The 117,773-nt window shown below is 37.7% G+C and overlaps 2 protein-coding genes across 9 annotated transcripts; both read right to left on the minus strand.

Annotated features, from left to right (window-relative positions):
- Positions 1 to 701: 701 nt before the first annotated feature.
- GAS2L3 (growth arrest specific 2 like 3) lies at positions 702 to 41,760 on the minus strand. 4 transcript variants are annotated; one of them, XM_082739213.1, is made up of 10 exons: positions 41,537 to 41,760; positions 41,077 to 41,206; positions 27,661 to 27,708; positions 20,875 to 21,043; positions 19,460 to 19,575; positions 17,081 to 17,222; positions 11,578 to 11,641; positions 10,771 to 10,909; positions 6,304 to 6,411; positions 702 to 4,760 (listed from the first exon to the last, which is right to left on the minus strand). In XM_082739213.1, exons 3-10 carry the CDS (start codon positions 27,682 to 27,684, stop codon positions 3,444 to 3,446), a joined length of 2,079 nt encoding a protein of 692 aa, XP_082595339.1. In that variant the 5' UTR covers positions 27,685 to 27,708; positions 41,077 to 41,206; positions 41,537 to 41,760; the 3' UTR covers positions 702 to 3,443. The 4 variants fall into 4 exon arrangements, with proteins under 4 accessions (XP_082595339.1, XP_082595338.1, XP_082595340.1 ...); XM_082739212.1 differs by having other exon boundaries at positions 41,476 to 41,760; XM_082739214.1 differs by having other exon boundaries at positions 40,865 to 41,206; positions 41,476 to 41,760.
- A 6,793-nt stretch (positions 41,761 to 48,553) lies between these two features.
- Positions 48,554 to 110,857, minus strand: NR1H4 (nuclear receptor subfamily 1 group H member 4). Of its 5 annotated transcripts, none has more exons than XM_082738218.1 (11): positions 110,647 to 110,857; positions 101,609 to 101,739; positions 100,809 to 100,953; positions 84,473 to 84,838; positions 69,732 to 69,872; positions 67,679 to 67,812; positions 65,946 to 66,044; positions 65,517 to 65,616; positions 61,474 to 61,620; positions 51,241 to 51,354; positions 48,554 to 49,172 (listed from the first exon to the last, which is right to left on the minus strand). In XM_082738218.1, the coding sequence occupies exons 3-11, from the start codon at positions 100,873 to 100,875 to the stop codon at positions 48,934 to 48,936; spliced, it is 1,407 nt and encodes a 468-aa protein (XP_082594344.1). In that variant the 5' UTR covers positions 100,876 to 100,953; positions 101,609 to 101,739; positions 110,647 to 110,857; the 3' UTR covers positions 48,554 to 48,933. The 5 variants fall into 5 exon arrangements, with proteins under 5 accessions (XP_082594344.1, XP_082594343.1, XP_082594345.1 ...); XM_082738217.1 differs by having other exon boundaries at positions 69,720 to 69,872; XM_082738219.1 differs by lacking the exons at positions 100,809 to 100,953; positions 101,609 to 101,739; positions 110,647 to 110,857 and adding an exon at positions 97,694 to 97,842 and having other exon boundaries at positions 69,720 to 69,872.
- Between the last annotated feature and the right edge of the window lie 6,916 nt (positions 110,858 to 117,773).

Below are 117,773 nucleotides of genomic sequence, written 5' to 3' on the forward strand. Positions count from 1 at the left end.
GTATATTTATAGGAAAGCAGCTTAAATTTAATAAAACATTTCTTTATATTTTCATATTTACTGGCAATTGTTTTTTAATGTTTTCATAATATTCCCCCAAATTTCATAAACTCATGAATTTAAGTTTAAAATTTTACACACACAAATAGCTAGAAAAATATAATAAGAATTTTGCCCAAGTGGTGTTTTCCTGTTTTCTTTTTTGAAATATCTCAGGAAATACTTAATGAACACATATTGAACTGCTTTTTATAATTGCTCTGATCGTGAATATACAAACATGAGTATTTCAAGACTCTTTTCACTTGTGTCTGAGTGTGAAATCAAGACAAAGGCACTGGAAATTCCTACTGTCAGGAGCCTTCCATGAACATAAGACTGGTGTAATCTACTGAACTGTACTCTAATAACTGTACTCTAATAATTATTTCTATTATCTTGGTAATTATTAAGTATGAGCCTTATTGAGACAAACTTCTAACAGATACAGCAACTTAGGGAACAAATTCTGCTATTTAATGGCAAAATCTTACAATTTCCTCGAAGCAGTGAAGTGAATTCCACGAGTATGAAAAGGGCAGTTTAGGTAGCAAAATCAAAACTATTCTCAAATTATGAGTGCTTGATATATGCAATTTCTCACATGAACCGAGTGATCAGAATGCATTTCCAACACACAAAAAAGCACACTGAAAACTTAGTGCATATGTTTAAGTTTTAATACTTGAGAAAACAGAAGTTAAAATCTGATACAAACACTGCTGCACAAGAAAAGAATATATACACATTTGAATATCAATAGAGTCAGTATGTGAACCTGGATGTACAAATGTATCAAAACAACCTGTTACTGAAGGCCTTAAAAAAGTAAGAGATTTTTAAATCAGATAAGGATTAAAAGATCGCAGAAGGAACAGTAACTGTTTCTCAAAAAATTTCCCTTGTCCACTAGGAATTGTAAACTCTGTGTGACATGGAAAGTTAGAGGTCACATAATGCATCAAGATATTTTGAAGACGTAAGACATAAATGCCCACTGTAAACCCAAACAATCTAAAAATAACCAGCATTTCATTTTCCTCCTAAGATCAAATTGATATACCAGTCATGTTCACAAATTTTGGCAAAGAAAAATAAAAACTCACTCCATTGTTTTTTGAAAATACATGTTATTTCTTCCACCAGCTGCTTTAGTAATTTAAGCTTAATTCATTTTGTTAAATATGAAACATGAAAAATCTTATAAAATCTTGCACTCTTAGTTAGAAGAAGTGAAAACTTCTTTCCAACTTCAACACTGTATTTTAATAATTGTGAAAATGATCAAAAACAATATATTTGAAGGTCTTTAAGAGCACTTCAAAATATATTTGAAGAAAGTATTTTTCAACTGTTGTTTATTTTTAAAAATCTTTATCTTGGAAGGATAAGCTTCAAAGGTATCTTGAAAGGGATCATGCAACATCAATATAATTGGAGAAATTCCCTACTGATGAAAAATAGGGTCATTTATAAATTAACTTCCAATTTTCTAAAAAAAAATTCTTGGAATTTATGCCAGATGCCTATGGGATACTTTTATTCCTGATTATTCTCAATACAAAAGTTACTGTTTAATACTGTAAAATCTACTTTATTTCATAGGTTGGTTGGAATAGCATTATTTTTTAAGTTCTAGAAGTTACCAATACCAAAATATTATTTGATCTTATGAGGGAATAAACTTCTTGAACATTAAATTTTTTCTCTTTGAAAGATGCATTAAACATTTCTGATTACTAAAAATGTAAAGCTTCTAGCACTTCTTGAACACTGATTTCACTTTCCAAAAATGTAAATATTCTCTCAATGCCCAGAGCAACAGAACTCAACCAAGTATTTGGTGACTGTCTCTTTTAAGAAGAGAAGTATCAATTATTCCAAAAACTAGCTTGCCTATATCTCTGATTTTAACTGTATTCCTCAGACAAAAGATCACTTCGTTTTATACAAAGTTTTCTTGCTTTATAATCTACAGAATGTTAGTGAGCTTAAGATGATTATCTTATAATTGCACATTTGTGTAAACCATTGTTTTTCTTTAGAAAACACATTTTAGCTTAATAGGGAAACACAAACCTCAATATTGAATATAATAACCTATGATAACTGATAATACTATAAAGTTATTAAACACACCCCAAAACTTCTGAAAGTACATTAATGATTTTTTTAAATAGCCATAATCCCTTAAAAAACAAATTATTTACAAATATCTTAGAGCAGTGGAACCTATGCAGTCATTACATGATGTGGATATGTTCTTTGGAGAGTCTACCTACAGAGCAGAAAACACTGCATTTATACTGTCCACTTGCCATTGAAAAACTGAAAGCAGCATGATTTTATGAAAGAAAATTAATATAATTGGAAGGGTCTAATTAAAACTGGCATTGTGCTCTCTAAAGAAAAATAATAATCACATGATAGAATTTTTATATAGCATCACTATAAGATGCTTTAGTAACACCTTAATTTTAGGATTGTTAACACATAATTCTGATATATAAAATATTATTTTAATGTAAAAATTCATATCTGTACTCAGAGGAAACTATAGTAAAAATATTTTTAATATGCTAAAAGTTACTAACTCAGTTTCCCCTTTCACATTACACAGCATCCATCTAAAATATAAGGTATAGATTCTTATAAATAACATATAAAAAGTCTTGGGTTTCTTTTTGTTTTTTTACCAAATTTCAGTTTATATGTCAATATCTAATGGTTTTTTTTTTACCAAAAATATAATAAAATATTAACAACTTTAATATAAGCCAGTTAAAAACCATTCCTTCTGATTTGGAAAGCTTAAAATGTTAAGTAATAGAATTCTACCAACCCTAGAGTAATGTCAAGCTAATCAGCAGCAGCCATTGGTACTTAGTATTGTTCAATCAGGTAATCCTGATCAAAAAATTAAATTAGGTGCCTTTTGTAAGACAAGTGCCAAACCGTTGCTATTTTATCAAAATGCGATAACTAATATTAAGATTAAGAGCACCACTGTTGCTATTAGCCAGTATAAAACCTCCATATTTAATACATATTCAAAAATTCAACAACTATAGTTATAACTCTAGTAGTGTTATTTAGCTCTACATTTCCCTTAAAGGGCAGACATTAACAAAGATGCTATGTATTAAAAATCATATCAATGTCTATTATTAATAAGAACATTTTGATGATTTTACAACTGTCTGCCTCAAAAGGGTACCTCTGGCGAATTCAGAAATGTGAATTCTGATGCACACTCTACCCATCCCCAACCTCCAACCCTCACCTTCCTGTGCCTAATATCTGAACCTATTTGGACAAACACCCACAGGAGAAAACTTTTAAGATGTGATGCTAACATATTTCACTCTCTTCTTTTCCTGTTTTCTTAAAGGATGCATTTGTACTTATTTTCTAGGTTTCTTACTTCCAGTCATAACAAAATAATGGTCATCGTCTTCCTTTTTCTTTGTGGTAGGTTTTTTATCTCCACTAACTGCTTCCTTACCAGATGAGGGTGGTTTCCTGGTTGCAGCTGGGGCTTTGCCACTTTTTGGAGGCCCTTTTGCTGAATACTGGCTCTTAGTGGCCATCTGTGCTGACTTTGATCCAGGTTGTGTCTTGACAGAGGACTGGGGAAGACTCATGAGAGACAGTGGGGTACGGCCAGGGGACTTCAAGGAGCTGGGTCCTATCTTCTGGGAGGGACTTTTATTCTGAGGCTGCTTTTTGGCAACTGAAACCATATTCTTATCTTTTGATTCCTGTGCAGTTTTTGTAGTTTTTGTAGGTACAACTGAGGATACAGACAGTGGCTGGTTTAAATTTAAGGCTGACTTAAGCTTGTGTGCTGGCATTGCCCCAGCTTGTGGGGCTCTATCAGAGGGCTGAGACCGTGTTCCTAGACTTGTGGGTATAGTTTTGGAACTGGATTTTGTTATTTTTGCAGGGGAATGGAGAGAGGGGGAAGGTTTAGGCCTTACATGTATATTTGCCATAGGTGGCTTTGGACGCTTTGACGATGAATCTGAATGTGCCGCTGAAGGAGACTCTGCATTATCCCTGGAAGATTTCAGAGTGTGTTTCAAATGCTTTGGTTCAGTTTTTCCAGAAGACTTATTTGGCACAAGTGCAGACTCAGGCACATCTCTGGGCTTCTGGGCCATAACAAGATTGGCCTGAGAAGTATCATGTGATGAGATAAGTTTTCTCAATGACTGAGATTCACAAGGTGTGGTTCTGGATGAAGCTGGTGAAGAAGTGCTTTTACCTACTGCTTTGATTGAAGGGGCCTGTGGTTTCTTTGTGATGCCTTTTGAAGATTTGAGCTTAAGATGAGAAGATGATGCTGGAGAATCTGGCAATTTGGAACGGACTGACACAGAGCCCAGATTCCCTCCTTTCAGGGAAGATGCTGGCAGCAACCCATCCAGTGGACGTACCTGCTTTTCTTTGCTTCTTGGAATACCAACTGGCGTGCCAGGTTTTGATTTTTGTTTCTGAAACATGTTAACAGCTGACAAAGGATTCATTTCAGGAGGCTGAGGTGTCCTGGCAGACGAATCAGGTACATTTTCATTGAAAACTCCTTTTTGAAAGGCTAAAATTTTTTGTTCTAGTGTAGCAAATTGTAATATTCGACAGGGATCATATTTAAGCAAAAATCCTTGAAGAGTATCCCAGCCTCCACCAACACGGACCATGACATGTTTTCCATGAAGCATCTTTTCCCCCAAAAGAAAGTAAAAAAACAAACAAATAAACAAAAAGCCCATAAGGTTCACAGTTCCAATTCATTAGCAATCACAATCTGTGATGTTTATGATCTATGAAATTGAGAGTATTTGCCAGCAGCTTCAATATAAATTGATAGTCTATTTCTTACATTACTAAAATTATCAATTTAATTCATACTGAATTGTGCAATTAAAATAGGTCCTCTAATTTGTAAGAAAAATTTTTGCACACAACCTGCATCCTAAAAATCCAAATTGCAAATATGCAAAATTGCAAGGGCAATATTGTTCAATAAAGAGGAAGAAAAGAGAAAGGAAAGGCAGGAGAGGAAGAGAAGGAGAAATGAGGACTTACAGAAAATATGCCTCATAATAAAGAAAAAAATTACGGAGGAAAGATAAAAACAACTAAAACTTGTACTTTGCAAATTAATAAATTACTTTCATATATATAATTTAGCAATTTAGCCTTTCAAAAAACTTAATATAATTTACAATTTAGTCCTTCTTTGCAGACAAGAAAATTATGGCTCTGCAAAGTTGAAGAAATTGTCTCAAATCACACAGCTTGAGCCTGGCCTCAAACATACCAAGCTGCACAACTCAAATGGCGCTTTTGTGCAGCCAAGATGCATCCTGGGTAGGCCAGCATAGTCCCAGCTGATTTTCAGGTCCCTATCCACTCGGTAAGCAATTCTTCACCATTGTAGGAGATTGCCCTGCAAACATTAACTCCAAATCCCATACTCCCATCATTATATCAGACTGCCTTAAAAAAAGAAAGCTAATTAAAAAACAAAAAGTCTTGGAAATGTTTCTAAGCAAGTTGGGCAGAGTGTGAGGAGGTAATGATAACATATGAAATTTTTAAATATGGATGGTGAAATATTTTTAAATATTTTTATATTATATTCCTAGATTGGAAATAAAAGTGGACAGAATGCCAAACAGGTGAAACTTCAATCTCTTTACCAATAAAGGGGACAGTTAATCAACTGCAGATCACAGGTAGGACAAAGGAAGGAAATGAATACGCACATCAGGATATTGGGAAATACACTGATGCTGTGTCAAAGAGAAAAGGTTTGATACTTAAGACCCAATCTATACATTATTATAAACTGCAACATTTCAACTTCCTTTTCTTATTACTGATATTTAATCTTATTACATGTACTGTTTTAGTTTTTTCTTCTTATTATAGGAAATCATGCCTTTTTAGAAAATTTGAAACATGGAATAAAACAGCTTGGGTACATAAAGATTTTTTTCCCCACAATTATTTTAAATGTCTGAATAGTCTTCGCTATCCTTAGTAGTTTATTGTGTTAAAGGTGTCTACCAAAACTCGTATGTACTCGTGAAAGCAAGTATTCCATATTTTTCCTGTACAGTAAAATTCTTCCATTAATAACACTCCCTATTGAATTTTTTTAAAAAGTAAAAGGCAAGCAAAAGGAATTTGGTTAAACAATAAATCCAATTTCAAAATAAGACCTCTATGGAAATAGGATATAAATGGTGGACTCACTCTTATAAAGAGTATTTTATCCCCAAGTCGGTACCGTCCTTCAGATAAGTACTCAATAGAGAATCGATGGGAACAACTACAGGGGGGGTCTTCAGCAATATGTTTAACCTAAGATTAAAAACAAACAAAATTTAGTGCTTATGACAAAAAATATTTAACATTAAAATGCAAGGTTTATTTGATAGATGGGAAATCAAAAGATAAAAATTTAAAGACAGTTGAACCATTTATTATTACCTCTCCTTTACTTGTTGACAAATACTGAGATTAGGATTTTTTAGAAAATAATCTCTACACCCAACATGGGGCTTGAACTCATGACCCTAAGGATCAAGAGTCACATACTCCACAGACTGAGCCAGCCAGGCTCCTGGACAGATACTGAGGTTAGACGTTAACTAATCTAATAAAAGCTGACAGTGCAGCCTTTTTCCTCTCAGCTTTCAAAAGTGGGCTCCACACCCAAAGTAGGGCTCAAACTCAGGACCCTGAGATCAAGAGTCGCATGCTCTGCTGACTGAGCCAGCCAGGAACCCTAGAGATGAAGTCTGAGGCTCCCTTTCTCCCTCCCTACCCCACCTCTCTCCCTCTCTCTGCCCAAGTCTAATCAGGGTCCTAGTGGATTCACTGAGCACTGGAGGTCTGTGAATCTGAACAACAGGAAGGTCAATTCAAAGCACATTCATTAAGTCATAGGAAACACAAGAGTTTATTATTGAACTTGAATTGTTTTATGCCCTGGATTAATATATCTGTGTCAAGTCAAAGACAGGCCAGTCAGATAAACTTAAAGTAGGAATTCGCACTTGTCCCTTAACACTATGCTAAACATTTGGAGGGGGATATCTAGATTGTTCCAAAGTTACTATTAAAATAACCAGAGGCAAATTTATATCTATTCACCCAAGACTGGATGAAATTCTAAACAATTCAATTCAAGAGGCATTTTTCTAAAAGTGCCCACTTTGCTTCAATAGTCTGCTAAGTAGATGAGAACTGGAGACAAGTCCTTACTTCTATCCCTCAAGGCGCTTACAGAATTTTTCACTGCAGTAAACATCTAAAAAATTATAAAAATGAATATAAAAAGAAGTTTAGGAGTTCTATATTTAAAATAAGGAAATTATTATAAACTGATTAAAAAATAAAAACATCTGGGGTGCCTGGATGGCTCAGTGGGTTAAGCCTCTGCCTTCAGCTCAGGTCATGATCCCAGGGTCCTGGGATGGAGCCTCGCATTGGGCTCTCTGCTCAGCAGGGAGCTTGCTTCCTCCTCTCTCTGCCTGCCTCTCTGCCTACTTGTGATCTCTGTCAAATAAATAAATAAAAAATCTTTGAAAAAAATAAAAATAAATAAAAACATCTGTTGAGATGTTTGAAAAAAAAGTTGCTATCAGTCACCATGGAAAATATTTTTGTTTTCCTAAAAATTACATTTTTGGAAAAAGCAAGGCCATGAATATTTTTCTCAATTGTCACACAGACTATATCTACACAAACTCATTAATTGAATTTGCATATGATATTAAACCAAAGTCTCTTCAGATACACCTAATTTAGCTAAGCACTGATAGAAATCCATGACTGTCTTCATTATCTACCCAAAATGAACAGTCACAGGTGGATTCACCAGGACATGATCACAAGGTCCCAGAATTTATCTTCCCACATCATTCATTTAACAAATAATATGATCATAAATAGAACTATCATAAGCCATTCAATTATGTTTCTCTTGTTCATAGCCTAGTATATATGCATGTGTACACACATATTCATGCTCTCACACAGCACAGGCATAAATAAAATGCCTAAACGTAAACTGAACATGGGTACAGAATTCACAATTATTAGAACTATTTACACATGTTAACCAAAGTAATCTGAAAGGAGGTATTTTTTCAGTCACTACTTTCTATCAATAAAAGTTTCATAAGCATCAGAAATATAGCTGAATACAGCACTCTAAATAATGAATCAGATGATAATTACTCCTTACATTAAACACAATTGCAAAATCTGTAGATCATGGATGTAGAGGTGGACACTAATGTATTCAAATACCATATGCATATTAAAGAAATGTGTTCTTTTTTAGTGTTCACAACAAGAATGTAGACATGAAAAGTCACTTGCTTTATTTGTTTAAAATATCCAAATACCACTTACATTCAGCAGTAAAAATTAGCATTAACCCACATAAAGAAAGGAGTAAGCCTAAAAGAAGTGAGAGCTATGGATAAAAAATGTTCTCTTCTGGTTTTATCTACTGTATAATTAATATTAAAACACTAAAGGGGGGCGCCTGGGTCGCTCAGTGGGTTAGAGTCTCTGCCTTTGGCTCGGGTCATGATCCCAGGGTCCTGGGATCTAGCCCCATGTTGGGCTCTCTGCTCGGCAGGGAGCCTGCTTCCTCCTCTCTCTCTCTGCCTGCCTCTCTGCCTACTTGTGATTTCTGTCTGTCAAATAAATAAATAAAATCTTAAAAAAAAAAAAACACTAAAGGAAACATAAATTAAAATAATCTATAAAGGCACTAATCTACTATCGATTATTTTCCTTCTTTTTCTTACAGTTTGTCCATATATACATACTTTTCACAAAATATTTTTCTTGTTGCTACATAGTCTTCTTAATGATCACATATAATGATTATTCTGTTAAGATAATGAATCCTAATTCACCTAACCATTGCTCTGAGAGTATTCATACTGCTTTTAATTTTCACCATTATATATAGCACAAAAAAACTTTCATTTATTCTACTTTTTAATTCCCCTTCAATTGTAAAAAAATTAGAGGAACATTTTTGTGGTACTTGATAACCATTTGTCAGCTGTTTTTCAAAGTTTACATCATCTTCCACCATCAGTAGCAATCCCTAAGTATAGTTTTACAAAATTTACCAGCACCAGGTTTTATAATTTTAAGAAATTTTACTAATGAGGCATGTTGTGTATCTTAATTCCTTCATTCTCAGCAAGACTCAACACTATATTTTCCTCTTGTGTGAACAACAGTCCTTGCCCATTTACCTTATGGAAATGCTTTTCTTTTAAAGATTTTATTTATTTATTTGACAGAGATCACAAGTAGGCAGAGAGGCAGGCAGAGAGAGAGGAGGAAGCAAGCTCCCTGCTGAGCAAAGAGACCGATGCGGGGCTCGATCCCAGGACCCTGGGGTCATGACCTGAGCCGAATGCAGAGGCCTTAACCCACTGAGCCACCCAGGTGCCCCTGGAAATGCTTTTCTTATCAAACTGTATATAGTCTTTCCAATTCTGTAAAAAATTATTTTGCCAATGTTTTCTTTTTTATTTAATTATCAATATTTTAGTTTATATAAGATTTAAAGTAAGCTTTATTTTTTAACCTATTGCATTATCACTGTGTCACATATGGACATTGACAGTCATCATATAAATCATTAATATAATATAAGTAAGTATATTTTGGCCTGGTAAAGAATATTCAGGCTGTCATTTTCTTAAACTGTCTTGCAAGGATATCCAAATCTTTTACTATAGACTTTCATTACATTAAACAAAACAATCAAAGCAACACTTTCCAAATGTTTATCAGTACTGACTTGCTCATTATTTCTTAAATAATTTTGTACATTAAGCACTTTCATAAAATACAACAGTCTGAAAAAGACCATAATTCTAAACAACAGTGTAAGCAAAAAAAAAAAAAAAAAAAATGTTTGCTACTCAGTTCACCTCCATCACTTACTAGACTAGAGTCACTACAGAAGATTCAGCCAAGGACAACTGCAGCTCTAGTGACCTCTACATAACAACGACCAAATAAAGCTCAAAGACTTCCCAGCTGAGACCCATCATCTAAAAGTCTGCATACATTGTCAGGGGAATATTCCCCAAACCCCATCAATTCGCTCTCAGAACTTTTTCTCCTCCTATATTCTCCACGTATCAGTGTACTATTTACTTAGAAACCTCAAAAATCATCCTAGATTTTCTCCCTCCCTATCAGAATTAGGATTCTCCAATTCTACCTGTTAAATATGTCCTGTTATTGTCCCTTTGACTTCACCTTCACTACTGCTGCTCAAGTTCAGGCTCTCATCATTGTATGCCTGGATTATTACAACAAAACCAATATGACCTCTACATGACCATGAGAGTAATCCCTACAATGTGCAAATCAGATTATACCACTACCATGATTAAAAAAACAATCAATGAATTCTTGTGGCCTCCAGTTCCCTTCATGATGGATTCCAGCCTATTTACCTCCCCATTCCTCAACTACATACACATCCATTCCTCATCATACACAAACAACGCATCACCTTTAATATACAGTGCCCTAAACTCGCCAGGGAGTGGTAGTTAATACTGGTATATGTTCTGAATAAGAAACATTCTCTTTTAAACACAGCATCACCTGCAGCAAACTGAGACTCTGACACATCACAACTGAGAAAATACAGTGATTACTTACAGCCTCATGTAGCTCCTCATGCTGACAGCACGATTTCGGAATGCTAATGGAATCTTCGGGCCCAGAAGTATTAAGTAAGGTCTCTTCTAGTTCGATTTCTTTCTCAAGTTTTACTAATACTGGTGGCTCAACCCCATATCTGAAAACCAGTTAGGAGATCTCATAATTCAAGGAAAGTTTGACTCATTCACTTCCCTGCATATCACAATAGGTTATGTCTTATTTTTAAAGTGAAGTCTATTTGATTCTCTTCTGCCAATTGTTTCACTGGGACATATGGAAATGCTTTTTAATATCCCACAGACCATCAAAAATTCAACATATAATCTTCACATTATAGCATTTATTGGGATTACTGGATGCTCCAGTATTCAACTAGATATCCTGAAAGTCAGCCACCTTTAAAGCTAGCTTGAAAGTAAAGATGGGGCTGAGAAAGGTATGGAGGACACTAAGCCTAAGCCTTCTTATCAGATCCTCTTTGTGTCCAGAAGATTTGCCTTGCCTTCAACTGCTAGGAGAGTTTTACATGCTCTTACCTTACTCTTAGTTTAAAAAATTTAAGCAATGACTTTTATAGTTTAATACTAAATGACAACAAGTTAAATGGGTGAGCAGATGCTGACACATGACACAGCTCATGCAAACAGAACAAAGTTAGAAAGGAAGAAAGAAAAGGAAATTAAGTTGTTTTATTTCAATCAAAATTATTTTCTTTTATTTATAAAAAATAGTGCTCTATCTAAAATAAAGTAGCTTTTATAAAATTAGTGACACTGAAATTCTGAAATAATGTGGAATACATACCTCGACACAATTCGACCAATTTCAAGAAGACAAAGATACACCTGTCTTGGATCTTTGTGCAAAACTGTAAAAAAATAAGACCACATATTTTAAAGGGCAAATTAAATAGAGAAATAAATTTCTGGCATAGGAGAAGTAAAAAAAAAAAGAATAACGAAGACAGTAGGTTTACTTGTTTGGAGACTTAGAAAAGACATTTTCTCTACATATTATCATCATCATCCATAATTTTTTTTAAAAACTGGCTAATAAGAAGAGGATGAAAATTTAGCATGTACCCTAACTGGTAGCATTTTAAGTCTAAAAGACTAAGGGCTTAATAACATTAAATTATTTATATTTCAGATCTCTCAACAGGAGCTATTATTTGAAGAGATATACCACCTCAATTTTATTCTAAACTATCTTTAGCTTAAGACTATGTGTTAATGGCTTTCTCAAACTTTTTCAAAATCAGAAAAGAAGGAGTACTTCCTAACTCATTCTCTGAGGTCAGTATTATCCTGATACCAAAGCCAAACAAATACATCACAAGAAAACTAAAGACTAATATCTTTTATGAATATAGATGTAAAAATCTTCAGTTTATTACTGGCAAACTGAATCCAGTAGCAAGTGAGATTTATCCCAGGAATGCAAGGTCGGTTCAACATATGAAATCAATCAACATAATCCACTATATTATCAGAATAAAGGAAAAGAAATGTGCAATTATCTCAGTAGACACAGAAAAAGCATTTGACAAAAATCAAATCTTCCTTTAACAATTTAAAAAAAAAAAAGCAGCCTCAATGAATTAAAATAGAAGGAAACTTTATAGGAATGGAAGGAAATCTGAAAATGGATATCTATGAAAAACCCATAGTTAACATCATTCTTAAAGGTGAAAGACTGAGACTCTTCCTCCTAAGACTAGGGAGAAGACAAGAATGTCCACTCTCACCTCTTCTATTCAAAATTGTACGGGAGGTTCTAGGCAGGGCATTTAGGCAAGAAAAACAAATAAAAGACATCCAGATTGGAAAGGAGGAAGGAAAACTAACTCCATTCAGGTAACACTGTCCTTTGTATAAAAATCCCCTATGGAATCTACAAAAGAAAAGTATTAGAGCAATCTTAGTTTCAACAAAGTTGAAGGATACAAGATCAATATACAAAAATCATTTCACCTTATACACCAGCAATAAACAATCTGAAAATGTAATTTAAAAAACAATTCAATTTACAATGTTTCAAGAAGAATAAAGTACTTAAGAACAAACTTCACCAAAGAATTTTATGACTTGTTTATGGAAAATTATAAAATATCGTTGAAAGAAATTAAAGATACAAATAAATGGAAAGACATCCTGTGTTCATGGATTGGGAGACATAATATTGTTAAGATGACAAAACTCTTCAAACTGACCTATAGATTCAGTGCAAGCCCTATCAAAATTCCAACAGTCTTTTTTACAGAAATTCATACAGAATTATAAAAGACAGAATAGCCAAAACAAGAACAAAGTTGGAAGACTCACACTTCCCCATATCAAAACATACAACAAAGCTACAGTAACCAAGACAGTGTGTTATTGGCATAAGGACAGCCATATAGACAAGTGACTGGACTGAGTCCAGAAATAAACCTAGACATTTGTGTTCAGGTGATTTTTAAAAAGAGTGGCAAGACAACTCAGTAAGGAAACAGCAGTCTTTTCAACAGATGGTGCTAGAACTGAATATCTGTATGCAAAAGAATGAATTTAGATCCTTAATTCACAACATATACAAAAAATAACTCCAATGGATTAAAGACCTAAATTTAAAAACTAACACTCTAAAACTCTTAGGAGGAAAAAGAGGTGAACATCTGTGTGACCTTGGATTAGGCCATAGTATTTTACATATGACACCAAAAGCACAGCAGTCAAAGAAAAGATAAACTGAACTTCAGGGGCACCTGGGTGGCTCAGTGGGTTGAAGCCTCTGCCTTCAGTTCAGGTCATGACCTCAGGGTCCTGGGATGGAGCCTCCCGCATTGGGCTCTCTGCTCAGCGGAGAGGCTGTGTCTCCCTCTCTCTCTGCCTGCCTCTCTGCCTACTTGGGATCTCTCTCTCTCTCTATCAAATAAATAAATAAAATCTTTAAAAAATAAAATAAAATAAATTGAACTTCATCAAAATTAAAAATTTTCATGCACCAAAGGACACTATCAAGAAAGTGAAAAGGTAACCCAAACACTGGATGAAAATACTTGCAAGGGCACCTGGGTGTCTCAGTCAGTTAAGCATCTGCCTTCAGCTCAGGTCATGATCCCCTGCTCAGCGGGGAGCCTGCTCCTCCCTCTACCCTTCCCTCCTGCTCATGCTTTCTCTCTCTGTGTCAAATAAATAAATAAAAATTTTTTAAATTAAAAAAAAAGAAAGAAAATATTTGCAAATCATATATCTGATAAGGGCCTAGTATTCAGAATAAATAAAACTTACAAGTCAACCAAAAAAAGACAAATAAGCCCCTAAAAATGAGCAAAAGATTTGAAGACACATTTCTCCAAAGAAGACACACCAAGTGGCCAATAAGCCATGAAAATGCTCAACATCATTTGTCATTAAGGAAATGCAAATCAAAATCACAATGAGCCACCACTTCACATATCCACTAGGACAGTCATCGGAAAAAAAGAAAAAACAAAAACCAAGTGTTGGCAGAGATGTGAAGTTGTGCACTGCCAGTGGGAATATGAAATTGTGTAGCCACTGTGAAAAAAATGGTAGTTCCTCAAAAAGATAAACATAGAATTACCATACGATTCAACAATTCCACTTCTAGGTATATCCCTGAGAGAATTAAAAACATCTTCACTCAAAAACCTGTAAACAAATGTAGTAGACAGCAGCATTATTCATATTGACCAAAAAGAAAATACAATCAAAATGTCCATCAGGGGGGCGCCTGGGTGGCTCGGTGGGTTAAGCCGCTGCCTTCGGCTCAGGTCATGATCTCAGGGTCCTGGGATCGAGTCCCGCATCGAGCTCTCTGCTCAGCGGGGGGTCTGCTTCCCTCTCTCTCTCTCTGCCTGCCTCTCCATCTACTTGTGATTTCTCTCTGTCAAATAAATAAATAAAATAAAATAAAATAAATGTCCATCAGGTGATAATGTTTTTTAAAAATGTAGTATATCGGGCGCCTGGGTGGCTCAGTGGGTTAAGCCTCTGCCTTCGGCTCGGGTCATGATCTCAGGGTCTGGGATCGAGGCCCGCATCGGGCTCTCTGCTCAGTGGGGAGCCTGTTTCCCCCTCTCTCTCTGCCTGCCTCTCGGCCTACCTGTGACCTCTCTCTCTCTCAAATAAATAAATAAAATCTAAGAAAAAAAAAATGTAGTATATCCATGGGGTGCCTGCGTGGCTCAGTGGGTTAAGCCTCTGCCTTTGGCGCAGGTCATGATCTCAGGGTCCTGAGATCGAACCCCGCATCAGGCTTTCTTCTCAGCAGGGAGCCGGCTTCCCTTCCTCTCTCTCTGCCTGCCTCTCTGCCTACTTGTGATGTCTGTTAAATAGGCAAATAAAATCTTAAAATAAAAATACAGTATCTCCATACATTGAGTTATCCAGCCCTATAAAGGAATCAAGTACCGTTGAATGCAATGACGTAAATGAAACATGCTAAATGAAAAAAGCCAGACACAAAAAGCCACATATAGTATGATTCTATTTATTCAAAGTGTCCACAATATGCAAACCCATAGATGCCATCTACAGATGTGGCTCATCTACATTTCTGTTCCTGTTCTTGAGTTAAATGCTCTAGAAAACTTCTGAAACTTAAGAGAATAATGGCATGTATGATGAATAACATAACATGCACACTGACTCCCCCAATGAAAATGGCAGTTCTCCCTTGATTTATGAATATTATCTATTATATACCCAAAGCACAAAGTATACCCTTCCAATGTAATAAGAAGGCCTATATTTGAATCTTAAATTCATACCAAAAGGAATCTGTCTTGAAATTTTTATTAAACTTGTTTTTTAAAAAGTAGCTTTAAAGCATACTTTAACCACAGCATACTTGGAATTTTTTATTTGCTTTGATTTCCTAGCAAAATGTAAAAATTTAGAGCTTTACCTCTGAACACCTTTAGTAAGTAAAAATATTAGCTCATCAGTTCAATGCCTAGAAAGCAGTTATTGTTATCAGCAGTGCTTTATTTAGTCCTATGCTGACCTTCAGGACAGTCAGAAGATGACTGTCTAATTTCTACTAACAATTGGAAATATACAATTTTATATCCTTTCAGAAACAGTAAGCTGGAAACTAGAGAATTCAAAGCATTTCCTCTTTCCTTTGATCTCTACAACTTATATATGCCATTAAATCAACCTCATTGTCAATAAAAATCAGCACACCTGGATTAAAGCAGGGTGCAAAATGGGAAGTAAAATAGCAATCCATTACATTTTTTTTTTATTGTATACTGGATAGGAATATCCAGAGGCATATCAAATGCGTAGCAGTGGGAGCAGCCGACCCCACACACAGGCAACAAAACAACAGTGTGCACAGTCAGAAAATTTCATTTTATTTTGTTCTGTTTTTCGTTCATTTTGTCCATTTATGTTTGGTAGGGAACTATGAAAACATGGTTACCTAATAACCTGAGTCTTTGCTTAAGGCAGTGAACTGGTTATTCCTTTTTCTATAGCCCAGAGAATTTTCAAACTATAATAATACCACCTAAAAATTTGTTTTTTATTATCACCATGAACCAGCAATTCTAAACAACATCAGTGATAACATAATTCTCTCTACCACGGTATGCTACTACTCCCATGATTTCCGCCCACACTTGGTATACTACTGTTCTTTTCAAAATGTTACAAATTCTATGCATATATGTGTATAAATGCTCTAAGGAAATATATATATAGTAGTCTAAAACTTAGGTAGCTTTCAAATTAGTCACTGCAAAGACGATTTTATTGACTTAAAGAAAATGAGATAATATGTCAATAATTCTTTGGCAAAGTATGACTTTTAAAATGAATTGTCAAAAACATGAATCGGTTTAGATGATCAACTTGGCAACTGCTGTGTACAAGGTAAATCTAAATTCTGTGAGTATACATCATTTGACCTTTTGTTATTTCTATAATTATCCAGTCAAAAAGAAATTACTAGTAATTTAGACTTTGGTAGAGTCATTCTTGATGAAAACATTAATTAGCAAAGCATTAGTCCAGAACCTTTCCTTGGCCAACTCATTTAGGAAGTAAAATATTTCTAGGGCATTCTAAATATATAAGATATTTAACTATAAATGAAAAGCTTAATCTAAATTGTTTAGAATCTGATTCTCCGATTGTTTTACACATATTTGAAATATAAGTTTTTCTAGGAAAATGAGACACGGCCTTATTTGGAAAAAAGTCTTTATTTGGAAAAAAAAAAAAAAATTAGGCGTGAGACATACAAAAATACCCTAATAAACATTAAACACAATGACCACACCAACACTTACCTAGACCTTCGGATTCAAAGAGGTAAGTCTCATCAACCCCAATGTGCCTGCACCAGTAAAGGAAGTTCGCAGTATTATCTCTAGCAAAGAATGAACCTGAGGCAGCATCTTTCTTACAAGGCACTTTTCCCATTGGAAAATTCTGAAAAAGATGAAAGACTAATTTCAAAAACTCATATCAAGGATATTTTCATTAGATATCCATTTTAATATTACGAAATAAATGTTCAGTATATTGAATCTGACTAAAAAGTACACGTTAGGAGGAAATGTATCTTCAAAAATTACTTTAAGTATATTCCAGAAAATGACTCATAGGAAGTCAAAATTAGCAGTAAGATCAAGCATCTCTAACCTCGTTCTTCTTAAAATGACACAAGAGTCTTAATTAAAACAAAAAATGACAGTCTAATAATTCCAAAGCACATCTCTAAATGTCTTTCCATACACAGTTCAATACAACACAAAATTACTGCCATGTTAAAGGTTAATGGAACACTCATTTTTGCTTACTTCCTTATTTACGGATTCATAAATATGGTTCTGAGTTTCTTGAGGAGACTGTCAAATAAGGAAGTAGTAGCCCATTCTTAATTCAAGTCTTTGAAAATTAACAGTTACATAGAAACCTAAGTTTTTAACTATCTGGACCAAGAATAGTTAGATAATCCTGCTGAGACAGGGGTTTTAGTTCTGTTTTAAATTTTTACTTGAAAAAGCAATTTATGCTAAGATTTTTTTGCAGTAGGCAGAATGGAGCACAAGTCTGTCTCCCACCTCTACCACTCAGTTCCTCTCTCTTCCTAGAGATAACCACTAATACCAGTTCTTTATATAGCCTTCCTGTTATATTTTCCAGAATTAAAATGGCCTTGTGAGTTCTTCTCATTGTGAACTGAAATCTTCTCACTTACATGTTAGTGAGCATCTCTACACACAAGGGTACACATATCTGTACATACAGAATGACACACAAACACGCTAGTCTGTAATCTGATCTATATGTGTATGTGTGCATACACACTTAAAGGCTGCAGGCATCTTTTGGGGTGCAAAATAACAGATTAAAATAGTAATTTCTAATGAATAGATAAGCATTCCACTCAGTTTAGGCATCATAATTAATTTTTTTTAAGATTTTATTTATTTATTTCACAGACAGAGATCACAAGTAGGCAGAGGCAGCCAGAGAGAGAGGAGGAAGCAGGCTCCCCACAGAGCAGAGAGCCTGATGTGGGGCTTGATCCCAGGACCCTGGGATCATGACCTGAGCTAAAGGCAGAGGCTTTAACCCACTGAGCCACCCAGGTGCCCCTCATAATTAATTTTTAACAACTTCTTTATTGATGAGCATTTATGTTGTTCTTTAATTTTTCTGCACAATCACGTTTGTGAATTTGTAGTTATTTTCTTAGAATAAATCCCTGGGAGAATTATGTTAGTATCAAAAGATATACTTTACTTTCAATGTGATATATATCCCACCCACTACCCCCCAGAAAGATGATAGCAATTTATATTTCTACTAACCCTATGTGTGTATCCAGATGACACACTCACAGACTCCAGATCTCATAGGTGACCCACATTCAATAAAAAGAAAGGAAACCTTATCTAGTTAAAATCATTTGAATATTTGAATATTTGAATTTTCAAATCATTTCAGGGTCAATGGAGGAACACTACCTAAAAGAAATTATTATTCATTCAATCAAATTATAGAATTTACCACCAAGACAAAATATGGGGAATATAAAGATGGTGATGATAATGGTAATAATAATAGTAGTAAAAATAATAACTGTGTCCCAGGAACCATCACAAGCTCTTTTCTCATTTAACTCTCAAAACAAGTGAGAATATGAGGATTGTTCTCAAGGAGATATAACTACTTACTGGATATTTACTTACACTAGGCACTAACCTAAATATCATTTATACATTACTTCATTTAATTTCACTAAATCCTTGCAAATAAATCTGACAACATAAATATTAACTCTCCCATTTTGCAAGATTAGGTAAATTATCTAAGGTCTTATACATAGTTGGGTAGAAGTTTGCAACTTTTCAGATATGATAAGAAATGTACAAAAACAAATTAATATGTACCAAAGTATAAAATCACTGATTGTCAGGGCACCTGGGTAGCACCATTGATTAAGTGTCTGTCTATTGGTTTGAGCTCAGGTCATGACCTTGCTTGTGGTCATGAGATGGAGCCCCACGTTGGGCTCCTGGCTCAGTGTTGAGTCTGCTTCAGATACTCTCTCTCTCCCTCTGCCCCTCCTCCTGCTTGCTCTCTCAGATGAATAGATAGATAGATAGATAGATGACAGACAGATAGATAAAATCACCTCCTGTCAAACATGTTCTTACCCTGGGTTCTCCAGACTCAAAAGTTTTCACCATGCTTTGAAGAACATCAATCAGTTGGCATAGTAGTACTCCATTATCAAGTTCTTCCAATAATCTTTCTGCCTTAACTTCAATACCTAAAAACGTATTTCAAAGTCAAGATTCTACTAGAAACAGTAAATTCAAACAATATGGTTAAAATTTAATTAAATGTAATTAGATTATAGCTGAAACACAAGACAAATATTAGATCGGACTCCATGTATTCATTCTTAGAAGTTATAGTTAAAATAGATAATGTGAAATTAAGTGAAAGATAAGAGAAACAAAAATATCTGTGATGGAGAAGAAAAAATAAAATGACATTTTATTTCATTTCTTAAAAACCAGAATATTTACTGCACATTACTACTGCTTGCACAAGAAAAAGATTCTCCAAAAAAACATGGCCTTTGTTGTGATTTTAAAATTAAAGATAATAGTATAACAAACGCCTAGGGAATAGCAGACTTTTTGCCTCTAAAATCCCTTCTTTAGGATGATTATTATTACATAATAAGCTTTTAAAAAACTATCCAAATCATCAAACTGATATGAGATAATTAGAGTGTATAGTGTATTTAATTATCTTGGGAAGGCCACAGATGAAATTCTGTATTTAAAAGAGAGGCGCCTGGGTGGCTCAGCGAGTTAAGCCTCTGCCTTCGGCTCAGGTCATGATCTCAGAGTTCTGGAATCGAGCCCTGCATTGGGCTCTCTGCTCAGGAGGTAGCCTGCTTCCCCTTCTCTCTCTGCCTGCCTCTCTACCTACTTCTGATCTCTCTCTCTGTGCATATATATAAATAAAAATCTAAATTTTTTTTAAGATTTTATTTATTTATTTGAGGGAGAATGAGTGAGAGAGAGCATGAGAGAGGAGAAGGTCAGAGGGAGAAGCAGACTCCCCAAGGAGCTGATAAAGAAATATGAAGCCAGATATTCTCCAAGCTGACACTTCCTCCTAGGTTTCACATGCCTTTGCCCCTCAATCCCTCAGAAGTAGTAATCATTTTAATTACAATATATATTCCCCTCAGAATCTCATGCTTATATGAGATGGGGGGAGCACATCAGTAATAGAGATACCAAATCAGACCTATATATTTACAAAAAAAAAAGGTTTTAACATTAACAGTGAAAATGTTGATTATTCGAAGATTACTTTTTACCTTTTCTATTAAGCCTCAACCTTTCTTACTATCCAAGCCCTAAGGTCGGGGTGAATTGAAATATCTCCCCAATAGGAATGTAAGCTTGCAAGAATAAGCATATCAAATATTCCATTCACTAGAGTATCCTCAGCCTCTGGAACAATCACTCTTTAACAAAGAGTAAGATTCTCAATAAATATTTAGTAAATAAAAAACTACAATTTTGAGTATCTCTTTAAGCCTTACCTAATAAACCAGATAGCCAGATCGACAGATCTTCTTGCATGGGCAACAGGGTGGCTTCATGCCTCACAGCTATCCACTCATCATACTGACAAACATCAGCCAAACCTGGCCCATGTCTGGGGGTCAGAGGACTCCGTGGACTTAGAGGCAAGTCTTCTCCAAACCATACCTGAAGAAAATACCAACCAAATGGATGTAACCTTTTTAAAAGTTAGTGAAACCCACACTTATATTTATATGATGAATTATAGACCATATATAATATGCACATGTATAAAACTGTGGCAGTTCACAGAAAGGCTATAAACTAGAAGCAAACTATTAATCCAGAAACTCGAGACATTTTCAATATTCAATACTGTGGTAAATATAAATGAATCCCTAATCAATGAATGGATTCTACTATTGAACTACAGGATTAAAGTCAACAAATAATATTTTTCCTTCACTTGTTAGCTAACTAAGTTTAATAAATTACTTGAACCACAGCTTCAGCCTCTCAGCTATAGAATCAGTCAATGGTATCTGCCTTACAAGATACATCTTTGTAGCATCTAGCACTGGGGCTAACAACATTTGTTATACAATGGATAAATAAATGAATAAATGCATAAATGGCATTTTATAACTTCTGATCATAATAACAGTGTTATCTTTAAAAAATTCTAAATAATCTGGTATGTCACCTGATTTTTGCAAGGCCCACAATCTAAGAATGGTTTTTACATGTTGTTATCTACGTACCTATGTAATAGCCTCAATTTTGCCTACTTACTCACAAAGCCAAGAATATTTACTACCTGGCCAATCCCAATGTTAAGAATAAAAATTGAGGGCGCCTGGGTGGCTCAGTGGGTTAAGCCGCTGCCTTTGGCTCAGGTCATGATCTCAGGATCCTGGGATCGAGTCCCATATCGGGCTCTCTGCTCAGCAGGGAGCCTGCTTCCTCCTCTCTCTCTCTCTCTGCCTGCCTCTCTGCCTACTTGTGATCTCTCTCTGTCAAATAAATAAATAAAATCTTAAAAAAAAAAAAAAGAATAAAAATTGACCTAAACATAATACCAAACCAACACTTGCAAAATTTTGAAATACAATTAGAAGTGCTTTAGTGTAAGATTATTTAGAGAAAAGACTTTAGTTTCTCAATTCAGGAAGGGGTATTTGAGCCCAAGTGAACTGATTAGGGATCCTCACTGGAGGGAAGCTTGAAATGGAGGATCAGAACTTGAGTGAGATTAGAGTGTATCCACACATGGGGACAGCCTTGTGCACAGTATTAGAACCTGAGTAGGATGAGGAGGGCGTCCCCAGGGGAAGATGGGGAACATCCCAGTGCAGGGTGTCAGAGCCCAACTGAGCTGAGAAAAACATCAACTCAGGGAGTAGGTGGTAGCAACAATGGGAGATTGTTATATTCACAGGGATTTATCAAACTGAAGCCAAGTTTCTCACAAGCCGTAAGAGGTCAACTCTTTCAGAATAAGAGAAAACTAGAATGAATCCTGTGGTGACTGGAATATCTTACCAGAAAGCAAAGAAGGCTCAAAGAATGATAGGTCAGCAAGAAGGGACTTCTACTGGATAAATCAAGAGCAACTTGAGCATTAGACATTGAATAAAATAGAAAACTATCAGTTCATATAGATATAAATATATGAACAAACTGGGATTTTGATGAGGAATGAGTTTTTTTTTTTTTTTAAGATTTTATTTGTTTATTTGACAGACAGAGATCACAAGTAGGCAGAGAGGCAGGCAGAGAGAGAGGAAGAAGCAGGCTCCCCGCCGAGCAGAGAGCCCGATGCGAGGCTCGATCCCAGGACCCTGGGATCATGACCTGAGCCCAAGGCAGGGGCTTAACCCACTGAGCCACCCAGGCGCCCCGAAAAATGAGATTTTTATATGGTTTCAAAGTATTTCCCCACTAAATACTTTCACAAAGAGAAGAAAGTAATTTTACGGTAGAGAAACCTGACAGTCGGCAACTTAAGCAAGTGACAAAGGTAAACACAATCAATAATGGGACAAATAGAAATCACATTCTACCCGAAAGGCTGCAATGAGAAAACACAGTATCCCTCTGTGATATTCCTGCCAAATATGCATAACCTGAATCTAATCATGAGAATACAACAGACAAATCCAAACTGAGAGACATCTAACAAAATAAATGGTCTCTAATCTTCAAAAGTGTCAAGGTCATTAAAGAAAGCAAAGATACTGTTCTAGACAGATTAAGGGACATGACATTAGGTGGCAATATTGTACCAATGTTAATATCCTGGTTCCAATTATTTCATTGCTGTTGTGTAGGATGATGTCCTTATTTGTGAGAAATATACACTAAACTATTGAGAGGTAATGGGGCATTAGACTGGCAACTTACTCTCAAATGGTTTAGCAAACAAATATCTCTGTTCTACACTTAACAGCTACTTTGTAGGTTTGTGATTACCTTAAAATAAAGGTTTTTTAATTTTAAAAAGGAGGTATGAGTATAGTTAATACCAAGTGCATCTATTCTCTTCTTGATTTTTAAATGTAGATCATTTTTCCTTCTAAAATATATTAAACTCTTCGACCTCAGCCGCAGCAACATCTTCCTAGGAACATCGCCAAAGGCAGAGGAAGCGAGGGCAAAAATGAACTATTGGGATTTCATCAAGATCAAAAGCTTTTGCACAGCAAAGGAAACAGTTAACAAAACCAACAGACAACTGACAGAATGGGAGAAGATATTTGCAAACGACATATCAGATAAAGGACTAGTGTCCAGAATCTATAAAGAACTTAGCAAACTCAACACCCAAAGAACAAATAATCCAATCAAGAAATGGGCAGAGGACATGAACAGACATTTCTGCAAAGAAGACCATCCAGATGGCCAACAGACACATGAAAAAGTGCTCCATATCACTCGGCATCAGGGAAATACAAATCAAAACCACAATGAGATATCACCTCACACCAGTCAGAATGGCTAAAATCAACAAGTCAGGAAATGACAGATGCTGGCGAGGATGCGGAGAAAGGGGAACCCCCCTACACTGTTGGTGGGAATGCAAGCTGGTGCAACCACTCTGGAAAACAGCATGGAGGTTCCTCAAAATGTTGAAAATAGAACTGCCCTATGACCCAGCAATTGCACTACTGGGTATTTACCCTAAAGATACAAATGTAGTGATCCAAAGGGGCACGTGCACCCGAATGTTTATAGCAGCAATGTCCACAATAGCCAAACTATGGAAAGAACCTAGATGTCCATCAACAGATGAATGGATCAAGAAGATGTGGTGTATATATATACAATGGAATACTATGCAGCCATCAAAAGAAATGAAATCTTGCCATTTGCGACAACGTGGATGGAACTAGAGCGTATCATGCTTAGCGAAATAAGTCAAGCAGAGAAAGACAACTATCATATGATCTCCCTGATATGAGGAGGTGGTGATGCAACTTGGGGGCTTAAGTGGGTAGGAGGAGAATAAATGAAACAAGATGGGACTGGGAGGGAAACAAACCATAAGTGACTCTTAATCTCACAAAACAAACTGAGGGTTGCTGGGGGGAGGGGGGTTGGGAGAAAGGAGGTGGGGTTATGGACATTGGGAGGGTATGTGCTTTGGTGAGTGCTGTGACGTGTGTAAACCTGGTGATTCACAGACCTGTACCCCTGGGGATAAAAATATATGTTTATAAAAAATAAAAAAATTTAAAAATATATATATTAAACTTATTGAAGTGTATTTAAGGCAAGTCTTACTACACAAAATAAAAATCCATAACACCATTGTTAATCCAGACAAACTTTGGAGAAAAAAAAAAAACAGTTGTTTCCAAGTTCCTATGATGAGAAGCAAATCATTAAAAAAAATCCCAAAGCAAGGGGGGGGGGGCATGAATACATACCACAAGGGGGAAGCAGAAGTAGTGAAACTCAATAAAAATATTAAAAGATTAAAAATAAATAAATAACTTATTAGAGGGCCATTATTTTAGGAACCAAGAGTAGAGATTAGGGAATAAAATCCTGAATATATAAAGATATTAAAAGTTATAGGAAAAAGACAAGATGTCTTTTTTATTTATTTCTCTGAATTCTCTTAAAATTATTTCAAAGGGAGTACAACAAAGATTGACTATTTAAATCTTCCTTTCATAAGCATGTCTTATTTTTGTTAGCACATGGTAGTCAGTTAAATATTTGTTAAATAATTGAAGACATTAGCAAATGACTCTTTGCACCATCAAAATAAAGATGTATCTTACAGGTGAAGATATTTTATAGCAAATAGAATGTTATTTATCTTTTAACAATTTGGCTGAGCTGAAAAAAGGCAGAGCAGTTGCAAATGTTTGTCAAGGAAGGATGTGATACAGTTAGAAGGGTGGTTTTGAAAAAAATTGTTTGTGAAAATGAAGAGGCTAACATTAACAGAAGCCATTCTAATTTCTTGCCACATTAGGGAAAAGAGTATTTGGATTCTCCTATTCTTGCCCAAAAAAGACTACAATAACATGGGCTAGTCAGTACCATAATTCATGTTGTTAAAATTTAGATGTTAACAGCAAAAACTGTATATATAAATGACCTCAAACATGTCAAAGCTGTCATATTGCAAAGACTGTTAATCCACAGGCAATCTATAGATGAGCTTGAGTACATACAAAAACTTAACTTACAAGTAGGCAAACTTTTATGCCCATACACAAATGGGCCTTTTCTCAGTTCATAGCTTTTTGTCAGATTCTCAAAGGGGACTATGTATGACCCAAAAGAGATCAGGAACAATTGTTCATTGATTTTTTTTAGACCGTATGTTTATTTACTAATCAGAATGAACGATATAAAAAAAAAAAAAAAAGGAGCAAGGAAGATCTTAATGTATTAAATTAACAAGAAATCAGCTAATAAGCTACCTACTGAATGTCTCCTCTCTATGAGGCACTTATGAATAACTACACAATGGTCTAATATAATTAGCAGAGAAAGAGGTGAAAATCCTACAAAGTTTTCACACTCATCAGAGAGAGAAGCAGAAACATCCATGTCAAGAGTACTCTTAGAAAAGAATTAATAAAGATGGATCTATAGACTCTAGATCAGAGAAGGTTTCATGGAACTATAAAACAAAACTCTAAAGAAAAATCACCAAGCTAAGAAAATATTAATGGCATTAGAGTAGAATGAGAAAAACAGTCAATGCAGCAATTATAAAAAGCACCCAATAAAGAATCAAGAACATATAATTAACATGAAACTGATGACACTTCTGAGACTTAGATCAAAAGAGAACAAATTGAAATAATTGGATAAAAAAATAGTTTTGAGTAATAAAGGATTTTTGAGCATACTCAATGGGGATTTGAGAGGCCCCAAAGAGCAAGCATAAGACCTTTTGGGAGACTGCCATGGACTCCCAAGTCCCAAAAGGGAAAGAGTATAATAGAACTCTTTATTAATACAGCTGCATAGCACACATAGGAGGGAGTATAAGCAGGATCATATTCAGAATTGTTGTTAACATTTGATAAATAAATCATCTTTAGTATTCACCACTGTCATCGTGATAAGCATTCTTTTGAAAGAAAAAGAAAGGAAGGAAGGAAGGAAGGAAGGAAGGAAGGAAGGAAGGAAGGAAGGAAGGAAGGAAGGAAGAGTTTCATGACATAGGTATAATCTCCAGTTTTATATGTGGAGAGTTTGGTTATACCAATGATACAATCAAACTGCTGAAGTGTCTACTATGCAACATACATTCTAGTAGGCACTTTGCTCATGTTCTCTCATCGATTCCATTGATTTCCTGAACAACAACCTCATCTTGGAGGTGAAGATGCAGAGGTAAAATAAACTTTCAGAATCTTACAGAGTTGGCAGAACCAGAACCAGAAATGATTGATTCTGAAGTTCTCACTTCACAAAGCAAATTTTATTATCAGCTGCTTGCATCTTTATAGGTAGAATTTTAATGTGATTTTTATCTTTAAATTAAGATTCAAGCATATTCTAATTATATCAAAAGAAAACTTTTAAAAGAATATAAGAGTAATATAGCAAATACCAATTCTGGAAATCATTCAAATGTAAGATTATTCTGGTTTGTCTAATTATCTCCATCTTGTTTCCCTTCACCCAAAACAAATAAACAAGCAAAAAAAACCACTTTACATTTTAAGATTTAAAATTTATAGGCATTTACAGGGCACAGGCATAATTATCTAAAATAATTTATAATTGTTTTCATTGAGAACTCTTTTAATTACAAATACATACTAAATTGTAAGGAAAGGAAAATTATAAAATGTTCCAATTCCCTTCCCAGGGTAGTAGGGCTGACACACCAATTCTAAGGAATTTTTGACTTTTTAAAAAATTTTATTAACATATAATGTATTATTTCCTTCAGGGGTACAGGTCTGTGAATCATCAGTCTTACACAATTCATAGCACTCACCATAGCACATATCCTCCCCAATGTCCATAACCCAGCCACCTTATACCTACCCCCACACTCCCCAGCAACCCTCAGTTTGTTTCCTGAGATTAAGGAATTTTTGACTCTTTACAAATAATTTGTATAAGTGAAAGCTTAAAATCTTTTCAGAACTAGAAAGTTAAAATATAGTCATTTCTGTTATTAAATTTTCATGCTTAAAAGAACTAGTACAGTAAAAGCATTTTGGGATAATTTTAGTATTCTAATTATTATAATTTTATATAACCTCACATAATTATTATCTTGTAATTTAAATACATATTTTCCCAAGAAAAACACTTACTTGAGTTGCAGGTTGCATGATCATCTATATTGAAATGAAACTGCTTTTCTGAAAATAGAACAAAACATTAATATGCAAATAATGGTAGCTTTCCTACTCCCCAACCCCCAAATTTTAAGGAATCTGCTTTAGTCTCCTATTTGACTGAAAACTTCAAACTTTTTCTTCTATTTAGAACAGTGTGACTGTAGAAGAAATCAATAATCACTCCTAGCTTCTCACTTATGAAAGTACTCCTCATTTAAAAGAGGAAAACCTGAAACAGTTTCTGGCCTAACATCAAGGTAATTCTGGAAGCATCTGGCTAGAAAAATAAAACTGACAATAAAACTTAGCATATATAAAAGTCTCCCCAAAATTTCCCCTGTAAACATAACGTAAACTATAATGCAAACACCAACAGCACAACAACTGACACGGAAGTCAAGTATCTCTCATCTGATTTTTATAAAGAGATCATATAAATTCATCTGGACTCTGCAGAAATTCACAAGCTTAGCCATTAGCCTCTTCTGCCAGACAACAAGGTAGAAAAGACAGATATCAACTTTAACTATAAAACAATACTCAATGCCTTCCCATAATAAATTTTCATAAGCTGTTTTCTACATAAAATACTAAAGACAAAAAAAAAAAAAAAGAAACAGCAATTTTAACTCCAAAGTACTACTTTTGGAATCTACTGAAAAAAAAAAAAAAATACAATTTTAATTAATTAATTAGGTTAGTACAATTATTTAATGTAATTTTAGAGGGAAAAAAGGTGAAGAGCTTAAAAACACTCAGAATAAAAGAGACAATATAAAACCTAGGATTTTTTATTGCTTATGGCAGAATAATATACTAGGCTATTTTTTATTATAAACTACCATTAAAACATTATAAAAAAATTAAAATGGTCTATAATGCTGTCAATTTCCAAGAAAAAGTTATTTTCTCCTCTAAGTTTTGCCAAACATACCTCATGCACAGTATCAACTACACATACGACTTTCCTTACATTTCTTCTGGTACCAAAGTTGAACTTGAGCTAAATCTAACTGAAAAGTCTAATATTACATCACATTTTCTTTGCGGGAAAGCAAAGGACAGCAGAATGTCCTTTTTGATGTCATTTTTCCTTCTCTCTACCATAGCAAAAGGCCAAAGTACAATTGAGCATTACTAATGAGCTTGTTATGCTTCCCACGAGCTAATTCAGTGGAGAATACATTTTCCTTTGGCATAAATAATTCTTTGTCCTCAACAAAGATCCACAGTAAGAAGCTTCCGAGACTATTTTTTAAAAATGCAGCAAAGAAGCTGCTCCCATTAAAATAAGGAGTCCCACATAATCAGACAAGAGCTTTAACAGTTGGAACTGCCAACCCAAAACAAAAGAAGGCCTAAATTATAAGGCGTCTGCAAATCAAGAACAGTGACACATTCACAAAGAAGCTATCACAAAAATGTTTCGTAGTTGCACTTTTTATGGAAAATCCAACAAAACTGGTTTTACGAAAGAAATAAAGAATTTGTGCACAACCTTCAGTCACTTGAGCTTTAGCAGAAGAGTCTTTTTTATATATATATTTCAAAGCATTCTACTTGTGTAATACAAAGAACTACTCTTAGGATGATAAAAATATAACCACCTGTATTACCTTTAAAAAGAAATTTTCTAATAAATTGTACTCAAATAGGCAATAATGTAACTTCATATATGAAAAACTATCACATATACAAATACATGCTTTTATTGGAAAACTATAAACTAATGAGATTGTATCAGTGACTCAATTAATTAATGAGTACTCATCATGTTCCAGATCCTGAGAGCCAGTTATTGATATTTTCTAGTCATTTACTATTCTTTTTCTAAACCATTTTTGTGTCCTCAGGTATTTAATCCCAACAGTAGCATCTATTCTACAGTTACCCCTATCCCGAGTCTGCAGCACAATCACAATTCTTACCTCCCATTCATTTTGTTACTACCTACCCTTCTATCTTTCCCTAAAAGTCTCAGTCTCTATTTTTCTCACATAAACCAAATATGATGAATCAGCAACACTTCATTTTTGGAGCTGCATTTTAATCAGCAAATTATTGCCTTTATTTTGTTTTGTTTTTGTCTTTCTCTCTTTTGGGAGGAGCCTATTTCAATTCTTTGACAACTTGAGGAAGTCTTTTCCCTTAGATTTGGGCAAGAAGATCTCTGATTTGACCAAACTATACTGTAACCCTGCTGGGAATCATTCACAAGACCAGGATTAGAGATCTTAAAGGAAGAGAACTAAACTTTTACAGTCTGAGGAAATCAGAAACACAAAAGGCACTCACTCATCCACCTGAAACCTGAACAGAATTTGGGCCTAACCCACTCATCTTAGAAACAGGTTCAGTCATGAGGTCCTCAAGATCATTTATGGTTAGCCTCTTCATACCAATTTAACTTAAAATCATGATGGCAGAAAATGCCAACCTGTTGAACAGATCCTTCTTCCCACAGCTGTAGGCTTTGAAACTGAGTACATTTTTATCCCCCACCCACATTGTAAGATATGACGGGAGGTGATAAGGTGGAATAGTACATTCCCGGTACAAATGGGGGAGGGGGGAGTTTGGGAAAAAAATGACAAAAAAACAAAGAAACAAGGTAAGATTTTTCAGGAAAAAAATGACATTAACTGCCACCATACCACATTTAGCACTCAGACACCAGATTATTGCCAAAATACATAAACTTTAGGGATACAATAAATGCCAAAATTGGGATAGTGGGATAATGCTTACTGTTGAGGAGTGGGAGAAGATGAGACTGGGAAGAAATGCCCAGAAGCTTTTCAAATGCACTGGTAAGATTTTATTTCAAGATAAATGTTGAGAACACAGGGGTTATTATACTAGTCTGTATGCCTTTCTGTATGTAAAAAACCATTTCATCATTTTTTAATGCTTCATTTAGAAAAATAACTGCAGAAGATATCTGGATTTTTTTCAGGGTCGGGGGGTGGGGGACTTTCTTAGCTTTAAAGTTTGGGCAGAATATTTCCTAATTGCCTAATAGAGAAAATAGAAATGCTACAGTCATACCAAAGATATTTCATTTTTTAAAATATGCACTAAAATAACACATCATAAAAGCACCAGCTCTGGTAGTAGAAAGTAGCAGACACAACTGGTTTGAATTCCAGGTCCAGCACATTAGCTATATGACCTTGGGGTGCTTAACTTTTCTGATTCTCAGTGTTCTCATCTGTAAAATGGGATACCACCACCTCCTCCACATGGTTATTATAACAAATGAGATGACACACATGAAGTACCTGACACATAACTACCACTTAACAAATGAGTTGATATGATTAATATTTTGATGAGATGATTATAGTTCATTTAATATAACTTATCAAATTAAAAAGAGATAAGGCCAGTAATACCTAGAAATCATTAAACATAAATGGGAAGCTTCTTTTACTAATAAATAAATATAGTTATAAGTGAAAGCAAAACCTTTAAAATAGCCAGGTCATCATGGGGAGGATACTCAGATATGAATCCGTGACTCACAGTTCTCTTTGCTAGAATACAAGTCTTCAGGAACTTATCTAACATCAACCCTTTGCTCCATTCAGTCTGTCTGCTCATTGTCCTCCCTCAGATTTGTTCACTTCTGTGGCTACATCACTGTTCAGTCTGGATGCTTTTCCATGGGGTGAACACTCATGCATTGATTCAACAAGCATTTACTCTTCCTCTTTAATGAACTAGGACCACAACCAAGAGACACACTAATGAACGTAACAGACATGTGACTGCTCTTATGGAACTAATACACCAGTTGGGAAATTTTTAAAAAGCAACCAAACAAATGAATACACAGAGTTAAGTCGACCATTTTACTTTGAAGGAAAGAACGGGGAAGGAAACAGCAGGGCCTACCTGAGACTTAGATCGAATGCTTAGAAATGGTTTAGCTGAAGGGAAAACATGAATTTGAAGAACGGTAGGAGTTAGGGAATGAGAGGAAGAGAATAATTTTTGCAAAGACTGAGGAGAGAACGTGGCATATTCCTAGAACCGAAAGAAGCAGGCATGGCTGCAGCAAGAACAATGTGTGGCTTGGAAGGGGACTGAACAGTTAGGCAGCAGCCCCATCCCAGTAGGCCTCGTGAAGATACTAGATTTTATTCTAGATGCAGTGAGAAGCCATGGGAGAGCTTTAACCAAGGGAGAGACAATCTAATTCCGAGTTTCAAAAGAGCTCTTTGAAGGGGAGAGTGGAAGATGGCAGTGAAATAGTGATGGGTTTAACAGAGAAAGGGGAAAAGAAACAGAAAGGGAGTGGCTAGAGATGTGGGGAAAAGAACCAGGGGAAACAATGAAAGGAGACATGGAGAGGATAGAAACAGTGAGACCATATAGGAAATGGGAGCACACAGGTAAAGAGATGGAGAGGAGCCTGGCAGAGGAAGAGTTAGAAAATCTGCAGGACTGCAGTAGTTCGGTGACAGTGAGTGAGCTAGAACAGCAACATTATCTCCACTTTCCAGAAGCGGATGGAGTTGATATCCACTTTAGTCAGAACCAAGACCTGATAATGATTAGAGACGAGGGGTGGAAGGGCAGAGTGAAAGGTCAAAAGTGACTCCCAGGTTTCTGGCTTAAGCAATTAAGCAAATACATAGTGGGAGCTTTTATTGAGGTGAGGATGATAAGAGTGTGAACAAATCGAGGCAGGGAACACAGGTCAAAAGCACTGTGTTTTGATCATGTTTAATTTGAGAAGACTTTAAAGACATTCTAGTGGAAGTGTTTGTCTGGAAGATGGTAATACTAATCTAGAGCCGAGAAGAAAGTTTAAGAGAAGGTAGAAATTGTCGGAAAAAACTTGGGAGGTAAAGCTATTAAGAAGAATGAGATAATTCTTCTGTCTTGAGAAAGAAATGAAGAAAGCAGTAATAAGGGCCTAAGAACAAGAGAAAAAACAGAAAATCCAATATTAGTCCTGAGAAGGAGTTAGCATAGGAGATAGAGAAAGAACAGTTGAAAAGATTCTTCATCATCTTAACTAACCCAGGCTTATAATTTGTTTAACCTCCTCCCAGTAGCCCTTCCTGACTGGCCTGAATTACTTCTGATCCTATCTTTAGCTCTTGAATTTACACAGCATTTCCCCAATATCTTGCCTTTACACTGCTTCATATCATTTTGTGTTATTTCTGTGCATTGCTTTGCCAACTATATTGTAAGTTCCTGGACTGCTGCTAGAAGCAGTATTGAAAGAGTATTCAAGCCTAAAGTTTAGGAAACATTTTTGGTAAATCTCTAGGGAAAATTGGGTTGTCTCTCTTCTCCACAGTGTTTCTGCTATGGAACAAAATGTGACAGCAGCTTGGAACCAGCTAAATCATAGACAAGTATCTACTGGGAGACCTTTTTTTTTTTTTTTAATTTTTGGTATTCTTTATTATTTTCATGTGACATGAACTGATAAATTATTTTGCCTCTCAGCCAGCATTTCCAAGGTGGAATATGTACTAGTTACTAGTCACAGTACCAGTAGGCCAACTGAGATGCCTGATAACCAAAGGAATCACTAAGAAAAAAAAAAAAAAAAAGAATGGTGTATAGGCAGAGGGTCCAAGTGAAAAGCATAGAATAGCTGTGACAAGGGGCATGGATTCTGGAAGCAATGAGCTACTCCGGAACTTGTGTGTCTCAGTGAACAAGTACACTTTTATCCCATCTTTAATGAACTCCATTTGTGGTAGACAGAATAATGGTTCCCCAAAATGTTTACATCCTAATCCCCAGAACCTGTGAATACACTACTTTGTGGGCAAAATGGGCACTGCAGATTGAGTAAATTAAAGATTTTGAGATGAGTGATTATCTTGGTAGGTCAAACAAAATCACAAGAGTCTATGTAAGGGGAATGCCATGGCCAAAATTCCTGATGATCATAGATGCAAAAATGCTCAACAAAATATTAGCAAACTGAATTCAACAACACATTAAAGAGATCATATACCATGATCAAGTGGGATTTATTCAGGAATGCAAGGATGGTTCAAACCACAAAGCATTCAACATGATATACCATGTTAACAAAATAAAAAACAAATGATCAGCTCAATAGATATAGAAATAAGATTTAACAAAATTCAACACCAATTTATGAGACAGATTCTCAACAGAGCTGTTACAGATGGAACATAATTTAACATAATAAGGGCCATATATGACAACCTCACAGCTAATATCATGTGGTCAAAAGCTGAATAGCTTTCCTCTAAGATCAAGAACAAGAAATGGATGCCAACTCTCACTACTTTTATGCAACATAGTATTTGGCAGTCATGGTCAAACAATTAGACAAGAAAAAGAAAAGTATCCAAATTGGAAAGGAAGAAGTAAAACTGTCATTATTTACACATTACATGATATTATGTATAAAACATCCTAAAGACTATCAAAAAATTTTAGAACTAACAAATGAATTCAGTAAAGCCACAGGATTTAAAAATCAATACATTGAAATCTGTTGCTTCTATACATTAATAACAAATTATCAGAAAAAGATATTAAGAAAATAATCCCATTTAGAGTTACATCAAAAAGAATAAAATACCCAGGAATAAATTTAACGAAGAAGGTAAAAGACCTGTACAAACTGAAAACTGTAAGACATTGATGAAAGAAACTGAAAAAGATGCAAAATATGAAAAGATATTCCATGCTCTTCAACTGGAAGAATCAATTAAAATGTCCATATTACCCAAAGCAATCTACATATTCAGTGCAATCTCTCTCAAGATTCCAATGGCATTTTTCACAGAAACAGAGCAGAACAATCCTAAAATGTATATGCTTGCTCATTCTGTCTCTGTCTCTCTCTCTCTCTCTCTCAAAAAATAAATAAAATCTTTAAAAAACACACAGCATGGTACTGGCATGAAAATATATAAATCAATGGAAAAAATTAAGAGAATCCAGAAATAAACCCACACATTTATGATCAATGTATAACAAAGGAGCCTAAAATATGTTATAGCAAATAGACAGTCTCTTCAATAAATGCATTGGGAAAACTGGACAACCACTTGCAAAAGAATGAAACTGAACCATCATCTTATACCATACACAAAAATTAACTCAAAATGGATTAAAGACTTGAATTTGAATGTGAGACCTGAAACCATAAAACTCTTAGAAGAAAACATAGGTGATAAGCTCCTTGATATCAGTCTTAGAGATGATTTTTTGGATCAAATTCCCAAGGCAAAGGCAACAAAAGCCAAAATAAATAAGTGGGACTACACAAACTAAAAAGCTGATGCACAAGAAAGTAAACCATCAACAAATGAAAAGGAACCAACCGAATGGGAGAAAATATTTGCATATCTTGTGTGATAAGGAGTTAATATCCAGCTCAACTCAGTAGCAAAACAATCTGTCTAAAACTGGACAGAGAACTGAGGGTTGCTGAGGCCTGTGGGGTGGGAAGGATAGGGTGGGTGGGTTATGGACATTGGGGAGGATATGTGCTATGGTGAGTGCTGTGAATTGTGTAAGACTGATGATTCACAGATCTGTACCCTCGAAGCAAAGAATACATTATATGTTAATTAAAAAAATGGACAGAGGACCTGAATAGATATTTGTCCATAGTAGACATACAGATGGCCACAGACACATGGAAAGACACTCAAAATCATTAATCATCAAGAAATGCAAATCAAAACTACACCTGTCAGAATGACTTACCAAAAAGCCAAGAAATAACAAGTGTTGGTGAGGATGTAGAGAAAAGGGAAACCTCCTGCACTCTTAGTGGAATGCAAATTTATGCAGCCACTATGAAAAACAGTATGAAGGTTCCTCAAAAAATGAAAACAAGAACTACTATGTGATCCAACAATTCCACTTCTGGGTATTTATTCAAAGAAAATGAAAACACTGATTTGAAAAGCTATATGCATCCACAAGTTCACTACAGCATTGTTTACAATAGCCAAGATACAGAAACAACCTAAGTGTCCAATGACAGATAAATGGATAAAGAGGTGGTGTATGGATACAATGGAATATTACTCAGCCATAAAAACGAATGAAATCTTGCCATTTGTGACAATATAGAAGGACTTAAGGGCATTACGCTAAGTGAAATAAGTCAGATAGGGAAAGACAAATACCATATGATCTCACTTATATGTGGGATCTAAACAAACAAACCAACCAAGCTGATAGATAAAGAGAACAGATTGGTGGTTGCCAGAGGTAGGAATTAAGGGGGTGGGCAAAATGGGTGAAGGGGTTCAAAGGGTACAAACCTACAGTTTATAAATCATGGGGATGTGATGTATAGCATGGTGACTGTAGTTTATAATACTGTATTACACATTTGAAAGCTGCTAAGAGAGTAGATCTTAAAGGTCCCCATCACAAGAAAAAAAATTATAACTATGTATGGGGATGGATGCTAGCTAGATTTTTCATGGTGATCATTTTACAATATATACAAATATCAAGCATGTATGTTGTACATCTGAAACTAATATGTGACATGTCAACTGTATCTCAATAAAAATACATTTTTTAAAAAGAGGGATGAAGAAAAGTCAAAGAAGCAGAGAAACAGATTTGAGATGGAAGGTGGAGACAAGGAACACAGGTACCCTCCACAGCTGGAGAGGGGAAAGAAATGGGACTTCCCCCTGGAGCCTCCAGAAAGAAGGAAGCCCTAATAACATCTTTTTTTTTTTTTTCTTAGCTCATTTCAGATTTGTGACCTCCCAAACCATAAGATAACAAAATTGTGTTGTTTGCAACCACTACAGTTGTGGTAATTTGTTCCAGCAATAATAGGAAAGTAATAGTAGAGAAAGGAAGCTATGCCCAGAGGGTCAAGATATTTGGCCCCAAGAAAGCAATATGCACCCAGAACGTGACTGGAAGATATAGTGATCCAACATACTGAAGCAGTGAGAAAAATGACACCAGTCTGTATAGTATGCTAAAAGATAAATAAAAACCAACCAAACAAACAAACAAAAATGCAAAATTTATAGGTAAAACCCATTGTGCTATGTGCTCTCTAGCATCATCTCATGATCATCATCATCATCATCATCACTATCATCAAATGGCCCTGCCTTTGTATAACTGAGATTATTTATTCATTTCCTCATTTACATATTTACAAAGGCTTCCTATGTTTACTATTTCAGGGAATAGCACCAACAGTCACCAAGTTAAATAGATCATCCATGATTCCTTCCTCTCCCACACCTTCACTGTGTCCTTGCATTTGTCAGTTAAAATAGTGACCACATCTTTGTTGCTTCTACCTCTAAATTTCCTCTTCAGTATCTATGGCCATGCCTCTAGTTCAAGTCATCATCACCTCTCTCTCTAGGTTTACTGAAACAGCTTCCAGTCACCCTCTCTCAGCTTTGCAAGCCTCCAACCTGTTCTTCATGTGCTGCAGCCAGATTGATCCTTCAGAAACCCTTATTTGAGGATACCTTTCTCCTTCCCTACTTAAAGCACTTAATGACCCTCCAATGCCTTCAGGATAAAGCCCCAACTCCTCAACAAAGCTAACAAAGCCTGATAAATCCCCTCTAGCCTCATCTCTAGACCCTCACACTCCAGCCATATTGAACTTCTTTTAGACCCTTCAAGCATGCTCCCTCATCTCTGGGACTTTGCGTGATGATCTATCTACATGCAACAATCTTCCTCCTCCTTTCTTCCAGACTCATTCCTACCTATTTCAGATTCAATTCATCTATTTAAAAAAATTAAAAAAAAAAAAAACTCCCAAACTCCTCCCTAATTTAGGTTACACAGCAATATATGCTTTTATTTTACTCTATACTTTCTAAAATAAGACCCTTAACATTCTCTACTTCTTCTACTATTGTGTAGAAATTAGTGCTAAAATTAGTACCAGAATTACTCCTAAATACAGTAAATGTTACATTTATCACTAAAGAGAATATGAAACAATAATGAAGTAAATCTGTGGTATACTCATTAAAGGAAAATGCAGCTTCCAAAGCAGATAAAGATTTTTCAAGAGAAAGAAATAAGATTCTTACAGCTTCATAAAAACATCACATGTTATTTGCAAAATTATAAAGACTATTCATTTGTGGAGAGTCTTTGCTTTTCTATTTGAAATTTTCCTTTTGCAATATTTCATAGAGATTCTACCTAAATAACTTAATTTTATGTTCAATAGAACTATTCATTTATCAAAAAACTTTTAAAGAACTTAAAACATTTTGCCTTTATATATGATAAACTAAAAGACTCTACGGAAAACATACCCATACACAAACACTAATATAAAGAAATATAAAAACAATATAAAGTATCTATTAACAAGAAACTGCTCAAATAAGTCGTCATACTTTCATTCAGTGGATTTATTCAGCCACTTGAAAAAATAATAGCTATATCTACTGATATGAAAAGATGTTATGTGACCAAAAGCAACCTGTAGAACAGCATGTATAATTATGTTATTGGGATCACAATGTTTTCTAAATTGGGGGAGGGAGGGTATAAAATAAAAAAAACTTCTGAACACAGTCAAACAAGTTTTTCAACAGCCAATTTTATTTTTAGGATCCAAAATTGTAACTTGTCACCCATCAGAGGGGAAAAAAAGTCATTATGTTTGAAACTACATAAAGTGAGCTCTTCAACCATAGTTAACTGTATACTGTTACAGAAAAGTATATGTTGTGTGATAGTGGACAGAAATTTCCATCAGTCAGCACTTCAGCAATATCTACCATATGACTAATGGTCATAGTACTATAAATTCCTAAGATGCTTTCAACATCAAAGATGAAACTAATGTTTAGTGCATATGCTACATTTTATTACATCCTAGTTCTTTAGAAATTAGTAATTTATTGATAAGATAAATGGCAACTTTCTGTTAAAACAACCTAGTACGTAACAATGTAATAACATTTGTATTTTTAGAAGGAGAAACACTAAAGAAATACAAATGCAATGACTGCCTTATTGTGTAAACATGCCTTCGGAGGCATTTCTTTATGGCAGTTCAATTTTGATTAAAAATTGTGAAACTGGAAGTGAGATAAACTTACTGACAGACTCAAATTTCCTATTCTCTCAAATTCTATGTACATGACACGATTATTTAGGTATGTAAAGGTGTATCTGATATCAAAGTATAGAAGGCAATAGGTAATAAGGAAATAAAACACATAAACACAGATATACACGGACATGTTACTGAAAGTAAACTATAACAATACATATTAACCTTAATCCTTTACTTCCCTCCTCAATAGTTGGCTTGAGAAAAATTATTGAAATAACTGAACTTTCTTAACTCCAAACTTGAGATTTACAGGGGGTTGGAGAGGGGATAATAGAAGAGTGCTGCATAGTAAAAATAGAGTGAATACACCAAAGCTAAATACAAATTAGGAAACATTACTTCTGAACTGGTGAATTCTCCAAACACCATTAGACTCATTTAGTTTTTAGTAATAGCATGTATGTTGCTAACATTCTTCTCTTATCACACACTTTGATCTACTATCACAAATTATTTACTATTTTTTTATTATGAAGTATTCAAAAATAAAACTATACATGGCAGAAATGAACTGTGCTATACAAACAACTCTGTGCAGAGAAGTTATGTAACATTAGGAATATAAATGAAGGGCAGTGTGACACACACAAAAAACGGGGTGGACTGAATTCTGAGTGGACTCCGTAGGTTATTTACTCTCTCTGAGCTTAAGTTTCCTCACCTATAACGTGCAGATTACACCAACTACATTACAGGATTACTAAGAGGTTTAACATTAATATAAGTAAAGCACCTAAAACACTTACCTGCACCATCTAGGTAATAATGTGTTTGATATATATTATTTTTAGTGCTTACACGTATTAAATTAATCAATGAATAAGAACCCATCACTATCTTTACCACTACCTTTACCTGCTGTGCCTCTCAGTCCTTTGGGTGTAGCTTGAAACTTAATCCAAATTAAGCAGCAAGAAATAATAATAGCTATATCTCAGGCACTGTACTAAACCATTTACGTGGATTATTTATTTCATTTAATCCTCATGACAATCCTCCCATCAATAAGGCAGGAATTATTGTTAACTTTTTTTTTACAGATTAGGAAATTTAGGCTTAGAAAGATTAAAAAATTTGCCTAAGGCCATACCCCTGGTAAACCTGATTTCAGAACCTGCATGCTTAGCAACTTTGCTATGTTAAAAAGAAATATTACTTTTAATTCAATAATGTCAAAATAGCAGACACCTACTATCCAAAGCTGTTAAGGAATTTTTGAAACAGATGAATCAGACAACTTGTATCAGAATATATGCTAGAAGATTCTCATCAGTTTCCACTTTTTCACTCAAATCCAACCCAATCTCCCAAAGAAAATCTGAGGTGGCTAGAATTCCAATTCCTAATAATTTAAATCCCAAGAAATGTTATCACATAGCAGCTCACCAACTGCTTATCTGCTGATAAAGTAGTTGTCAGCGCTCTTCACGCGAGCAAAACAAAACCCAAAGTGTGACTTGGACTGTGCCTGCAAAAAACCATCTCTACACTTAAGGACTGGATCAGCAACTCCGCCATGCATACTACAGCACTCTTAAATCCGTAAAATTCAACTTGAAAAGATTAGTTAGGAACCAGGAGTGACTGCATCAGGAAGGACACCTTCCAAGAGCTTCCCCAGATTTCCAGGGCAATCTACAAGCCTTCCCTTCCTTTTACCCCACAAGGCTGCCCTCCAAACTAAGGGATGCAGCTGGGAAAGCAAAGCCCTGCCCGGACTGGGGAGAACAAATAGGGAAGAGGCTGTAAACTTTGCCAGAGGAGAAAATGAACGTCTGTGTCGTTCTCTTTCCAAGGTCTATGACTTTATTAATTCTTCCAAAAGGTGGTGTTGAGGAATCAAGTGACCCTATATGCGCCGGGCGCTTGCGGAGAAGGGTGCCCCTGGAGACCTTCAACTAGCTTCAGGTTCTGATCTCCCTCTGGTTTTCTAAAGCAGACCAATAACGGCTTGACACCTCTTCCCCAGCCTACTACGTCCGCACCTGCTGCCCCCCCTCCCCGCCCCTGCACACCTGTTGCCCCTCGCGCCGCACCAAGGTGGGCAAGACGGGGCAGGCAAAACGTCACCTTGACAGCCCCAGGGACCAATCAGAGGACGCGGCTTCCGCGGCGGGCCAATCGCAGAGCGTCTTGGATTCCGGGGAGAGATCCCACCAAACCGGCGCTTCGACTCGGCGGAGCGCCGGGGGTCCTCGAGCCCGCAGACTGAGGCGCGACAGCCCCAGTAAGGCGAGGAAAGGCTCGCGAGGAAAAGAGAAAGCAAACAGAGAAGTACTCACGCGCCCAGGCGCGGGATGGTCACTTCTCCCAGCGGGGTGACATCTCGGTTCAATCTGTGCGAAGCCGGCACGCCCCTGACCAACCGCCGCCGCCTCCGCCTGGGTCTCCGGTCTCGCCGCGGTTCGCCGCCTGTTTCGAAAGGACCAATCAGAAGGCGGAGGGAGGGCGTGGCTGGAGGCCCCGCCCCAGGCCGCAGGGAGCACGCGACCCGCGCGCGCGCCTCAGTCAGCCGGGGCGCCCCGCCTTCCACCCCTTGGAACCTTCCAAGTCTGGTGGCCAACACCGCTTTTCAGGGAAAAGGGAAGTGGCTTGGTCTCGAAGCAGGTCCCCCCCATCTGGCACCCCGGCGACATCAACAGCCCCGAAATTTGTCCGATGGGCAGAAGAGGTGAATCAACCTCGCTTGTAAACATCCTGGAGAGCTGCCGGGTAGAGTACAAGGGTGTTGCCGGGTCGTACCCAGATCCCTTAAGAGCCCCTCCCAGCTGTAAGCCGCTGGAGATCCGGCTGCAGTGCGGGCGCCACGGTTTCCGGAGACAAACTGTCACCCATAGGAATAGGAGTCCTCAGCAGAAACCTTCCCGAGAGAGAGGTCCCTCCCGCTGTGAGGTTCGGTGTCGAAAGATGGAGCGCTCCCGGCCACAACTGGAAGCAAACAGGATGTTGGCTCTTACTTCAGGAAACCCAAGAGACGGGGGCGGGGGGCGGGGGGTAAAAAAATTCACCTCATCACAATGAGGGATGCTTACTAGCTCAGAGGGTTGAAATCGAGCAGAGACTGGACTTCGGTGTAGCAATAAAAAAAGGTCTGATAACTGCAACTGTAATGTGACTTGTTAATAGTTGGGTGGGGGGGGGAGGGGTCAGAAGTCAAAAGCCTGGAGGCCCAGACCCTTCCCTTCTAGTTCGATTTGGTCAGATCATGTCCCTTCTCTGGCCCTCAGTTTCCCATCTGTAAAATGAGAGCGTTGATGTGGAATGATGTTCTCTCTCGCTAGAATTTCTTCTTTCCTTCACTCATCAAAATCAATGAGAATGGGGAGCCTGAGTGGCTCAGTCCTTAAGCGTCTGCCTTTGACTCAGGTCATGATCCCCAGGTCCTGGGATCAAGCCACGTGACGGGGGCCCTGTTCAGTTGGGAGACTCCTTCTCCCTCTTCCTCTGCCTGTTGTTCCCCCTACTTGTGCTGGTTCTATCAAATAAATAAAATCTTAAAAAAAAAATGAGATTCTGCTGCTGCATTGCTGAGGAGACTAAAATGAAGAAGACAATGCCGCCCTTTAAAGTGCTGAGTACCTTGGTAAAGGTTTAATGGGGTCTGCAAAGAAGGGAACACCTAACAGTCTTGGAAGGTGATGGTCAGAGGTTTGAAAGGTGCTGAGTTTTTGAAGGATGGTTAGGAATCTTGCAAAAGCAAGGATAATTGGGAATAAGGAGCGCCTTCCTGGCAAAGAACACATGGTTCCAGAGATGTGAGAGCACCTGGAATGTCCGGGGAATAGTAGTTCTTGAAAGACTGAAGACTGGAGATTGGGAGGTAGATCAAGCTGAAAGAGTAAGCACAGATGAAAGGTCTGGTAGGTGCTGAGGAGTTCAGAATTTTTCTTGCAGCTATTTGGGATTGGTTATCAAAAGGGAATGATATGATGGTGTGTTTTAGAAAAAAAAATTTTTCAAGGATTTTTGAAGAATAGAGTGAGATTGGCAACAATTCCAAAAACTAGAAGTTAAGAATTATCTAAACTAAATTCAAAATGGATGGAGAGGACGAGGTCTCTGGAGATAACCTGAGAAGCTGACTTATCTGGACTTAGTAATCATGTGATAATTGTGCCAATCTAAGGAACACAAGGAAAACAACTATCGGAAAACAAAACTGCACTTTGGTTTGGGGTGTATTCAGGTTGAAGTGCGAGAGGAACATGCAGGTAGAGGGGCTCAGAGGGGTTTAATTGGTTGGTGCAGGAGATACAGATTTGAGAAGTTAATTCAACAAATATTACTGAGTACGTGCCCCACACCAGACTCTATCCTAGCACAAAGGGTCCTGTTCTCACAGAGTTGACATTCTGCGGTAGATAAGAGGGTCATCCAAAACTGGACATATTCAGGTAATTGAACCTAAAGCCCTATAGTGGGCTTTCCTTTTTTACTGCAGTTGATCCCAGAAGCCTTTGGTGCCCCTGGCTACAATAAATCAATTTTTACCTATTGTTCAAATAAATATATGTTTTATAGTGTTTCTGTTTAAAACTAAGGACAATTTATCATATTACTTCATATAGACAAATTTCAAAGTGGAGTTGTAGCTTTAAATTGGGCTTTACCTAATATCAAAATCTGCACACTTCTCTACAGAAATTTAAGAGTTGTTTGATGAGTCATTAGTTAACTATTTTTTCTTACACGCATACTGTGTGCCTAAACATTTGAATACCACTTATTAAAAATTGAAAGATGCTATACTTATATACGTATATAAACTCTCTCTCTCTCTCTCTCTCACACACACACACACACACACACACACACACACATGCACACACACACCCCACCTAATATTTCTGAACTATTTACTGAAACTTTGACTGAAAGGCATTTTATGCTTGCTTGCTTTTTATTCTCATTGTCTGTGTAGTTTGTCTTGGTAACTTCTGTACCTTATAAAGATACAAGACAGGAGGAAAATGAATCTGCAACCAAAAAGTCCAAGCAAATCACTTTTCTTTAAGTCAATATCCCTCACTGGTTAAATGTGTACATTGGGTGAGGAGTTCCTTCTAAATTATTTGATTCTTATTGATTTTCCCTTCTGTATTATAAATAAGAAAGTTCTCTTATGCTTTCTTAACCTCATTTTTACATTAGTTCCTGGTTAGTACCCCACTCCTTAAGTGCACTCACCATCTTACCTATCTTGATTTTAACACTACAATTAGTAATTGAGGGTTCCACCTAATGAGGTGAAATCTACTTTCATGTGTAGGTTTTCTAATTGGTGGTTAGGTTAATAGCTATATTTTAGAGGTTCTTACTTTACTTGAAATTGCCATGGTTGCAACATGCAGAGCAAGTTTCACCAGCCTGTTTTCATCAGATGATAAAGTCTATTAGTTATGGCTTTGCCAGAATTGTGAAGATGTGCCCCATTTTAAGAAAGCACCATGCCTGGAAATCTAAATATTAAGTTATTACATTAGGAATAATCACTTATCTGACTAATCAGACAGAAGAGCCTCTCAAAATCATATACCCCTTCGATGTAGAGATATGATTTGGCTTTTTCACAGCCCTGAAAGAATGCTCTATTGCTTTAAAACATACTGTAGTTACAAAAATAAACCCAAAATGTATTAAGGATTTAAATGGAAGACCTGAAACCATAAGACTTCTAGAAGAGAGAACAGACAGTAATTTTTCTTACATTGGCCATAGCAACATTTTTCTAGATTTATCTCCTGAGGCAAGGAAAACAAAAATCAACTATTGGGACTACATCAAAATAAAAAACTTCTGCACAGTGAAGGAAACAATAAAACTAAAAGGCAACACACGAACTGGGAGAAGATATTTGCAAATGACATATCTGATAAAGGGTTAGTATCTGAACTATATAAAGAACTTATACAACTCAACACCAAAAAAATAATCCAATTAAAAATGGGGAGAAGACATGAACAGACATTTCTCCAAGTAGACATACAGGTGGCCAAAAGACAATGAAAAGGTGTTCAACATCACTCATCATCAGGGAAATGCAAGACCGCAGTGAGATATCACCTCACACCTATCAGAATGGCTGAAGCTGTGGTGCCTGTTTGGTTAAGCATCCAACTCTTGATTTTGGCTCAGGTCATGATCTCAGGGGTTGAGATCATGCATCAGGCTCCATGCTGGGTATGGAGCCTGCTTAAAATTCTTTCTCCCTCTCCCCTACCTCCTCCCCTAAAGCCCCCTCTCTTTAAAAAAATGGTTAAAGTAAAAAAAAAGCAAAGAACCACAAGAAATACAAGAAGCAATAAGTGTTGGCAAAGGTGTGGAGAAAAAGGAATTCTCATGCACTGTTAGTGGGAATGCAAACTGGTGAAGCCCCTGTGGAAACAGTATGGAGGTTCTAAAAATATAACTACCATATGATACAGTAATTACACTCCTGGAGATTTATTCAAAGAATACAAAAACACTAATTTGAAAAGATATATGCACCCCTATGTTTATTGCTGCATTATTTATAATAGCCAATTTATGGAAGCTGCCCAGTTTCCTTCAATAGATGAATGGATAAAGAAGAATGTGATAGATGATAGAGAAATAGATAGGTAGGTAGACTATATATATATAAATATAATATATATTTATATATATAGATATGCATACACACACACACACACAGTGGAATATTACTCATTCATAAGAAAGAATGAAATCTTGCCATTTGGAACAACAGGGATGGATCTAGACAGTATAACGCTAAATAAAATAAGTCAGAGAAAAAACAACTATCAGATGATTTCACTCATATGTGGAATTTAAGAAAACAAATGAACAAAGTAAAAAGAGACAAACCAAAAAAATAGATTCTTTAACTGTGGAGAACAAACTGATGGTTACCAGAAGACAGGAGGGTGCGGGGTTGGGTAAAATAGGTGAAGGGGTTTAAGAGTATACTATTCTTTTTTTTTTTTTTTTTTAATTTATTTGACAGAGAGAGATCACAAATAGGCAGAGAGGCAGGCAGAGAGAGAGGGGGAAGCAGGCTCCCCGCTGAGCAGAGAGCCCGATGCAGGGCTCAATCCCAGGACCCTGGGACCATGACCAGACTGAAAGCAGAGGCTTTAACCCACTGAGCCACCCAGGTGCCCCAAAGAGTATACTATTCTTGAGGAGGAGCACTGAGTAATATGTAGAATTGTTGAATCATTATATTGCATCCCTGAAACTAATATAACACTGTAAGTTAAGTATACTGGAATTAAAAAAAAGAAATAGTTCTTGATTGATTGATTGATTGATTGATTGATTTTTTTTGCTTTTGATGGTTTTTTTAGTTGTTTTGTTCTGCATTTTGTGGCTGCCACTGCTGTTGCATTTAATGCCTTGACATTACTGAGTGTCAGTCTATGGATTATACCTTGTATGAAGTATTGGAATAAAATTTGGGGGCAACAGAGGGCTTGAGTAATCCATAACTAACTAAACTACTCATTCACCTGATAATCTATTGAGAACCAACTACATTAAAAACAATACTAAGCTTATCTTAAAGAAATCTTGCAGATTTATATTAATATAAGTAAGTCAATGTTATAAAACTTTATAACAACAGTTCTAATTAATAGTAAAGTGTTATATGTATGTAGTGGATTGAATACTGTCTCCCCTCCCCAAAATGCACGTCCATCTGGAACCACAGAATGTGACCTTATTTGGAAATAAGGTCTTTACAAATGACCCCCTCCTCAATTTTGATAATTTGCTAGTATGGTTCATAGAACTCAAGAAAACGGTTTACTTACTGTTACTGGTTTATTATAAAGGGTACAACTCAATAATAGCCAAATGGAAGAGGCATGGGGTAAGGTATGGGGGTGGGGGAGAGGGCATGAGCTTCCATGCTCTCTCCAGCACACTGCCCTCCCAGCACCTCAATGTGTTCATCAACCCAGAAGTTCTCCAAACCCATCATTTAGGTGTTTTTATGAAAGATCCATTACATAGGCATTATTTGATTAAACACTTGGCCACTGGTGACTGACCTCAATCTCTGGGATCATCTTTTTTTCCTCAGATTCTGGGAATGGGGCTGAAAGATGGAGCTCTCTAATCAGAGGGTTGATTACTCTAGCAATCACCCCCCATGCTGAAGCTCCATAGTCCCACCCCCATCCCTTGTTTGTAAACTCAGGCCCTTTGAAAGGAGCTGTCATGAATAACAAAAGATGCTCCATTCACCCCTATCACAAAATTCCAAAGGTTTTAGAACCTCTGTGTCAGGAACTGGGGACAAAGAGCCTATATATATATTTGTAATTTTATCACAATTAGTTTTCCACAGGAGAAGCATATTATTTACTATTATAAGGTCTTCACTATGTGAATAAATCCATAGCTACACTATAAACTCCTAGCTGTGTCTACAGAGCCCCCTCAGTTCCAACTCAATTCCCATCACTTTCCCCACAGATGCCTTATAATTTGGGCAACACCGACCCACATTCAGGTCCTCAAACTAGATCTCCTCCTTCAGGCATTCAGAAATTGATTTCTCCATCTGAAGTGTCCTTTCTTTACCACCCCTCTCCCTTGGTGGGCCTGCAACTTCCCACTTTTCATTCATTAGCTCAATCCCTAGAGATGGTAGTTGCTGGTATCTTCATCTCACCCTAGTGAAACTAAGGGTCAGAAAGGATTGTGCTAAGGGTGATCCCTCTCCAGATTACTTGTTCTTTGTCAACAGCTGCGCAACTCACCAGCCTCTGCTTTTGCTCCTGCTGCCCCTTTCACCTTGAATCCCCTTTCCTCTCACCCTGATCCAAGTCTTGAATACCCTTCCAAGCCCAAGGGAAAGGTCACCTCCTCCATGAGACTTGCCCAGTGACCCCATAGAACTTGCCGCTGCACTTCTTTGTAAACCCCTCCAGGCAGTTACCGTGTCCCTGTAGGCATCTTGTAATTAGCAAGGACTCAAGTCTTCCTCTCCTATCAAATGGAATACAATCAAAGCTAGCTCTACCTTATTCCCTCTTTTACTATATTTAGGACTTTGGGGTTGCTCTAATATTTTAATACAAAAAATCTTTTGGCATGCTTAGCTAGCTCCATTTTCTCTGATTCCAGGAGAAGGGAACATACAGGCCCATTACATACAGAGGGTATTTTATTGTATTCACCAAAGACTAATGGGGAGAAGAATGCAACAGTATAACAATGAATGAAGGAAATGAACTAATTCCTGCTTTGGGGGAAGTATACAACAGCTGTGCACCCAGCTGTAGGTTTGTTTTCCAAAAACAAAACAAACCAAAAAAAAAAAAAAAAAAAAAAAGAGAGAGAGAGAGAGAGATTAATTATAAACACTGAAGCCAATAGTGAATACTTTTAAGAGAGAAAAGGGAATATCCCATCAAGGGAGTCTTCCGTATTTGAAAATGCTGCTTCAAGACTCTGTCTGTGAAAGGGTTTGCTTGAGGAAATGCTTTATGTGAGAATCATTAACTTTTCTGTATATTATCTCCTTGAACTTCAAAGAAAATGAACCAATCCAAGGGCTATTACAAATAAATGAATATTCTCCAGGACTTCTCCAGGGATGAGAAAAACACCCTCTGTGTTGCGAGAGTTTATCTTTTTGTAAATTACCCTTCACCCACCCACCCCCCACCCCACCTCCCAGATACACACCGGGCCCCTTAGGATGTGATTCACCATTTAAAGAAATGAGTTTGTATATTTTTCAAATTTTGTTCCAGAAGAAAAGCCTGTTTCCATTATGTTCAGTTTATTGCCAAAATTGAAACCAGCTCTTTGATAAAATGTATGCAAATAAGGTAAGATAAAGAGCAAAATGAAATCTTCCCTATTTTAACAGATAGAGGTAAAGAGTGATCCATTTAGTTGGGCAAACAGGGCATGCCAGTTAAACGAAAGATTCCCTGAAGCCTTACAAAATACAATGTAAAGAAACTCATTCTATCTAACTCTATATTTACAACTGTGGAAGTTATGGAATTACTGCATAAATATTTGTCAAAATTCTTGTGTGCGACCAGGTACAAATGAAATAAAAGAAAGTTGTACATCAGATTTATATTATGAGGAAAATCAAGAGCTAGATGCTGTTGCCCCTGCAGTGTTCATCACTGCACATCCCAGATTTCGCAAAGAAGTGGGGTAAACTTGTGGTCATTTACTCTCCAGGACATCAGCATCTCTGCGTGGTGATGATTAAATGTCCGCAGCTCAGTCAAGCGACCCAGGAGACAGGCAAAATGTTGAGGATTTTCGGGCTGATAAATCTTACACAACTTCTGGAGCACATCAAGCAGTGGTTCCTGGAGCTTCTCTACCGCTTCTCTGTCCTTTATGTATTGTCTGTCTGTTTTGAGGTTTAAGATAAAAAGACAAAATTAAAGAGTGGGGAAGTATTAATTTGGCGTAACTGTAGCAACAGTAACTTGCTTGCGATGTAAATGTAAGGGCCTATTTAGCCAGAGCAGCCCCACCCCGGTTAAACAGCCATTTTGTTGTTTATGCAGTAAAACTTCAACTGACCCTGCCCCCCGCCCTTACTTAAAAGCAAGTCCAAGAAACCAGTCCCAGGTAACAAAACCCAAATACAAGTGTGGGTCAGGTCAGGTGGAGATAACAGCCCGAATGCAGGGATGAGTCAGGTCAGGTAGAGACATCCAATCAGTAAAGCGTGCATAAGGTCTCCCTAGCTACCAAGGAGTCGGGCCCCACCTTTTGGGCGCCAATTCTCACCAAGGTGATAAGCTAGTTCAAACGTCTACTATAGGGTAAATTGTAATTCAATTGGTCACATATGTGTGACCTAGCATGACTGTGCAGCTTTCTCTGTGTGTTACAATCTCACTCGCCATCTGTGTGTGGCCAGGCCCAAACACATAGCCTTTTCTCTATAAAAGTTAGTCTGTGAGGCAGGGAGGGGTCACCCTATCTGTAAGGTCTGTTTGATGGTTGGTTTGATTCTTGATGCTTGGCACAAAATAAAGCTTTGCTTGACCTTCGCTCTGTATCAGTCTCGCTCCTTTGACCATGGACCCATTATTGGGGGACCCAACAATGTTAACCAGTAAATGATTGTATATCAGTATGATGGAGACATATATTACAACAAATTTTACTGATATATATATATATATATAGATATTTTTTTTTTTTTTTGAGAGAGAGAGAGAGAGAGAACACATGCGTGTGCACACAGGAGGTAGGGGGAGAGGCAGAGAAAGAATCTAAGGAGGCTCCATGCCTAGCACAGAGCCTAACAGGGGCTCGATCTCACAACGCTGAGATCATGACCTGAGCTACAATCAAGAGTCAGATGCTTAACCAACTGAGCCACCCAGGCATCCCATTGCTAGTATAATTTTTAATGACATGGGAAAATAAACTTAAAAAAAAGACAATATGTGCTCTATTGTGTTAAAAAGTATGTAATTCCGTTTAGGTTCCTGTTCAAATATCAAACCCTTAGAAAAGCCTTTCCTGACTACTAATTATAGCAACATCCTGCTGCCACTTTCTTTCCTTATATCCTCACCTTTACATATATATAAATATATATAATATAAATATATAATAAAGATATATAAAACATATATCTTTATATATTTTATATAAATATTATTTATAAATTTTATACTATATAATTATAACTCAATATATAAATTAAATTATATATAAGTATGTATTATATAAAATATATACTTACATATTTTATATATTATATAAAATAAAATTATATGAAAATACATATATAATTATAATATGATATATAAATTAAATTATAAAATTTATCATCTATATTATATATATATATTTAACATTACCACCTCCTGAAAATTATTTTTGTCTCCTCATTCGTTATCTTTCTCACCCTATTGGAATGCAAGCTCCATGCAGCTGTCTCCTGCCTGTTTCTTTACTGCTGTACCCCCCCGTGTTTGGAACCATGTTTAATGCATGGTATGTGTTCAAAATGCAATTATTCAATGAACGAGTACTATGTTTAGAATAAAGGTTGAGAAGAACTACACTGAAATATTAACAATGATTTCATTTGAGTGGTGGGATTACAGGCCATTTTACTTTTTCTTTGCACTGCTGTGTCTTCCAGATTTTCTTTAAAGAAACATTATCACTATTACATTGGAGAGGGAGTAGAACAAACAAATGGCATAAAAATAAAAATGTAGCAGGCACCTGGGTGGCTCAGTGGGTTAAAACCTCTGCCTTCAGCTCAGGTCATGATCCCAGGGTCCTGGGATCGAGCCCCACACGGGGCTCTCTGCTCAACAGAGCACTTGCTTCCCTCTCTGTCTGCCTCTCTGCCTACTTGTGATTTCTGTTGTCAAATAAACAAATAAAATCTTTTAATAAATAAATAAATAAATAAATAAATAAAAATGTAGCAACAAAATTACCTGGAGAGAGGATAACAATTGCCGTAAGCAGAGCATACTCTTCTTGAGTCATTTTCAATTCTGCAACACTTTTATAAAAACTAAACATAGGTGTTATGTATTCATCAGAGATACCTATGGTGGAAAGATGAAAAATTGCAGAGGCATAACAAAATTTTTAAATGAAAAAAAGTGTAGAACTATAGACACCTTGTATACACACACACGTTAATATTTATGCACAAATGTATAAATAATGACTGTATATTATGGCTCCAGTCAAAGGCAGGTCATTGAAAAGAAGGTCAATTAACAAAATCCTCAAAATATCACCTAATCAGTGATTTATGTGTTCCTAATTTCAGCAGTGCCTTTTTTTTTTTTTTTCATTTACTTGAGAGAGAGAGAGAGAGCACGAGCAAGAGGAGTGGCAGGCAAAGGAAGCAGGAGAAGCAGGCTCCACTCTGAACAAGGAGCAATGTGGGGCTCGATCTCAGGACTCTGGGATCATGACCTGAGCAAAAGACGGACACTTAACTGACTGAGCCACCCAGTTGCCCTCAGCAGAGCCTTTGTTTCAGTCACAACTATTCGCCAGTAAATGACAATATTCTCAAATTGCCCAAAGAATCTCCCAACCATTTTCTAGATATGGTTTAATCTTTTTAATATTAATATCTATAATCAAGGTATAAGCAGCATCTTAAACAAGGAACAAAAATTGTTGTTCCTAAGTCCAGAGGTATAAACATCTTCATTTAATACATCAGCTAGGGTTCTTCTCAGAGTTGCATTGCCTACTAGGGCATGGGTACTTAGCTGTTCTCTTCAAAGTCAATACATCCAAAATCAAAAATATCATGTACAGAACTAAACTCCCCATCTTCCTCCAAATCCATCTCCTTCCTCAATTCCCATTCTCAATTACTGATACCTTCACCCACCCAGCTGCCCCTGCCTGACAACTGAGACCCAGTCCTCCCTCTTAACTCTGGCAGGTGTGAGTCCTATGATTTGACCTGCTACCTCTCTCTGGGTGCTCTCTCTTCTTTCTGTGGCACCTGGAATTGATTTTAAGTCCTTCTTTCTTTTCATTTGGATTACTACACCTGCCTCCTCATTGGTCTTCCTGTCTTCAGTTTAGTCCCAGAATCTTAACATTTAAATCACATTTTGTCTCCCCAATTCAGTCTTCCTAATACCCTATGAGATAGTCACCAAGAAGTTAGATAATTCACCCAAAGACACACCGTTGGTGAGAGGTGGAAGCGGGATTCGAAACTAGCAGGCTCCAGAGTCCTGGCTCTTAGCGGTCACTACGCTGCCTGACCTTTCTATCACACAGCCTTTACTCCAGCCATGTTTAGCTACTCAGAGCTTTCTAAATAACTCACAGCGCCCAGTTTTCACATTCTCTCTACTTGGAATAGTCTCCTTCTCCTTTATCTAGCTGGCACTTCTTCGTAACTTAGGACTCCTTTGTGTCACTTCCTACAGTCTTTCAACAAGTATTAATTCTGGGTCTGTTCTGTGCAGGGCTCCACTCCAGAAGAGCTGTGACTAAGGAATTATAGAGAAAAAAAGAAGGAGGAAGAGGACAAGGAACAGGAGGAAGAGAAGGGGAGGAGAAGGAGAAGAAGAAAAAGAAAAAGACCATGGGAATTAAAAAAGAGAGAGAGAGAGACTGTGATGTGATTTATGGATGAATTAAGATGAGGATGAATTTCCCAGAGAGAGAGAGAGAGAGAGAGAGAGAGAGGGACTGTGATGTGATTTATGGATGAATTAAGATGAGGATGAATTTCCCAGAGTTGGTCCACACAAAAATGGACTGCTCTATTCCATCTCCAACCAGACCTGGAGCCATACAGCTTTGGCCAAACCAAACCAGAATGCAGCTGGATTCCAGACCCTAAAGAGAACAATTTTCATATAATATTATGCTTCGCAGAATCAGAAAGTCCAAATTCTTGCCTTTAGAATAATCTAAAGAGTCTTCCGGAACTGAATCCCTGGCCTTTCTCTCTTTTTAGTCCAAATGCCACACTCTTCTTTCCCCTTGACTTTTGATTCTTTAATCGACCCCAGGGGGCTCTCTTAACAGTAGTGTCTTTGTTAAGCAACTTGGGTATTGCATCATGTGGAAGATTCCAGCTTTTACAGATTGAGCTGAATACCCACCCACAACCAAACTAGACACAACTTAAAATCCAGAAGGTTGAAGATTGCGAGCCTGGGAATATCAGTCCTGGTTAAGAATTAGTAAGGAGGTTAAGGGTTAGTGAGCCAGCTCAGTTTGAAATCTGATCTATGACTCCATGTTGGTCACAATACTTAAATTCTATAAGCCTCAGTGTCTTCATCTGTGAAATGTGAATTATAACAATAGCATTATATAAGATAATATATGTGGAGTGCTTAGCATAATGCCTGGTTGATAGCAAACCCTCAATGAATGTTAGCACAAGTACTATTATTGTTATTTAAGAAATTAGATCAATGTTAGTTCATTAATTCATTTTTATCTCAGTTTATCTCAATTTTAGTTAGACAGCTCATTTACTTTTGTGTTTACAGAGCTATGTTTTTGTTTTATTTTTACATTCTGGACCTCCCTAGAGATTAATATAAATTGGCTGATCAGTGATCTGCTTCAGTGTTTTTCTAAAACACTGAAAACTTGTTAAAGCTAAACTAAGATCTATATTTTCCTGGTAAGGATGTTCTTTTTTACTTTAAAAAAGAAAAATGGCAGTCTTTAAGGTTTCCTCAGCATTCAGGGACTACACCCATCATTTGTGGCTACCTGAAATAATAACTCCATGCTATATTTTAAAATAGCATACAAAGATTGATGATAATATTAAAGGTGGTTGATTTGAAAATATTTAATTTTTAGAAAACATATTTGACTACCTAATTTCCTATTTTGTCTTTCTAAATATCCATTAACCTTACAAAAATGTTACGTCCATTAGTTATCTAACTATAGCTAATACTTTTGAGGAAAAAAGAGGTAAAGATATTTGTTATGATTGTTTATATTGTATATATTGTACAAGCTAACAGTGAATATGTGAAAATATAGAAAATAGTAGAATTAAAAATAATTTCTTATAGCATAGATCAAATATAAATCTGCTTTTAGAATTGAAGTTAATAATCAGAATTAACTGGAGCACCATCAACAAAGGGGTACTTTAAGTTTTATGAACCAGCAATTTCTAACTTAGGAAATGTAATAATAATATCATTCCGAAGGGGCAATCTTTTCTTGTTTTCCTGCCTCCTCCTTTCTGGAGATTTAAGTCTGTTTCATTTTTTGTTTCTATACCCAATTAGCTGATTTTTGGCCACAAGGTGGGGCTATTTTCTAATTTAACAACAAAGACTACTATGGAAAAGGGCATAGTTGTTAAAAAAAAAAAAAAAAGTGTGTCTCTGCTTCTCTGTTTCTTGTTTTGCCTTTCTAGAGAAAGAGGTATGTAACTGAACAATTAATTGTTCATTAATCAGAAACAGTCAGAGAAAAACTACTTGATAGAATCAACTCTATGCTACTTTAAGTTATTTTGAATTGTAAATGTCTTTTATTTCTGAATTAAACTTCCAAATTTTAACTGGGGACAAAAAATAAAGCAGAGAGTGGGTTAAAGCCTCTGCCTTCGGCTCAGGTTATGATCTCAGGGTCCTGGGATAGAGCCCCGCATCGGGCTCTCTGTTCGGCAGGGAGCCTGCTTCCTCCTCTCTCTCTCTGCCTACCTCTCTGCCTAGTTGTGATCTCTGTCTGTCAAATAAATTTTAAAAATCTTTAAAAAAAAATAAAGCAGAGGGATGTGTGTATGTGATACAAGATAGTATATAAGACAACATTCCTGGTATTTTAAACACCTCTATCTGATTTATTATAAATGATGGGATCAAGATAGACCAAGAATCTTACTAAAAATGATGCTTTTTGCTCAAAACCATGTAATTTGACATTTTCCTAGAAAGGGCACCACCCCATAGCATAGAAGTTAAGGTATAAGTCTCTGACATGCCCCACAAAGCAATGTTTGCCTTCCACTTTCCTTATAAAACTCTCTCCATCCCAGGGGTTTCCCTGTGAGGTAATGACAGAAACTCTTGGTTCCTGGAGCCGAATTACGTCAGTCTACACTTCTCTACCTCTCCTCCCCTCCAGTGCCATGGCCAATGTGCTATTGCAGAGGAAAAGATGGAAGCTCCAGCCCAAGGTCCAGCCACTGTTGGTATAGTCAGCAACAGTACAATTCTGGCTACTGAGGCAAAGGAGAGTCTACTTGGGAGGTCTCAAGAAAGATTTCTATATTCAGGAAGAGGTCATTAATTTCCTTTCTGAAGTTTCTTTTTCCTTTGGGCACTGTTGCCCCTGGATGTGATGCCTGGAAATGCTGTGGCCAGGAAGAGAATCAGCCTGAGGGTAAAGCTAATACACCAAGGATCGCAGAGCAGAAGTTTTGAAAAAGACTTGTCTTTCTGATAACCTGCTGAGCTCCTTCATTAACCAATTCCGCTGCCACCCTTCCTCTGGGTTTCTCATTTAAGCTAATGTCCTTACTGTTTAAGTTATATTGAACTGGATTTTCTATGATCATCAGCCAAGGGCATCCTAACAGATAGTTCCTCTACCAAATAAGATACATTTTTAGTCTTCATGCTTTTTTGCTTGAAATATAAGGCAGGATCCCTATTAGGCGAGGACACACCACTCATGGTTCAAGACAACACTCAAATTTTGCTTCCTCTGTGGAGCTTTCCCTGTCACAGTGAAGCAGAATTAGTTGTTTTCTTCTCTACGTTTATTTCTATGCATGTATCACAATTCATATCTCTCCTTCCCAATGGAGTGTGAAATACCAGAAAAAAAAAAACACTTTGAGAATAGGAACCAACATCGTACTCCCTGTGCCTGACACACTGCCTGACTACTTAAAGGTGCTCTACTCAGTCATCAGCATCCTGCTGGAGACATGATAATGATGAACAAATGTTTGTTAAATTGGGCAATATTCTGTTTTGTTAGTTCCTTGTGACAAAGGTGACATAGTTGTGAGACATCATGGGAGCAAGGGATGCCCTTAGGACATGGAAACATTCTCAGATGTTAAAAGCTTGGACCCTAACCTCTATTTCAACTGCCAAATTCTACCCTGTCCGTCATTTGTGCCATGCTGTTGGCTTTAAGTTAAAAGTTGCCATCAAATTAGCAATTAAAAAAAATTACTACTTTCAAAATAAAATATTTGAAATATTTAATAAATAACGTGCTTCCCATTAGTCCTAGTGGCTAAGGTTATGTGGCTAAATTATATTTCACTGGTGCTTCGGAGTTGCCGGGGTTTGGATCGTCAGGTTCTAAATCATCTCAACAAAATTCACCAATTTTTGTACAACAGCGGTGCCCCAGGCACTGTGATAATGCTGGGAATAACATTCTAGCAGTCAACAGACTAATGGAAGAAACAGATACATAAATAAATACATATTGTCCAATACTGGTCAAGTATAAAAGGCTTACTGAATACAGCTGAGAGCCAATGAAAATGCTGACTCCTATATTAATTTAATACTTTCTTTTATTTTGAAAATGCCTTTTTCCTACAGATTGAACCCGCATTGGTCTATGCCAAAATTACATAATCAATTTGAAAAGCAAAATGTGGTGTAAAGGGCTCCAAATTTTGATTTATGCATTTTACTTTTCTTATAAATATTCTGTTATTTGTTCTTAACATTTCCAGCCCTTTCTTCAAAGTCAGTATCTCAACTGACAATCAGCTTACATCATCCTCTTTAGAAAAGTTAGTTCTTAGAATTGTTTCCATTTGTAGCCAAAGCTAAGGCAATGAAATTATGTGTAGTTAAAAAGCAGAAAAATAAATAAGGTATAGAGTACACTTGACCATGCTACCATAAACCAGCTACAACTCCATCATGCTGATAAGGATCTCTCATTTCTCTGATCTCCCTGATTCTATTCACTTTATCATTTACCTAAAGCCAATTTCAAATAGCTACCTGCTCCTTATATGTTCCCTCTCAACCAAAGGGCAGGAACTGTATTTTACTAGGTCTTTGCATTCCCTACTAGCGGATAGTAGAGCAAATATTAGACCATGGTGAGTGACAGGTGCAACATATAGAAAGAGCACCGGGTTTTGAGTTAGATCAATTGCATTCATCTCCTGGCAATCTGCTGATTAGCTATGCAACACTGTGCAGGTCAATTAGCTTCTCTAAGACTGTTTCCTCATCTATAAAACAGGAGTGTAAAACCCACCTTTGGGGACCATTGAGAATATACGTAAGATGATGTGTATATAAGTTAACAACTGCAAAATCCTAAGATATACTGTCATCCTGATAAACACTTAGGGATTGGATATTTCATTTATGTCTGTTATGGGAATAAAAAAAAAGCCAAAAAATATGTTTCAGAGGTTATATTTGAAGTTAACAGAACAAGTTTCATGGTCTGTGAAAAGTTATTGCTAATTTCCTTAATGTTAAAATGTAAACTCATTCAATGTTAGCAATTTCAGTGCTGTCATATTTTATGGTATCATATGATTATTTCTAGTTTTAACAAATATTTCAGCTTTAAAACCTAGTTTGCATAATAGTACATTAGAAATAATATAATTGAGGCACTAGAATTATATAGAAATAACCCAACCACAAGTTATGTCAGATATAATATTCTGAAGCTTCAATTAATATAAATAAGCACTATAGCTCTCATTAAGTAAATGTATCTCAGGAGACAGTACTTTTGTGTATGTAATTGGGATTTAATAATAGCAAACAAAAGAGTACAAATTTGAAGAACAAGAAATTAAATTTCACATTATATTCTTTAAAGAGTTCTGTAGGCATAGTCAGGGCAACTTTGAGACGCTATGTTTCTCTAGAATTAAATGTACAATAGAAGAATGTGTTATATTTGCATAAGAATAAAAAGTTATTCTGAAAGGTCATCTTGCGAGATCAGGTTTTTATGTGGTGTGTGGAAGAGGCAATGCTCTGAAAATCCACTGGGAGAAGCAAATTCATAAATATTAATAAATGGAAGCATCATTATAGATAATAAAATATGAAGCAGAATGTGAGTTTCGATGGTTTTTATTGTCACAATATGTGGTTGATGTTTGGGTAAAGTAATCTATTTATGAACCAGAGACACACGTAGTTATTTATATAGTTTGCATTCTAGAAAACTTCATTCTGGAACTTTTCTGAAACTTGCAAAATCACAAGTTCTGAAACCTACATTAATCAAGCAAGTTTTTTCCTATTTTTTACATGTTTTTAACCTGCAAGATCCTCACCATTTCTCACCTAGTTATTGCATTGATTTCCTTATAGACTTGTCTCAATCCCTGTAAAAGTTCCTTCATATTACTGCTTGAAAGACCTTTCTACAGTACTTCTATGGTCATGTCATATATGCTCAGACCATTACAAGACTCCTCATTATACAGGAACTACACTAATCTATTTTTGTGGTGTTCAAGGTCCTTAAAAATCTAGCATTATTACATTTCACCTTCAAAAATACTATTTTTCAGCAATGTCACAGTATTTGTGGATCTAACACATGGATGCTCTCACACCTCCACATTTTTGCACTTTAAATTTCTGTATTACTATTTAATGGCTATAGCTGTTGGAGTACCCTTCTCAGACTTTTGTGGCATGATGAGTTCACAACAATCCTCCATGGTTCACTTGTCAACTTTGTAAGCCTTTTCTGACTCACCATGTAGACTCAGGGAAGTCAAGCACATCTTTCTGCTTCAGTTTCATTTTGCATATACATCCCTCATAGTCCCTATTACACTGCACATTGTTTAGGAATTCTTAACTTACACATCTTCCCCATTAGTTTGTAAGCTCCCAGGGGACAGAGATCATAATTCCTCACCTCCATACCTCAATAATTGTGCAGTGCTTGGCACAAATCAAGTATTCAATGTATACTTGTTGAATAGAAAGATCTCCTTTATTATGCCTACTAATTAGTAACTCATTTCCCCCTCCTACTCAATGGGCATAAATCTTCAGTTAAGTGAGATGAATATCTGCTCTACAACATTATACCTATAGGCAAAAATGCTGTATTGTACATTTAAACTTTTGCTAATAGTGTAGATCTCATGTTAAGTGTTCTTATCACAATAAAAAAAAAATCAAGATACTTCAGTAGCTGCCCAAGTGACGGGTTAACCCAGCAATCAGAAAAACTGATTGGTTAAGAACTAATTAGAACTGGATGGTACTATGGAGGTTACCTGATTCAACCCTTCTCCCTTACCCCAGCTGCCTGGACAGATGCACAGATGAGTGAAAACACACACACACACACACACACACACACACACACACACACCACTACGTTCCAGAAAATGTAAAATAAAATCTGTCCAGAACCAGAACCCATATTTCTTACTAATATACTGTCTTTCAAAGGGCAGAAATCTCTGACAATGTATTTCTCAGCCTCTTTCCCTTCTCTTCATTTCTTCTGGGAGCACATTCTTGAAACCTCTTGCCTCCTGAGAGGCGTCTCCCATCCTGGTTTATCCTAACATTGCTGGCAGATTTGTAAAGCATGACTGGCATTTTTCCTCTCCTTCTCAAAAATCTTTAATGTCTCCCTGTTTCTTAGAAAATGAAGGATAAATCTTTTAGCCTAGCATTCAAGGTCCTCAACCATTTGATTCTGACTTCTAAAAAATTCCATTTCCCTTTGATGTAACCTTTAATCTAATCAAACTCAAATATTCATTCTTCTTTGTGTGTATAACCTGAACTCCCCTGCCTCAGTCCTTTGTTTCTGCTGGTCCTTCTCTCTTGTACCTCTACTCTGAATAGTCACATAAAATATCATTTAAGGCCCAGCTTGCCAATGAAATCTTTCCAGAGCCTTACGAACAAGATGTCACCTCATCTCATTTCTCTTCCACATTTTATTGTAACTATCAATGTACAGATCACATCTCCCTACTAGACTATAAGCTTCGTAAGAGAAGAAAGATGCCTGATTCCTCTCACTACCTCCACAGTGTCTTGCCCTTAAATATATGTTAAACTAATAAACTAGTGGATTTATTTGAATAATGAATGCATCTTTGTAAAATGTGTATCCTTTAAATCTAACAATGATGATAATTATGCTTTCAGTGTTTAAGAGAAGAAAACACAACAATTATGGGATGGCTGTTTTTTTAAAAAATTATTTTCAATTATTTTCCTTATATTGCAAATGCAGAAGTTCCTAAAGACTTTCCTTCCAATCTCTATTCTAAATCACTAATTTTATAAATATTTAAACTTGTTCTAGTAATTCATAAAAAGATAATACTTTGGGAAGAAAGGATCTTGAGCCATCATTTCATCTCATTCATCCCTTTCCTCCCAATCCATATATAAAGTCTCTCAGGTAAATGAAAAGTTATACTATTTTAAGACTCAGATTCTAAGATAAATAGCACAGAATTCCTGGAAATTCATTCCAGTATCTCTTAGTGCTTTCTGTCCCAGTATTCCTCTGTAATAAGTTCAACTCATACTATTATTTCATTTTGTCTCTTGAGAGACAGTGTAACATAGTAGTTTAGACACAGGGCTTCTAAAGTCAGAATTCCTGTCTGTCGATGGAAAAGTTATTAGGCACTCTCTGTGTCAGTTTCCTTATCTACTAAATTTGAATAATAATAGTACTTATTCAGAGGACTTTGCAAGGATTTTATGAAATCATATATGTAAAGTATTTATAACAGTGTCTAAAACCTAGTAAATGGTGTATAAATGTTGCTATTAATAGTTCCTTTTATTTTACTTTGAATAGAGATAGATAATAGTTTGATCCATGGTCATTCATACGTGAAGGTTTTGGACAAATGAATCTTTTTTGGACTGAATAACCTCAGCTCCTGTATGCTGTTTTTATCAGACTAGTTTTCTGAACTTTAAAAAAATTTTTTCCTTGGACCTTTAATCTTAATATAGAGCAACGAGTATTTTTAGTATTTTGCTAATACAACAAGGATTTTTGAACCAACCCTCTAAAGGCCTCATCTATTTAACACATATCTTTTTAGAGCCATTCTCCATACTAATCACAATGGGCACATAACTTTGCATAAGACAGACAAGACGCCTATCTTGTGGGATGTACAAATTCTTACTTGCAGGAACAAACTCTTTACCATTAGCCAAATCACTTACCACTCTTCCGAATTCTTTCTTCCAATAGGTCCGCATGTCCAGCTGGAAGTTTCTTATTAAAAATCTCAGCTGAACGCAGGAACATAGCTTCAACTGCAGACCCCTTCAGCAAAGCAATTTGATCTTCATGGTCCAAAGTCTGAAATCCTGGATGAAGATGATAATCAAATCAGTGTGAGGGAATTGTGAATTCTATATAACAGTATTTCATCATCGTTATCATTCCCATTGATAAAACATTTCCATAAAGTGATTTTATAATTGTTTTAAGGTTGGGTAGTTTGAGTCATTAAGTGCTTATTGTTCTCTCCCAAATAGATGTTGACTTTTATCTTTATTGAGCAGAATTTGTTGAATAAATTGGGTAAAAAAGGATGTCAGACCCACACCAAAAATACATTTCATGGCAGAGCAGAGATCCAGATGAAGCAACCCTCAGAAATTAGAAGCAAACAGATACTCTTTGAGCCATTATATTAGTCGCATCTGGTGTCTTGGAGTTAACTCTGCAGAATGGAAGCATCCACAAAGCAGAAAAAAATCTTCAGGGGCCCCTGGGTAGCTCAGTGGGTTAAAGCCTCTACCTTTGGCTCAGGTCATGGTCCCTGGGTCCTGAGATCGAGCCCCACATCAGTCCCATGTGAGGCTCTCTGCTTGGCAGGGAGCCTGCTTCCCTCCTCTCTCTCTCTCTGCCTACTTATGATCTCTCTTGCTGTCAAATAAATAAAGTAAAAAGGAAAAAATTTTCACATATATCCAGACATTTAAGGGATTATTTGTCTGGCTCATTAGTCAATCTGGAGAATGGGGGAGTTTTCAAAAAAAATTAATAAAACAATCAAGATCATGTTAAGATATCTGCTCTGAGCTCAGCACTCTATCATACAGGGTAGAAAAAAATTAGAGAAATATGGGAATGAGTTGATAACCTGAAGGAACATGTCCTTATCCTGGCTTATATGCCATAGTCCCCAGCTACCTCTCTGACATCATTTCTTCCTCCTCCTTCCCCTCACTGACTGCACTCTAGTCACACTGACCCTGGGCTCTACTATGAACATGTATGTTGTTTTACCTCAAGGGTAAATGCCCTTCTCCAGCTATCCCCGTGTCTCACTGTATACAGACATGTACTGTATGCAGATCTCTGCTTCAAGGTAATCCTACTAAAATAATATTCCCCAGAATTTGCTGGCTCCTACTTGCTTATTTTCTATTTATAGAGTTTACCACTACCTCACATAATAAAATTATTCATATTTGCTAATTGTCTGCTACATCTAATAGAGTATAAACTTCTTGGGGTCAGAGACTTTGCCGTTCTCTTCATTTTTGTATTCCCAGTGCCTGGCACATAATTGACAGCCAAGAATTACTTGTTGAATAATTAGATAACTTAATAAATGGGAAAACAACACAAGCTCCTATGCACATGTATACACACACACACACACAACACATATAAAAATAAACTAACATCATCAGGATCCAAATGGCTTAGAAAAGTATTAAATAACAGTGGAAGTTTAGAAAAGAGAGAAATGTGAAGGATTAAGAATCACTATGTTGGGACGCCTGGGTGGCTCAGTGGGTTAAGCCGCTGCCTTCGGCTCAGGTCATGATCTCAGGGTCCTGGGATCGAGTCCCGCATCGGGCTCTCTGCTCAGCAGGGAGCCTGCTTCCCTCTCTCTCTGCCTGCCTCTCCATCTACTTGTGATTTCTCTCTGTCAAATAAATAAATAAAATCTTTAAAAAAAAAAAAAAAAGAATCACTATGTTGGTGAATTGAAAAGCTCCTTTGAGGACCGGAGCCAAGCCTGCAGGGTCTCCAGCACCCTGGACAGTGCCTGGCACAGCTTATGCTCAATGAACTACAGAATGAAACAATTCATCTATCTTTCACAAAAACCCCTTCATTTTTGGAGTTACAGCACTATTATTACTATTTATAATAATGCCATTTCCATTATTTTTGTTAAAATATTAATTTAACTATATTGTTACTATTGCTAAAATTTTTCTCACGAGTTTTGTGTTTTTTATTTCCTCCTGTATTTTATTTTTTTCCTTTTTAAAAAGTTTTAAAATATTTTTCATTTTTTAAAAGTTTATTCTTAAGTAATCTCTACCCCAAATTTGGGGCTCAAACTCAAAACCCCCAAATCAAGAGTCACATGCTCTCTCAACTGAGCCAGCCAGGTGCCCTTGCTTTACCCATTAAACATACATTAACTGTACTCTTTCCTCCCCTCAGGAACTAGTCTAAGCATGGGGAATAAAGATATACGTCAGTTATTGCTGTTGCCTTCAGATAAGCTACATTCTATGAAGAAGAATTTTTTCTTCAATTATTTTGTGGTTCAAGATCAACAGACAATTTGAACTGAAAAACTCTCTTTTCACAAACAACCAAAAACATCATATTTTTCCTTTTCTCCCAATTCCTCCTCCCACACTTTCCACTCCTGTATACACTTGCTTTTGATCAAGACTGCCCTAATTAGCATATAACAAATTAAGTCCTTCTTTCGTTGTTAATAAAGAAATGAGAGAATACTAATGTTAAAATGATAATGAACATTTTCTCCTCACATTTTATGAGTTTTATGTAGGCTTATGTCTATCCATGACACTTTAATAAAATAACTGCATAATGTCAGCAAAAGAAGACAAATTAACCTAATTAAAATCTTACATCAGCAGTTACCTTCTGTAATTTAATATTACAAGGTTATGCTCTTGTACAAGGTATTAATTATACTCTCCTAGATCATGGAATTCTATTGTACTAATATATTTTTAAAACACTGAAACAACTTAAATGTAGTGGCTTAGATAGCATTGGTAGTATTGTTGGAAGAATTGGGAAGCTGGGAGACAAGAATCTTGAATTCCAGTTTCTGTATTGGCAATTGACTATGAATACGTTCCTCTCCCTCATTTCACAAATAAAATTGTTCATTAAGTACTGTCAATTTTGCATCTCTCTTCATTTTGTTTTCTCTTTAGTCTCCCACTGCTGTTGTTTTATTTCAAGCCCTCTGCCTTGACCTCTGCAGTAGCATCCTAAATGACCCCTCCTCCTTGATCCCTCCCTATTCAAATCCATCTTATATAAAACTGATCAAGTCATATCTATATAACATAAATCCATAACTTTCCTGTCAACACAAACAACAACAACAACAAAGAGGCACCGAAAGCTCTCTACAATCCAGGGAATGATGATTAAATTCCTTAGTTAGGCCCTTAGCAGTCTGGTACCAACTACATTATGTCTAACCAAGGAACCCACCACATTATGCTGTAATCCCACTGAATTTTCCTCTTTCATCTCTAAAAATCCTATTTTTGCTTATGCCTTATATTTTATATTTTCACAAGCAGGTTTTTCAACTTGGAAGTTTCCTTCTCTTCTGTGCCACCAAAAAAACTGCTTTATCTTTTTAAAAAAAATTTATTAATTATTTTTATTAACATATAATATATTATTTGCCTGAGGGGTACAGGTCTGTGAATCATCCAGCCTACACATTTCACAGCACTCATTATAGCCCATACCCTCCCCAATGCTTTATCTTTTAGACCCAATTAAAATATTGTTTTCTTTGAAGTCTCCCTATCTTTCTCAGATACAATTAGCAACCACTTCCTCTCTGTTCAAACAGTACTTTGTATATAATTGTTTTTATTATAGCCTTTCTTTAGACACCCCCTTGAAGGTAATAGCTAGGTACTTAGCATGAAATAGGTATCAACAAATGCTTTTTAAATGAGTAAATGGATGAATAACAAATCTGTAAAGTCTCAATTTCTTAGTTTATCAATTCAGAAGAATTATTATATATGATTTCACATATCTTGTGTTCTAACACATGAAATAGAACATGAAATGTTCTGACATTTCATGTCTATAATTGCTAGACACATTAATTTAAATCGGATGTAAAATAATCCCTACTTTACAATAAACAGAACTGATTCTCTCAATGTCACAAGAATATTGCACAGTATAACAAAAAAGTATCTACATATAAAAATACCTGGCAGTTTTTTTGTGAATTCTACAAGAATCTGTACATGACTAGTTGCCATTTCAGTTAAAATGAGAAAGTTTTCTTCTGCACTGAATTCTTCTTTCAACTAAATTTTAAGGAAAAAAAAATCAAATGATTAATAAGTAGATAAAAGGATAAATAACACAAAATCATTAGACTAAAGAATGAGATTTGGATAATACAATTTAAATTTCAGTTCATATTTTTCAGATTGCCAGAGAACAATTACTATCACCTAGACAGATATGAGACCTCTTATTCTTTGTTCAATGCTGCTAAAAGTTTAAACATATAAACTAAATTCTCAGCTGTAATCATTTAGAAATAACAAATTCATATATAAATTCTATCTCCAAAATACTAAAAGCTCCAGAAAACATTAACTTTAAACTATTTTCAGGTATTTGTACATACAATTTTATTTGTTATTTCCTGAGGCATCCTCTGTTTGCTATATGAATCCATAATATAACGCAGAAGATTCTGTTGATCTGGGGTGAGTTCAGTTTTCTCCTACACTGGCAAAAAAATAAAAGGTGTTAGGGAAGGTGGTTATAAGGCATCTTTCATATATGTGCATCCACCTAGAATAAACTAATTTCAGAAATTGTTGATAAAAAGCCTTAAATTTGGCAGGAACTATGCATTCTGATATAATGTGTGCTGTAATTGCTTACTCTGGGTCCTTGGGCAAGCCATATACCCTTTCACTAAATGTCTCCCAAGTTGTTGATTTTTTTATCTGTAAAATAGGGGTAACAAAATATCCATTTCATGTACTTCTTGGGAATATAGGATAGTCTGGATATGAAGTCTATCAAGCCCATTCATAAGGAAGTTCAGTGAAAGTTCAAGGTTTAGTCACTAAGGAAAATGTCCCACACTTAAGAGCATTCTGAGCAAACTGTGGCCCATCTACCAAATCCACCTGGTTTTGTGACTATTGGAACAAACCACACTCACTTGTTTATGTGTTATCTATGTTGCTTCTGCACGAAAATGGCAGGCTTGAGTAGTTGTCATGGAGACCTATGGCCAAAGCCTAAAATATCTGACTCTTTATAGAAAAAAAGTGTTTGCCTAACCTTGAAGTAGAGTCATCAATCTGGACAGTTCAGACCCTGAACAACCCTTTCTCCCTACTAGCATCTTTTGAAGAGTATGGTTAATTTGTCAACTCTTTGCTTCCTTATATCAAAGTGTGAATGTCCTACGGCAAGATAATATGAAAGTATTTTTTTCTGAAGTGAATGTGAAATACTATACTTGGAAAACTAATTGTGGGTGAAGTTTTCCTTGTCAGTAGTATCATAAGCATTAAGAAGAGTGTGATTTAAACAACCATGGATTTTTGTTTTCTCAGCTTTTGGCAAATTAAAGTTCCCCATATACTCTGTGGATTATCACCATGTGTTTAACCAATCATCCCAAATGCTGTTTTGTTCCTCTATTTTGTCTCCGGTTGCTCAAAGGATTTCTTGCATAATCCGTGAGATCTATGGGAAAGGCTTTTCTCTATTGTTCCACAGATGTGTATCGACTCAGTTTTACCCATTGATAGGGACTAACCCACAAACCTCTACTGAATACACATCCTTCCCACTTTTAAGTTTCCCTTCTTAATGAAAGAAAAAAGAAAATTGTCATCAGAACTCAACCTGAGGGGTGCCTGGGTGGCTCAGTAGGTTAAGTGTCTGCCTTTGGCTCAGATCATGATCCCAGGGTCCTGGGATCCAGGCCCACATCCCACATCAGGCTCCCTGAGAGCCTGCTTCTCCCTCTCCCTGCTTGTGCACGCGGGCTCTATCAAATACATAAAATCTTTTAAAAAAAAAAAAAAAACCCTCAACCTGAAAAATCCATTTTCTACACTGAACCATTTCTACTGGGAACCTCTTGGGAGTAAGTGTGGAATGGAGCCAGGGGAACAGAGAGCATTCATTTTGCTTTATTTACTGCTAGTATTTGAATTTCTACACCAGAGCAGATTTTACTTTCTCCACTAAAAAGAAGAAACCCATTTAATGCACAACTGGAATGAAATTCTGCTTACGGTGGCTCTAATTTTAAAGCCTCTCAGCCAGGTCACTACAGGCCTAGAAGCTCAGCTGCTGTGGGCTTCAGCGGACACCATTGCACGTTATTACCCTGCATGACTTGGTTGTCGAGGTCACTTGTCGCAAATCCCGACCTTCGCTGTCTTCACTAATGGTCTGATCTGCATGCCGCTTCACATTCTTCCTTAGTCGTTTAGATTTACACTGAATTTCAGTTAACAAGCCTGAAAAGATAAAACAGAGAGATTTCAGCCCAGAGTCCTATTGGGCCTGTGGTCATGAGGCAGCTGATGTGTAGTTGGCTCACATCTCTGCAATTTGGCACAGCACTAATTCTAATCCTTCCGAATTTTGAGACTTGGCCTTGAACAAGAAATTTTTCCCCCTGTGAATCTCAGTTTCTTCATTGATAAAATAGAAAAAATATCTACCTCAAAGAGTTTTGTATAGATTAAGCGTAATTGGGTCTTTTAAAAAAAGTTGTATTTTATGTAAAGAGTTTGTAACACGAAAGCATTGTACAAATGCATGGTATTCAGTCAATAAAAAAGTGAAGGACACTGTCCCCATTCTTGGTCTAGGGGACCCTGAAAGCTAGCATTGTATAACATAATGTTAATATTATTTTTCATCCATGTTTATGTAACTGTATCTTAAAAAGTATATTCCATGTCACATTAAGCACACATAAGTAAACACATGCTGAGCAAAACAAATGTCAACATCCTTTAGGGAAAATTTTAAATCTCGTCATTTTTCAGAACTGTGTACATTATTGAGAACACAGAGATGAAAATAACTCAAAGGGACTTTGAAATTTCCTTTTGAAGAATCTTATAACATCATCATTAATTTACACTAAAACAGAGCTATAAAAAATAATGCAGAACAATCTTCCATATTCCCATTTAATGTCCTTATCCTCTCAATGTTAATGAAACTAAGCTCTGGGAACTTTTTTGTCCAGGAATTTATTTTGTAAGATCACATAAAACTCTGCATCTGTTATGGGGCAAGTTTGCATTAATAATAGTATAGACTCTGGTAGGCGGAATCATGAAAAATGTCCTCAGTGCTCCCATTGGAACGAGTTCATATATAAGTGATGAGCAACATGAACCCCCCACTATCAAAGTAAGCATTTCCATTGCAAGATTGGATTCCAGCAGACGTTCCTACTGCAGTCTCTTGTTTCATATGCTAAGAGGAGATAGTGATCATCCACTATAAAACTTTCATCTACCCAGAGCTGGATTATTTACACTGGCCTATTTTTCCCCCTCTTGCACACATTATTTCTCTGGGTCCATCCCAGTCGCCTGTACAGTGTGGAAACAATAGAATTGGAGTCACCTTCCAAAGGCTTTTATTCCATGTGGCATTCCCTCCCTGAATGTTATCATCCCCTTGGTGACATTTGTTTGTCATTTGTGTTTTGAGGAGGAATAGGCCATATCTCAAAATCTGAGTGGTCTGTAGAATTTGCAGAATGAAAAATTAATATGTTATATACGAGCATGCATTCCAAATTGATGAAGATTATGGTTCCTCACAAAACCAGCAGTTAATACAGTGTCTCTTTATCAGATCAAAGGGCCAAATTATATTAAAACTCACAGTAGTTAATTTCCTGTGTAAACCTATACAAATTGGTTCAAAGCTGCACTAAGAGAAGAAGGACTTCTAATAAAATGACTTGGTTTAAAACTCTATTTAGACAATTCAGAGGCAGTTATACCTTATAAAACATTCTTAATTTCCCACAACTGTGAATTTTTATGCTAATTAAACAATAAGAAAGATACTAAATCAAATTTGGAGAAAATTTTTGGCTGTTTTTATTCCTGGTAGCTTCTTACAACATGCTATTTTCACTGCAGATTAATGCCATTTTACTCCGTATATGATTCCTTGCAACAACGAACAGCAAAAAGCTGCTTCTTTCAGGGGAATAAAATCCTTTTTCACTGATACTTTGGTCAATTTCAGGTGTTCCTTATCCTTTTCCAGAACTTCCACAGTTTAGTTCATCCCTTCTTTAGTATGTGAAGTACCATTCTAATCAGACGAGTTACCTGCATCTGCCTCCTTAAGAGATTTTAAGTGGAATTTAATTGCTTGATGTGAATACCTGTATACATACATTCAGCCAACATTCCCATCTCTTTGCATTTCCTTAGGCGACATTCTTGGCACTTTCTTCGCATGTACATGTCCATCACACAGTTGCCCCCATTTTTACACTTGTACACGGCATTTTTGGTAATGCTTCTCCTGAAGAAACCTGTGTAGGAAACATAGAAAGGAGTAAAAGGACTCATAACAACTCCTATTCAGAAAAACACATTAGGAATAAGGGATGCTAGAGCCTTTTCTCAAGAACCCCTGGAGAGCACCCAGGCCATCCTTGAGAGTTCAGGTGACAAAGGTACCTTCAACCTCACTTCATCGTCCAGAAGACAACTATTGTTAACGTCTGTCTCAAAGATAAAGACATGTTTGAATCATAGCCTCTCTTAAGAAAAATCTTAATTTGTGAGGGGTAGTTAGAGATTTATTTATTTGTTTCAGAGAGAGAGAGAAGTGGGAATGACAGAGGGAGAAGGAGAGAAAGAATCTCAAGCAGACTTCCTGACACAGGGCTCAGTCTTAGGACCCTGAGATCATGACCTGAACTGAAGCCAAGAGTCCATCATTTAACCCACTGCACCACCCAGGTGCCCCTTAATTTTTTTTTTAAGGCAGGTTACTTTCCTTATATCTTTATTGGGAGACAACTGTGTGCCAGTGAGCTCAAGGTGCTGGTGGTACAACGATGAAGAAGTCATCCCTACCCTCTTAGAGTTTATAGCCTGGTTGAGGGCAAACCCATGCAAACAACCAAACAAGTGAAATTAAGTGTTCCTGGGCTGGGCTGGGCTGGGCTGGGCTGAGGAAGCAAAGAGAATGGTCAGTTCTGGGTGAAGAGATTAGACTCGGAAGTAAGTGTTGAGCTAAGCCTTGCAAAACAAGTTGCTATTTACCAAGCATCCTGGGAGAGGTCACATTGAAGGCTTCCATTCAGTATTTAAGATGCCCAGCCTAGTGTAATAATACAGATGCCAACCTTGCTTTAAAAGCAAATATGTATATGGCCGCAGTGGCAGCCTACCACAATTAAGCTACAGGCAGGAAGGCCTTTCTCTTTTTCCCCACTTGCCACTTCTACTCTTTCTCCTCTACCTGGATAACTGCAATTTCTGACACTTCCAGAGTCAAGGTGAAGTAGTGAATAAGGAAAGGATTGTGGGAGGCAAGGGGAAGAAGTAATAGGAAAGTGCTTTGTTGCCTGTATTGCTAGAAGTTGGCTTGTGCCCAGCAAGTTTCTGAAATTGACTCCTTCTCCCTTGGGTTGGGTTCTTTAGAGGATGCCCACCACTGGGACATGTTCCTTATGTTCCTTTGCAATTCCTCAATGGGGGCAAATACATCTCTATTCTAGCCCATGACTTGTATCCCTTTCTTCTGCATCTAGGAATTTAGCAATTTACCACCATCCTCTACTCTGAAGTCCCTCCATGTGGCCTTCTTGTCATGAGCTTAAGATAACCCTGTGCCAGCTTTCTCTGGTGCCCCAAACTGGGGAGGAGTTCGCGGAATCTCTCCCACTTATTCATAAGCAGTCGCCATACCTCTGGCCCTTCTCAGGTGAAAGTCAGGTGCCAGTCTCCTGTGTTCCTCAGCTGTAGGGGATACTTATCAATCTCCTCATGTAATCCTGTTGAAGACCCTTTCATTGGGCATGGGGCAGCAGGGCCTCCTTAGTGTATAGATTTCACCTGGAGAAGGGGGGACACATTTTCCTAATCCTCACAAAAGTACCATACTTTCAGTGGTGGTCCCCAAGATAGATACCTGCATCCCACACCCTTCCCCCTCTGCATTGGGGATATGGGATTTATGGTGCACTAGTCACATGCTCCAAAATCTTTAAAGACTACTCTAGAATTTCCAACTCCTGACCACTTCATACCCTCAAAGTAGGTGAGGTTTTAACTATTTCTTAACTACCCACTGCAAGATGGACTCACTTCGGATATAGCACCTAATCTTCAAGAATGCTGAAACTGAGACAGCAAGAGTCCTTCTTATTTTAACAGCCTGTTGGAATAAAGCTAACATTTATCAAGCACTCACTGGCTGTTGTTCTAACCACTTCACCTGCATTGAGTTATTTAACCTTCATAACAATTTTATGATGAAGATAATATTATATATTCCCATGTTATAGAAGTGGAAGAGAGGCAGAGAGATTAAGCATCTTGGCCATGATCACATGGTTAATAAGGGGATTAGGAGGATTCAAACTCAGGCAGGAATTTCATCACAGACATGGAGATTTGCACATTAGTTATGGCAATTTTTTTCCAGCAGAAGGCCATAAAAATTGTTCTGGTAAAATAAGTATAATATGACAATATCCCAATAGCCAAAATTGAGTGTCTTGAGGAAAAGGCATTATATGGCTAGGCATGGCCCTGATTAATTTTGAGGGGAAATCAGAGAGCACTTCATTAAAGAAGTAGAATTTAGGCAGGCATTAGGAAATAAGCAGGGTTTTGAAACATGGACTGTGAGGGAGGAAGGGCATTCTGGGAAATGAGAAAGTTATGGAAATACCAAGGAGGGGTAGATGATCTGTTTTGGTGGGAGGGTAGAGTATAGGGAGAATTAGTGGATGGTGGGTAAGAGCATTAGTGGGACAGAATATGGTTAAATGCCCTTCAACACAAGCCAAAACTGCTGAGTTTTTACCATGCAGAAAGAGAGAAGCCATTAGAGGGTTTTGGCAGAAGAGGGTAGCCTGCATCTTGGGAAGGATCCTTGGTGCAAGGTGAAAAATGTGAAACAGCTGAGAGGTGATTGGTGCCTGAACTAGATGGTGAGAACTGGGAAGAAGAAACAGGGGAACTCAGGACTTGTTAAACTAACTCAACGTAAAAACAGAGCCTGAAGAAAAAGTTAGAGATAGCAAGGTTTAAAAAAGCCATAGACTTGCTTGTGAATCTGTCAGCTGGTATAACTTTCAGTAGGAAAGATCTTACCATTTTCCTAAATGTCAAATCCAACCACACCAAGTCTAAAAAAAGACTTTGTGCTTCAGATCAACATTGATACAGGAAGTGCAAATACCAAAGCACGCATTTTAAAAGAGCCTCTAGGCAAAAAAAGGAAAGAAGGAAGGAAGGAAGAGGAAGGGGAGAAGAAAGAAAAAGAAAGGAAGGGAGGGGGGAGGGAAGGAAGTTAAGAAGTTAGGAAGTTAGTTTTCTTCCTTGTACCAAATCAGTGAGCTCAATGATGTTCCTTAGTCAACCTGAGTCAATCTTTACATGAATATTTAGCCCCTCCCAGGAAAGATTCCATTTAAAAAACCGTCATGGGGTGTGGTGCCTGAGTGGCTCATTCCTTGAGCATCTGCCTTTGGCTCAGATCATGATCTCAGGGTCCTTGATTTGAGCCCCACATTAGGCTCCCTGCTCAGAGGGAAGCCTGCTTCTCCCTCTCCCACTCCCCCAGCTTGTGCTCCCTCTCTCGCTGTGTCTCTCTCCGTCAAATAAACAAGTAAAATCTTAAAAAACAAAAAACCCACAAAAAAAAAACCAGGGGCACTTGGGTGGCTCAGGGGGTTTGAGCCTCTGCCTTTGGCTCAGGTCATGATCCCAGGATCCTGGGATCAAGCCCCACGTCAGGCTCCCTGCTAGTGGGGAGCCTGCTTCCCCCTCTCTTTCTGTCTGACTCTCTGCCTACTTGTGATATGTCAAATAAATAAATAAAATGTTAAAAAAAATTGTAGATACTGATAGCACAATAGTTAACAGAAATAAACCTCCTTATTCCAAGATGGATCAAAGGAACAATTCTAGGACAATTCTGCAGGTTTGTTTTTTTTTCTTGAACTTTGGTATTAACTGAGAAAGAAATCATTATCATCTCAATAGCTAGCTGAATTAATTAGCTTTCATTCTGAGATGGCAACACAATATTATCATTATATCACTTAAATATGGGTGCATATACTATATTTATACTTATGCAAATTTATCCATACACGTACCTCTGACTCTATCATGAGCATATTCAACAATGCCCAGAAAAGTAATTTGAAGATGAATGGAAAGGAAATTCACTGAGGAACAGAGACTCCCTGATAATGAAAGATGAGTAGACAGGGCTGGCATTGTCATCTGAGGAAGGTGTAGCACTAGGGGAATTCCTGTGGTGGCAGGAGAATGTCTATAGGATAGGAAAATGGATCCCTCAAGTGTGCAAAATATTGCATATCCTGTTTCTCTGCTTCTTTATATAGACATAACTCATGGACTATGCCCTATTTCCAATGCATATATACATATATGTGCACACACAAGCACACATGCTCATGCACACATCAGACTCCAGTGACTGACAGTAATGACTGTTTGAAATCAGTAAAATATTGGTTGTTTAACATTTTCAGGGTCTCAAGGTGCCTGGGTGGCTCCGTGGGTTAAGCATCTGACTCTTGGCTTCTGCTCAGGTAATGATCTCAGGGTTGTAAGATCAGGCTCTATGTCAGGCCCCTTGCTCTGCATAAAGTCTGCTTGAGATTCTCTCCTTCTGTCCCTCTCCTGCTTGCTCTCTCTCTCTCTCTCTCTCTTTCAAATAAATAAATAAATAAACCCTAAAAAAACATTTCAGGGTCTCCACACTTTTTAAATAGCAACAAATGCACATAGCTGAATAACTAGTGATCTTTACATCCACTATAGCCTAAATAGAATCAGTCTTCAGGTCTATCTAAGCACATTGTCAAATAAAAAGGACTCCATCACTCACTTACTTAGAGCTTACTTTGTATCAGGCACTATTCTAAACATATGCATATGGTGATTCATTTAATATTCATATCAATCCTATGAAGTAGATTTTTTTTTTTTTTTTTTGGACAGACAGATCACAAGTAGGCAGAGAGACAGGCGGAGAGAGAGAGAGAGGAGGAAGCAGGTTCCCCACCAAACAGAGAGCCCAATGTGGGGCTCGATCCCAGAATCCTGGGATCACAACCTGAGCCGAAGGCAGAGGCTTTAACCCACTGAGCCACCCAGGTGCCCCTATGAAGTAGATTCTATTATTATTTCCTTCTTGCAGCTAAGGAGACTGAGTATCACAGAGATGAAGCACTTTGTTCCAAATCCTATAGATAGTAAACAGTAGAGCTTAGATTTGAACTCTGATATGCTCACTGGCAAACTCTATGCCTTTAATTAGTGCTTTAGGCTATCCTTTTAGTAAGGAGCTTACATTGCTAAAAACTGTCTTTAGACATTAATCATTTTAGAATTTGTTTATAGACTCCTGATCACCTCACAAAAGCGGTGTCAGACTATTATTTTTGAAAAAGCGTCCCTCAAACTTCTGAGATGAAGTTGATGAAATTTACTATTTTTTAAGCTTTCATTTTAATGCAAGTTAGTCAACACACTGTTCTATTCGTTTCAGGTGTACAATATGGTGAGTGATTCAACACTTCCAAACATCAGCAGGCATTCATCATAATACGGGCAGTCCTTACTCCCCATCACCTATTTCACTCATCCCCTCAACCCTTCCCCTCTGGTAACCATTGGTTTGTTCTCTATAATTTTAAATCTGTTTCTTGGTTTCTTGATCCATCTATCTCTCCCTCTCTCTCTTTTCCTTTTGATCATTTGTTTTATTTCTTAAATTTCAAACGAGTGAAATGCTACAGTATTTGTTTTTCTCTGACTGACCTCTTTCGCTTAGCATAATACTCTCTAGTTCCCCCCATGCCATGCAAATGGCAAGATTTCATTCTTTTTATAGCTGAATAATATTCCCTTGTATACGTATTCCACATCTTTTTTATCCATTCATCTACCGATGGACACTTGGGCTGCTTGCATATCTTGGCTATTGTAAACAATACTGCTATAAACAGGGGTGTATGTATCCCTTTGAACTAGTGTTTAGTATTCGTTAGGTAAATACCCAGTAGTGCAATTACTGAATCACCCGATAGTTCTATTTTCAACTTTTTTAGGGCCATTCATAGTGTTTTCCACAGTGGCGGCCCCAGTTTGCATTTCCACCAACATGGCAAGAGGGTCCTGTTTTCTCCACACTCTCACCACTACCAGCTGTTACTTGGGATGAAAATCATTATCGGCTATTTAGTACCTGCTAACTTTGAGGTTTTCACCCTTTAACCTATTGGAGAGCCACAGACAGACAAAAAAAAAAATTCACCTGACTTCTCTAACACTTAACTTCTATCAACTATAATCCGTATTGATTTTTTTTCTTAAATACATTTTAAAAAGACTGACTTTGAATTATTTTGAGAAGTTGGCTAACCTCCTTTCAGAGCAGACAAATCTACAAAAAACTTAGTAGTCAAAGGGCATTCACCAAACTTCTATACTCCCTTCTGTCAAAAAAAATACCACAAAATAAGAGAAAAGTTCATGGAAACAGCATAATCTCTAAGAGTTAGAATACAAATACCTCAGTGTATCAAAAAAGCTGATTAATCTCTGAAAGCCAGGGAACAGAGTAAATTTGTGAAAAACATGCTCAAAATAGGTGCAGAGAATGCAGGATTAGGAGCAATGGAGGAAACTGAGTTCAGGTACAAGATGCTGATGGCCTGTAAGCATTCAGCAGGAACACTGTGCTAAGCCAGGAGTTGTCTAACTACGAAATGCAGGGCAAGTTCCATTTCTGCTTATTTCTGCATGATCTGCAACTTAAGAATGGTTTTTACATGTTTAGTGAGTGGAAAAAAAAAACCTCGAAGTTATTTTGTGGTATGTAAAAGTTGTATGACATTCAAATTTTAGTGTCCGTAAATAAAGCTTTATTCGACTATAAAGCTTATTCATTTACATGCATGTCCGCTTTCACACTACAATGGCAGCCAAGTAGTTGTGCCAGAGACCTTAATACCTACAAAGCCTAAAATATTAACTATCTGGCCCTTTACGAAAGTTCACCATCCATCTAAGTCATGGAGAACAGTGTATTTTTTTTTTAAGATTTTATTTATTTATTTGACAGAGATCGATCACAAGTAGGCAAAGAGGCAGGCAGAGAGAGAGAGAGAGAGAGAGAGAGGGAAGCAGGCTCCCTGCTGAGCAGAGAGCCAGTTGCGGGACTTGATCCCGGACCCTGAGATCATGACCCGAGCCGAAGGCAGCGGCTTAACCCACTGAGCCACCCAGGTGCCCCAAGAACAGTGTATTTGCCTGTAGTCTCAAGCAATAAATATAAACCACAGTGCAGGGCAATGCCCAGAAGGAATGGGGAGTCTTTGTGCCTAGAAGATAAGGACCAAAACATTCTATCCAGCCAGACGTCTTGTCCTCCCTCCAGACTGCTAAAAGCAGGCTGCACAAACACAAACAGCATCTCAGAGGAGTGAACAGGGAATCTCAGAGGCTACTTAAAGAAACCACTCTCTTTCCTAAAATCATTTGAGGATCACCTTTGTGGGGGTTTGCCTGGGAGGCAGCTCTTGGTCTATTCCTACTTTCACCATAACCTATTAATACAAGGTGCAGGGTCAAAGTATAAGACAGTGCAAGTTAAGCTCCCACAAAGGCAATTCTTAAATTATATATTCTAATGCTCATATATATCACAATTAGAAATGAAGATACTTAGATGCCTCATTCTTTATTTTTAAAAGTGATATGACCAGTGGTTGTTATTTCTATGTGTGAAAGTGGCTGACGACCCTACTTAGTTATTAAGAAGATGGTCTATTTTGTACACAAATGAATATTGTCCAATAATTTATGGTTGTGCCTGCTTCTGTGCCAGGAGATCATTTTGTCAAATAACGAATGGGTTTGGATTCCCCATCACCTAGATTTTGTTTGTTTTTCTCTTTGTTGGTGTGTTCTTTCTCTAAACACAGAACCAACTTTTAAAACACTCATTTTCCTTGCATATGCTTTCGTGCTGTCTTTGGAAAGTCATTGACAGAAGGATACAAAAAAAGACAGCACAGAGATAAAATATAGCTCAGGAGTCCGAATGATCTGATGATCAATTCTACTCCATTCTTTCATAGCCATGAGGCCTGGACAAGTTTTTGAGTATTGGTATCTTTATTTGCAAAAAAGGAGATGATAATACCATCTACTGGAACCATTATAAGGTAAATGAAATAAACAGTCTGTGCTGGGAATTGACCAGCCCATAACAGAGACTCATTACCTTCCCCAATAATTTGCGTCCATTTATGTGTTTTTCAATAATTTTAGCAATGCTAATATGAAAGAATAACTTATTGAGTGATTTGTGGATGTTTTGTTGTTTGTTCTTTTTCCTATTTGGGGGGTTAAAGTTTTCTCCCCACCGCTGCCTTTTTTTTACTTTTCTTTCCCATCCCAAGAGGGTAGCCATTTTTCCATGTTCACTTGATAAAACAAAAGCTAAAGTCATCTACCTCTAAAATAAGATAACTCTAGCATTGGGCTTTTGTTTTCAACCCCTCATTGAAAGGGTTACACTGGATCATCTCAAAGATGATGGAGGTGGAGGTCAATGCTTTTAGATTGTGAAAATGAGGGGAGGGGTAATAATGCTCTGTGTGAGCTTGATTTTGCATCTCTTTAAGAGCCATTCAGACTCCCAGGTGGGCAAACTCCCAGGAGCTGGAGGCTTAACTAGAAGTTTTTTTAGTAACTACTTTCATATTTACATATTGCTTATGTATTTACTTTAAACATGCCTTCTTGTTTAAATGTAATTTTTATAGTCTCTATTTCTCTTGCACATTAACTATATATTTATTTGAAATTTCAAATTTTATCCACTGGAAAATCATTCTTTTACCATTTAATTTTTCTGTATGTTCTTTTTGACACTATTTCATTGCTTTTATATTTTTTAATCTTTTATTTTTTTGTCTTGCTGTTTTCTCTTTTTGTCTATTTTAGCTCGGTTATATAAACTGTTTCCCTGCTTTGCTTTAAAATGGTGACTAAGAGAGCTGGAATTTTGTCTGTTTTGTTCACTGCATCTCCTATGCTTAGAATAGAACCTGGCATATGGTTGGTACCTAATAATAGTTGCTGAATAAAGAACTGAATTAATGAATTCAAACTCTCAGGAGCTGGAGGCTTACTTAATTAACTAATAGGAAGAGAGAGAGTTTCGAAGACTGTGTATGATCAAAGTTTGAGAGTCTGGATGAACAGAAGAATAACAACAATAAAATAATAAGAATTCACCAACAAATGAGCAAAAACTAATGCTTACTGAACATTCAAGTGTGCCAGACATAGAGCTAGATGTTTCAAAAACAATGTCTCATTTTTTTCTTCACAGTAACTTAATGATAATAGTAATAATAATGGACATTTAGTTTCTTAATTATTAATTTAATTTAATTTCAGTGTAACAGAATTCATTGTTTATACACCACAGGCAGTGCTCCATGCAATCCGTGCCCTCCATAATACCTACCACCAGGCTCCCCCAACCTCCCACCCCCACCACGCCCCTTCAAAACCTCAGATTGTTTCTCAGAGCCCATAGTCTCTCATGGTTCATCTCCCCCTCCAATTTCCCTCAACTCCCTTCTCCTCTCCATCACCCCATGTCCTCCATGTTATTTCTTATGCTCCACAAATAAGTGAAACCAATAATGGACATTTATTGGAGGACATTTATTGAGTACCATAAGCAAGTACTATGTTAATTGCTTTAAACATATTATCTTCTTTAATCCTCTCACCAACCCCTAGGTGCCTACCTCAAAGCATGGTCCTGAGGATTAAATGAGCTAGTACAGGTAAAGCCCCAGATAAAACCTGTGCATGATAATCATTTGATATACCTTATCTGTTTCTCACCAGCATCACCATCATCCTCATCTCAACCTCCACCTCCCCCTCCTCATCTTTATTACTATCCTCACTTTATAGGAGAGAAGTCTGAAGCCCAGACACATTCAGTAACTTGGAACATCTGAGAAGAGAATCAGCAGCACGGGAAGAGGGTGTTGAAATCTGGGTTGTCTGCCATCAGAATATGACTCCTCTTGCCACTTTTATAACACTTAACTACAAAAGGCTTCCAATGTGGTGAAATAGTTTAAGCCCCACCCCCTTGCATCCCTCTCCAAGACAATTGGACCTACAGAGTTCAGTAGGATCATGACCAAATTTTATAAACTCAGACCTCAAAATCAAGTAGGATTTCAGGAAGTTCATGTGTGAGTCAGGGCGCCTCAGCCCTGACACATAAACAAAGGGCCCATTGGAAACACTCTGCATCTATTCCACACATCAGAATAGAGTCAATAACTATGGAGTCTTTTCTAGAACTTCAGAACTAAGTCAGAATATGTTCAAAAGGACGATAGGTCACCCATTTACTCATTAAAATGTCCTTTAAGAATTCTACCATTCTCTCACTGACAAGTGTAGACTCTCCCAGCCTGGAGATGGATGTGACTGACATTGACCTATTTGGAAATGCAGCCATTTGAAACTTCCAGTCAGATGCAGATCAGTTTTGTTAGCTGAGGTTTGAAGTTTGAATCAAAATTCACCCACACGTGAGCACATTTTCATATGCCCCACTGATAAGAGGGAGAAAAGAAAGCTCTTGATGTAATCTGATGCTGAGCAAATGGCAGACATTGTCAGTGCGTTATGCTTGTGCTCTTAGAATCATTGCTCTTTAAAAATGTATTAGAATTTCTCTCATTGATGCCATAAGTGTTGACAATAAAACATTCATTATAATTAGAAACAGATATGAGGGGCTCCTGTGTGGCTCACTGGGTTAGAGCCTCTGCTTTCAGCTCATGTCATGGTCCCAGGGTCCTGGGATCAAGCCCCAAATTGGGCTCTCTGCTCAGCAGGGAGCCTGCTTCCCTCTCTCTCTCTACCTGCGTCTCTGCCCACTTGTGATCTCTGTCAAATAAGTAAAATCTTAAAAAAAAAAAAAAGAAATAGATATGAGACTAATGAAATCAGGATGTTTAGCCATGATCTTTGTTTTGTTTTTAAGTTTTTATTTATTTTGTTTTTTTTTAAAGATTTTTTATTTATTTATCAGAGAGAGAGAGAGAGTGAGCACAGGCAGACAGAATGGCAGGCAGAGGTAGAGGGAGAAGCAGGCTCCCTGCTGAGCAAGGAGCCCAATGTGGGACTCAATCCCAGGACGCTGGGATCATGACCTGAGCCGAAGGCAGCTGCTTAACCAACTGAGCCACCCAGGCGTCCCTGTTTTTAAGTTTTTAAAAACTTCCTCCTGTGTGTATGTGTGTGTAAGTATCACAGATCTGACAGACGTGCAGTGAAGTCCTAAAGAAAGAGAGCTGCCAGGACCTTTACATATAAAATTAAGTTGATTCTACACAGACCCTGTGAAATAGATATTACCCTTTTTTTTTTTTTTTTTTTTTTTTTTGCAGAGTGAAGGCTCAGAGAAGCCAAGTATTCCACAAACTAAGAATTGGCTGGCCGGATATCCGTGGCACCCACTTCTACTCTAGGGTACATTCTCTATTGTAAAGGCAGGAAAACTGGACACCATCTTTCCCAAAATCCCTTGCAGCTAACATTGTGGATATGATTTAAGCTCTGCAGGACAGATGCCCTTGTAAGACTTGTTTCTGCGGGCAAGCAGGGCTGTGGAATTGAGCTATAGCAGCATCTTGGTTTCCCATTGCTAACTTCAAGGGCACTGAAAGGCAAGGCACAGGGTATTCATCATAGGTATATTAAGTTTAGCTGGCAAGCCATTGCTCTGGAGTCAGTAATTATGGGGGAGGCATCTTTCTAATCCTTGGATGGCAGCTATGGTGGTGTCTTTCTGGAGCCAGCAGCTCTGTGTTAGCTTCCCATTTTCCCATCTTCTTGACCATAGCAAGTCCTTGGCAGGCCAGTTCTGCAGGGTGACCCTGAGCATCCTCTTGGAGACTCAGCACAGAACCTGCTCCTCTACCCTTCCAACTTCTCCTGTGTTAATTCCTTACTGCTTGAAATTTTTGTTTTATTTCACTGAACTCTGACCAATATATTAAGTAACATGCTTACTCAGCCAAGAATGAAACCCCAAAATCCACACCCTTCCTTTGATGGAAAGCTATGGAGTAAGACTCATTCTGTATTTGGTAAGCACAGATATCCAAGGAGTGTGGAGTGGGGGGCCAAGTTGGCCAAGTAGACCTGCCTGGCACGGGGTACTGGTTCTTTCCCTTGTAGTCTACCCTATGTTGTGAGCCTCCTTCCTATTCTCTAAGCTAGGATAATTTTCATTTGTTTCCTCAGGAGAACATATACAAAGCACAAAGGAGCTCATTATTGGCTTTTCAGTCACAAAAGCCTAAGCATCAAGATCCCAGACACTAAATTTCCCCAAGTTGGGATAGATAGACAAATAAAGAGAAATCAAAAAAAGCCAAGTCATGTTAAGTTCATGAGAAGGCCCTGAGTTCTGTCCCTCCCACCTTCAAGCCCAGACTGTACCCTGGGATGTGTGTATTGAAAGAATATAGCAACTCCATGTCATTCAGGAGTCCTAGAACAAAAGAATTCTTGTGCCCTTTCCTGGAGACAGCCTAGAGAGGCATCCGGGTCTGCTGGTACTCAGGGCAGCATAGGAACAGGTGAAATGCCTCTCTGGGCAGCCAGGCATGTCAGCACCACACGGGAGGAGCATCAGGAAGCCACCCAGCTGAGCTGCGGAACAGCAGGCAGAGCAGACAGGAAGGAGAAGTGTGCTCAAGACCCCAGAATGGAGCCTCAGAAACCCTTCCGACTGGTGACTGAAGACCAGCTAGAATAACACCCGGCAGATGCTGCACCGCATGAACAACGGTGAAAACCAGAGCCTCCCCTGCAGTGCTCAATCCTTGCAGGGCACTGCGTAATCATAGAATTTAGACAAAACCCCAGAGAAAGGTAGGGTTTTTTTGCGGGGGGGGGGGGATGAGTAGAATAATCCTGAATTCAATGAAATATAGTTTCCATGATTTCAATCCAGCTATACCATTCAATCCAGCCATACAAAATGAGTTTACATGTCCTGTATCCATGCCCTGAGTGTTGTACTCTCTCGCTACTCAGCTTCTAGTTACTTCTCGCACTCAACCTCCATAGCCATTGGTCTAGAACAGGGTCAGCAAAATACAGTCAGGCCTATGGGCCAAATTCAACCTACTGTCCATTTGCTTTTTTTTTTTTTTTTAATTTCCTTGCCTATTTTTGTAGGTTAAATAAAGCCACAGTTATGCCCCTTCTTTATGTGGGTGTGTTTGCAAAGTTGAGTAATCACAACTGAAACCGCGATGGTGCAAAGCCTGAAATATTTACTCTCTCTGTACAGGGAAAAAACATTGCCAGCCTCTGATGTAGAACACAGGTTCTTCCTCACTCCATCTCATCTTCTCCCCGCACCCTGGTCCTTTTGCTCCCATGATGGGGGCAAAGTCTCAAGTCAGAATCAATGAAAAAGCTCAACCTTTCTCTGCTCTTAAAAAATCATATCCGCATCCAGATCCAGCTTTTCCTTCCTGAATCTCCCCAAGGAGGGGTTCTCTCCTGAGTCCTTCTCTGTCCCCTTGTGCTCTGTGATCCTGTACTTTCCTGGTCCCCTCCCATTTCTAGCTTCCTTGGATATCTTTTAGGGGCAACTCTTCCCTTGCCTGCTTTTATTTTATTTTATTTTTAAAAAGATTTTATTTATTTATTTGACCCAGAGAAAGAGAGAGACAGCACAAGCAGGGGAAGAGTCAGGCAGAGAGAGAGGGAGAAGCAGGCTCCCTGCTGGGCAAGGAGCCCGACACAAGACTCAATCCTAGGACCCTGGGATCATGTGCTGAGCTGAAGGCAGCCGCTTATGACTGAGCCACCCAGGCACCCCTCCCCTGCCCACTTTTAAAGTCAGTGTTTTGGGGGGTTGTCTTAGGCACACTGATTTCACTCCATGCACACTGGATGCCCCAGAGTCTTCTCAGGAGGACCAAGTTTCACAAAGTGTTCACCAGTAAGGAAGTGACCTGACTCAGATTACTGACTTCAGAGGTTTATTATCTGGCCCAGATAATACCAATAGTTTATCCATTGATTTAGTCAATATTAGTCCTGAGCAACTAGCTCAAAGAGTAGAATGACCACTCATAGTGGCAAGGATCAAAAGACAGGATAGGCTAGTGGTTAACTCCAGAGCAAATGCTCTGGAGTTAGGCCTATCAGTTATAGATTGGAAGCTCCACCCCTAATTAGCTGTGAAGCCTTGAGGAAGTAACCCACTTTTCTCATCTATAAAATGGGAATGAAGTATTAGAACTAGTAAGTTTACTATTGAGGTTTAATAAACACATCAACTAATAGAGCCTTATTCTCTTTTATCTCAGTTTTAAAAGAGATGCGTTCGTTTCTCTTTCTTTTAAAAAAACAACAGGTGAGCGTGGGTGGTGTCCGATTCTTGATTTCGACTTAGGTCGTGATCTCAGGGTTGTGGGACTGAGCCCCACGTCAGACTCTCTGCTGGGCATGGAGCCCGCTTGATTCTCTCTCTACCTCTCTCTCTCTTTATTGTTTCCTCTGCTTGCTTTCTCTCTCTCTCAAAAACAAACAAAAACCCCATAATCTATTTAATTTCTTTAACCATATGTGAGGTTGTAACTAGAAAATATTTTACTTATATATAAGCTAAATACACTAAAAGGCTTTTCCTAGAGATTTATAACAGGTAGGCATGTAGGAAGAGAAAATGGGAAGTTATCTGGAAAAAGGGAAGAATTCAGTCTGAGGGATTTCAACAATCAGTTCAAAGAGTAAAACCTCAAGGAGAGAATGGCCAACCAGAGGTGCTTACCTTTGCAGCCCTCACAGGTCAGTGCATTATAATGGTAACCAGATGCTCGGTCTCCGCAAACAACACATAATTCATCCCCTTTTATTCTCCCTGCTGATGCACTCATTCGGGCCTTTTTTGTTACAGGAATCTCTGCTACCTCAATCTCTCCTTGGTAGAGAGTCTCAGCTGGCATTCGCCTGAGTTCATATATTCCAGGAGAATACCACTCCTCGGGCTGCTGGGGATAGAAACCCAGGTTGGAATAATAGGATGACGAGGAGATCTGTGGCTGAACTTGCGGAAACGGAACATTGTTGTATTGTGAGTATGGCTCTACTTCTAGATTCTGTCCCAAAGGTCCTGCTGCTTGCTCTGTTAGTACACCTGGACAAGAGTAACAAAATTGGAATTAATGTCTAAGAAAAGACCAAAATTTAACTATATAAAAATTGACAACTTCTTTACAGCAAACAAAACCAAAAAACTATAAAAAGGATTTAATGACAAATTACAAACTCAGAAAAATATCTACAACATAAAAGATAGACCAAAGACTCATATCACTAACAGGCAAAGAGCACTTGCAAACCAATAAGAAAAATTCAACAACCTCATGGGTGATAAAAAATATGAAAGGACAATTTTTAGAAATACAAACACAAAGTATTTTATAAACATAAAAAAATGCATTCACCTTCATCAACAATTAAATTTAAATTTAAATTGCAATATAAACTATGACCATGTTCATCCTCAAATAAGTAAAGGTTAAAAATGCTCAATAGAACACTCTTAGAAAAGCAAACATTCTTAGAGGACAATTATTCATTATCTTTCAGCATTTGAAACTCAAATACTCTTTTAAAGCAGGGAAATTTATTGTAGAAACTGCAAGGAAATTTTATTGTAGAAACAGGCACATATTTGTGTGAAAGGCTTCTATAAAGATATCCATGTGTAGGAAAATCTGTAAAAACTATAAATCAGGAACTAATTTAAATATCCACCAATAGGAGTCTTATTAAATTGCATTATGTCCATGCACTCAAATATTATGTAGATGTGAATTTAGATCTATAGGTGTTGATAAAGAAAGGTTTCTATGATATGATGACATTTGAAAATATTAACTTATAGAATAATATATATATTTATGTGGGTAATTAAAAGAACAATGTGTGTGTGCACACGCATGTGTACAAGGCAAGTTTCTGCACGATACAAAAGAAACTGGATGATGGTGACTGGAAAGTGAGATTGTTCCATTGTTTTCTGGGGTAGGAGGTTGCATGGTGTTTATGTTGTTCGTAACTTTGCCATGTAGATTAGTATTTTAATCATGATAAAACAAAGAAGGAGCTTTAAAAAAAAAAAAAGAATGCAGTGCCTGGAATTGTGAGTATGGTTCAAATTCTAGTCCTGTTACTTATTTTCTGTGTGCATCTTGGCAATTTATTTAATGTCTTTAGGGATCAAATTTCTCTTCATAAAACAGGGAATAATAGCTACCTCATTAGGTTGATGTAAGAATTAAACAAGATCATGTATGCCAAACACTTTGCTAAATGTTTGGCACACAAAGAGTGCCAGATAAATTAGAGTTGCCATTAAAGTAGTAGTAATAATCATTATTCCTACTGCCGTTATTACAAAATGAGCTTTTTATCTATAAAACCTCTAGATGTTAGAAAACTATCAGGTTGTGAAAGTGCTTCTATTTCCTAGAAACACAAACAATGACTCTTTAGAAAAAAAAATATTTAAGCTATGCAAAACATTAAAAATTTTAACGAACATAAATAAAATATAGGAGAGTGTACAAATGTGTCTGATTCTTCAAAGCATGGTCAGGCAACCCTAGACCAAAATTCCAATTCCACTTCCATTGAACAGTGGAACTTTGGGCAAGTTGCTGAACTACTGACGAGCCGAGTTTTAATGGCAGCAAGCTTGGGATGAAAATATCTATCCAGAGTTATGTTGAGGATTGAATGAGGTAATACAGATTATTCCACTTATTCCTTAAGTTCTTTATGAAAGTCTTGGGGTCACATGTGTTTTGGAATTCAGAACTGATTGACTGTGTTTTAGAACAGAACACAGTGTTCTTTCTCCCTGTGTGGTCTGGGACAGAACTCGGAATCAAACACAGCAATCTTCCATGGTGAAATGTATAAATATTCATACGATGCAGAATAAGTAAATAAATAAAGGCCATTAATATCCTCCCATCCATTCGGGTCAGGTTTTTGCCACCAGAGAAATTTGTGTCAAAACTTTGGTTAAAATGTTTCATTTTTAAAGCTTTTGGAATTTAGAACTGTCCATTAGGGACTGTAGAGCTATGCATCTATACATTTGCAGTGCCCCCCAAAATTGCTGTGGTTGTTATTATTGTTACTACAACTGTCAGAAAACTCTGAGAAACTCCATCCTAGTGCCAGGCGCTTGTATATTTGCAATTCTTCTCACAAAAATCCTACAAGGTGGGTAACATGAGTATCTTCATTTACAAATGAGTAGCTTGTGGCACAGAGAAGGAAGGCAACTTTACTCCTACGTTCCTAAATAGCTGAGATGTGAACTTGGATAGTCTGACTTCCGAACCATGTGCTGAATCACTCCTCTCTGGGATAATTTCAGATGTGTGATGCTTTAAAGCATGAGAGTACACGGTTTTCTCTTCGTCCCTCTATACCTCAGCTGGTGAGTCCCTTCAATACCTCTGCTTGCAGGTAAGCTGCAATCAGGTGTGCAAGGTGCCACATGATCCTACCTTTTCACTTCCAGCCATTTCTCATGTTTTGAGTTACCTAATCCTAGAATCTGCATTGCAGGTTCCAGACTCAGAACCTCCCTTCCCTGCCCCTAGCTCCACTGCTTTCTGAGCCTGGAACTGTCTACAATACAGCCATTTGCTCACAGAGCTTCATCTCACTATTCTACACTTAATCTATCTCTAAATTTCTTTGTAAGGATAGCTTCTTTGGGGAAGTCTTCCCTGACTGTAGGTCCCAGGGTGTTCTGAGTTTAATTACATGATACTTACCTATCCTCTGTGGGCTGTCCTTTGCTCATCTCTAAAGAAAAGACTTCATGCTGGATAACCTTACAGTTCTTCTTTATATCTAAAATCTCCATTAGTGAATAACTAAAAGACTATGGTCGTGAGAACTCAAGGCTTTTCTACAATGGCAAAGTAGAATATATGCGTACCAAAAGTTTGTTGAAAAGAATGCTTTCTACATTGATCCAGAAAAAGATTGTCGAAGCACAAAGTATATACTACCTGGGAAAAAATTAACTTCCTGTCTTCTATGCCTGACTTCTCCATATAAAACCAACATTAAGTGATTATATCTGAAAGACCAAGTTTTGGCAATGGTACTTTGTCTTATTACCACAAAATAGAAGAATATGAAATAGAATATGATTACAACAAAAAGAAGAGATAAAATATAAGCAAAATTCTGATCTATTTTATAACCAAATATGACTAAAATTTGTGGAGTGAATGGGTTTGAAAAGAACTGAAAAGCATTACTTTCACTTATACTTATTGCTGGATTTTATCCCCCAACCGATCTTATACTGTCAATTACTGGTTTCCACCCCCAACCCCTGCAGATCCAGCAAGTTAAAGCAACTTGCCTGGGGTCAAACAATTAATAACAGACACTGGATTTTACAAAATCCAGGGAAATGTGTAATTTTTCCTCCTCACGTGACAATTCCAAGATCTCAAATCATTGTTTCAATTAAGCTAGTATTCTTATAATCAATAGATAGCATGTAGTCCTGACTAAAGTCAGATCGTGGCATCAAAATCTTATTGGTCCTTTGGAATCATTTCAAGCAAAATGGAAAGCTTTCACAAAGACATTGACAATATTATATGAAAGCAAGAAAACATGGTAAGAATATGAGAATAGCACATAATATTATTAAATAATGCTTCTATCCTCAAAGCACATCCACATGTAGTATTTCAGTGTCCCCACCAAATTTCCACAGTATGCAGGCAACTTATAATAAGAAGCCCAGCATGGTCAACAGCACCCAAAATAGTGGGATTAGAACAACTTCCATCGTGAATTGACTGTAAGACTTTGAACAACTGCCTAACATTTTTTGTTTTCATTTCTTCTATAAAATGGAACTATTAACAGCCAGCCTTGCTATCTTGTAAGGTAGTTCTGAGTATAAAATAAAGTAGTTGAGGAAACATTTTGATAAGTTGAATGTCATGAAAAGACATGTTTGTTCCTAGCAAACCTAGCAAAATCCCGATTTTAATAGTTAACTGATAGTTAATTAGTAATTATCTTAGTCTGTTTTGATAACATAAGTTATAGGATACTCCTTTCATTTATAAATATTGTATCGATACTTGCTATTTTCCAGACAATGTGTTAGGCTCTGAGGATACAAACAGTGAACAAGACAAAGGGAATACAGATAAAAAGGGCCCCAGTCATTCCCTACACATGCAGGCATGTGCGTGTGTGTGCGTGTGTGTGTGTGTGTGTGTGTGTGTATGTATAGAGATATCAAGGACTGGGATAAAAACAAGCAAACAAATACCAGAACTTTCTGATAAAGCACAGATGTGAAAGAGCAGAGATGGGTCAACTTTAAAACATGATTTCTATAAAAGTAAATTTATTTTTACTTTACTACAATTTAAAGTAAATAATAATATATTAATATATATCTATAAATTTGGATTTATCAGTGCTTTTCCAGAATCAGTCTATCCCAAAGTGGGGGAGGGGGGATTTAGATTCCCTTATGATGGGGAATGCTCCCTAAGCGTTTAGGAAGAGTGGTGTTTTTTTTTTTTTTTTTAAGATTTATGTATTTATGTATTTATATTTAGAGAGAGAGTATGTGAGCAGGAAAGGGGCACAGGTAGAGGGAGAGGAAGAGAATCTCAAGCAGACTCCCACTGAGCACAGAGCCCAATGCAGAGCTCAATCTCACAACCTTGATATCATAACCTGAGCCAAAATCAAGAGTTAGACACTTAACCAATGATCCACCCATGTGCTCCGAGGAAGAGCTTTTAAATGGGAACACATGAATGTATAGACACCTGGGAAGTCTGAGACCCCGTGCAAAGGAAAACAAAATTCTTCTGGGTAGAGTCTCTAGCAGTCAGTAGTTTCTCTAAAGGGGTACCATCTAAGGGAACTTCCTGAGGTGATGGAAATATTCTATACCATCAATACGGTAGCCACTAACTGTATGGGAATATGAAACACTTGAAATGTTGCTAGTGATATTGAGAAACTGAGTTTTAAGTTTTATTTAATTTTTTAAAGATTTTATTTATTTATTTGACAGAGAGAGACACAGCGAGAGAGGGAATACAAGCAGAGGGAGTGGGAGAGGGAGAAACAGGCTCCCTGCTCTGCAGGAAGTCTGAGGTAGGGCTCAATCCCAGGACACTGGGATCATGACCTGAGCCAAAGGCAGACGCTTATCAACTGAGCCAGCCAGGCACCCAGTTTTATTTAATTTTAAATAATTAAAATTAAAAATTACTTAGCCACTTGTGGCTAGTGACTACTATATTAGATAGTACAGCTCCAAGGAGTTTGTGATGTGTTTTTATTGTTGTGGTTAGTCTGTGAACTCTTTGGGGAATATATTAGGTTATATTCCCCCCCCCTTTTTTATTTCATTCCTGGTGCCTTACACAAAGCCTGATACGGTGTGCTTAATAAATGCCTATTAAATGGAAATGATACAAAGATTTGCTTTTCCTGCCTTCTGACTGATTTTGTAAATACAGTGTCAATCACTTTTAAACATATTTAAATAAAATAGTATGCTGCTAACTCTACAATCATATATTTAAAATTATAATTATTGTAAAAATGATTAGAGTTCCTCTTTTAACTAAAAATTTAAGAGGTAAGATTCTGTTTTGAAAAAATATTAAAATAGACAATATTACATGTTATGGTTTATGTTTTCATTATATATCTATGTTTTACTTCAGAGAAAACAAATAGTGTAAGCCTAAAACTGAACTCTTTACTTATCTGATTTTCCATCAATTTGGGAGAAATCTGCTATGAAACCAATTCAGTAAATCAGTGTTTCTCAATCTCTCTTTTTATTTTTCTCATCACAACCCATAGTTTGAAATACATCTTATATTGGGGGACCTGAGTGGCTCAGTGGGTTAAAGCCTCTGCCTTCAGCTCAGGTCATGATCCCAGCGTCCTGGGATCAAGCCCCACATTGGGCTCTCTGCTCGGCGGGGAGCCTGCTTCCTCCTCTATCTCTGCCTGCCTCTCTGCCTACTTGTGATCTCTGTCAAATAAATAAATAAAATCTTAAAAAAAAAGAAGAAGAAATACATCTTATATCATAACTCCTGTATACACTTAAACATATGTAGAAGTAATTGAAACAAGATTTTCACAAAATAACGCTTATCCTTACTTCTTGAAGTGCACTCTGACATTTCTATGCTACTCTACTCTTATTCTATTCTATTCTAAACTATTCTAACTTTTTAATGGGTGTCATAGCCACAAATAGACTTCATAACCCACTGGGATCTGAGACATGCCATTTTTAAAACACTGCATTAAGTACGTACTTCAAAGTACTTTTTCATGTGTCTACAGGCATTAATTAGAACTGCCTAGTGTTTAACTTGAGAAAAGCCTGCTAATTTTACATAATATTTAATGAACAATTTTAAGGGAAACATACTTAGATTTTATCTCAATGAGATACTCACCTCCCTAAATCCTCAAAAATCACCCCGCCCCAACTTCTCACCCCAGCCTTCTGGTTCTGACTAAGACATCTTTGACAGACACCCGTTGCTAAAATCTCAAACAAAAGCCCTCCACTTCCTCAGTCCAGTTGCAGAAGTTTGGTCAAGAGCACCTGTGAACAGTGTCTTACCTTTATCAGACTTCGTGTTCATCATTTCCATAATAAATCCTGATGATGTGTGTCTATGGCGAGGACTACTTTGAATTGGATTTTCTAACCCCTGAAACTGCATTACCATTCTTAGCTTACTCACAGCAACTGAAAATGAGACCAGGTAAGCAGCGATAGAGGCCAGAGGTTGTGTGGCTTACTGATTAACTTCATTACAGAGCAGAATATTTGTAAATGTTTATGAGAAAAGACCTCGATGCCAAGTTGCCTAGTAGCTGGAAACCAGTCTTTTAGCTAAATATTTTGGGGGAGCACTTTCGAGTTTTAGAACTTAATAGGTAGAGTAGATTTCTGTTCAGTGGCTCTAAAAGTGGATTTGGGGTCAAGTGCCATACTCTGTGTCTGGACATTTGTTCCTATCAAAAGTGTACAGAATAATATAATTTTGTAATGTCAGAAAGCACAAAAGCATAATGCTTAACAGTACAAGACCAAATGATCTGGGTTTATACTCAATGTTAGTGGAATTGTGTTCCCCACCCCCCCAAATTGGTATGTTGAAGTTCTAACCCCCAGACCTCAGCATGTGACATTATTTGGAGAGAGGGTTTTTATAGAGGTAATCAAGTTAAAATATTCATGAAGATGATCCCTAATCCCATATAATTGGTCTCCTTATACAAATGGGAATGTAGACACTGAGACACGCAGACATCAAGAGAAGACACTATGAAGAGATAAAGGAAAAAGGCAGTCATCTATAAGCCAAGAATAGACCCCAAGACCAGGAATAGACCCTTACCCCACAGCCTTCAGAAGGAATCAACATGCTAACCCTTTGGTTTTGGACTTCTTTCTAGCCTCAAGAACAGTGAAACAATCCTTTTTTTTTTTTTGGATTTTATTTATTATTTATTTGACAGACTGAGATCACAAGTAGGAGAGAGGCAGGCAGAGAGAGAAGAAGGGAAGCAGGCTCCCTGCTGAGCAGAGAGCCTGATGTGGGGCTGGATCCCAGGACTCTGGCCTAAGCTGAAGGCAGATGCTTTAAACCACTGAGCCACCCAGGCACCCAATCCTTTCCTGTTCTTTAAGCCACCCAGTCTGGTCCTTCATTACAGCCTCTTTTTTTTTTTTTTTTTTAAGATTTTATTTATTTGACAGAGAGAGATCACAAGTAGGCAGAGAGGCAGGCAGAGAGAGAGAGAAAAGGAAGCAGGCTCCCTGCTGAGTAGAGAGCCCGATGCGGGACTCGATCCCGGGACCCCGAGATCATGACCTGAGCCGAAGGCAGCGGCTTAACCCACTGAGCCACCCAGGTGCTCCTCATTACAGCCTCTTTAACAAACTAATACTTCCAGACTCCCTTGGTACTCATTAGCTGTGGACATGGACAAATTCCTGAACCATTTTATTTCTCCATTTTCTCACTGTAAAATGGGGCTGATAACCATACAACCTCACAGAGTTACAATGAGCATTAAATAAGATAACATTTATAAAATGCTTAGCACAGTAAATGGCTACCCACCATCACTACATTAATGTTATGATTATTCGGCTTTGGACTAAGGTTGTAGGGTGGCTTACTTACTGAGTTGGAATAATTCTGCAGCATAATCTGTGGCTATCAAGCTTGTGACTGTTGGTTATTTTTTGGAAGAAAGGGTTTTAAAATAGGATTCGGTAGGCCCAGGGTTAAGCTCACACTTAATGCAGCCAGACACCCTGTATAACCTTAGGCCAGTCTCAGGTTCTGTGGGCCTCATTTGTCTACATCAACAGATGGTAAAACATAGATAATAGTTCCTGCCCTATTTCCCCTCATAGATGTGATGTGAAGATAAAAATACAGTAAATATGAGAGCAATTTGAAAGGCAAAAGTGATTTGTATAAATGCAATCATCCTTGCCAAGACATTTCTACGGCCTTCACACTTTTACAAGTGGTTCCATATACATTACATCATTTGATCCTACTTGTACCCTCTGAGGAAGGTATTATTTATGATGCCCTCTATCTTCTACCATATTTTACAGACTCCACAAGGCAACTCAGTGATACTAAGTTATTTGTCTAAAGTCACGCAGTTAGTGAGGCATTAAGTTAGGACTTTAACCCAGGTCTTCTGACTCAAACCCCGTGGTTGAAACACTAAGGCACACTTGCCCTCATTGCCAAGAAAGAGGAAAAGAGTGATGGTCTATGGTTACTTTTTAGTTTGGATTGTCAAATCAAGGCTTACCATTTGCAAAGCTATTCTCAATCCTCACTCTACTTCTGACCTCATGATCTTCTCCTCACAACCCCAGAGCTATCCTTGCCTTGAGAGGATCATGAGTGAGAGAGCTACCCAGAGAATGTAAACCAGGATAAACTATCTATGAGTTTTTCATTTTATTTTTTAAAGATTTTATTTATCTATTTGATGGAGAGAGAGAAACCACAAGCAGGGTGAGCAGCAGGGAGAGGAAGAGAGAGAAGCAGGTTCCCCACTGAGCAATGGGCCCAGTGTGTGGCTCAATCCCAGGACCCTGGGATCATGACCTGAGCTGAAGGCAGACACTTAACCAACTGAGCTACCCAATCATCCTTATAATGTTTGTTTTAAAGGAATTCTCTACTGACTTCCTCAATGGTCAAACAAATGGACCTCTGTCCTCCGAAATTGCTATACTAACAAGGAAATGAGTAGGACAATTTAGCTGATCAAGGAAACTGTTGTTCCTTAGTAAAATTCACACAGGATATTCTCATAAGATGGACTGGACACCTTTGCTTCTCTCTCAGCGATGCCCAACAGCCTCATGCTTTTTTTTTCTAAAAATACATTTTCCTCTGCCGTTCTGTGTACTGAAATAATAGCCACTAGTCATAGATGGCTACTTAAATTAATTTAAACAAATTAGAATAAATTCCTTAGTTATGCTGGTTTTATTTTAAGGGTTTTATAGCCACATGTGGATAGTGGCTATGGCATTTTGGACAAAGTAGATCTAGAATATTCCATCATCATGGAACATTCTGTTGGTCCTATGCCTATGGTACTTGGGAGCAATATGAATGATGCATTATTCGTGGTAAGTGGGAGCATCAGCTATGAAGTCATGAAAAAAGGGAAGTCCCAGAGCAAATATTGGCAATGCTTTTCTGAAAACTATCCTTGAGAAGTTGGCCAAAGACTTTGAGTAATGTAATCTCATTGGAAAGCCTTTTTCCACAGAGAAGGCTAAGAAGAGTGTTCTGTTTGCCTGGATCCTTAACCATCTAATTCTAATTGCTTGTCTTGATTATATTTTGGATGCCACTTATACCTATAGAACCTTAAGCAAATTATTAAACATTGTTAACTTTCCACTTTCTCACCAGTAGAAGGGGAATAATAATGGTATGTAGCTCATAGGAGTGTTGCGAGAATTAATGTCAATGGCAGATAGTTATAGCACACTTATGATGTGCCAGGCATTCTTCTGAGAACTTGATTAAATAAAGCAAGTCACTCGTGTAAGTTGAGGAATTTTCCCAAGACCATGTACCAGTAAATGACAGAGATGGACTTGCATGCAGGAAATCTGCTAACAGGTCTAAAATGTGCTTAAGCATGGTATCTGACTATTTCTTAAAGCATTCAAGAAACAGTAGTTGTTACCATTGTCACAATTTTTTTTTAAATCCCTGTAGATGTATACATTTGCAATCTGATTTCATAGTAACCTTTCTCGGCTTGGTTAAAATGTTTAGTTTTTAAAGCTTTTGGAATTTAGAACTCTCCATTGAGATCTGTTTCTTAGTCTGCAAGGTTGAGAGCAAGGACCTGGATGGTATTATCCAGCAGCTGGCCACTTGTCTAAAATTCTTCATCTCTCTCCAGCCTTTTCCAAACTATTCATGCCTTATCAAAAGAAGCAGTAGTCCATTTTGTCATAAGTAAAGTCTCTGTCCTTAGTTCTTTACCTTCTTCCATTTCTTAACTCCACTAACAAGAGTTATCAGATCTGAGATTCCTGGAAGAACAAAAACCAACCCATAGTGAATTAATAAGAATCTTGTATATTGCATAAATCTGCGGAAAAGATGTGGGTAAGAAACAATATTTAAATTATGCTAAAACATAGCTCCCATTTTGTGGGGGCTATGTGAACCAACGGTATCCTTCCATCTTCTGGAAACTTCTGTTTATGATTTACCCATTAGAACAGAACTACATTCACTTGAGTTGAACCCAGTGAGATAAACCCAGTGACTTCAGATACCTGAAGTCAAATTCAGAAATATTCCACAAAACTGCATCTAAAGACCTTTAGTTGTATTTTATTTTATTTTTTTAAAAAAGATTTATTTATTTATTTATTTGACAGAATGAGATCACAAGTAGGCAGAGAGGCAAGCAGAGAGAGAGAAGAGGAAGCAGGCTCCCTGCCATGCAGAGAGCCTGATGCGGGACTCCATCCCAGGACCTTGAGATCATGACCTGAGCTGAAGGCAGAGGCTTAACCCACTGAGCCACCCAGGCGCCCCTCTTTAGTTGTATTTTAAAACATCTAGCTGATTTTGTAACATCTGAAAGATTCTTTCAATTTAAGCAAAATACATAAACAAGAATCAGATTCCAAAGTGAGTATCTTCTAATAAAAATAAAGCTTTACCCAGAGAAAACAGGCATCAGTAGCTGAGAGAAGCACAAAGTAATGCAAAAATAGCTAAAGGAAAGGGATTATGGGAGATAGGCCTCCTACCACTTGCTGGACTTCATTCAGAATGGGTCTTTGGAAAGAATATTAGATACCCTAATAAAAAATAATATAAAACTATGGATTCCACAGCTATTGTTAGCAATGCCATAATACCAAGATGAGATAGAGTATGTGTTTCCTTTTTTAGGGCATCCACACATTTATTTCCATGCTGTCGGGGTTTGTTGGCTCCATGAAGATTCTTTGCATTCAACAATGTTAAAATAAATAGAACTTCCTTCCCTTAATGGGTAGAGTGGTGTTTGTCATTTCAACGATTTAAGTAGCAACAACTACGTTGTTGCTAGATTAATTAACTCTAGATTAATTATGTTATGTGATGCCTTCAGAACACTTTCCCAGACAGTCATTCAATTCTCCCAACAAGCTGTGACATGTCATCATTATCCTTGTTTACAAAGGACAAAACTAAACTTCAGAGTGTCTCCATGGCCTCCAAGACTATTTCTTTCAATTTCATTGCTTATTTCCACTCACATTCAGGGAACTTTTCCCAATATCACTGAGCTAAAAGAACCAGGACTCATTGTACTGGGAACGATAGATACGGGAGCATAAGACAGTACCTTCTATTGCTTATTCTGTGCTATTGTTAGAATGCTTTCCCATTAGTCTGAAATTCTGTGATTTTTTTGAGTTCTTAAAGCACAATTCACTAAAAGAATACATGGGTTGTATTTAACATACCATCTCCTACCCTATTCTCCATACCAAACCACAGGAAGCTATGGACTTTGCCATCATTACCTTTTATTATGCACTAATTGCATCAAGGCCCTGCCTTCTTCACTCATCAGGGAACTCGTTCTCAATTCACTAAATTAATCTTTGACCAAGCTTCCTGGCTTGCAGGATGTCCCAAAGGAAAAGAGACTTATCTCTTTTGGGTCACCATGTCCTTCCATGCCGAGTTCTGTGTGTGGATTGAGTTACCAATGAGCTAGATTCCCATCTGAGTTTGTCAGGGACGTGTGACAGCAGAATAAATTAAAGGACCTCACAAGGTCATTCCAGCCTCTTCTCTACAACTCTATTCTGTCTAGGCTTCTTTCCTTTTTTTCCTGCAAACAGCAGCCTAAGAAGCAGAACTATAGAGCAAATCTGTACCATCCCATTTATAGTGTGTGGCAAACCCCTCTGGTGGCAGTGTCACATCCTTCAGCCCACTCCTCATTTCAGCTGTAGCCACAGCAAATGATCACACCTGAGTTCAGACTCACCTCATATTCGGTCTGTCATTTCAGGAGCATGCCACACATCTTTTTGCTTTCTGCCCAGAACTTCTCCAACATCACAAGAGACCACTTGGCCTGATTCCACTAGGAGTAATAGAAGCACAACCCAGAAGTGCTGGAGACCTTATGTTTTCAGGGGTGATCTTCAACTTGTTACTAACTGCCCCAGCCCTTGGTCCCTCGAAGACAATTCTCTGTGCTACCCCCAGGGGTGTCAGGTTCCCTCATCCACAGCAGTGACCCTCATAATTCATCTTGTCTTGGTTTTCCTCTCTCCCTGTCTCATGACCCCAGTCTTTTGCTTCCACTATCCATGATCACCTCTCACATGGATTACCTGCATACAAGTCCCTGCATTGGGCTCTTCTCTTCAGGGCTACCATTTATACATGTGGAGCTGCTTCCCCTTCACCTTAAGCAAAGCCTTCAGTGAGTGAGGGGTTCATAGCCATCTGTGGAAGACACTGAAAGTCTTCACTCCAGAGGTCATCACTGTCTCCAGTGCCCATTAGTGAGTGCTCATCAGTATTTGCAGAATAATCTTCATATCACCTTCCTAATGTCCCAACACGGGGATTTCATTATGGCTCTTTTAATCACCTGCAGGGAGGACAGCCACACCTAAGGCCACCTTAAGAGTCACATCGTGGGTCAGATGAGTACCAATGAATCCAAGTTGCCACTTTCTGACACAACTGTAGCAATTTGTGGACTCAATTGTTAAAACTATACAGAGGTTCCAGAATATGTAGTCTAATAATCTCCCATTACCCATACTAGTTGGGAATACAAGGGTCCAATGAGAATACAAGTTCCAGAGCCCATTCTCTAGACCATTTCAACTGCCCTAAATAAAAATGAAAAGACAAGGAAGTCCATTCCAGACTTTGAGCTTTTTCATTTACTATTTCCTCCATCTAGAATGTTCTCCTTGGCTTCTTGCCTGTCAGTCTGAGCTCAGTTGTCAACTCCTCAGAGGCATTTCCCAACCACAGAAGTTAGAGCAACCCCATCCTTCCAGTTACTCTGATATCACCCTGTCTTGTTGTTTTTATAGCACTCACCACTACCTGATGTTAGTTTGCTTATTTATTTATTTATTTATTTATTTATTTATTTATTTATTTGCATGTTTATTGTGAGTCTACCCTCCACTAGGATTTTGCTTGTCTTACTCCCTGCTTTCTTCCAATGCCTAGTATATAGCTGGTACTCAACTTTTGGGCAGAAGAAAGGATGGCTATCCATATTCTCTACCATCAGCCTCACTTTCCTTTGTTGTAACGACATGATAGCTGTTATTCATTACACAGACCATTAGAAAAGAATTCCACTCTCCAGCTAGTTGGGCCCATGGGTTAACACTTGCGAATCTCTGGTATATCTCAAGATCCAGGAGTGGTGAGTTCAGCATTGCCAGTTACTCACCCATGGGCCACAATGTTTTCCCTAGAGCTCTGCATCCTAAGCTCAGGGTGGGAAGTCCAAAGAATCCGTCAGTGTCATCAGGACACAAAAGATGAGGAGGAGGAATAAAGAAATTAAAATGCAAGTCTTTATCCACCCCTTTGGCATATGTTTAGCTCAGGTTAGTTAAGCAGAGTGAGATCAAGGGCCTGGGAGGAAAGAGATGTAATCATAATGCTTAGAGCTAGCTCTAGAACTTAATGCAGAAAAAGAAAAAATGTCCCCATGGCCACCCCAGATACTGGCGTACCAGGAGAGAAGACCAGATGAATATTTGAGAAAACTGCTCCAGCCAGGAATAACAGCTGTGCTTATAGCATGTGCAGCCTGTGCTCTCAGGAATCTTCAATGACAGTGTTAGGAAACAAGATGAGAATATGGTCTAGCAAAGGAGAGCTAAAGGAAAAGCAACACGGGAGGCATAAGTCACAGTGCTTCCTTAAGCAATCATTCTCAGATGCTTCTAACTTGACAGTACCCCCACAATTTTGCTCTCTCTGCTCACATCTTTTTCACTTCATGGCTCATGAGGTTAGCCTTCAATCTAACATGCTTGCTTGGGGGTCTTACCACGTAGTCATAAAATTTCAGTGAGGTAAAAAAATAATCTTATGTGAAATTTTCCTTAGTTTATGATATGCACTTATAGTTCTAATTATCTTGAGTTCTGATTAGTAGACAAGAATTATGAAGATGTCCATGCACCGTTTATTTTAAGAACTAATAGAAGGGTAGACCAGAAGCAAATAATCAGGTAGCTGGCCATGGAGGTAGGGCTCATTGGCTTTGAATGCATGTACATGGAAGAAATAAGACAAGTATGTCTGACAACTGGCATTTCATAAAAGATACTACTGCCTTAGGTCTCTCTGAGCATTATTCATAAATATCTCTTTTTTTTTCTCTAAACTTCTTTTCTCCTTCCCTTTTATTAGTTATTACTTGGTTCTTATTAACAAATGCAAACTAAGGTTAATAAAATATGGTCATTGCCTTTAAATGCTATTATACTGCATGAGGCAGGTAGATATGTAAATAGGTAATACAAATAAAAGAACTCTCCTTGGAAATGACCCTCTAAACCACTGTACACTAAGATACTAATGAGTAGTAAATAATAGCATAAGCTATTAATTAATCTCTTTCAAGGATGTCTGCAACCAAATAAGGGATCATCCCTTCAAACACTGAATTTTGTGGAATTTCAAATGTTTGCATTTTCACTATCATAGTCTACCATGTTCCATGCATTGATGGAGAGTAGGAGAGTAGAAAACTGGGAGCATCTAAGTCTCCCAGCAGGGCTATTGTACAAAAGGGAAGTATTTTATAAGTGGCAGGCGGCTTCCCTACCCCATCCCAAATATTGCTGCTGTTGAGTTTGCTGGTGTTCCCAATTAAAACTCTTTATAATGACAGTTTTTTCATAAATGCATAAAGTGAAGCAATATATCATTTTATGGTGTCATCTAGTTACAGATCTACTGAAAACAACCTAGAACAGTTTGTCCTCAATCCAATTTAAATGACTAATCATGACACTATGCCATATATCCCCCAGCATGAGATGAATAGTGGAAACTGTAATCTAAGTAATCTCAGCTTTTCATAGGTATAATATTAAACCATAAGAAGCATGATTTCATACTTTAGTACATGCTATAATAATATCAGAATTAACCTGTAACAGGAATTCATTTATACTCTCACGTCTGTTAATTATCTAGCCTCATGGCCTTGGGCTAGTCACAAAGCTCTCAGTCTTGCAGTCCTCATCTATAAAAAAGAAGACCATTAGGTTCAATAAATCCAAGGTCTGATCCAACTCTAATCTGGCATAGTACTTAATGTTTACTGAGTACTTGGGAGGAACAAAAACATTTGCCAGTCTCTGCTGGATTCATCATCTAGACATTTTCCCCCCTATATTTCCAGGTTGCCTTTTTTTTTTTTTAATTTAAATTCAAGGGAACTTGACAACTTACCAAATAAATTGTCAGAAAGAGAAAATTCTTCTGTGACAGGTAAGTGGGAGTGTTCGATGAGATTCATTTTTGATCCCAACCAAATTGTTCTATTGGACAGAACGCCCCTTCGTTATGGTGGTCTTCAAAAAAACCCCAAAAAACTCTGAAAGACAAAGCAATAAGTAGAGAGTTTGAGGAAGGATTGGCAGTGTAGATAGCTGAGAGTGAGAGAGAAGGAGGGAACAAAAACTTACACACAAAATAGCAAATAGATACCTTTGTAGACATTTTGCCATAGCCTTTCAGTACATATCTGCTTTCAATATTTATCATCTTTACACCTCATTTGGACTCACAAATGCCCAGGATATGTGCCTTCAAAAGAGAGACTCTAATGTCTGGTAAAACACCATATATTTTCATTTAAGTTTCAGCACTTGAGAAATTTGGGCAAGATTTGATGACATTTTGGTTATTTCTTTATTTCTTTTACAAGTAGAAAAAATAGAAAGAAATAGAAAGTCATGGACAAAAATGTGATAAATCAATAACTTATTATCTTAAACCTTATTCCAAAGTTGAGCAGGTATTTACAAAGACACAAAAGTGATTTAAGACCACTTCCTGCTGGAATATTCTTGAGTAGGCACTATGTTGGCAAATCAAAAATTCAGAAAGTGTTGTCTCAGAATCTTAACTTTTGCTTTTGTCAGAAAATTTCAGAGGCTTGCATTTTCACTCTTGGGGTCTCCCATGGTTTATATTTATGTGAGCTAAAAAAAAGTTATGGTAAAAAGAAAAATAATGTTAGATCTCACCAAAGTGTCTGAAGTTTCATCATGAGGAAATGTCCAGAATGAATCCAAGAGCCCAAGAGAAGCAATGTTTACTTTTAGTTATATTTTTAGGTCTTCTTTTCCTCCTGCCTTCCAATATTTCTCCCACTTTCCTGCAGAAGTAATTTAAAAGGTCAAATAATGAAAACTTGTGTTATCAGAATCTCTTTTCCAAGGCTGTTTTCCAAGGATGATATTCAAACCTCTTGATCTTGTCTCCACCAAGAAATCATTTTGTTTACAAATAAGTAACTATATTTGCTATTCAGGAAGATAATATAGGGTTTCTGTAGAGCAAATATTTATTTCTTTAGACTGTCCCTGCTATTTATGTCTTTATTTATTGTTCTTTCACTCATCAGAATGTTCCAGTTCAAGCAGAAGTGAGATTCAGATACACTGGGCTACTGGTAAGGCAGTCTACGAGACTATGTTGCTGCCTTCATTCCATTATTCATGCTTTCAAAAAACATTTATTGAGAACTTATTCAGTACTAAATTCTGGGCTGGATCTTTGGAGATAAAACAGTGAAAGGAAAAAGAAATGTCTATGACTGATGACATCAAGCTTAATAAAGAAAAGAGACATTAAAAATAATCACACGGGGGTGCCTGGGTGTCTCAGTGGGTGAAGGCCTCTGCCTTTGGCTTGGATCATGATCCCAGGGTGCTGGGATGGAGCCCCACATCGAGCTATCTGCTCAGCAGGGAGCCTGCTCCCCCCCCCCCCCGGCTGCCTCTCTGCCTACTTGTGATCTCTGTCTGTCAAATAAATAAACTAAATCTTTAAAAAAATTTTTTTTTAAATCACATGTATACACAGATGATTACAGATTGTAATTACAATAACCCCAGGATTAAGGCCCTAATAGAGAGGTTTTAGTGTGAAAAGGAGTCAAGATATGGAAAATGCTGATGAAGGATATGGTTTTAAGGGCAGTTTCTAAAGATGGTCAAGACTAGGGTACATCTGAGTTGATGAGAAGACACTAGAGAGGGGGTGGTTGAAGACACAAGAAAGAAAGAAAACCTCCTGCTACAGGACACAAACCATACCCACTATGGGAATGCAGACAGATCTGGGCCCATCTAGTGAACCAATGGCATGCCCTACCAGAATCTATTCTCCAGGAAGCCAAGGAGCCTGCTGGGAGAAAACCCATTCTAAAGGCAGGTGGAGCCAAGAACCATGACCTTCACCCTAAAGCAAACCTTAGTCATTTGAGAAATGTGCAATTCTCACTGTAGCACAGTGTTTGGCCAATCCATACTGGATTCAAAACTCCTTCCTACCACTATAAGCTGAAAAGAAAAGCTATAAATAAAAATGAAACCTAGAAACATTGATGTAAAAAGTAGAGGTAGACCCTTCCAACAGAATTCTTCCAACAAGTAGGAGAGAGTAGTTGCTTCAGAGCCACCCTCGCTCTCACACCACTCTGCCACATATCACAATGGAACTTTGACCCCAAGAGGACCAGGGCCTTTCTGGGGAAATTGTGTAATAGGAGCAGCATGCTAGGTCTCACCATAATCCACAGAAAAGCAGAGAAATCGTGACTACTGGTTGGCCACCGTTCTCACTCATGGATACAAGAAATAACGGAAGCAGCAGCCAGAACAAACCTGATCATGAACCAACAGGATACCCTAAGGCATTTCTGAAATACTTGGACTTTGACAGAAAGCTAAAGGTCCTAAGGAATAAACCAGTGAAAGTTGAATGAGACCTCATTCAGACTCACAAGCTAGTTGCAGATTAGGGAGAATCAACGTTCAATATGTGTATATAAATTATATAGGTGTGTATTCACTGTGTATATATTAATATATCAACTAATTATGTGTAATAATTGTGTGTGCATGTCTGCATATGGTATAATAAATGGATTGAAAACCTCCCCAAAATTCAGACAACTATTATTCTAGATAGAGCTCCTCTTCTGGAATAGAAAATCCCACAGTTTCCCAAAATAATAATTTCCAGGAACCCACAATATACAGAGACTCTTATTTTCCTAATATTCAATCCAAACGTATGCCCTGTAATTTAAGACCCATATACTCTAATCTTAAAAAAAAAAAAAAATAGGAGATTTTGGTTCTTTGTCTCTTCCTTTGGGTTTCCTTCGGTGCTTTTTCTCACACTTGTCTTTTTTAATCTTTAGTCATGTTCATCAAGCTCCCTCATACTTCTGTACCATATGATAACTCTGTAGTGTTTTCCAGGTATACTCATCTTCATGTTGGATTCCTATATCTTCCTGTATATGTTCATATAACTTGGTACCTTCAAGTGCCTGGCACATAATAGGCCCTCAAGAAATGTTAGCTCAATTAAATAACCTGTATTAACTGTTTCTCCTACTTTGTTCTGCCCAGTTCCCTGTCATTTGTCATGTTCTTCCTGGAAGTGGCAAAAGATAAGGATATGATTATCCTTATTAGCACAAAGGACGTAATTTATCAATCTCTTACCGAAATGAAAGCCCAGTTACTCTAATTCTATAGCAATTGGGTTATTACCCCTGGCTGGAGATCCATTATGTAGGTTCCCCCTGATTAGCTAACAAGAAAGCCCTCCAGATCCAGAATCCATGGCAGAGTCTGCTCAAACCAGGTTGGATGGAGTTATGATTCCTGAAGGGGCTTAAAGAAAAAGGAAACTCTAATTTTCAAAGTGGTAACACAAGCACATGGTAGGAAAATCAAACAGTACACTTAAAGCTTGCCCCTTTGCTTATATCCTTATGGTTGTCTTCACACAATAGGTGAGTTAAAAAGTCTCAACATAGTCCACATGGTCCACAAAGCCTAAAATAGTCACTATCTGGTCTTTATAGAAAACGCTTGTGATCCCCACTCTGATCGACAGAGACATGTATGGAAGTGTTGAATCCATAGTCAGAGTAGTGTTGTAGAAGGCTTGGATACATAGGAAATTTCCATAGCATCTGTAATACTCTCCTTCTTAAGCTGGAGGGTAAATACAAGGGGGTTGATGATACTACTCAATGTTTTTGCATGTGGGAAATATTTCATGATGAAAAAGATTGAATGAAATTATATATGTAAAAATCTTCCTCATCTGTGAAGTTATGCAAGTTCATACATGATTCTGTCCTCCTTACACATTCTCAAGGCTCTGAGGAGAGAGTATTCTTTTCTTTTAAAAAAATTATTTATTGATTTATTTATTTGACAAAGAGACAGAGAGAGGATGAGTTGGGGAGGGGTGTAGAGGGAGAGGGAGAAACTAAGCTCCCCATTGAGCAGGGAGCTTAGTGTGGGGCTCAAACCCAGAACTCTGGGATCACGACCAGAGCTGAAGGCAGACGCTTAACTGACTGAGCCGTCCAAGTGCCCCAAAAGTATTCCTTTCCATTGAATGTTTGGGGACTCTAACTGTGGCCAGTGAGGCACTACTGGAAGCACTGAATGGCACAATGAGATCTATGTTTAAGAGTACTCTAGTGAGATGGTAGGATGAGGAGGGTAAGCATTGAAAGGCAGACATCTGTGACTGAAGTGAGGGGATCACGTGCTTCACTTTATGGGGTCTTGGGAAATGGAAAATAGGGGCCTTGAATACAGCAAACATAAAGAGGGGGCAGGGAGAAGAAAGCCTGATGATTCAAAGCTTAAGCCCTGAGTATCAGTAGAAGCAGGAACAAAATGTTTATTTTACTTCATGTTTATTTGTATGATGCTGTACGCTAAGTCTTAACTTAAGGACCCAAGAACAGTTTCAGAAAACATTCACACTGTTTGTTTTTAATGTGATAATGTCATAAGACACATAGTGACTGGTAACTTAGACTCCAAATTTCTGGTTATCAATTTTTACTTGTTTAGATACTTTGTGTCACTGGAAGTTCATGGTGTGGATCTCCTCTGATGCAGCATAAACCATTTGCAAACAGAGACCTGGAGAAACCATGTTCCAATTAAACAGCTTTGACTCTGATTTAGAAGAATCTCAGTTCTCAGAAGATGAAGATAAAAACCAGTTACATGTGCTGGTCCTCTATAAACTGTTCACACTCAAGGACACCATCCTTGGTGACGCTTTTCTCAGATGAACCTAGTTGTTGAGGGCAAAGTTAAATATGTAAAGCATTCTTAAAGAACAGTAAAAAAAAAAAAAAAAGTAAGCTTTTTCTAGCTGTCATTATTTCATGCCCAGGGGAAGCTCTGGATTCAGCTAAAATTTGGAAGAATGTTCTTAAGAGAAAAGAGAAAGGAAAATCTGGTCTTCCCAGAAGCACTCAAACTGAAGTAATTCTTTTCAGGGCAAGAATACAATGTAAGGTACATTGATCCTTCCCAAAGTCCAGAGAGATGTATAAGACAATGTTTGACCAGTACCAACCAGAGGTCAGGAAGGATGACCTTGAGCCAGTGTGGTCATTGTGATCACATTACCCTGAAAGTGTTGCCCTCTAGGAACAAAACAGTATTTATTACTGTACATATTTGGGGGGAGATAGACAAATAATATCTATCATTTTATGAGTACTTACTATGTGTCAGCATCCATACTATGTTATCTCATTTAATCTATAATTAGTCAAGTATTAACATACAAACTTTATAGATGAGAAAACTGAGATTCAAAGAGATTCAGCAAACTTCACAAGGTCATGCTTCTCAAGGTCACTCTGACACATTGACCTTCTCACCTAGTGGTAAGCAGAACAGGGATGTAAACCCACATCTAACTCTAAATTCATGCTCACTCATGCAGCTCTCCCACCGATTCTGTAACTAACCACTTACTAATCCCTAGTGAAGTGAATCGACAGTTCTGCAAAGTCACTTCTGCCTAAGGCAGTCAATGCGTTCATATGTACAAATTAATCAAGCCTATAAAGGATTTGCCTGTTATAATTATATTATATTATATTATATTATATTATATTATATTATATTATATTAATTCTTCTTTTGTGTTTCTCAAGTCTCCATTTAAAAGTATATTACCTTCAGGTATTGTAAACCAAAAATACCTACAGCCTCTACAGCCCTTTGAGTTTCTGCATATGGGAGTTATACAATGGGGCTTAAAGAGTGGCTGAGCTTTATCTCCAACTGGATAAAAAAGTTGAGTCCCCTAGGGCCATGAACCTGACTGTAAGTATTCCTTCTATTCTGTACTTGCCTCTTGCTTGTCTTGCTCAAGCCCCAGTCCAGCTTCTCTTGACTAGCATTACCCTTCAGGAGGTTTTCATACCATTGAGTACTTCTTGTCATAGTTTTAATTTTGTCTTTTCATTTGTGGTGATTGATTGTCTGTCTTCCCCACTGTACCATCAGTTCTAGGAAAGCTCACCCAGGATCTCCAGTGCCTAGCAGACTGCCAGACACATAGTAGATATGCAAGAAATATTGTTGATTGAATGCATTAGAGGATGGATGAATAAACTAACTGAATGCACAAATGGAAACTGAATAGTATACCTTCACAGATAACCAACCACCTTTAGAATCAGTCTTGTTTGGGCCACAGGATCATTAGTGAATTGAAATGTCCAAGAAAACACATAAAAACTAAAGAAGGATTTTTTTTTAAGATTTTATTTATTTATTTGACAGAGATCACAAGTAGGCAGAAAGGCAGGCAGAGAGAGAGGGGGAAGCAGGCTCCCTGCTGAGCAGAGAGCCCGATGTGGGGCTTGATCCCAGGACCCTGGGATCATGACCTGAACTGAAGACAGAGGCTTAAACCACTGAGCCACCCAGATGCCCCTGGAGAAGGATTTTTTAAATCACATACAAAACCTGATAACTGAGGCTGTTTTCCCACAATGGATCCCTAATTAGTGAACTGTATCCATTCCTGTTGAAAAACTCTTATCCATTTTATACATGGAATTGAACACCCCGGGAAATAGTTTTAATAACCCTCCCAAATCTCCTTTTGTTAATTTCTCTTTCCTGAGAATTACCAGAAATAGTGTTTTGTCTTCTTAATATTTACTCTTCATAGTCAGGAAAGCTGTCTCCTTTTCCCTATAATCTGCTATATTCAGAATGGTCAAGAAGTTGTTTTCAGGCACAGAGTGAGTCCTTAAAAGGCTCATAAAAGATCCAGAAAATGTTACGCAAATTGCTGTAGTGATACCAATGTAATCTTGAACCAAAAACTGACTTTGCAGTTTTTCCCACTATGCAGTGAAGTCTATTTCTCCACCCCTTTAATGAGTTGTTATTATTGTGATTTGCTTTGACCAACAGAATTGTTCTATTCCAAGGCTAAGGCTCAAGAGACCTGTGGCTTCTGTTTTCACCCTCTTGGAATGATGTCCTGAGACCATCACACCATAAAGAGACGGGGAATGAAATACTCCAGGCAAAAGAGACTTAGCCATTGCAAGCATCCCAACCAACAGCAACATCAAGGACCCAGTCGTGGAAGTAAGACCTAGTTGATACTCCAGTTAAAATCAGTTGCATGATTGAGCCCAGGAAAAAGCAGAACCAACTAGCCAACCCATAGAATTATAAGAAATGATAAGGACAACTTTTTCCTCACCATGCAGCTGGGTAACTAAGGACTCATATATAGTGATGCCTTGTGGCCACAACTCCACTGGCAGCAAGTAATACAGCAATAAGAAATAGCTGGGAAGAAGAAAATTGTTCCTATGTCTCTTAGTCCCTTCACGCTCTCTGTTGCTAGGATGAAAGAGGAAAATGAGACTTTAGAAAAACAAGGGGAAAATTCTCACTATCAAAAAAAGAACATATTCCGGGGTGCCTGGGTGGCTCAGTGGGTTAGAGCCTCTGCCTTTGGTTCAGGTTGTGATCCCAGGATTCTGGGATCGAGTCCCGCATCGGGCTCTCTGCTTGGTGGGGAGTCTGCTTCCTCCTCTCTCTCTACCTGCCTCTCTGCCTACTTGTGATCTGTCTGTCAAATAAATAAATAAATATATTTTTTTAAAAAAAAGAAAGAAAGAAAAGAAAAGAACATATTCCTTCATGCTTTCCTTCATCCACCCACCTATGGACAGCATGAGTCTGTTCGAATCTGTCACATGGTGATGTGTATTCTCCTGGCTTTCATAACCTTCAGACTCTGTGAACCACAGCAGTGCTAAGCTCTTCTCGGACATCCCTAATCATAGCACCATGGTGGGCTCATGGAGTCTTTAATTAAAATGCTGATGACTGAAGTCTCCAACCAGGGCTCCTAGACTAATCTCTGGGTTAAAGCAAATACGGTTGGAAGTTTCCAGTTACCGCTGCTAATGGCGCAGCTACTAGAAAACACTCTACAAGGCTTTAGGACTTCTCACAGCTGTGCTAGGGCTTAACCCGTCACCCCTTCCCACTAAAATGTTTACAGGCTGCTTTGCCTGCTCTCCCATTAGTCCTGATGTCAACGTTTCCCAGTTTCTGACAAAGTCAGGGTAGCAAGGAAAGGACTTTGGAGTCAGAAAGACCTGCCCTCATGTTCAGTACCTGCGACTTCCTAACTGTGTGATTGTGAATAGGTTATTTGTCCTCTGAGGGGGAGCCTGCCTGGCTCAGTGGGTAGAACATGTGACTTTTGCTCTCAGGGTCGTGAGTCCTAGCTCCACATTGTAGGTAGAGTTTACTCAAAAAACAAACAAACAAAAAAAATGAGCTGTCCACTTTGAGCCTCTGTTTGCTCATCTGTAAAATGAATATAAGAAAAACTCCCAAGCAGGCTCATTGTGAGAAAGAAACAAGCAGTTGAGGGAAAGCCTGTGACATATTAGTAGACACTCAAAATCAGCAAACTCCACTACACACTCATGGACACACATATTTCTTTTCCATTCCTTACAAAGTACTACCAGGTGTTGCATCACAATCTGGCCAGATTTGGGAGACATGGAACTTGTGGGAAGACCAGAGTACATTCCTTTCCCTCTCGGACTCTGGAAAGAGGGCAGAGGAGTCTGGAGGAAAACACAGTTGCAGATACTGAGGGAGGGTCTCAGAACAAGTGTGTGCTGTCCCTAAGTGGTAATTATCAGTTACCTCCAAGTTGCATCAGCCACATTGCAACATTCTCAGCAAAACAGAAGAGTCCACGGTGCAAATGGCATAGGTCCATCATTTGGAGGAGGGGGTGACTCAAAGATGAAGTGTTTATCATTTCATAAAATCACAGCTAGAAACCCAGTGATGGCTCGCTCTACTTCTCTTGTTGATACTCTGAGGTCCCTTTATCTAAGGCAGCCCCAGAGGCAATATCAGATTTCTTTAAAACTCAGGTGAGTTTCCCAAGGAGAGAATCCAAAGTGAGTCGTGAGTATCCCCTCCCCACCTTGAAATAAAAACTCAATAAAGAGAAACAATCCAGAATCACCTTATAATTAGTTGCCTAATTCACTATGGCAGTAAGTGGACAAGGCAATGTTTTATCTGTATTTTCAGACCTTGGACAATTTTAATCTCAAAGTTCTTCCTAACATTTTCCATCTTTTTTAGTGTTTCCATCCAATATTAATACTATAAGTGAAAACCAAGTTTACAACCAAAATCAAAAGAGAAAGCTTTTTAAACCTACTCTTCTTCTAGGAAAAATTTTATTTCAGTTACGCATGGCTTAAACATCGTCCTGTCCCTAGATCTCAAGTCATTTGAGATTAGCAGTATTCCTAAACTCACAGCAAGATTTGATAAATCACCAAAATAGAGCATACTATTCAGGTCAAATTGTCTATGGAATCAGAACAGAGTAACTTCCGAAATTCACTATCTCTGTGATTCTCTTGGATAACCACAATGTTTAAAAGATATTCCTAAATAATTTGTCAATAAGGTAAGCAACTGTTAGACCCATGAACTCCTGCTTCCTCTTGTTTGTTTTTAGAGTTTCTTTCCTTTTCTTTCCCTTCTCGTTTTCAGGATTTTGCATTAGACTCTAGTAACTTAGAATTTATCCATCGATCAAACTTCCTGATATTAAAGAGAAGTTTTAAATGATAACTTCCCCTCTGCTGCCTTCAGATGGATACCTGGCCCCAGAGGAATTAGGTACTCACTTAGATTGTCTCAGGTTGGAGATGAACTCTCAAGGCCCTCGGAGGATTCTGAGGCCAATCTTCTTCTCCAAATCACAGCACTTTTGCTACAAATGCTCAGAACCTGGGTTTGCATTGGGGTGATTCCAGGAGACAGCAGGGTGAGGAGGAGGAGGAGGAGGAGGAGGAGGAGAAAGAGGAGGGAGTTCTAGTAAAAGCTGTGGATGATCACAGACGGCCTTCTGGCTCAGCAGCAACATCTCTTCCTTGGCTCCGTGCCTCATGAACACAGATTAGTCATTAACAATCCTTTCCCCGATAAATGATATAAACATAGAAAGGAACCTTGGGAGGGCCTCGAGATTCCCAGGACAAACTCCCACAGCCCCAAAGAAAGGAATGGGACCTGTCCAAGAAACCCTGAAGCTCAGCTTTTAAAGCGAATCTCCTCAGGCTCCTTGGTAGGGTTCTGAGTCCCCAGGTGTCTGCAGGCTGGTCTGAAACTGAACTGTCCTTTCCCCACCCCCCTAATTTCTTTTAATAGCTCCACCACCTCCCAGGGACTGAGGTTAGCAACTGAGCCTTCTTGACCCTTCCCTCTCCTGGGCCTCCTATAGCAAATAATAGCAGATCCATGTGGATTCTATCTTTGGACTGTCTCTTATTTCCAACCCACCCTGTTCCTCTGCTAATTTGGGCCTACCACGGCCTCCTTTCTGAAGAACAGCATCGGCCTCATACCTCTTTTCTCTTTACTTTTTTTTTCCCTCCGTTTCTCAAGTTGCATGGTGATATAAAGCATGGGCTCCAGTCAGATGCCTGCTTGTTTGTCACAACCCTGGGCAAGACATATAGCCTCTCTGAGTCTTAGTTTCTTCCTCTATAAGGTAGAGATACAGTATCTCATGGGCTGTGGTGAGAATTACATGCATTGTTAAAAACGTGCAAAATGTTTGAAAGGTGCCTGACCTACAGCAAGCACCCAATAAGTTTCAATTTTGTTTTATCAATTGAACTAATTGTTTTATCAATTGAACTGATATTAAATGGTCATCTGCATACTATGCACCCAGCAAGCAACTTCCTAGGTGTTCTGCTAATCAAAATCCCCCAGTGGGTTCCCACTGCCATAAAAATAAATTTTAAATGCTTTGGTCTGACATTTAGAACTCCTTTCATCATCTGACAGTCTAGCTCTAATCCATCTTTCTAACATTTTCTTACATCTTGTCTCTTCAAGAGACCTTAACCTCTTACCCACCTATGCCAACCTCTCCTGGCTCTGTGCCTTTGCTCAAGTTCCTCCTTTTACCTAAATCACCTTCCTTTCATATTCTCAGGTCTGGCAGGTTCACCACAAGTGCTGTGTTCTACCTGAAGCCATCCCCATGCCTCATCTTCCCGTACTCTGCCCACCAAACCCTTCTCATCCTTTATTTGTAGTTCTCTCATTGTCCCTTAATTCCTCTGATCTTGTATATAATAGTTACCTACATACCCCTTTAAAAGAACAAAATTTCTGGAGGAAAAGCATGGTAGTCAACTTGCCTTTGTATCCATCCCTGGTCTTCTCATAGTGCTTTCATGGAAAACTACTGCATAATTATTTGTTAGCAAAAATCAATGAGTGAGCTGGGAAAAGAAGAACTTTCCAAGGCAGCATGTGCACACATGGGTGTGTGTGGTGTGTGTGTGTGTGTGTGTGTCCGTATATGCGCATCCACCTATGTTCCCCGTTGTAAAGTTAGTGGAAGGTCTACTACTTCAAACCCCTTAGGAGTGCTACATTTTACTTTTATTAAGTAGCCTCTGTGGGTCCTACAGGCTCACACTCCCTAAACCCATGGACTCCCTATGTACTGAAGCATGCCCCCAGACACACCCTTCATCACAGGAAGAGGGGGAACCCAGCCCCATAAATCCTCCCCTCCCATTTGAAGAGTCTGTGACGACACTCCCCCTGCTCTGCAGCTCTGGGATAACCGAAGGACTCCTGCATGATTCCCAGACCAATTCTTCTTGGATGGCAAGAGCCTGTATTGTGATTTCATTCCCCCTAGCAGCCATGGAGGCTGATGGTTGAGGACGCAGACTCAGGTACTTATCACTAGGGTTCAAATCTCAGCTCTGCTGCCTGTGAGCTGATGACCTTAGACCTTAGGATTTTACTTAACATCTCATCTGTAAAATGGACATATAATTACTACCTATTTCACAGGGTTATTGTAAAGATTAAATCAATTAATATGTGCAAAGTGCTGTTCATAAAGAGTGTCTGATACATAGACTTGCCAACTAAGCATTAGTCACTACTCTTTTCCCTTGGGCATTTGATGCTATCATATCTGCCTAACCAGAACTAGATCTGAAGGATCTCTGGCATTGGGAATGAAAGGTATTGAGAAGGAGAAAATTTCAGGGTAAGAAAAAGGCAACAGCAAAAGCTCTGAGCCTGGAGTAGCTTGCAGAATCCCATGAAGGAGGGAAGGCCCGTGTTTTTCAACTAAGAACACAGAGGAGTTGTGAAGAAATATGGATGGGGAGGTAGGTGTGCCAGGAACGTTCTCTCAAAGACAGACAACACACACACACACACGCGCGCGCGCACGCTCCTTTTACTTTTTAGATATTAGACATGTGTAACATGTTTCACAAATAATAACATCACACAAAGTTTTTGTATATTGTAAATTCCATGTAGCCCAACTGACCCTCACAGAATGCTTTCACTTAGCTTCGCTGAACTCTTGTATTGCTCACTGATTTTCAACCATGATTTGATCAACGGAACTGCATTCTGTTCCACGAATGTTTTTCCCAATGCATTTGCTGTCATGAAATCACATGTGTGATATATTGTTGAACTGCTACCCTCACACAAATTATATCCATTAAATCACACCCTCTTTCAGTCCCAATATATATGTTGGAAACTCTTTCATTAATCAGTAACATGAGCAGCTTCTTGGCTGAATCAGATAATAGTTTTCAGACCTTGAAAGACATGCCTTCATTTTTGTGTATGTGCTCCTCACAATGTAAAGCTATAATCAGGACACACTTCTAAGTTCTAAGGACACACTTCTAATCTTTATTCCACCTAGCCCAGAGATGTCAAACTTTTCTTGCAAGGGCCAGAAAATAAATATTTTAGGTTTTGCAGCCACATCTGGTCTCTGTCATAGTTTACAATCTTTTAAAAATAGAAAACCTCTTCTTAGTTTGCAGGTTGTTCCAAAATATCAATGGACCAAATTCTGTCTGCCAGCCCTGCTTGCCTCAGACAAAACAATGAATCAAATCAAATCAAATTCATGGATTTTTTGCTCATTTCTGTCATGTAAATGTTCTCATCATGGTCAAACTATCAACCAGGTGGTACTTAACACAAGGTTGGGAAACAGGTTCATTGGTACATTATTACTTAGTATTTCCACCTTATGGGTACAGTAGATATGAATAACCACAGGAGCATATATAATTGCAAAATACAGCACAATAACCAGCAGGTGAGGAGTTTTAAACATTTATCATATCTTTTTAAAAAATATATTTAGGGGCGGGTGGGTGGCTCAGCAGTTAAGTGTCTGCCTTTGGCTCAGGTCCTGATCCCAGGGTCCTGGGCTCTCTGCTCAGCAGGGAGTCTGCTTCTCTTTCTCTTTCTGCCTGCCATTCTGCCTGCTTCTGTTCTCTCTCTCTCTCTGTGTGTCAAATAAATAAATAAATAAAATATTAAAACAATTTATTTAATTGTAAGTTTATATACTTTAAATTTTTTTTTAATATTTTGTTTATTTATTTGACAGAGATCACAAGTAGGCAGAAAGGCAGGCAGAGAGAGAGAGGAGGAAGCAGGCTCCCTGCTGAGCAGAGAGCCCAATGGGGGGCTCGATCCCAGGACCCTGAGATCATGACCTGAGCCGAAGGCAGCGGCTTTAATCCACTGAGCCACCCAGGCGCCCCTATATACTTTAATTTTTTAATGTGGCTATGTTTACCAACCCACTCAGAAGTTCCTGAAAATTTAACAAATGGCTCTTGTGAGCCAGAGAAAGCCAACTCAGCAATCCACCAAGGGCACGAGGGCCTCTTCCATCTAGTCCTTGTAAGTTAGAAAATAGAAAGTGTTATCTCCATTTTACAGATGAGGAAACCAAGACCTAGTGATCAGTGACTTGTCAAAAGCAACAAAGCTGGGACCTTAAACTTGGACTGGTTTTCTCCAAAGCTAATATAGTCCTCCTTTACTTTATTACACTATTACGGCTGGCAAAGTAAGATCAAAATATTTATGAAATGCTTATCAGTATTGGGATATTTTAATTAATTGCTGAATAAGAGAGAGATGAGGGAAGTCATTAACATATTGTTAGTGATCAACTCTGGTATAATATTAGATGTATAACATAAAAGCCACTCTGAAAAAAAAAATCTCTATTCCTAGAAATTCCCATTTTTTAAATTAATGCTTTGGCTTCTTTATCTTCTCAAAGATTCCTTTTTTAATTGAAAATTCCCCAACCCACCCTAATGAATGAGTTCCTCATAGATCAAAAGCACCAAAGATCCTGAAGCAAATGCGAAGCAGAACAGGTAAACTTTGAATGTTAAAATAGCAAAGGTCTGACCTAACCTAGGAGCAGGAGACATGGGTGACCACCACAGTCAGAGAACAGAGACAGGACATGCAGCTTCACAGGGCAGTGACCACAAAGAGAACAGTAAAATAGAAAGGGAGGGAAGGAAAGAAAGCCTGGAGAGTTGAGTTGGGCTCTTTCTCCATTGGCTCAGGCCTGGCTATTAGTGAATCTTTGTCCCCAAACCGAGTCTTTAAGAAGTTAGTCTGCAGCAGTCCTTATACCACCGCCTTAAGTAACTTCTTTTCTCTGGTTAGGCACTATAGCCCTAAAGAGGCTGTGCTCTCAAAACTAGAGAAAATTTGTAAGACTGAACATGGTAGGGGCAGTGCCAGAAGTGTGGGTATTGGAGTCAGGGACCTGAGTATGAGTCCTGAGTCTGGTCTTGTCACATGACCTTTAGCAAGTCAATTTTGGGGTCTTAGTTTCCTCCCCCAAAATAATATAGGAAAACAATGCCCGACTCTTAGGGTTACTGTAAAAATCAACATGAAATATCACATGGAAATGCATGGCATGAAAACAGCAAAGAGAAGCACTAGCAAGCCCCCCACTATAAAATGTGAAATCTTCTGGAAACTAGAAACCATGGGAGTCTGACCCATCTCTCTGCAATCAACTTTTAAATGACTCACTAATTCACTAGGTTCACATTGCAGGGATAGCCATCCTATAGATGGTGAAATAGACAGCAGGACACTCATCCAAACCTGGACAGCCAGTCTTAATGATCAGAGCATTTTAAAAATAAAATATTCATAATATTACTCAGCCATCAAAAAGAATGAAATCTTGCCATTTGCAACAGGGTGGCTAGAACCAGAGGATGTTATGCTAAATGACATTAGTCAGTCAGAAAAAGACATATACCATAGGATTTCACTCATATGTGGAATTTAAAAAGCAAAACAGATGAACATCAGGGAAGGGAAGGAAAAATAAGATTAAAGACAGAGAGGGAGGCAAACCATAAGAGACTCTTAACTATAGGAAACAAACTGACGGTTATTGAGGGGGAGGTGGGGGAGGGTGTGGGGTAATTAGGTGATGGGCATGAAGGAGAGCACTTGATGGAATGAGCACTGGGTGTTATTTAAAACTTATGAATCACTAAATTCTATCTCTGAAACTAATAATATCCTATGTATTAACTAAAATGAATTTAAATTAAAAAAAATTTTTTTAAGATTTTTATTTACTTATTTGAGAGAGAGAGAGAGAATGATAGAGAGAGATTGAGCATGAGAAGGGGGAGGGTCAGAGGGAGAAGCAGACTCCCTACCAAGAAGGGAGCCAGATGTGGGATTCGATCCGGGGACTCCAGGATCATGACCTGAGCTGAAGGCAGTCGCTTAACCAACTGAGCCACCCAGCACCCCTAAATTAAAAAACTTTTAAAAAGAAACAATATTGGTTCTTCAAATAAAAAAATATATATTCACAACCCGTTTTAACCCATAAGATAGAACATTACTATATTGTACTTTAGAAGCTAGTTTCTCCACTCATCCTAGATCAAATGCACTTTGCATTCTATATCTTCCCTGCCCCTCCCTTTTTTGGAGAGGTCCTTTATTATTGTTGCTTTTAACTGATAAGTAGAAACTGTTAGTGTAAAAACAGAAAATACAGATAATCATAAAGAAAGAAATAAAATTTACTTATATTCTTACAATCCACAGGATCATAGAATAATCTATTAACACTGATATTATTTTCTTCTTAATTTTTAATGCAAATAGATATATCATATATCACATCTTCTCTTTTCATAAAAAAATACCATGTGCTATATACTGTTCTGAATATGCTTTCCTCTTTTATTGTATCAGAAATACTTTAATATCACTGAATCTTTCATTACATATATAACATAATTTAATGGCAATATAACATTCAGTTCATAGATATAAAGCCCTCATTGATCAATTGCCTACTATTGAAACTTTGACTTTTTTCCCAATTTTCCTCCATTATAAATAATATTGCAATGATCATCCTTTGTAGCTAAATCCTTGGCTACATCTAAGATTATTTCCTTAGCCTGTTTTTCTAGAGTTAATTGTTCAGAGTGAACACATTTTTAAGATTCTACAATAAACTTAGCAAACTGCTTTCAGAAACATCATGCTAATTTATATTCTCCCAATAGGATCTCAATATGTCTAGTTCTTGTCCTTCTTCAACACTTGGGGGCCTTGTGGGTGCTTCTTTTTTCAGAGGAAATGTCCTTTGAGATGTCTTCAGTCCTCACCCCTCCCAGTACAGAAGCAACATGGACATTCAAGCAGTGCCTTTTGAACTGTGTGACATGACCCATTAGTGGTTCATAAAATCAAATTAGTGGATGATGACCAGAATTTGCTTGTTTTCAATGAAATAGCGTATGTTTTAAAATAGCATAGCAAATATTTCCATTGTAAGTAGAAAGGTATGTACCAATTAACAGAGCTTTTATTTTACTTACATATGTGTGTGTTGATGAGGCCTATATATGTAATATATACTATA

The sequence above is a fragment of the Mustela nivalis genome, assembly GCF_964662115.1.
Source record: "Mustela nivalis genome assembly, chromosome: 7".
NCBI lineage: Eukaryota > Metazoa > Chordata > Mammalia > Carnivora > Mustelidae > Mustela > Mustela nivalis.

Excerpts from the sequence above, each read along its gene's own strand:
- GAS2L3 (XM_082739213.1), bottom strand. The coding sequence starts at position 27,684 with ATGATCATGCAACCTGCAACTCAA. Across the intron at positions 19,576-20,874 it reads CTGGCTATCTGGTTTATTAG|GTATTGAAGTTAAGGCAGAA; the intron begins GTAAGGCTTAAA and ends ATACGTTTTTAG. Across the intron at positions 17,223-19,459 it reads TTGAGTCTGGAGAACCCAGG|AATTTTCCAATGGGAAAAGT; the intron begins GTAAGAACATGT and ends CATCTTTTTCAG.
- NR1H4 (XM_082738215.1), bottom strand. The coding sequence starts at position 91,493 with ATGGTAATGCAGTTTCAGGGGTTAGAAAATCCAATTCAAAGTAGTCCT. Across the intron at positions 84,839-91,384 it reads GAACACGAAGTCTGATAAAG|GTGTACTAACAGAGCAAGCA; the intron begins GTAAGACACTGT and ends ACTCTTGTCCAG. Across the intron at positions 51,355-61,473 it reads AGAAAGAATTCGGAAGAGTG|GTATCTCTGATGAATACATA; the intron begins GTAAGTGATTTG and ends TTTCCACCATAG.